This window comes from Mchenga conophoros, linkage group LG20 (assembly GCF_057382185.1).
Source record: "Mchenga conophoros isolate Kocher_MC1m ecotype Shallow Benthic linkage group LG20, M_conophoros_male_GT1.1, whole genome shotgun sequence".
In the NCBI taxonomy this organism is placed as follows: domain Eukaryota; kingdom Metazoa; phylum Chordata; class Actinopteri; order Cichliformes; family Cichlidae; genus Mchenga; species Mchenga conophoros.
This window is the reverse complement of record NC_140545.1, coordinates 35,166,786-35,309,677: the sequence shown is the minus strand read 5'-3', so window position 1 is coordinate 35,309,677 and position 142,892 is coordinate 35,166,786. Positions and strand designations below refer to the sequence as shown.

General features: G+C 43.5%; 6 protein-coding genes and 1 long non-coding RNA gene across 17 annotated transcripts in view; 5 read left to right on the top strand and 2 right to left on the bottom strand.

The window, feature by feature from the left end:
* LOC146551300 (C-type mannose receptor 2-like) overlaps positions 1-11,568 on the top strand; it is a 16,741-nt gene extending 5,173 nt beyond the window's left edge. For 4 of the 5 annotated variants that reach the window (XM_085259115.1, XM_085259112.1, XM_085259113.1 and 1 more), the window contains 5 exons: positions 3,710-3,900; positions 5,246-5,465; positions 5,595-5,930; positions 8,259-8,353; positions 10,649-11,568. In XM_085259115.1, the coding sequence (XP_085115241.1) occupies positions 3,832-3,900; positions 5,246-5,465; positions 5,595-5,930; positions 8,259-8,353; positions 10,649-10,783 (855 nt within the window). In that variant the 5' untranslated portion in view covers positions 3,710-3,831 and the 3' untranslated portion in view covers positions 10,784-11,568. Of the gene's footprint in view, positions 105-3,709; positions 3,901-5,245; positions 5,466-5,594; positions 5,931-8,258; positions 8,354-10,648 lie in introns of all 5 variants that reach the window. The other variant, XM_085259114.1, reaches the window with a different exon arrangement.
* Positions 11,569-16,745: 5,177 nt separating this feature from the next.
* On the top strand, positions 16,746-19,258 carry LOC146551299 (C-type Lectin CRL-like). Its single transcript, XM_085259117.1, has 3 exons — positions 16,746-17,117; positions 18,693-18,784; positions 18,951-19,258. The coding sequence occupies exons 1-3, from the start codon at positions 16,817-16,819 to the stop codon at positions 19,074-19,076; spliced, it is 519 nt and encodes a 172-aa protein (XP_085115243.1). The 5' UTR covers positions 16,746-16,816; the 3' UTR covers positions 19,077-19,258.
* A 2,076-nt stretch (positions 19,259-21,334) lies between these two features.
* LOC146551298 (uncharacterized) lies at positions 21,335-47,206 on the top strand. Its single transcript, XM_085260398.1, has 6 exons — positions 21,335-21,908; positions 37,077-37,309; positions 38,818-39,004; positions 39,242-39,337; positions 39,521-40,028; positions 41,220-47,206. Exons 1-6 carry the CDS (start codon positions 21,882-21,884, stop codon positions 42,155-42,157), a joined length of 1,989 nt encoding a protein of 662 aa, XP_085116524.1. The 5' UTR covers positions 21,335-21,881; the 3' UTR covers positions 42,158-47,206.
* Positions 47,207-53,804: 6,598 nt separating this feature from the next.
* On the bottom strand, positions 53,805-91,994 carry snx21 (sorting nexin family member 21). Of its 3 annotated transcripts, none has more exons than XM_085259170.1 (6): positions 91,808-91,994; positions 65,362-65,684; positions 64,317-64,522; positions 63,803-63,944; positions 63,529-63,694; positions 53,805-58,882 (listed from the first exon to the last, which is right to left on the bottom strand). In XM_085259170.1, the coding sequence occupies exons 2-6, from the start codon at positions 65,651-65,653 to the stop codon at positions 58,378-58,380; spliced, it is 1,311 nt and encodes a 436-aa protein (XP_085115296.1). In that variant the 5' UTR covers positions 65,654-65,684; positions 91,808-91,994; the 3' UTR covers positions 53,805-58,377. The 3 variants fall into 3 exon arrangements, with proteins under 3 accessions (XP_085115296.1, XP_085115295.1, XP_085115297.1); XM_085259169.1 differs by lacking the exon at positions 91,808-91,994 and adding an exon at positions 69,816-69,988; XM_085259171.1 differs by lacking the exon at positions 91,808-91,994 and adding an exon at positions 69,579-69,755.
* hm13 (histocompatibility (minor) 13) lies at positions 91,869-107,950 on the top strand. 4 transcript variants are annotated; one of them, XM_085259173.1, is made up of 12 exons: positions 92,058-92,292; positions 96,116-96,151; positions 100,565-100,663; positions 100,757-100,839; positions 100,935-101,023; positions 102,608-102,693; positions 103,386-103,511; positions 103,686-103,743; positions 103,859-103,979; positions 104,101-104,203; positions 105,272-105,357; positions 107,019-107,950. In XM_085259173.1, exons 1-12 carry the CDS (start codon positions 92,065-92,067, stop codon positions 107,080-107,082), a joined length of 1,179 nt encoding a protein of 392 aa, XP_085115299.1. In that variant the 5' UTR covers positions 92,058-92,064; the 3' UTR covers positions 107,083-107,950. The 4 variants fall into 4 exon arrangements, with proteins under 4 accessions (XP_085115300.1, XP_085115299.1, XP_085115301.1 ...); XM_085259175.1 differs by lacking the exon at positions 107,019-107,950 and adding an exon at positions 106,341-106,973; XM_085259174.1 differs by lacking the exon at positions 96,116-96,151 and having other exon boundaries at positions 91,869-92,292.
* A 2,859-nt stretch (positions 107,951-110,809) lies between these two features.
* mrgbp (MRG/MORF4L binding protein) lies at positions 110,810-116,205 on the top strand. Of its 2 annotated transcripts, XM_085260493.1 has the most exons (6): positions 110,810-111,029; positions 113,446-113,567; positions 113,657-113,738; positions 113,847-113,921; positions 114,773-115,058; positions 115,157-116,205. In XM_085260493.1, the coding sequence occupies exons 1-5, from the start codon at positions 110,888-110,890 to the stop codon at positions 115,012-115,014; spliced, it is 663 nt and encodes a 220-aa protein (XP_085116619.1). In that variant the 5' UTR covers positions 110,810-110,887; the 3' UTR covers positions 115,015-115,058; positions 115,157-116,205. The 2 variants fall into 2 exon arrangements, with proteins under 2 accessions (XP_085116619.1, XP_085116617.1); XM_085260491.1 differs by having other exon boundaries at positions 114,773-116,205.
* Positions 116,206-131,782: 15,577 nt separating this feature from the next.
* LOC146551294 (uncharacterized) lies at positions 131,783-135,088 on the bottom strand. Its single transcript, XR_014890210.1, has 3 exons — positions 134,627-135,088; positions 133,972-134,201; positions 131,783-131,942 (listed from the first exon to the last, which is right to left on the bottom strand). It is a non-coding gene; the product is annotated as an uncharacterized LOC146551294 (long non-coding RNA).
* Between the last annotated feature and the right edge of the window lie 7,804 nt (positions 135,089-142,892).

The following is a 142,892-nucleotide window of genomic DNA, read 5'->3' as shown; positions in this document are numbered from 1 at the left end:
GCTGATTAATACGTGGCCATTACACGTAATGCCACAAAAGTAACGCAGGCCAGTTATCACAATGGAAGCCGCCAGTAACACTGAATTGTTTTGCTGTGTTTCAGTGCAATAAATCTTCATGTGCACCTGAATGAACCCTGTCGTCCTTCAGTGTGTAACATTTGCTTAAAGAAAATTTTAACCTATTTAAACGATGCCTTCCCTGTGCGGTTAATGAACGGTGAAACAAAAATGTCACATCGTCTTTTACACGTCAGCAAGGGCAAAAAAATAACTTAAAGACCTCTGGAATTAAATAATGGTACAGAAATAAGGCCTCATCTGTATGAGAAAAATGACCAGTACCGGGACAGTACGAGGGAAATTTCTTTTGCAGTTCATCTGAAAAGCTGCAGCTGCACTTTGGCATATTTTAAACATCACCAGGTGCGCTGCTGCATGCTGTGTGTCCTGTCTGTGAGCGCAGAACAACAACTCACAAAGCAGCAGCTCGGGGATGACGTCACACTTAGTGCTGTCATTCACCCACTTTAAAAAAACCCAAACCTGATGCTTATTTGCTTCTTTGCTTTCCAGCCACAGACCCATCTCAAAATTGCCTTTTGTTGCCAAGATTTTAGAAAAGGTTGTGGCCAAGCAACTCACGGTTGTTCTAGATGGACATAACATTCTTGATAAATTTCAATCTGCCTTTCGTAAGGCCCCTTGCTTGGTAGCAGAAGTATGGCGGCCCACACGAAGCGTCCATCCTCTCCTCTGGTGTTGCCCACCTGTCCCTGGTCTGCCCCCTGCTGGTCCCCAGGTACAGTGTCGGGCGAGATGGGTCCCTTCAGCTCTTGCTTGGAGCATGCCGGGTGTGGGAATTAGCCCTTCCTGAGGTGCCATCTAGTAGAGTGGACCTCAAGGTTGATGCTATCACGCAACCTCAGTGCCCACTGTCTTAGGTGCCGCTGCTGCCTGGTTGCAGGCCGTGTGTGCCCTGCCTCTTGGCGTTTATGATCCCCTGCGCGCATTTGGATGCTGCCGTGCATGGCGGAAGTAGTTGCCTTTGGCCCCTCCCCCGTTGCCTCCCCCCGGTCCCTGGTTGCCCCTTTGGACCTTCCCTGGGCAGGGCGGCGTGCCCTACAGGGGTGTGAGGGTTACTTATGCTCTGCTGGTGGCCATTTTGTCGCTCCCGCTATAGGGCTGCAGGCGGGCTGGGCACAGGGCACAGGGGGTCTGCTCCAATCCTCACATAGCCTCAGGCTATGTGAGGATGGTGGCTGCAGCGTTCACTCCCATGGCCCCGCCTCTGTGAGGCCCGGGCTGGTGGGGGTTGATTATCGTGAGGTGGATGTTGAAGAAGCTTCCATCCTCTCTGGCTACCACTGGAGTGGGACCCGGACGAGTGAACCCATGTCTGGGTCGCCTGATTGCGGGCCCCTCCCACAGCGTTCCCTCCCGTGGGCTTGCCTTCTTGAGGCCTGGGTTGGTGGAGGTTTGATTGTCAGGAGGTTGATGCTTATGATGCTTGGCTCGGCTTGCGGTTGACAGTTCTCCGGCCTGCGGCGCTGGCTCACTGCCTGGCACGTTGTCTACATGCTGCGGGTCCCCGTGGCCGGAGGGGCCCGCCCAGTGAGCTGCTACTCCCGGCGTGTCACGTCCCTGGCTGCACTGCTGCTCCGGGCTGTCTCCCCCTGGCGTGTTGCCCGCATTCGCCTGCTTACGCGCCAGTTGGGCCTCGCTGCGGCGAGTGTGCGTTCTCCAGCCTTTTTTAGCTGGGTTCTCTCTGGCATATCAGCTGCTGCGGCTCCTGTCTGTGTTCCCTCAGACACAGCGAGCCGGGCCTCGCTGTCTCTGATACGCCAGCCGGCAAGTGAGTGTTCTCCAACCCGCAGCGTCAGGCTCCCTGCAGGCGGTTCGCCCGTTACATGTTAGCCGGGCCTCGCTGTGTCTGATACGTCAGCCAGCGAATGTGTGTTCTCCAGCCTCCTTGGCCAGTCTCTGTCTGGCATATAGGCTGCTGCAACTGCAGGCTGTGTTCTCCTGGCGTGTTGCCGCATTTGCCGGCTTGCCCGCCGGTCGGTCCTCGCTGTGTCTGATGCCTCAGCAAGTGAGTGAGTGTCCCCCAGCCTGCGATGCTGGCTCCCTGTTGGTGCTTGGCCTGTGTGTCATGGACTTAGACGGCCAGCACGGGGATGCCCAGTAGCTGGGACTATGTGTCTGACCTCGAGTGTCTCATTGCGAGTTCACTCTTGAGGCTCCTCTGTCTACAGACAAGCACGTGGTGACGGTGCTGGGGGTGGACCTTCGGGTCATCGCCTTGCTCAGCCCTCCACTTACGCAGGCTAGGCTGCCAGCCCCCCGTCTGTGAACAGTTCGGGGTGGCTCCGGCTTTGGGGATGGACCGGTCACATCCCAAGCTTCACCTGCAGTTGCTGGCTGTGTTCCCCTGGGAACACAGTTCTCCTAGGACAGTTGGTCACCCTAAGATAAATCACCAAAGCAGAGATAAAAACCAACCAATGGGAAAGTTTATGTATATACAGGAATGACCGTCATCAGTAGCATACAACGAACAGTGATGTACACAATTTTCACAGCCAATAATCTCATCTCAATTCAACAGGATAATCTGAAATTACAAAGTTACACACGATGGCAAAACTGAACACGAAGGCTCACAACACATGTGCATGCACACAGGGACACTGTGAAGATCAGCTGAAAATATATTAGCAGCAGTAGTGCCGCACCTTTTTTTATTTACATGTTAAAGCTTCTTCTAGATAAACGGGTCAGAAAAGAGGAACAGAAGAAAATATTTATAGATGCAGGAAAACCAGACATGCAAAGGGTTGATGTGACAGAAGAGGAGGTGGAGACAGGGTGGAGGCAAATCATCCACCATGACAACTTACCAGCTCTGGGAATAATAAACACTCTTATGTTACAGTAACCCCTAAAGGAACATCTCAAAGAAAAAGAAGAAATGTGCTACTTGCTGCCACACGTCAAACATATTTTTTACGTCTTACTTTACTTTTAAAATCTAAAAACCTTTTTTTTGTTCATCTGAAGCTAAAAGTAGAACATACTTATATTTGCTATAAAAGTTACATTTTGTTTTTATCAGATTGCTTCAGTTTGTTTTGAGGTGATTCACTGGAGTGTGTATCAGGTACACCTGTGACGTCATTGCACCTGTGAACAAGCAAGACTCACAAAAGCCTCACTCTTCACCAAACACGGGCTTTAGTAGAACCTCATTAACCAAAGATGCAGGCAGATGCAAAGATGCAAATATTTTCCCTATAATCACTTTGCATGAGACAAGCTGAAAGATCAGTTGCACGTTCAGTCGGGTAAGGAACACGAAGCAGACAAGTATGGAAAAGGTTTTTCTGTTTATCGTAGCTGCATCAGGCGAGTATTTTAATGTGTTTTTATCATTTCCACTTTTCTTTAATGCAACATCAGCACTGTGAAACCTTTAGGAACTATTATGTTAGCTGTACAATACTTTTCTCTTTCATTGCTGTGCTGAAAACAGAATCATAGTTTGCACCAAATTGTTAAATCATTATATACTCGAAACATTAAAATTCTAAGTTATTTTACTGCACATAAAAGTAGATATTATTACATTAAAATATAATGACAAAGTTAAGATGGATTTCTTTTGTTTTAAGCATAAATGTAAAATCAGTATTCACATCTATATCTGCAGGGCTGTGTTCAGGCTCCTCATATGTTAAGCGTCAGTACCATTTTGTTTATGACTGGAAGAACTGGACTGATGCTCTGAGTTACTGCAGGGAGAGATACACAGACCTGGCCACCTTAGAAAACATGGAGGATGTGAAGATCCTGCAGAGCATGGCAGACTCAAGTAAAATGAACTACGCACAATACAAAAATGTGAGTACACTTTTATCCTCTTTTTAAATTAAATTGATATATGTAAGCCACAGGTGGGAGTTAATGTGTTTGTATGTATCAGTGGCATGGTAGGCATGGATGTCGTCACTTTTCTGCACTATAGTTAAAAAGAATCTGCTATATTACAAAAAATATGTTTTCTATTGCCTGAAAACGACTTTTCAGATCATTCCTTTGGGTAAAAAAGCAATAAAACACCATGAAAACACCTCAGTGCACATAAAAATGTATTATTGAAAAATTGTCTCAAAAATAAAATTATTTTGCAGATAAATGTTCACCTATCGTTGGATTAAGTTTTCTGATTTGTGTTCGTGCTTTTACTTGAACGTCCCAGTAGTCCATTATGTTTTTGGTCAAGTCATCATCTCTGTGCAGTGTTGGGACAGTTACTTTTAAAATGTACTCCACTACAGATTACAGAATACTGAAGGCTACTCTCCACACCAACACCAACTAGATGTTTAATCTTAATATAAATGAGTAACAGTAGGTGGACATTAGGTAAGGCTGCACTTTTTGCAGCGATCTCGTATAGAAAACTATTCCTCGCGTATATAAAACAGGTCCGCGGCTCTGAACCGTAGCAAAGGGACCTCTGGCTGATACGTCGGGTTCGTGTCGGCGTTGAAAGGCTGCTCCAACGGAGCTTATTGTTTCAGAGGTCTCCAAGAAGGCTGGGTACTCTGATCCATCATTCGGTGCATAAGTGCAGACAACAGTTAGGAACCATTCGCTGACCTGAAGGCGCAGGGAAAGAACCCTCTTGTCCACTGGGAGAAACCCCTACATACATGCTGCAAGCTAGATACCCACCCCAGCTCGCCGCCTTTCACCAGGGGCAACTCCAGATTAAGTCCAGCACCTCTCCAGGAGACTGGTTCCAGAGCCCAAGACATGCGTTGAGGTGATCCCAACTATACTCAGCCGGTACCGTTCAACCTCATGCACTAACTCGGGCTCCTTCCCTTGTGTGTAATTTTGTGTTTAATCTGTACGTGGGTGTAAAACAAAACAGTTTTCAGTTTTTTGGACACAGGCCACTCCCCCCCAAAGCTCACCCTCAACACAGTCCACACACAGCCTAACTTTACCATTGCAGGGGGTCCATTGGGGATTGAGTCTGTCGACATAACATGCCACTGACCACGTAACTACAGGTGTGACTGGGTAATTACTGCACCAGGTGACCAGATCTCCTCTCGGTCCAGCTCAAACTGAATGATTCCAAAGAAAAATGAGAGCTCTCAGTTCAGGCTTCATTTCTAAGACAGGAATGTAGGTCATATCGTTTTAGTCAACACAATTTAATTATTGCTTGCAGCGAGCCTGGATTGGGATGTATGGTGACATTAACGGCTGGAGGTGGTCGATGTCAGACACAGATTTCTACAAAAATGATGAGGCTACGTTCAGAAACTGGGAGCCTGGACAACCGGACAACTGGTTAGGGAACGAACACTGTGCTAAGTTACATGAGACTGGATTATGGAATAATGACAGATGTGGCAGTAAATTTAACGCCATTTGTTCTGATGTCACAGGTGAGAGTTTTAATTAATAAAATGTTTTTTAAATGTAGAAGTCAGCAGCATTTTCATCTGCAACCGGAGCTGTTGTGTTTCGGGGATCTACATTGTTCTTCACAACACTTCACTTTGGTCTGTTTTCAGGACTGAACGTGACATTTGTCTTCATCAACAATTTCATGACATGGACGGAGGCTCAGAGCTACTGCAGAGCCCATCACACAGACCTGGCCAGTGTGAGAAACATGTCTGAGAACCAGAGAGTAACAGAAGTGCTACCTGCAGGGCAATCCGCCTGGATCGGCCTTTTCAGAGACTCCTGGAAGTGGACAGATGATAGTAACTCCATGTTTATATACTGGAACCCAGGTCAACCTGATTTAAGCACAGGGAGTAAGGTTTGTGCGGCAGGACTCTTTCCAGCTGGAGTATGGGAGGACTGGAACTGTGATCGAAAAACAGCATTTATCTGCTACAGTGGTAAGCTGCACTTTGTTACTTTCCACCAGTGAACAGCAAAATTTCCAGCTTACCTCATTTCTCTAATTTAGGCCAACACAAATAAACTGAGTTGCTCAGCTTTTTGAACGAAAACCACCGGTAACTGACTTAAGCTGATAAAACTGAGTTCAGTCTACTTACTATTTTTATTTAAGCACAATATTAGATTTAACATCGAGGTAGTCTTCAGTTTTGAATTTAATTACATGTTTGTGGCGGGGCGTGGCCTGCGGTGCAGTGCAGAGGAGGCGGACGCACCTGCACAAGCCCGGGTAAAGGAGCAGGGTTGGAATTGTGACATTAAAAAAAACAATAATTGCTAAAAGAAATTTAATTTGTAGTTCTAAATAAACTCTAAATGCATTTAGGACTTTTTTACTCACTTTATGTCTCTTGCACGATGTTATTTCTCTCTCCATCAACATAGGTTACCATTAGATTAGCATGACCAATTATGCAAATTGGGCGATGACGTCATTCAGCGACTTCTAGCGACTTTTAGGACAGCCAATAGCGATTTTCCTTACTGAGTTGGCAACACTGCGTGTACCTCAGAGCCTCACACGCTGCACTCCAGACCGACGTTAAACACCATCCATAAAGAAGCAAAAGTAATGATACAACAGATTTGCTGCACTGTGAGATCAGGCTGTGAAACTGAGGTTGCTTTATTTCTTACCCCACACTTCTTTACCCTGGGGGGGGGGGCTCCCACCAATCACAATCACAGTGTAGTGTCTGAGAATAATTTGGAATTAATTTAGATTTCTGTATAATATGCTGGTTTTATGCCTTAACCTTTAGTTACACTCAGTCCTTTTGACCAGAATTTTTCAAAGTAAGTTAAGTAACAATTTATAGTAACATGCACAATGTTTCAGTCCGTTAGGAAGATGCAGTAGAGGCAGTCCATCAAATCATCAAACTATTAAAACAGCAGTATTCAATACAGGCAGGGGAAAGTCACCCTGCCACTCCACACACCTGGTGAAAAAGCTGGGAAGAAGCTGCTTTGCATCTCCTGCTTTACAAGGTTTTGAATCCATGCAAATGCTCCCTTAATCACGTACTCTCAAACACCGTGTGATGTGTATGAAAGCTTCCATGTAAATTACTTTGTGAAACTTTAGCTGGGCATCCACTGTGTGGTTTTTGGTCCATTTTGAGCTTTTTGGGGATCGGCCCGAGTTTCGCCTTAATCGTGTGTCGTGCATCATGTTGTGTACGTGGGGTCACGATTAAGACCTCACGACCAGCTCCCGATCATCAGTCATTTAGTCATAGAAAATCAAACCTGTTTGATATCCTGTCGGCCGTTGTCTGCCAACATGACTGCAACAACCGTGAAAACAGCTGGATCATCATCATCATTGGCACTTGTGCTGTACAATACAAATACAAATATAGTAATAAAATAGCAAAAATCAGACATAGCAACAAAATCAATTTAAAAGTCACCCACAGAGTTAAAAGCCAGCGAATAAAAATAGTTTTTTAATCTGGACTTAAAACCTGGCACTGATGGAGCCTGTCTGATATGGAGAGGGAAGCTATTCCAAAGCATTGGAGCAGCAACAGAGAACGCTCGGCCTCCTCCAAGTTGTAGCCGTGACTTTGGGACCGAAAGCAGCAGTTGCTCAGCTGACCGAAGCGAGCGAATGGGGACATGAGGCCTCAACAAATCAGACAAGCAAACAGGTGCCAGACCGTTTAGAGATTTAAAAATCAATAAAAGGACTTTAAAACAGATCCTTAATTCAATTGGAAGCCAATGTAGAGAGGCCAAAACCGGAGCCATGTGGTCGAATTTCCTTCTGCCAGTTAAAAATCGTGCTGCGGCATTTTGCACTAGTTGCAAGCGTGACAAAGTGTCCTGCCCAACCCCCATTGAAAGAGAAATGCAATGATCCAAACGTGAAGTAATAAAGGCGTGAATAACACTTTCCAAGTCACGCTTGAAAATAAAGGGCTTAACCTTCGATAAGCGTCTGAGGTGCTGTTTCACCACCTCGTTTACGTGACCGTCAAAGTGCAGAATCAACTTTTACTCTGAGATTTGTGATCGAACTCTTTAAATGGGAAGTCAAAGCGGCAAGATCAACATCTGGAGCGTCAGAAAAACGATGAGCGATTTCTTTCTTTGTCACTGACAGAAAGGAGAGTTTATCTGAAAGGAGGCTGTATGTGGCCCGCCATGTGAAATGAGTTTGACACCCTGAACTAAACTCAGGGCAGCAGGAAAAGCAGGTGACGTAAGCTGTCCATCCTTTGTTTTCTAACCCTGAGTATCCCTCGTTCTTTAATCAGCACCTACCTACAAGCAAGTGGTGAGATTGAGGCTGGAGAAAAACAACAATCAGGATCTGAATGACCCTGCAGTGATGGAAGCCATGCTGGAACAGGTAATTATACAGCTCATGATTTCAGTGCAGGGGTAAAACTAGTTCTGGGGTAACGCATTACTGTAATCTGATTACTTTTTTCAATTAACAAGTAAAGTAAGGGATTACTAATGCAAAAACGGTAATTAGATTACCGTTACTTTCCTGTAGGAACGCTGCGTTACTGCGTTACTAAAACTGTGATTTTTTTTTGCGAGAATGTCTCATGACAGTGACGTAAGCGAGTGCGACGTTGGTGACAACAGCTGTGTGCTGATCAACAATGGATCATATATCGAGTGCAGAGAGAGTATGAGCGTGCGCGTTCAAAGCGTGGAAGTACTGACCTTACTTTGAGTTTGATTCCATAAAAAGTGACAAAAACATTAGTGTCCGCTGTGCGTGGGAAGAAAACTTCTTTTTACAGCGAAAAAAAACCCTAAACTTCCAACAAGCACCGAGTAGCTACGAGGTAATGGGAAACTCAGAGAAACTCGCGGATTCTTCCACACCTGCACCAGGGTAACCCTCCGCCTGCCCCACTCCTGCTTTACAGGTGAAAATAGAGCAACAGGACCGCTGAGTCTTTGACTTAATTTATTTTCTGCTGTGTTTTACTTGCATCTATTTGAAAGAGTGAGTGTAAACACAAAAAATATTTTATTTTATGAGCTGGAATGTGCAGAAAATAGGTTTAAATGTTAAACTAATTTCTTCCAGTCAGAGAATGTCGCATATAATTAAATTTTTGCTTGATGCATAAAGTTAAAAGATTAAAACTAATAAAACAAGTTTTAAAAAGAGACTTTTCCATTTGATTACATTTTGTATGATGGATTATGTAGAAAAAGTAGAATTGGGCTGAAAGATCTATCGCTTTATCACCTATACAGGTTGTAAATCGTGTTTTTAACAAGTAACTAAGTAATTAATTACTTTTGGAAATAAGTCATCAGTAAAGTAACGGGATTACTTTTTTGGGAAAGTTATCAGTAATTAGTTACTGATTACTTTTTTCAAGTAACTTGACCAACACTGTTCATAAGTAATTATTTTGAAGCTGCCTCATTTTTTGGCCCCACTCACCTCTTTACTGCTGTCTGCCCCTCAGTTTGATCTTCACCTGATACTGAGAGCTTTTTGGGGGAGGTGTGAATAAACACTGACCAGCAGTTGGTTGCTTATGTTCAATAAAGACAAATGTATTTGAGGAGAGTTTTGTGTTACGCCGCTGTGAGCCTTCACACATCAAACCGATTTGAGTTTGAACAGTGACACATGAAAGGCAATCCTCTCAATCCCAGCGGATGTTGCTGGGGATTTGTTTTTTTCACACCACACCAGAACGGATGTCTGCAAGTTTCGGTTGTGGTGCTTCTGGCTCGCCCTACAAAAGAGTGGCAAGAATAAAGGGAGCAAGTGTTGGGTAATTTGTTTCTATCAGCTCAGCAAACACACAACCTGTGAGTGTGCTGTTTGTCTCAGAGTGCGTTGCTAACTAAAGGTCCAGCTGCTGCATGTCACAGGGAGAGAAAAGAAGCAGCTAACTTCAGTCAGAGATGGAGAAAGATAAGAAAGACAGGAAGGGAGAGGAAACGAGCTTAACTTTAAAGGGAACGACTGCTCATTTAAAGCTTACATGTACGTTATTTAAAGGCTGCATGAAAATCCTCTGCAGGTTAGTGCAGACAAACAGGTTACTTTTCTGAACTGTGATGGACTTAAAATAAAGAACTGTGTGTGAGTGGTGCACAGTCTCGTATAAAGACAGCAAATACTGTCGGTGTCGAGGATGGAAATCAGCCAGGGCAACATAAAACATCTGCTGACATCTGGTTAAAATCAGGTGTTTAAATCTGCAAACAATATTATTACAGTAATGCACTAATAGAGCACAAGGTTCAGTCAGTTTGCACAAAAATAGCTTTTAGAAATGTTATTCAAAGAGTTACTTTTTACATTCATTACTTACCCAAAGTAATGAATGTAAAAAGTAACTCAAAGTAATGAATGATTACTTTGAGACTGTTTTATCGTTTTAATTTGTTATGGAATAATAAGGGAACAGACATCACCTGACTGAATAATTCATTACCTCTATTACCTCAAACTGTAGTCCTCTGAATACTGCCTGCCTTTATTTACCAATCAAGAAATGTATAAGCTGTCCACAAACACTGGAACAATGTACAGGGTTAAATCAGTTATAGATGTGTGATCCTGCATCCTTGCAAAGCAGAGCAGTAAGCATAACGAGCTTTTAGTGAAGAGTTTTGTCTAAATGATATTCAGAAAAGCACTTTTTGTGTGTTTCAGTTCAAACAGAAGCTGAAGAACAAGGGCGTAAAAGGAGACATCAGACTGAGCTGGAGGAAGCAGTCGGACGGGGAGGTCTTCCTCAGGGATGAAAAGCAAACCAAGAAGATCACGACCTGTAAAAATGAGTTTTAAATGTTGATCAGGGCTCATGTGTGGTTTGGTGTTGGGTTTTTTCATAGAGCACATTATAGTAATAAACGTGTTGGTGTTCTTGTTTTACTGTTATTCTGCATTTAGGAGTTTGATTTGTTTGTGTGTTTCTGGATTCATCTTTATTCTGGTAGATTGTAGTAGTAAAGTTTATTTATTAGGACCTCACTGAGACTTAAGTTTTGTTTTCATGTTATGGTTATTGATGCGTTTAAGTTCCTGTGTTCTGGTTTATGTCTGTAAGTAGGAGTTCAAGGTTTCTTTCATGTATCTGTGGCTGTGCCTCTCGTGTCTGTGTAAATATCTCAGCACTTCGTTGTTCTCTACTCAGGCATCTTATCGAGGCCACGTCCACACTAATACATTTTCGTTTAAAGGCGCATCTTTTTCTCTCCGTTTTGGCCTTCTGTCCACACTGAGACGGCGTTTTCAGTGTGGATGAACAACTGTTCAGAAACGATTGAAAACGATAGAGTGGACGCCGAGCGTTTTCAGACGCCCATTTTCAAATGTATCCAGATTAGTGTAGACGTAGCCTAAGTGTCAGTATTCAGTCTGTGTTACTTCTCTGGTTTATTTCCTGTTTAAAATTGAAAGTTGATTTTTCTTTTCACGTTTCATGTTAGTTTTACTTCCTGCTGTTTGGTTAGTCTGACTGTATTCAAAGTCAGCTTTACTGGTCAAAAAACATGTGAACTGCAAAGCTTCCACGGCCCTCCGTGTAAATTAAAACAATATTGAGATAAAAATAAAACAAAAGTCTGTCATCTTGTTGTAAAGCCCTTTTTGTTTTGGATTTACTTTATCAGTGGGATTAACACTTTCTTGAATTTTGTAAAAAAAATATTGAAAGTTGAAGAAAATACTTCTGAGTGATCTGTCCACATCTTTCAAATACATCAAAATATGTAATAATCAGGCCTGTTTGGAAAACCCCAAAGCCCAAATTAGGGCAGCAAGCAGTCTGGCCTAACTTTACTCCCACTAACTTTACTCCCACTAACTTTGCTACCCTTGAGCCAGATACCGACAGGTGGTCACGGTGTGGATATTTGTTGACATTTGTTGTGCCACTGCAGGGGTGAATGTTCCAAAGAGTGGGTGAATGGGGATCTCAGGAGGAAATGGTAAAAAAAAAGGGTAAATGGTCTGTATTTGTATAGCGCCTTACTTGGTCCTAAGGATCCCAAAGCGCTTTTACACTATACACAATCATCCATCCGTTCACACACACTGGTGATGGCAGCTACAGTGTAGCCACAGCCACCCTGGGGCGCACTGACAGAGGCGAGGCTGCCGGACACTGGCGCCACCGGGCCCTCTGACCACCACCAGTAGGCAACGGGTGAAGTGTCTCACCCAAGGACACAACGACCGAGACTGTTGGAGCCGGGGCTCGAGCCGGCAACCTTCTGATTACAAGACAAACTCCCAACTCTTGAGCCACGAAATAATACAGGGTGTTGGCCGCCCACTTGTTAGCTAAGCACTTCTCTACAGTGCTGTAGCGTGGCTCATCCGCTGATGTACTGGCTGATGTACAGTACTGGGGGGTCAGCACCACACACCCTAAGGCACCCTTTTTCACATGACAGTTGACCCAAAGCGTGAAGTTTTGTCCATTACGTGCTGAATTCCGTTTTTTTGGAGCTTGGCACTCCCAGTTTTATATTTGTAGGTCCAGAACCCCATGTGGCTTCCTGCCAAACAGGAAATTTAATAAACGCAGTGAAAAAAACAGGATCTATACATTGGTTCCAATCATGTTCATCATCATTAATCAGTGAAAGCCTTATTCAGATGCTCCACCAGACCATCAGTCTGTGGGTGATACACTTTAGCCCAAATAGACTTCATACCCAGTAATTCAAAACTGGCTGACATGAAGGATGTGCTCTGGTCCATCAGAATCTCTCTCAGGATTCTGATACAGGAATTATGTGTGCGGGCTGTTGTAGAAGCTCCTGTTGTCGTTTTTGAGTTTCACAAGTTTGCTGCTTTGTTTTCTGCTAAGCAGACCAGCATGTCTTTAAGTTTGAGCTGTTCCAGTGGCACCAAAAAAGGTGTTCAACACTTGGAATCATCCTAACATCATTTATCTGCAGAAATGCATATCCAAACTGAGAACGACTTTAAATATCAATCAACTGTCCGGTTACTTCTCAGTAATGGGAATACGACTAAAATGACTGTAGTTCCTAAACAGTTCGACACTTTTGTTAAACTCCTCGAATTAAAGCTGAGAGTCACTTCAATCACATCCTGATATTTTTATTTAAAATCCACTGCAGAGGACATTGTCCAAAGCTTGTGTAGAATGTGGCAGATCCACTCAGTTTAAACTGTGCGTGTGTGTTACAGATGGTGTGGGCAGACACACACAGAGTGGGCTGTGCCTTCCATCTCTGTGACACTATGGAGGGACTGGACTGGGACAGAGTCTCCTTCCTCGTCTGTAACTACTACCCAGCGTCAGTACCACGACTCCTTCCAGTGTTACTGCTGCACAATACTACAACAAGTGCTCCCTCTTGTGGACTGTAGTAATAATGACACTTTATGTTTGACTGAAGGCAGAGACGTCATTAAATGTGGCTTCTATTAAAAAAAATTATCTCACAATAATGTAGACAATACAGTATAATACACTTATACATCAATGGTGCTTCGTGTTAGTTCTGTTGGAAAATGACTCTAAGACTAAAACTAAACAGTTTATTCAATCATTCAGGAAATCCCCCAAAGTTGATTCTGTTCGTCTGATTTGGATTTGTGTGATATTTTGTGTACGTGTGTTCAGAGGGAACTATGAAGGAGTGCGGCCGTATGTTAAAGGCGATTTGTGCTCCAGATGCCCCGAAAACCTCCAGATGTGAAAACAATCTCTGTGGTAAGAGTACGACAGGCTGTCGTTACTCCTCCTGTTCTGTGTTCATCCACATCAGTACTTTAGTTTAGTTTAGTTTTGTTCAATGGCAAATGTAATTTAAGTTAACGCAGCATGAGGTTTCACAGGTGCTCGCTGACTTTTCACTACATTTATTGATAAAATGCAAAAGAAGAAAAACATTTATTTCTAGTCTTTTTCAACTGTGAAGGGTAAAAAGTGCAACATCGTTTTCAGCACAGCGAAAGGTGAACCACTGCGGTTAAAACATCCATAATAACTGTAAAAAATAAAGCTGGCTACTTTGCAGATTTCACCCATCGCAGGTTATTTTCAGAACGTAGCTCCCGTGATAAACGAGGGACCACCGTATGTAACAACCTTTACATACTGTTCAGTATATAAACGTTTATATGTAAGGGTAGTGACCAGTTTTGATGACAGCAACAATATTTTAAATGTAATTTTCAGTGACCCAAACAATACAAAAATGAAAGTTGATACTGTTGTACTTTTCTGACCTGCATCACTGAGGCTCAAATCAAGGAAAATGTGTTTTAGGGAGTCTTGAAACTTTCAACCTGTACGTGGCAGGCTGGTGTGTATTTTTAAGTGACAGTGGCCCCTGACGCTGGCATGAGAAATGTGTGTGTGTTTGATCCACGCCAGTCTTTCTATCTAACATTCTTGTTAGCATCGCCCTGGTTTCCTCAACACAAAGCCAATAAGATTTTTCCAGTTTATAAATCTCACATGCACGTGCAGTCAGAATAGGACTTTCAAGAAGCAATCACATCACCAGGTAAAGTTTTCTTTATGAATGCATGTGAATCCATCATATATTTGATTATTGCTCCCACATCTGCTGCATTGTGTTTCCAAAGAGAGGACCAGATGGAGAGCAGCAATGGACATGGGTTTGAGTGGGTGTGGTGGGCAGGCCTGTGGAGAAAGTAACAAAGATGTGAACTTAAAGATTGTGGATTAAAAGTTTAAAGAAGTGAAAGCAGGGACAGAAGGTGGAGTGGTGGTTATGAGAGACCAGACTTTCAAAGTGAGAGAGTGGTTGAAATATTCATCGCTAAATGCTCGTAGTGCTCTCAGCCTATTTCTGGTCCTGGTGCTCTGCAGAGCTGCACACAGACTCACCCTTCATGTGTGTGTGCTGCAGCATTTCTGTTCTTCTATTAAAATAAACTTGTCTGATTGTATTTCTGTTGTGTACGTCGCTCTTTTAACCCTCCCTCTATCAGACTCTTTCACTCTGTGCTGCTTTCTACTGTTTGCCTTTGTGTTTGGAAAAGAGAATATCTTTTTCACGGCTTTCTGATTCTGCCATAGGAGGAGATGTTACAGGCGCTCTAATGACTGCCTGTGTGAACTATTGAACAGGCCTGCAACCCACAGAGGGCTGTAGGGGATGTGACTGAAGTAAATCAAATGAAAAAGCTTCTCAAGAAAACTTCAGACACAAAACAACTGCAACAAGAAGGGAAAGAAAAACGGAATTGAATTGAAAGCCTTTCTAGTCAGTATACACAGTGTAACAAGATTAAAACCAGCTCTGTAAAAGTGCACAAATAATATAAATATGCAGTACAGGAGTGACACAGACTGACAGCCAGAGAATGATGGCACTACCACATATGTTACACTGGACTACAGTACTACAGCAAAATAAAACGAGGCTCATACTCATTTAGCTGCAAAGAAAATAACTGCATGTAGATGCAAAATGATTTTCAAAAGAACTCAAATATCAGCGCAAAAACCCTCTAAGTGGCTACAAAGAAACGTGACAGATGGAAAAGGTCTGGAGTGATTACACTATTACAACTATACAAACACAGGAGACTCGGAGTCACAATTATGAAAGAGTGCAAATATGTCTGAGACAGCAGACGCAAGCAGCAGAGGCAGAAGTCGGTCAGTGACGCACTAGAACAGCTGACTGTGAGTGCAGAACATCTGTAACACATTTATATTTATTTACAAATCTTTGAGGACATTTGTGTTTTGAAACTAGCTGCACAAGCCGACACATGCCTGTTCTTTAGTTTCAAAGCGACATCGGGTGCTAAAGTCTGACCTGCATCGACCATCAGCTGAGCGTCCTCCTCATCGCGCCACGATTGCTGCAGAAACAATAAACTACTGTGAGCTGAACTTGCAGTGCAATAAATATTAGCGTTTCTGTTTTTTGTACCATGCTGTTTGAATTAGTTTAACCTTATGTGTATTAGTAGGTTTCAGCTGAGGCGACGCTGTGACTTTTTTTGGGTGTCCATGGAGGCCTGTCCACAGCACTGGACACTGAAGAGGGAGACCGAAAAAAAATGACAGAGGAGACAAAAATGGCCGTCGCACCCATGAATGTTGAAGCTTTCCCTGTTCTCTGTTTGTACTTCTGTCTCCCACATTCAGCATCGTCACTGTGAAACACGGGAGCTTAATGGTGATGAGACTCAGTGTCAGCTGTGTCTGGCTGGAGGACGGGTGGGTAAGTTACCCAGCAGCAGGGGGCGGGGATACTGGTCCGTATATATTAGGGGACCAGAGGACACCCCAGCACTTTCCCCCTCTGCTGTTGCTCTGCCGTCTGTGCTTAAAGCTGTACACCCGGGGTTTTGCTTTGCTGGCTTTCTGCTTTGTAATTCTCTTGCTAAATGTCTGTATGTATTTTTCCTGCTGTTCATTTGATTCAGAGTATTAAACTCTGACCCAAGGATTCGACTCTTTTCCAGAGTCTTTTTGAGTGTCTTGATTTTAATCGGAGCTAAAAAAGTTGGGTCCCCACATCGTCAGCGGGAGAAGGTTATCATGATGGCTTCAAAATTTGCGACCGCAAGATCTTCCTTATTGAACTCACACATGAGCGTCATTATACTGATTTTGTAAATGAAGGTTAGTTATAAGGCTCAACAATGAACTGACTGCAGAGCGCCGTGCTCTGATTTTACACACTTGGAGAACCGTCCAGTTTTACATAAGCAGAATGCTAAATGTCAGCAGCATTTTCATCTGCAACCGGAGCTGTTGTGTTTCGGGGATCTACATTGTTCTTCAGAACACTTCACTTTGGTCTGTTTTCAGGACTGAACGTGACATTTGTCTTCATCAACAATTTCATGACATGGACGGAGGCTCAGAGCTACTGCAGAGCCCATCACACAGACCTGGCCAGTGTGAGAAACATGTCTGAGAACCAGAGAGTAACAGAAGTGCTACCTGCAGGGCAATCCGCCTGGATCGGCCTTTTCAGAGACTCCTGGAAGTGGACAGATGGTAGTAACTCCACGTTTAGAAACTGGAACCCAACTCAACCTGATTTAAGCACAGGGAGTAAGGTTTGTGCGGCAGGACTCTTTCCAGCTGGAGTATGGGAGGACTGGAACTGTGATCGAAAAACAGCATTTATCTGCTACAGTGGTAAGCTGCACTTTGTTACTTTCCACCAGTGAACAGCAAAATTTCCAGCTTACCTCATTTCTCTAATTTAGGCCAACACAAATAAACTGAGTTGCTCAGCTTTTTGAACGAAAACCACCGGTAACTGACTTAAGCTGATAAAACTGAGTTCAGTCTACTTACTATTTTTATTTAAGCACAATATTAGATTTAACATCGAGGTAGTCTTCAGTTTTGAATTTAATTACATGTTTGTGGCGGGGCGTGGCCTGCGGTGCAGTGCAGAGGAGGCGGACGCACCTGCACAAGCCCGGGTAAAGGAGCAGGGTTGGAATTGTGACATTAAAAAAAACAATAATTGCTAAAAGAAATTTAATTTGTAGTTCTAAATAAACTCTAAATGCATTTAGGACTTTTTTACTCACTTTATGTCTCTTGCACGATGTTATTTCTCTCTCCATCAACATAGGTTACCATTAGATTAGCATGACCAATTATGCAAATTGGGCGATGACGTCATTCAGCGACTTCTAGCGACTTTTAGGACAGCCAATAGCGATTTTCCTTACTGAGTTGGCAACACTGCGTGTACCTCAGAGCCTCACACGCTGCACTCCAGACCGACGTTAAACACCATCCATAAAGAAGCAAAAGTAATGATACAACAGATTTGCTGCACTGTGAGATCAGGCTGTGAAACTGAGGTTGCTTTATTTCTTACCCCACACTTTTCAATTTAAAAGTCACCCACAGAGTTAAAAGCCAGCGAATAAAAATAGTTTTTTAATCTGGACTTAAAACCTGGCACTGATGGAGCCTGTCTGATATGGAGAGGGAAGCTATTCCAAAGCATTGGAGCAGCAACAGAGAACGCTCGGCCTCCTCCAAGTTGTAGCCGTGACTTTGGGACCGAAAGCAGCAGTTGCTCAGCTGACCGAAGCGAGCGAATGGGGACATGAGGCCTCAACAAATCAGACAAGCAAACAGGTGCCAGACCATTTAGAGATTTAAAAATCAATAAAAGGACTTTAAAACAGATCCTTAATTCAATTGGAAGCCAATGTAGAGAGGCCAAAACCGGAGCCATGTGGTCGAATTTCCTTCTGCCAGTTAAAAATCGTGCTGCGGCATTTTGCACTAGTTGCAAGCGTGACAAAGTGTCCTGCCCAACCCCCATTGAAAGAGAAATGCAATGATCCAAACGTGAAGTAATAAAGGCGTGAATAACACTTTCCAAGTCACGCTTGAAAATAAAGGGCTTAACCTTCGATAAGCGTCTGAGGTGCTGTTTCACCACCTCGTTTACGTGACCGTCAAAGTGCAGAATCAACTTTTACTCTGAGATTTGTGATCGAACTCTTTAAATGGGAAGTCAAAGCAGCAAGATCAACATCTGGAGCGTCAGAAAAACGATGGCCGATTTCTTTCTTTGTCACTGACAGAAAGGAGAGTTTATCTTAAAGGAGGCTGTATGTGGCCCGCCATGTGAAATGAGTTTGACACCCTGAACTAAACTCAGGGCAGCAGGAAAAGCAGGTGACGTAAGCTGTCCATCCTTTGTTTTCTAACCCTGAGTATCCCTCGTTCTTTAATCAGCACCTACCTACAAGCAAGTGGTGAGATTGAGGCTGGAGAAAAACAGTCTGGATCTGAATGACGATGATGTGATGGAAGCCATGCTGAAACAGGTAACTGGTCACCTCCAGCGTTATTGTGAAACAAACCTTAAGCTGCTTTAACTTTCATATACCTAATAACAACAAACTTATGCAGCAGCAAAAAAGAGTGAATAGCAAATATTAGTGAATAATTTTGTCTATGTCATATTCTGCAAATCACATTTTTGTGTCCCAGCTCAAACAGACGCTGAAGGACCAGGGAGTCGCTGGAGATCTCGCACTGAGCTGGAGGAAGCAGCCAGAAGGAGAAGTCTTCCACAAGGATGAAGAAGGAAACAAGGAAACGAAACCATCTGTATAAGACAAGCTTTACCAATTTTGGTTATGAAACATTTCTTTCTGCTTTGTCCTTTTAAAAAAGATTATTCTTTAGTTCTCTAATTTGTGTAAACTCTACTTTCTTATTTAAAATGAAACGGTCACTGCTAAATAAAGAATAAGCAGGACTTTGAGCAACATGTTTTTGAGGTGTTGGTGAAAGAAGCCTGGACTGCTGTTTCTGTGAATATAAAAAAGAACATTAAGATTTTATATGAAATAATAATAATAATAAAACGAATACAGAACCTTGAACCTTGAACTCCCGTATATTTCTATAACGAACGCTGTAATGAGCTGATCTGATCGTAGTTGCTGATGCAGCTGTACTAGACCTCAGTTCTGCCTCTGACACAGTCACATCAGTCTGGGTGTGAGAGGAACGAACGACGACAGTCCACCGCCGGCCGGATTGCCAGGCACTCTTTCTCCACTGTGCTGTAGTTCCTCTCCTGCCCTGTCAGTTTCCAGCCGGTGTACAGGATCAGGTGGCGATCCCCCGTACCTGCTGGGACAAAACGGCACCCAGCCCTGTGTTTCAGTTAAGAAGCTTTGCAGCGTGGGCACAGAGCACATGGTCCATGAGGCGCTGGGAACAAGCCAAACGAAAGTTTGACAAACAGGTCCAAACCTCACGCTGTTTTTTCCTTGGAATTTGCAGACAAGGGAATCTAGCTTGCAGTAGTTGACACAGAAGCATATAGACCTACCTTTCTTCACTACAAGAACTATAAGAACTATTTTCAGCATTTCAGCCAGTTCTCTCTGGAAGATTTGGCTTTCATGCTCAGGTAACCTTGGCATCTGTGGCCCCAGCTCATCTCTCTCCTTCACCAGGACACTAGACCAGAGAAGTGGTTTTGGCCTCTCTACATGCTTTCAGGAGATGAAGGTGATATATCTGTGTGGCTCCACCCCTGTCTGTATGTTGCCCACTCACCATGTGACCACAAAGGGTCTTTGCCACTTGGTGACTAACTTTGAGCTTGAAGAAGGCAGTAATACAAGTAGTTTATCTCCTGGTGAAATTTGCCACTCTGTTGCAGAGGCCCTGCTGACATTTCTGGGCCTGGAGCACATTTTTCAGTGACAACCTTCCCAATTGTGTGCAGCTTTGTCTAAGGTCCAGGATGTACTGAATCTCATTTTTTACTGGCCCAGGATCTGCCATTTTTCTGGGACACCCTTCCACAAACAGTGTCTGGTCCTCTGCTGTCATCCAACAACCCCAGAACCGCCGGCAGCGGTTTTCCTGGGAAAGGCCCAAGCGATCCAAAATGTCCCATCAGATGTCTCCAAAGGTCCCCGGCAAGGCTGGCGTCAAGCCCATTCTGCCGTGGGACACTGCCACGCTCTGAAATGGCTTGGGTGGTCTCCAGGAATAACTGTGGGTTGTCGCCCTCCCCATCCGGTGCGTCGTCACTGCCAGCAGAGGAGACGAGAGGGTAACAAAGTAAAACAGGAAGTAACAGCAGGTCTAACAAAGAAATACAGACTTAAGAGACAAATAGAGGAAAGACAGGAGCGCAGGAAATCTGAAACTAGGTAATAATTATAATATAACTTACAAACAAAAAAATTAACTAAAATGTTGAACTTGGACTGAAAGCTTGATCATGACGCTAGAGAGAAATTCCATGTTTCTATCGCCAAATATAGCAGCATGGGATCAGAGTACCAGGATCTCCATTATGTTGGGTTATTTATAAATATATATGTATTTATATTATATTTTAGATTAAGGTGTAGTGTTCAAACGGGATTGGACTGTGTTCTCTGTCCAGCTTTTATTTTAACAGCAACTTTAACATTCGAAACGAAGCTGTGCAAAATGTACTTTCATGCTAAATAACGTCCATATTACAGGACATCAAAGTGCACTTTCATTTTTGAACATGTGCGTTATGAAGGCTAAAAAGGGTCTGGTGGAGTCACACACACACACACACACACACACACACACACACACACACACACACACACACACACACAGTCGATGCTGTGGGCTTTCTGAGACAGATGGGGATGAGAGAAAAAGCACCGTGTGAAGAAGAGGGAGTGAAACAAGGACAGACCAACAAAATACAGAGAACGAGAGAAAGAGCGAGGAGCAGAGGGGAGAGAAAAACGTTGAATGGATGCTTCAGCTGACGCTTCCTTCGACCAATCAGAGCAAATGTTTCCCTCCTCCTGCATCCAGCCACTGTGATTGGCCAGCAGGAGCCGAGCTGCAGAGAGAGAGAAGAACACAGAGAGAAAGGGAAGAAGCAGTCAGATGAAGACAGCTCTGTTCTTTACATGTACCGCTCTCTCTCTCTTTCATTCATTCTCCTCTGTCTCGCTCGTCCCGCTTTGTGCTGCTCCTGCTGCAGTTTGCTCGCCCATGATTATTTCTCATTCCTGAGGAGAGAGGGGTTTAATGCGATGGACCTGCTTCCCACCGACTGCTGCTGCTGCTGTTTACACCGCAGCATCATGGGAGCTGTAGTTTCCTCAGCAGCACAGGAGGACAGCTGATTAGCCAGGGATTGTGGGTTTTCAGAGTTTGGAGATGTGAGCTGGTGGGCGGACGAGGCTCAACAAACTCCCTCTCTCTCTCTCTTTCTTTCTATTCTCTCGCTGTCTTTCGTTCTCATGCTTTTGAACCCTCTTCTGCCCTTTTCCTTCCTCTCCTCTGCAGTTTCTTTCATTTGATCTCTGCATCTTATTCCTTTTCTTTTCCTGTCATACTCACCATTTTCTGCTCTCTGCTCCTCCTAACTCTGACCTGTCCGAGGGCAAAGGCAGAATGGGTTGCCGTCTCACTCGGACCAAGGTGAGTGAGCTTCTGCAGGTGTGTTTTGGGTCTGAGAGAGAGAGAGTGATAAACAAAGAGGGGGGTGAGAAAGAGAGGAGAACGAGGAGGAGGAGGAGGGTGGGTAAATGAGATGTGATGGCTGCTGGGATGACCTGCTCTCTGTTATATCACTGTGGAGATGTAGACACACACCTTTACTGTATGCACACACACACACTCCTGCTCACACGCACATGTACACAAATCCCTAACCCAGATATTACGAATGAACCCAGACAATAGCTGAGAGAGAAGCTCTGATGACTGAAGGCTAAAGGCTGTTATCTGACTGTGTGTGTGTGTGTGTGTGTGTGTGTGTGTGTGTGTGTGTGTGTGTGTGTGTGTGTGTGTGTGTGTGTGTGTGTGTGTGTGTTTCTGTAAAGGATGAGGAGGCAGAAAGAAAAGCAGTGAGTGAGCTGCACACACACGTCCAGGATTCATAAAGTATTCACATCCCTTCACTTTACACTCACATCTTTTTCAATGAGTCTCAGTCAGTGTTTCTTGCTTCTTGCAATTCTATTATTATTATTAATATTATGTAAAAATCAAACACTCCTGTTTGCCGTTTAAAAAGTATTCTAAAACTAATTTAGTCTTTTGTAGAAGCTTCTCTAGCAGCAGTGGTAGTTTCCAGTATTTTGGGTAAGAAGTGTATCTTATTCTCCTCGCAGAACCTCAGAACCTTAGTATGAAAGATGATTTCTGTGTCTAAAAACTGAGGCTACTGTAGATGTGCCTTGTAGTCTCTCTGATGGTCAGCAGGAGGTGAAGCCCGTGGCTGCAAAAACACTTCTCTGAAGATCTCCAAAAGTTGATTCTGTTCATTGGACGCAGAGTTTTGTGGGAGAAACGCTTCATCACTCACCCAGGTGACTTCTTCAGTCTCAGCTGTCTGCAGGTTTCCCCAGTCTTATAAACAGTACATTTGCATAATGACTGAAACAGCCCACTGAAGGACCAACGGGCTGGGAGGTTTGACCTCCCAGCCCGTTGGTCCTTCAGTTCCTTCAGAAACGTTTCTCCCACAAAACGCTACGTCCAATGAACAGAATCAACTTTTGGAGATTTGCTTTCCTGGATGGTTGAGATGCATCAAGACACTTCTCTGAAGACTTTATTCTTTAATCGCCAGGTTTAAGTCTTTGTAAATTCGGGACGACTGTGGAATCAAAAGTTTAATAAATCAGGGTAATGTCATTGGCCAAGCTTAACCTTTAACTTAACACTAAGTTTGACAGCAGGACTGTTAACTATGGCTACGTAAACCTTTAAAATGCTGCCTGTGCTGGGTGCACTGAGGCTCTGGGTGTAAAGTCTGGACTTTACCTGTGACGCTGCAGCTGAAGGCACTCCAGTGTTGTCTGGTTGGTTTACTCCAGGTCTCTGTGGTACTGAAAGGTGAACCCACTCAGGTCTCTGTGTTTGTGCTGCTGAGATGCACCCCTATAGCATGATGATGCCTCCACCGTGCTTAGCTGCACCAGTGGGTTCACTGAGTGATGATCAGTGCCTGGGAGTTTGTGTCTCATCAAATCAACAAATCTCTTTGCACTTTGTCCTTTAAATGCAGTTTGACAAACTCCAAGCAGGCTGTCACGAGTGTTTTACCCACAGTGGCTCCAGTCTCACTGCTGTGCTGAAGCAAAGGCCTGATTTGCAGAGATCAGCTGAGGTCACGTCCAGCAGGTTATCTCATCTCTGCAGAGAACGTCTCAGTGCTGTGTGTGTCCTGAAATGAAGCATGCTTTGTTCTTTTCATTCCTATAAATAAGTTATATTTACACATGCAATGCTATGAATGTGTGCTTCACTTAAAGCCATTATGGTGGTGTTTACATGAGAACTTGTTCATTATTAATTGGAGGTTTGTAAAACCAGGGAGAAACAAGTGTAACCTTTTCAGAGTTGTTAGTGCGCCTGTAGACTGTTTGGTGGTGTTTTCATTGTTGTTACTTAATAACTTGATTAACAAAATTAATTTGTGGTCTTGTATTTGTCAGCAGCGCGTTCAGGCAGAGAAGCTGTGGTTGGAAATGTGCTGGATTAACTTCAAACAGCCTCATCAGGCACTTCATGCATGGGTCAAATACAGCTTCAGAGAGCTGCTGGTCTGATGTCTGCTGAAGATGAAGACCTGACACTCCGAGGCTAATCTTTGATTTGATCTGCGAGCCCAGAAAAACGTTTGAGCTGGTTGCACTTCCAGAATCTAGACGTGAGCTGAAGTGCTGTGAATGTTTCACTAAGAGATCTTCTCTTAATCCTGACTATGTAAGAATGTGCACGAGACACCCAGACTACTCAGTTCAGACGGTTATTTTTCACAAGCCTGAGGGGCCATAAAGAGCAAGTAGTTAAAACCCAATCTCATTTGCATGAGATCAAATCTGAGCAAATGCTCCTGCGTAAAAGGAGCCATAAAGCCTACACAGGAGAAAGGGAACCGGGGGACTGTGGCTCAGGTCTCAAGCTTCGTTTTGCTTTGTTTTTTACTCGCTGTTTGATGAAGTTTAAGAAGACGTTCACGGTCTTTACCTGTAGAAAAACTATGTTATGCTGATGCTGACGGGTCTTGATCAACTGTCCATATGTGAGACATTGGGAGTGAGTACAGATGCATCCCCATTTTAGCAGCACGAAACTAGAAATGAAGATTAAGGAGGGTTAGAAAAGGAATCCAAGGAACAGCCCTGCACTAAATCACCCAATCATGATCGTGATTGCGGGCCATTATTTACAAGATAAAGATCATGTTGCATCAAATATGAAGTGAAAGTAGAAGTTTAGACCAAGCATTCATCATCTGTCGATCTACAAATACACCTGCGCACCTAAAGCATCTGTTTCATTATCACACAGCGTTTGGTTTTGAAATCTTTAGTATTTTTTGCTGGTTATTTCGAACAGTCTGTAACTGTAGATTTGGATTTTCGCTGTTTTCTTCCTCCCATCTGCGTAACTTTGTGCTGAACATTGGGGGGTTAAGATCTCTGTCTAAATAAATAAATAAATGTGGGTAAATTCCCAGATGATTAAACATGCAACTATTGTGCTGGTAATAACTGAAATGAGTAAAGAAAATCAACAGCCTATTTATGCAAGATAATACTGGTTGGATCTGATTATTGGGGGGTCATAACCCCCCTAACCCTCCTGGAAATAAGGCCCCTGTGACAAAAAAATCAAGTTTGTCATCTGACTTACTGAAGCAGTGAGGGATGAGTCATCCAGCGTTTCTGTTCCGGTCTCCATATTTCCATCAGAATTCTGCACAAAACCTTAAACCATCATTCCAGACAAATGGAGGATTTATTTTATTTCATTTTGCAGAAAGATAAATATTTAATCTTATGTTAATTAACCCCATAATTTCCCTAATTAGTTTTGAGCTCGTTGGCAGCGATCTGAATATAGGTCAGCATGTTTTTCCTTCTTTATGTGCCTCTAATAAACTGACTTCACAGATATGGAGCATCTTATCTGACTCTACAAAGATCTTTTTCTTTTCTTAAACCAAAACCTGCCAACCGCGACTTCCGTTGGTGACTACTGTATAAGAGGGGGAAAAGAAAATCACTCTCTTAAAAGCTTTTAACACTCTATTATCCACGTAAAGCCTGAATAGCACAAGGAAACATTAAGAAGAGCGCTCCAGCACTGGGAGTTTTTCTTGGAAAGTGTTCCCGTTTGTCTTGGTGACTGAGCGCTCCTCCTTCCTGCTCGCTGCCTGTTGTAGCAAGAAGCCACATCTCAGTAATTGTTGTCAGCGAGTTAGCCGTGTTTTCATTTAGCACCACATCTCCTGGCTGAACGCCTCAATGATCAAAAGGCTCGCCTTCATGCGGAGCTGAACAATCTGCAGCATGAATGTTTTCTGGCTCCTGTTCATCTCAGAACTCTGGAACATACGATTATCTGGGAACGCATGTCGGAGAGGGTTTTCTCCTCGATGCGCTGACGCTGTGGTGCATGTAAACAAACACCTTATCAGATGATGCGCAGCGCAGCGCAGCACACACACACACACACACACACACACACACACACACACACACACACACACACACAGGTAAAACAGGCAGAGACAAACAGAGGAGGGAGGTCATAACTCAAGCTGATGCCTGCTGAGGTGACCTGATCAGTGCACTTCATGAACACATGAGACATGAAATGCTGCGTGTTTACAGACAGTCACTACACATATCAGTCTACACGAGACTTTAAATAGAGACCAGAGAGGAAAACACGAGTTGTTGTAATAAGGAGACCGGTGCCCGCTTGGATTGTAAGAATCAAACCTCCAGTAAGGGGAATTAAAAGTAATCTGTTACATTACAGTTCAATTCAATTCATTTGTATTTATATGGCATCAAGTCACAACAATAGTCAGCTCAATGTGCTTCATACTGATCCTACAGAGACAGCAATCAGACGAGCCTGTGTGAGCAGGCATGTGGTGACAGTGGGAAGGAAAAACTCCCTTTTAACAGGAAGAAACCTCTGACAGAACCAGGCTCAGGGAGGGGCGGGGCCATCTGCTGCGACCGGTTGGGGTGAGAGGAAGTAGACAAGACAAAAGACACACTGTGGAAGAGAGACAGAGATTAATAGCAACCAATGATTGAATGCAGAGAGGTCTATAAACACATAGTGAGTGAAGGATGTAGTGACAGATATGTGAGTTTTTTAATACATTCTTTAAAGTTTTATTTTAACCAGACTCTAAACTTTGTTGAACACTCCAAAGAACAACTCTTTGAATGAACTTAAAATAATTGTGGGAAGGATTTCCACTTTAAGAAATAGCTTTCCAATAGTATTAAGTGCTTTTGTTGGACTAACGTGATTGCACGGTTTGCATCAACTCAATCAACTGCAGTGAATAAGCTCATCATTAATTAAGTTGGAATAACAGAATTAAATAATGCTAAATTAAACTATTTGATCACGTGAAAGTCCTTTCCATGACTTTAATATTATTAAGATAAGATGGGGCCTGATTATTTAAGACCTTGTATGTGAGGAGCAGGATTTTGAATTCAATTCTGGATTTAACAGGAAGCCAATGAAGGGAAGCCAGAACAGGAGAAATCTGCTCTCTCTTTCTAGTCCCTGTCAGGACTCTTGCTGCAGCATTTTGGATTAGCTGAAGGCTTTTCAGTGAGTTTTTTGGACATCCTGATAATAATGAATTACAGTCGTCCAGCCTGGAAGTAATAAATGCATGAACTAGTTTTTCAGCGTCACTCTGAGACAGGATATTTCTAATTTTAGAGATGTTGCACAAATGGAAGAAAGCAGTCTTACATATTTGTTTAATATGTGCGTTGAAGGACATGTCCTGGTCAAAAATGACTCCACGGTTCCTCACAGCGTTACTGGAGGCCAAGGTAATGCCATCCAGGGTAAGAATCTGGTTAGATACCATATTTCTAAGCTTTTCAGGGCCGAGTACAATAACCTCAGTTTGATCTGAACTAAGAAGCAGAAAGTTAGCGGCCATCCAGGTCTTTATGTCTTTAAGACATTCCTGCAGTTTAACTCATTGGTGTGTGTTATCTGGCTTCATGGACAGATAGAGCTGGGTGTCATCTGCATAGCAGTGTAAATGTATGCTATGTCTTCTAATGATGCTGCCTAAGGGAAGCATGTATAATGTAAACAGAATTGGTCCTAGCACTGAACCCTGTGGAACTCCATAATTAACCTCAGTGTGTGAAGAGGACTCTTTACCTTTAATAATAAAATATTGTGGTCGACAGTATCAAACACTGCACTAAGTTCTAGCAGGACAGGGCAAGCGTTAGTTACGCTGGTCCCTACTTAAAAAGGTGAAACTGTATGTTGGCTCAGAAACAGCTTTACATGAAATATTTCATATATATATATATATATATATATATATATATATATATATATATATATGAATTTATGTGCAAAATTACATCTGCTGATATTTCCCTACAAATGTATTCGTTCAACCACTTAAATTAACACTCTATGGCCTTGGTAACTCCTTGACATGTATTTGTCAAGAAATAAGGCATTAATTTCTTGTGGGCTGTAGTTTATTGCTAGTCTGATATCATGTTTTTATGTAATAGATCATTCTCAGGTCCGAGGGTTAACTCAACTTAATGACACATTAAGTTTTGTGCTATTTAGTTAAACATACACAATAAATTGTAGTTTTCAACAGATCAGTAAACAGCTTTGATATAGCACTATATTTGCTGGACAGTATATTTAATAATTATTAACTGTGCTCATTATTTGGTCAGTTTTTAGCCTCTTCTTCAAAGTTTACAGTTCCAGCCAACATGTTTCAAAAGGCACAGCATTTTCGTTGAATGTGAACTGATAACGTTTCTGGTTTTTCCTTCAACTTTGATTCTACGAGTTGTACCGACAGTTTTATCATCATCATCAACCTAAAGAATTATTATAATCCATGCACCAACCTACATTGTAGACTCCTCCACTGCAGCCTTGCACTACACTACAGTATTTGAGGAGTAGCTCCAGTACTGGAAGAAGAAGGGATTTCCTCTCTGTGTCTGATCAAACAGGCCCACATTTAGAGATTTTTGAACACCATGAAACTATCCCCCAATGACACCGGTAATGTCATGCCTTATTTATGATTGCTGCTTTGGTTGTGCTGCACGCCCAATGAGAGCCACATTTTTTGATGCTGTTTTAGTATCTCCCTCCATTTAGTCTGAGGATTTCTGAGTTTCTGAGCTGATCACCAAAATGACAATCCAGACCAACATGATTACACACTTTTGCAACTTTCATCAGTTGTCTATATCCTTTCATTAGTTACATCTTATACATATCACTAGGATAGTTTTACAACTGCCATGAAATTTACCTTCAGGGAATCAGCTAATGCCAGAATCTGTTCAGGCATGGGCCAAAACTCGTGGTCAGCAATTTCATTTTCTCTGAGTTTAGTTGGAGGAAATTAATTTTTGACCTTGCAAAGTCCTTAAGACATTGACATTGATATATCTGTAAGTAATTAACATAAGAAATACAACTTGAACCATGCATCTCACTTACATGCTCTATGAGGATGTGAGGATATATAAGGAGAACAAGACTGGGCCTGAAACTGACCCCTGTGGAACATCTGACAGGCTAATAAGATTTAAACGATGAGAAAACAGTACCAGATAATTCAAATCTAATGCTTCAGTCTGTCCATAAAAATCCGTATCAATCAGCAATCAGCAAAAATTCCAATCAAAAGAGCCAACAAGAGGTGATTACTGTCCTTAACTCGTGCAGTCTCACGACCCCTATAGATCCCTGTGTGGACCCATCCAAAAATCTTTTGTCTTGTGTGCACAGTAGGTATTTTTTCCTAAATAGATTTTCCATCAATAACTACACTACTCCAGGGAGATGAAGAGATTGACAAGACTACTTTGAGGCTAGGCATGCAGGAAAGGCTTAGTAGCTGTGTGTGAGACTGGGCATTAAGAAAGGAGAAAAAGACTGGGAAGGAAAATCAGGCTGGAAAGGATGTGCAGCAAGTTAGGGTGGTTAACCACAGACATGTGCAAATGAGTGAAGAGAGTGTGTCTAGAAGATGGGAGCTGATGAATGCAGAAAATTAGCGAGGTGAGGGGACAGATGGAGGACAATGAACTACACAGGATCAGTAAGGAGGAAGTGGAGATGTCTAAGAAAGAGGGCACTGGCAAGGACAAGTGCAGAGGAGGCATAGTGGATATATTAGACAAAGGATGCTGACTATGGAGATGTAAGAAGGAGGAAAAGACCCCAGAGAGGATTCGTGAATGCTGTGAAGGAGGACGTGCAGAGGTTTGGTGTGGCAGAGGAGGATGCTGGGGATAGGGTCAGATGGATGCTGTGGCGAGCCCTAAAGAGCGCAGCCAAAAGAAGAAGAACCAACACGATTGTGCCCAGGATGTCATTTCAACTTCATCCCACTGGTGCTGTGACTGAATCGGTCCATATTGACTCTCTGCTCACATGCCAGGTGAAAGCTCAAGGTTTTTCTTGGAGACGATCAGCAGGATCTTCTTTCATGGCCCCTAAAGCTGCATGTGAATGTTTGACCTGTCTGTGCTGACAGCGCTTTAACACGAAACAGAGCAGAAAGCCACGCTTTGTGCGTGATCGGAGGAATCTAAGGCTGCAAAGCAGGGCGTGGCATGTGACTGCACAGAGACTGACAGTTTGACATAAAAGAGTGGTGCTGCTGCTCTGTCCTCCCCGTGGCTGCACAGTACACTGTGTCAGCGGCATAATTCACAAATCACTGATCAAACATGGATTCTGATAATTATAACTGAGATAAATCACATGATAACAAATTTAGATGCTTTCAGATAAAGCCTCCATGTTCGTACCAGAACATTTCAGGGTTTTGTCCAATCATTTCATAAAAAACGACCTTCTTTGTGTGTACGACACAAAAGAAAATGTGACTCACTTCCACTTCACCCAAATCACAGAGCTCATGATCTATTTTGCTCCTGAGTATTTCTGCATCTGTCAGGCTGCATAGTCAGAGGACGAACACCACCTCAACTATAGATTTTCAGCTCATCAGCAGCATGTATATGTTACTGTGAAGCCTTACGTGTGCTTTATTTTGGGTTCAGCAAGATGTCGTTTAACCTTTTTTCTTTAAAAAAAGCACAAGTTTATTTTTAATGGTTTTAACACTACATTAAATGATGTACGTTGATATGCAGCACATTAGCCAATGACATCAGGCTCTTACAAATCTGAATAGAGTTCCAGTTTTGTGATGTCACAGAAGCTCAGACTGACGTTAGGTGTGAGCATCAGTGGTCTGATGGTTCGTTAACAACCTGAGAAATCAGTCTGCTGTCAGTCAGACGTTTGGTCCTATTTTTACTCACTAAGAAAGCCAGGCTACCACGATGAAACTTACCTGTTTATCCAAAACGTGAGCCAGTCCCACCGACTCCTCTGTTGAAATGCCCAAATTAACATGTTGGTCTCCTGCTACAAAACACAGTTTTGGTTCTGGGTATGTTGGAAGTTGTTTTTGTTGTTGACTCTTCCTGGACTTAGAAGGAAAATCGGCTCTAAGCTGTCTGACAGACCTCGGCTCAGCTGGAGTCTCTTTCCAGCTGTGTTTGTGTTGTTGGTGCCTTTTTGGAGCAGTTTAAAACTCTGATATTTAATCAGTGTGACTAAATAGCATCTGGCAGCAGCTTTGTATCGTTTACCTGAAATAGAAAACTGATGCTAAGTCTTTGCACTAAAGCTGTGGAAAGTGTTTTTCCCAGGCTAATTCTCATAGCGTGTCCTTAAGGCACTTGACATGTGACTTCATGTATAATAATACTTGTAAAATGAAAATGATATGGGACAGGATGATGTGTGAAATGATTTTCCTGCTGCCCAAATCGTTTGATTTTGCAGCATCTTTGTTTTTCATTATTGTATTTTGCACACCCGCCTTTTTCCAACCACAGACGAGTCACAGCCATTTTTAGCTGTCCAGCGTGGATATTTTCATGAATGTTTATAAAGTTATATTGTCTTTTTACCATATTTCAGTTACAAGTTTTTAATGCCAGAAGTTTGGCTTGATTAATATCTTTCCAACTATACCAAAGGCAAAAACACACGCTCAGTTCGCCTTTGTTTAAGTGAGCAAATAACAGTGGTGTTCCTGAGACCAGCAGCACAAATGAACCGGGTTGTGTGTTGCCAGGTTGCACTGACAGATGGGTATAAACTGTATTTAGTGTGTGGACCGTGTTTCTGGCAACACGACAAACACGTAAGACTTACTAATATGTGTTTACCAATTATTTTTTTTAAAAGTCAGAGATTCTGGGAGATTCCTGAGGAAACAGCTGGCATGCATGGTCTTAAAGAAACGGGAAAAATCGGGGGAAATGTGTGTGTTGCACTTTATGGTTTATGTGCCAATAAGCTGTTAATAATACTGTGAGCACAGTGCATGTTACCATGTAGACGAATGAATCGACTTGAAGAGCAGACTGAGTGACCTTTGACCTTTGATGCTTCATGTTCATTTGAGTATTTAAGCAAACAAAGAATAAACCTATCGGTGAACAGGCCGTGAAGTTACAGAACAGATTTGTAGCATCAATGGACGATTCAGCATCCCATCCTGAAGATTTGGATAATCGTTCATCAATGAATGGGGTGGAGCCTCAAACTGCACCATTAATGCAGACTTGGCATCCGATCCTGAAGATCTGCGTAATCTGGGCTTGAGCTTTGCACTAATCTGAAAGTTAAAGGCCCTCAGAGAAGAGTATTGGATCTTTACAGGTTTAAATGTATTTGACACTGTGGTCAGTGATGCAGCCTTTTCAGATCATTATTGTGTCGTGTTTAAAATCACTGGTAAAGATGAAGTTATCAACGTATCAGTGACAATACCTGTCCACAGTTTATTGAGGCTTATATACCTCCATCATCTTTGCTTTTGGATTCTGCTGATGATCTTGTAAATGGTTTTTACCTTAGTCTGCTCACTGTTATGGATACTGTTGCTCCAATTAAGACCAAAATTATCCGTGGAGGGAAAAGATCAATGATTTAATGGTTAGAACTCAGAACAGGAAGTGCAGACAGGCTGAATGTAGGTGGAGGAAAACTAAAGTGCAGGCTCATTACAATATTAATAAAGACATCTTCAGATTTATAATCAAAAGTAAAAAATGGGCATGACAGTCCTTTTTCTCAAAGATCATCAATAACAATGTCAATAACACTCGTGTTTTATTTAGTTTATTGATAGACTAACAAAAACTTTGCCACCACTTCCTTCTGAGTTATCGTCTAATAAACCATGTAATGATTTTGCAGCATTTTTTACTGAGAAAATACAAAAGACAAGTCAACCAGTTGGTGTTTCCATTTCAAGAGACATAGTAATAACATAATAACTTAATAATAAACCTTTAAACCTCATATCTTTGACAGAAATTGCTAAATAGATGAAATCTACAACTTTCTCCTTTGATATATTGCCCACTAATACTACAGATAGATAATACATCTCTGCAATCACAGCATTTTACTAAGACCCTGAAAAATGCAGTAATAAAACCTCTTTTAAAAAAGTCCAACTTGGATGTCTCAGTAATTAGTAATTACCAGCTGATATCTAAATTAACGTTTTTGGCAAAGGTTATTGAGACGGTTGTTTACCAGCAAATTCCCTCAGAACAATCTTCTCAGTGTCTGGATTCTGACCCCATCATAGCGCTGACACCACTCTTATCACAGTTTTATTCAGCGTAATAGTGATGCATCAAAAGTTACAGTCATAGCAGTGCTTCATCTCAGTGCTGCTTGATAGGCTGGAGAAACGGGTGGGACTCTCAGGAACTGCGCTTAATTGGTTTGACTTTTATTTGACAAATTCAGATTTTTTTTGTCATTTTACAACCATAATTCTGACCAAATAAAGGTCACGTGTGGGTTCCTCAGGGTTCTGTTGTTGGACTGCTTCCTTTTAATATTTATATGCTTTCTTTAGCTCAGATTATGGAGCTCAGTGTTGGGAAGGTTGCTTTTAAAATGTATTCCACTACAGATTACAGAATGAGAGTAACATACGTTTGTGGAATAAAACAAAGAGTGTATTATTTGAAATCAGGATTAAAACCTTTTTTTCTGTAGCTTTTACATAAAATATAAACTTTATTGCATTTATTGCATTTTTGTTTCGTCCTAATGCTTTTATCTTTTCGTCTCTGAACGTTGAGCAGCTTTTGTATGAAAGATGCTGTATAAATAAATTTGACTCTCTTGTATCATCTACTTTAAAAGACAGCAGGCTGAGTATCAGACTTGTTTTTATCTTTATAGCCTAGTTTGACATTTTGCATTGCAGTGACTCGCGCTCTGATGATCAAACTTTGGTGGACCCAGATTCACCAAGCCTTCCTCATGTGACACTTGTTTTCTCTTGTTGCATGCTAACTGTGATTTTGTGCTGAGAATGACGAATGTCTGCATTCTGCAGAGTTTTGCACTTTGAGACTGAAAACTGAGTCAAAGCATCACAAACAGCAGAGAGCGACGGATAGATGAAGGGAGGGGAGAGAGATCAGTCTGTGTTACTGTCAAAGTGCAGTGGAGCGCGACACACTTCTCCAGGGTACAGCACATCACTCTCTGACTGCTCTGTGAGCCTGTCTGTGTGTGTGTGTGTGTGTGTGTGTGTGTGTGTGTGTGTGTGTGTGTGTGTGTGTGTGTGAGAGAGAGAGACCTCATGCCTTGTACTGAGAGAGTAAAGACTCCAGTGCTGGTCCAGAGGTTACGGGGGGCTGAATCCTGACCTAGATGCCGCCTCTCTGTAACTTCGCTGCATCTTAACTTTCACATGTGACGTTCCAACACAAGGCTGCACCGTTACACGGGGGTTTTGTTATCACTTGGCTTTAGCCGACCTAATGACTGCCTGTCCTTCGGAGCGTGAGTGGTCCTTTTATGCTCTGACTGGACAGGACGATCCACTCTGGACAGAGTGAGCTTGCTTGATCTTATTTGTTGTATTTTAATAAATAAAATGGTATACAGCACTGAAAAAGCTAATTCTAAATTAAATAATTGGGAATTAATAAAGAAACTTCTCATATTTAAAATCTGTATGATCAGGTCTCATTTTATCCTAAGTTAAAGTTAAACCTTGATTTGACTGATAACATCGTTGCTGTTATTTTTCAAAATCATATCTTCATTAATTAATTTGTAAAAATGAGATATTGTGATCAGCCTGATCTCCAGACTTGTGTTATTTTCGAGGTCTAGCCAAACAAAATCTCAGCCAATGTTTCTCCTTCAGAAACGAGCAGCAGAGAATATTTACTGAGTCGAAGCTTTTTCATTATTATCTCAAATCTTCCCAGTCTGGCATCTCAGTGTTTATCGTGCGTCTCTGGTACAGCTGGCCTTATTTGTATGTGAGTCACTCAACTGAAATCTTTCTCGATTTTTCAGTGAACTCGTCTTTGTTCCATTTATAAACTCAGACCTCCGTTATGCTGGTTTCAGTTCTATTGAACTCTCCATCATTCAGCCTTTCACGTCTAACACTTCCTTAATTAGGGAAGCGTTCAATAGTTTGCAGCATTACTTGTTGATTTTCACAGTTTTTCTTAATAGCATAATTAAAACAACAAAGGCAAATCTTTTTGTCTTTTACTGTGTGAATTCATTTGCATCCATATAGAGAAAAGTCATCTGAAGGGGCTTTATAGACTGAGGTACCCGACACTGTTAGTGCAGGGCTCGCTGAGCAGAGGAGCCAAATGCAAGACCCCGGAGGCAAAGAGACTAAAATTCTTTGACCAGGCAGAGGTCGTGCACGGGTCAGCTAGCAGAGCAAACAATTCCAGCAAGGGGCAGGCAAAAGAGAGAATCCAAAAAGGCCGTGCACAAGATCATCAGGAACATGAGGAATGCTTAAAGCACTGGGAACTGCCGGAAAACCAAACCTTTAAAAAGATGAGGGGATCGGGCAAAGGAACAAAGAGAAGCAGGGGGAGACACAGCTGATTGGCTGACTGGGAACAGGTGTGGCTAATTAAACAGGTGATGGCAGGGCTGAAAAAAATAAGGGAAAACTGTCAAAGGAATACTACAAGAATACTCAGGAACCAAAGATTACAAAATAAAATAGGACTGATTTATAATGATTGGATCTCCTGTGAGCCAGCAGCTGGGGATGGTGGGGAGGAAGAACGTGCTTTTAACAGGAGATCTTTAGTAGAACCGGGGTCAGGGAGAGGCAGTTATCTGCTTTTAAACTTGAAGGGAAAGAAAAGAGAAAAGATGAGCGTGCAGTAGAGGGAGAGGCGTTTTTTCCTTCTCGACTTTCTGTGTTTGTAGTTTAGTTTCAGGGCATTTAAATTCAGCACAACTCTGTCACGCTCACCTATAGACCGCATGCATCCAAAGACATACACAGTCGTGTTAATGCAGCCTGCATTAACACTCTCTGTTTATAAGGTCTATGCTAACTGTTCTGAACATCGGTGCTGTCAGTGTATTCATAGTGAGTTTGCATGGTTGTTGGAGAAAATGTGATATCGTGACAGCTCTACAGAGGCAAGGTTAGCATAAAAATTTCTGTGTGACTGAGGATAGACTCAAACTCGCTGAAGGAAGTTTTGCTTCAGTTCACCCCTGACTACAACCTAAACATACCTAATGAAATAAAAGAGAAGAATAAACTCCTAACTCAGCAAAATAGAAGAAATAGAGGATTACACAGAGATGCCACCCACCTCTACCAAACCTGGACTGTTGCATTTTTGGGCAGATATCAGTTAACATCCTACACACAGGCTGAGTGACTAGTTTGCTTGCTGGCTGGAGGTGGAAAGAGGAGAGCCCACAGGAGCTGGAGGGAAGCCAGCGTTCAAGCGTCAGGCCTGCAGCAAGCTAAAACAGCAACCAATCAGCCGAGCTCACCTGCATCCCACAGATATGAAAGCAGGGTCATCCTGGAGGTAGAGCGAGATCAGCATGAACATGCACAGGAGCCTGGACAGCAGTACCAGTGTGTTTACACGATCTATTCATCACCCAGTGGTTTTATTTGTCTGGTGTAATAACTATTCCAGTTTACATGAATACTGCATGGAGCCTTCTGAGACACAGCTGATGGTGTCATAGAGGGTCATCGGTCAGAGGCTTTATATTCAATAAACATCTGTTTCCATTAAAAAACACACTCACAGTAAACACAGTAAACACAGTACTAAAGGAAAAACTTTGCTGCAGTTCCAAACTTTTCTCTTTTGTTATCCAACTTATGCAAAATGGCTCGTTTTTTTATATAAAGACAGTGTGAATCATTTGCCACTTTATGTAACGCAATTGTAGTCAGGCATGCCAAACAGTTGGATCAAAAGCACTGACTGACCTTGTATTGGAGGCCAAACTCCCACTTTGCCTCTGTGTCTTTATGCAGCCTATCTGCTTTATCACTACTCCACGAAATACTGCGATGTTTCACGGCAGAAACCTCGGGTGGCTGAAAATATAAATAATGGTTTATAGAAGGAACCAAATTACTGATGTTCATTTCCACTTTTTCTTAAGCTTGCAGTGCTTTCATGTTTTTTTGGTCTTTAGGCTAAAACTCGTGAACCTGCTCACCACCGACACCGAGAGGAGCTTCACTACGTGGACGAGTATGGCCAGCCGGTCGCTGTGCAGGTCGAAGCTAAAAGGGGGCATGGTCACAGGAGGCGAAGGTCCCATTGTGCAATTGAGTGCAGCGTCCCCACCGAGAGACACTGGGAGGCCCTGAGAGCCATGGGGCTGATGGAGGGAGAGGAAAGTCAGGGAGACGGCTACACTGCAGGGTACGTACTCCTGTCGTATTCTGACAGCATCATTTTTGTGATTTAAGTAAAAAACATTTCAGTTTTCTTTACTTTTAAGGAGCCAAGATCTGACTTGATAACCAAGTCAGCGCCCCAACCCCATACGTTCATGACAATAGAGAAATTTGTGTTTTTCACAGTATGAGAGACTTTTATAGAGAAGGAAAAGAATTAAATGGTGCAAAGTTTGGAACCTAGGTCCGATTTTGGGAATAAGGTGTTTGCAAACTGGATAAGATGTTGGCCGTAGGACTAAAAGATGGCAAGAGGATGAGTTGAAAGTTTGAAGCTAAACTAAGGAAAGTGGAAATGAACTTCTTTACGTTTCTTGAAGATGTTTTCACCTCTTATCCGAATCATTATCAGCAGAGGTTTCAGGTGAAACCATTGTGAGTCCCTGCGTCACGCTATCATGTAACTTATTGAGACCAACAGACACAAGATGTGAGTGGAAGTTAAGGCGCCTGGGAAGGGATCTCAAAACTGGATTATAGGTGGCAGACAGTTGGATATTTTGTATCACATTTTCACAAATAGATATCAAATTGAAAACAAATGGTTAGATATCTTTTTGTTATTCTCAAGGAAATAAAACTAATCTGGTTGTAGATATCTATCTGAACTCTAAGAATAAGTTTATACATGGTGTGGAAGGCCTTCCCAGCAGTGGACATGGATGGCTTAGTTGAAAGAAACCATCTGAACGACGGCCATCCTTGAACAGAAGGGCGTGGCTTACGACACCAACTGTCTGCCACCTATAATCCAATTTCGAGATCCCTTCCCAGGCGACTTAACACCCACTCACCCTGATAATGGTTTCACCCGGTCTCTGCTGATAATGAGCCACACCCTTTTTCACACCTCATGATCAGTTAATGGGTCAACGAGCCTCTCAAGGGAGATCTCCCACTAGGGCTTAAAATCTGGGACTCTCCACCATTTGGTCTTAGAACTGGTGAAGCTTTTCAGATGAGAGATGAAACATCCAGTTGCTTTTCATTCCAAGCTCCTTAGTTTACCATGACCTGGATGACTGAGAACCTACACGGACAACTAAAGTAAACTTTCACCACAAAGCAGATAATGTGGGTTCGGGATCAAGGATGAGAACACGTATCATAAAAACTTTTAGAAAAGTTTTGGGGATGAGCTGACGTGTAACGACTGCAACGAAAAACACCAAAATAAATCCTATGCCTCTGTTTGCATGATATGTCAGATTGAAGGACAATGTGTCTTTTTTACTTGAGGGTTTGGGGCAAATTGAGTTTGCAAGATCAGCACGATGCTCCATCGAGTGTCTCTCTCATGGCCATGGAAGGTTGTTCTCCTGAAGTACCTGTCTGCTTAGAACATGAAGACTATACATGTATTGTTTTTATTTAAGCAGGTATATATGACACTTTTACTGGAGCGTCCTACATTCTTATTGAATTCCTCTTCCTCATAAAATATAAAGTGACCTGATCTCTTTCACTACACAGGCCTTATTATGGTCACATGACTGTGTCACCTGACCTATACTCTCCCAATGGTCACATGATGATGCCACCTGATGCCTACCCACCCAATGGATACCTCCCCAGATCATCAAATGACCAGCACCCAGGCAACAACTACCTGCCCAGTGTGTCCTACAGCTTAGACCACCTGGACAGACTGGACTACCGGGTAACTTGTTTTTGTTTACAACACCATTTTATTCTGAAATATCACTTGAATGTGTTCGTCTAAAATATGACGCTAGCTGCGATCTTTCCAGATTGTTCCATAAATCGGCCCTTAAAAACATCTGACTGAACTCCTCTTCAAGGTCACGTCTGGGAGACTTTCAGCACTAAAGTTAACTCATGACCCTCTCCAATGAAGACACACTAGTTTCCTTTCTCACCTTTGTTTCTATTTCAGGGCCAAGAAATGTTGCACTACCAGCCTAACTCTGAGAGCTGTCTGATTGGCTGTTACGGTGCAGAAGAGGTGGACCCGACAATTTTTCCCAGACAGGTAACTGGTTTCAGTATCAAGGCTATGCCCTCTTCTCAGACCTATCCCTGTCTCTGTTATACTGTTTCTCTAACTATTCCATTTTTTATTAGTAAATGTTGCAGTTATGGAGCATTTGCAGCATATTTTGCAGTTTGATTTGGAAAAAAAACCTCAGTTTAAATTCTTTTATTTTCTCTTTAGTCGGACTATCGTCAGCCCTGGAGGTCTGAACGTCCTCTTGGCTACCTTCCCCTCAGTGAGCTTGACAGCGGGTTAGGCTGTGGCCCCGACAGCCCACACAACCGGATAGCGCTCTCCGAAGCTGAGACAGATGCCATGTCATCACTGCCTGGCCACACCCCTTCCTCTCAAGGATCCTCCTCTTCCTCAGAGTCCCTAATCTCCTCCGAACCCAGCGACTCAGGCTTCCACAGTGTCAGCACTGGGGAGCACAGACGGCTACACAAGATTCACGGAGGCCACACTCACCGGCAAGCTCACCATCTTCGTTCAGGCCACTCCCCTCGTGAGCAGAGAGGACGCTGGGATTTGGAGTCGATTCCTGAGACGACTCCGATGACCCAACCTGGAGTACCAAAAGCATCCCATTGCTCTGTGGGTAACAGCACGACCACAACAGTTCACTTCCACAGAGCTGAGAGGAGTCCCACTTTACCTCGTCACCGTTCACCACCCTCACCCTCTATCGGTTAGTAAAACACAGTAAAATAATTGTGAAAATCTCCACTTTTAGTCATTTTAATTTGTCTGTCCACACCTATGTCTGATCTGTCAAAGTTTTGAGCTATGGCTTCATCACAGTCCAACCAGAGGTCAAAGTGACTTTAGCGTCGGGTGTCTTTTCTTCTTATCCCTGTTTTCCTGAAAAACATAACTACATCAACACAGAATTATCAGGTTTACACCCTCCAATCAAATAGCTAAATTTGCGTCTGAAAATTAAGGCAGGGACAAAGCTTCAGTTCCTTGAACGATCACTTGAGGCGGCTCCAACAGCTCATGTTAAAATGCCCAACTCTACAGCATCACAAAGGTAGGTTAACAGCTGGGTAGAGTTTTGTCTATAGATGGATTTCTTCACGTAAGCTACACATCAGGTTTAAAATCCATCCATTTAGATACAGCAAAGGCTCAAAGTTAGGGGAGTGGCCACTTTGAAAGAGTGCTGACACAGGTAATAGTAGCTGTTAGCTATTCGCTGGACCTCACATTCTAGAATTAATGAGAACAGCCTCTCTGCTGTGTTTGTATCTCCTGCATCGATCGCTGCAGACCATCCAAGAAGTCTACTCTTCAGTGTTGCTGAAGTAAAGACTTTGGTGAAGCATAACTTACCACTGATAAGCACGTATGTTTGCTGGTGTGATGTACCCATAGTCTATGAATCAATCTTGCTCAGCAAGCTGATAATTTGGCCACGCTACCATCTCATTCAAACATAGTCACTTTTAGTAGATGGACAAAGTGCTAACAGAAACCAATCTGCAATGTCACGGTGGCTAAATCCCTCTTTTATTCATAAAGTCTCAGACTTTCTCATTGTGAGGGAGAGAAATGCTTAAATGTCTTGACTGAGAGCCAACATTTCAACGTGTAGTTTCCACATTTGCTTGTTTATATAACAAACCGTGCACTGCATCGTGGTATTGTTGTGCTGACTTTCTAGCAAAATAGCATTAAGTCACCAGCTCAGTGTCTCGGATCCTTAATGCACCACGACCTGACAAACTTGCGTCTCACCTCATATGTTTATAATCCAGGTTCAGGTGAGTGTTTCTGGGGTTGTAGGACAGAGATGCCCGTCAAGCATATTTCAGTATATCCAAAAACACTCTTGCAGACACATATCTAACGCCTAATCACAGCTTTCTTTGAACAGGTTGTCGTACAGAGCCTTGTCAGCGGAGGGCGCTATGGTTGGAGCAGCAGCAGCACAGAGGAGGCGGGACTGTAGAGGGTCCAGGTAGGAGTCGAACAATAACAGATTTGAGTGAAGGACAGCGACGGCGCAGGGCGAGCCATCCCAACATGACAGATCCAAACACAGCCCAGACAAACCAGCCAGACACAACCAGCAATGCACTGGGGCCCAGGAGCAGGGCCAGCTATCCCAACAACTGTCACCCTGCTAGTCATCTGAGCATAGACAAAACGAGTCTGACCAATCATCAGAACACAATGAGAAACAGCCCGGGCTCGAACCGCAGCAGGGAGGAGGACTCGCTCTCTAAGAGCCCTGGATCCGGCTCCAGTGGCATGTCAGACTGGCGTGGCATTCAGACCCTCGGGAACCGCCCTGGCAGGCCAAAGGGCACGTGCAGTCCTTTCTACAGCACTCTTGGAGCGCCGCAACGTAGTCCTCGCTCTCCACCCTCACCTCGCTCCAGACTGTCCAATCAGAGGTCAGTCAGGAATCAGCTGCTCAGGGCCCGAGCGTACCGTCTGGCCAGGGAACGCAGTGAGGTCACCACAGACGAGGAGGTGCGAGGAGAAGGAGGCAGACTAGGGGAGGAGGAAGGAGACGATGGACGGTTGGCGGGGCGATACTGGAGCCGGACGGAAAGAAGACGCCACCTGGCGCTGTCACGCCAACACCGAGAGAGGAGAGGAGGTGGGGAGGAGCAAACTGGGGGCATTCAGGGGTCACTGTCATCTCAGACGGTGCTGGAACTGAGCCACATGAAGCAGAACCGACTGAGGAACAGCAAGCTGCTCGATGATTGGACAACGGTGGAGGAGCTGTTGACTCACGGGACTCGAGTGGAGAGCGACAGCCAGCTTTGTCCCAGCCCACTGCTGTCGGTCACTACTGTCTGATGGGAACGCAATACGTCATCGTTTACTGATCACACTGAACAAAACCTCCAAGATCACTCAGACCCAGATTCATTAAATGTGTGTGTTGGAAACAGCAAACTTCATGGTCACTCACGCCTCAGTTACACATAGAAATCACATTTTAAATATATTTCAAAACAAAACTTTGTGTATTGGGACACAATTTGCAAGATTTGCCAACATAAATCTCACTGAATATCCTTTTAAGTCCTCATAAAGAGAAAAATTAAGACAAAAGTTTACACCTTTCAGTAATCAGTTCTCCAAGGTACACTGCCATTCAAAGAAATATATAACTCTGAACGTTAGATTACAAATCCATATATCTGGGATTAAAATACCAAGAATTATATACGTTTTTTCGGGAAGATTACCTTCCTCTCTTTGCTCCATTCATGTTTTTTAAAGGTTTAATGGCCACGATACACTGTCATAATATTTCATAAATTCTACTATAGCTACTCTATCTGAAAGAACCGTAGAAGATAAGCTGATGTTGACTTGCAGGGACTAAAGTTTGAACATTTCCGTCACACCGAGTAAAGACGTAAAGGAAAAAACTTCTGAGCTAAAATTCTACTCAGACATCCAAATGGTTTCTGGTGACCCACTAAGGATTAGAGCTTGGGTTTGGCGACGCTTCAGCTTGATGCTAAACAAGCACATTTCAGAAACTAGAAAAAGGCGAATACCCACCCAGAACCCTAAATGGGTCTCCAGTTTCCCGGCGGAAGTTAAGAGGTTACATTAGACTCACATCACACTCTCAGTGAATCTGGATCTCAGCTGTGTTATTTAATATCTGATAGGAAGTTCTGACTCATTTGATGATGCGTCAGAGCTCTTCAAATGCATCTGGGTTTATAAAAACAACCGAAGAGCAGAAAAAAAGCGTGGTCAGATCCAAAACGGGGGCTCAGAGGGAGAAAGCTCTCTGCAGAAAAGGCTAAATGAACACAAATGTTGATGATCATTCCAGTCCTGGAGACGGTCAGCCTTCCTGAGCTCAGTTTCAGCAACACAACCATCTGCAGAGAGCCTCTAATCAAGGGCCTGCTATAAAAATGACTCTCTGCTGTTTTGAACGAGTAAATAGACTCTAAAGAGCTGCATGAGCTTCAAACTCTTAACTCGCACGATGAACTGGTCAGATCCTTCACACACCAGACCGCCTGCGACCGGCATCAAATATCACACCACTGGATGTGTTGCCTTGTGGAAACGTGTCTCTGCTCCTTTTCTAGTTGACCGCCTTTGTTTCTGTGCCATAAAATGTCAAAGTCGACTGTGTGAAGCAACAAAACTGCTCGCTCTAAGCTTGTTAGAGGATTTCTGCACCTTTATGATCAAACAGCCTCTAAATCCTCTAAGATGCTGTTTCAACACACCGTCGTTTCACTGGCGTATCCTGGGTGGTTTACCGTTTTAATCTCCACGCACTCCCACAGACTCGGAGTGTAAATAAATGCGGCGCCATCGAGAGGCCTCGCAAGTCTCTGTGCAGCGCTGTGTTCAGCTGAATCTCCACTTCGCACACTTCTCACATTTGGTTCTCCAGTCCTGATGATTCATCTATAAATTGATGATGAATATTATGATTTTTGAAGCTGCAGTGCAGAACACATCCTGGTGTCAGAGTGTCGGATTTGTTGATTTTCTTTCTCTCGTATGACATTCTTGCAGAGTTAAGTCCAAAATCCTAATGTTCTGTGTTTCAAATACGTGGGTCAGACATGGAAATCAAACAGGACAGATGTATCATATCTACCGTAGCCCTGAGAGCGCTCCACTGATAACAAATCTGTCAGTGCGCAGTTACTTTGGTAAATATGGAGATCACGATTATTTAACACAATTACTGACTGACTTTGGACAACTTTATATTTAAGGACAAATACAAACAACAGCAGGCCGTCCACACCACGTATGAACTTCTCAAATCCAGGTTCGTTTTATTCCGTTAACAAAAAGATGTCTATGACATTATTTTCAATTTGATATTTTTTTGTGAAGACTTGATACAAAATATCCAATTTGGCTCTTTGTTCAACACTAAAGAATACAAATGAAAACCCCACATCCAATAACACCTTCATGCTCATCCATCTGTATGTTTTTCAGTAATCCTAACATTCAAACTGAACCAGTTATTTATTTATTGTTTGTAAAAGTCATTATTTGAAAACAACCTTTTGAATTTTTAAACATAACTCAAATTTAAATATAATGAAATAATGAAAGTAAAGTTTATTTTCCTGGTAAACGCCTGTCTGAGTACTGAGTTATATTTTTAACACACAAACAATTATTTTTTTTATGTAGCGTACCAAAAGCATAAAACATTTGTCCCTCAGAAATCCTGCGGCTTCATCGTCATCCATCAGTTTATCAAATAAATTCTTTCTGTGTAACATGGGACAAAGAAAAGTAACAAATCCACACAGAGGCCACATGCAGCACATGGTTGGGAATTTTGGGAATGTTGGGAGTTTTGCATAGAAATTATTACGATTGTACTTCAGTTTCAAATGTTATAAAGCAAAATCTCCAAATCTGCCAGCACACCTGAGATAACACCTTGTGACCTCACAGGTGTCCAGTTAACCAGGATACCCATTTTCCCTTGTTTCTCAGAGAGCGTAGGGGGCGCTCACGAGTTATTCCATAATCAGTGGAGCTCTATGTAGATGAAGAAAAAGACCAGTTCTACTGGAGAAAGCATTTTTCTTTGGCGAGTTTCCATGATGTTCTTAAAAGACGTCTTTGAGCCAACAGATTTACTTTTATTTATTTATTTTATTTTTTCAAGAGTTTTACAGTTTTGTGTTGCAGTAAATCTGAGAAAGCTTTACAGCTTTTGAAGTGGGACGCAACCAGTAGCTTCTTATATACAAATGGAAGTTTCCATTGTTGTTAAGCTACGCTTCCCACAACCATCGAGAAAGTACGCCCCGTCCTTAAACGACCGATGCATAATTTAGAAAAAATAAAAATCAAAGGAGAGATAAAAGAGTCGTTTCATATCAAATCTGGCATATTATCAGTGTTGTGTTAGAAATACTAAAATAAAAATAGCCTTTTTGTCTTTAAACGGGTGTAAATAAACGTGTTAGCTGTTGAGCTTCATTTACACATATTCAGGATTGGCTCACGATCGCCCCCTACTGCTCACCTGGCTGGATTCCTGGTGGAAATACCAGGAAGTAGACTCTTCTAGACTGGCTCTATTTCTAATCTTTTAGCCGGGCCTAGCTAAGCTAACTACATTCTGGCAATAATTTCATAACCATTAGAGACATGAGAGAACTATCAGTCTTATCACACAGGAGGCAAAAACACTATATTCTTGTGAGCTGTTGCATCTGAAATCTGTGAAAACACAACACTGATGATACTACACAAACACGGTACATGAATGAGTACAGGTACATATCACTACACGTCAGCTGTTAGCTGCAAATTCAGTCTAATTATTGTACTTTTAATTCTGTAAACGCGTAATTGAGACTTTGTTCCAGCCTGTCAGATTATCAGTGATGACGTTCAGGTAGATTTTCAGATCAGAGAGGATGATTAAATATCAAGATATCAAGGTTTCTGTTATCTTGTCACAAGGGCTGCTGTGAGCCAATGTGACTGCAGGCACCTTTGAAGGAAGCTGGTGGTTTCAACAATCTAAGAAATGTTTATCAGGGTTAAATGTTATGATTTAATAATGTGTCATAATCTAACTGTTCAATGCAATTTTGTTAAATATGAGAAAATGTCTGTTTATTTTCATATTTCATGGGAAGATTTGGAAGAAAGTGAGTTTCAAAGGTTGGTCCTGTCAAACGAATATATCTGAGAGTTTTTTCTAAGCAGTGTGTGTGTGTGTGTGTGTGTGTGTGTGTGTGTGTGTGTGTGTGTGTGTGTGTGAAGAAGAGTGAATTTGCTGGTTTGTTGGCAGTGATTATCCAAAGATAACAGGGTAACTTTGGTTTGTGGACAATCTAGAATATCTCTGTACCGTGTAAAAGTATATTTTATAATCATAGTAGTTTTCTATACTTTATCCTTTATTTTGCCTTGAATAGATTACTTCTGCTTTACACCAACATCCTGCTGTGCTAGTGTGTGTACATACATGTTAGCGTATTGAGTGTTGCATATACAAGCGCTAATATTACAGTCAAAGCCTAGCATGCTAACACCTGATTAGCACAGAACAAGTGTTTCATTGATTGCCTAAACTGCTGTTTGTGCTAAAACTGTCGTCCTGTGTTTGTTTTTCTTTTTTGTGTGTGTGGGGGGGTGGGGAGTTACAGCCTGGGCTTTTATTTGGATCGGACATCTGACAGGCAGCGCTAATAATTAAAATTGTTAAGCTAAAGCAGAGCCAAAAACTGGACATGCTTGGGATTGCTACAGGTACTTATCTTGTGAATTTTAATAACAATAAGAATTTAATTAAATATGTAAATAATTTGTTAATACTTAGCTAGTGTCAATGCCAGTTTGTCCAGAACCTCCGAGGCCGGACGAAAGTCTGTCTCCAAACTTCTTCCAGACCAAAGAGAATCCTAAAAAGGGAAGATAAGTTTGCTAACTGTGATTCCTTAAAGCTTCTTGAGATTTTGCCAACTCCAGTCAGCTGAGCTTTTGCTTTGAACATGAACAACTTTCAAGGAAATTTGCTCTTTCCTTTTTTTCTTGGGTTCAGATGATCATCAGTGTGGAAGCCTATCTTAGCACGGAAAAGTAAAGAGAAACCAAGTCTGGTGCTCCAGTGCCACTGGTATATTTACTTCTACCTTCATAGTGCTTATCATGGCTGTGTGCAATTCATGAAGATTTCATAGTTTTCAAAAGATGCTGCATCCTTGAAAAACTCTCGGGAGGTCAAAACAAGCTACTTTGCAAAGAGTGCCATTTATTTTTGCCACATTTGTTGGGCTGAAATACCAAACGGCTGTTCAGTCAGTAAAGTCATGAACACGTTTCTCTGAACCCTGCCAGGTCCTCCTGAAACTAGACTAAGTAAAGGACAAGTCTTCACTGTCAAAGGTAAGTACAAAAATCTTACACTGGTTATAGTTACATAATGTTGATCCGTGGTTTTAATTTCAGTCGTGAAATCTTCGTTACATACATATGTAACAAAGTGGCAAATAACAGAAATAAATATTCCTGCTTTGACTGTGAAATTAAAACCACAGGTTTAATTATGTAACTATAACCAGTGTAAGATTTTTGTACTTACCTTTGACAGTGAAGACTTGTCCTTTACTTAGTCTAGTTTTAGTCGACTAAACATTATTGGATCATCTTAGACTAAATCTGAAGTTGACTAAAATATAAAGTGTAAAAATGTAAAAGTTGCTGCACACAGTTTACGAAGCGTTAAATTTACTCTTCTCTTCCTCCCAAGCTTTGACATGTTGTCGGAGCATGTGAGCGTAATCCCGCCCCCCAGATCAAACTGTGCACGTCTAACTCCGCTGCACAACATGTAGTCACTATTCATCAACAAAAGTGTCAATAAATTTCAATCTAGTTTTTGTCAAAATTAACAAAATGAACACAGACGTTGAGCCATCTGTTTTCAGCATGGGATGATCGGACACGTTAAGCTTCTAGATTAGAAGTTAGGAGTTACTAGAAAACTCCAAACACAGACGAGCATGTAAATTAGAAATTTGTGGTTTTAATTCTTTTCTCTTCCGCGTAGTGTCAGCCATGTTTGTCACCGAGGACAGGTTTTAGATCAGACGCCATGGTGCCACAGGCAGCGCACAGTAACCGCTGAACAAAAAGCAGTTCCATCAAGAAACCATGAGCGTGGTAACTTCAGAGGTCGTTTCAGGGTTGTTAGCGATGTCCTGGTTCCAGTCTCAAAAGAAAAGAGAAATGAGCAAATTTCCACAAATGTTTGACCGTTTATTTAGTGGCTATTGGTGAATTCTTTTAAACACAAAGTATGCTTCAGCACATTTTGAGGATTGCGGTTAGAGAGTAAATGACCCTTCATGTTCTTCAGGTTGTGCGAATCTGTTCATGCATCTTCGCCGATTTTGTGTGCAATAATCTGAGGTCGTGTTGCCAAACTTCTCACTGCAGTCTGTGGCAGGTTGATTCTGAGGGACTGCATCCTTCTGCACAACTGCACTGTAACGCCTGGTGCTCAGGTCGTGTCTGCGTGACGTCAGGAAGCGAGTTTATGTGTGATGAACTACTGACGAGACGGTGTCGATTATTTTTTCAGATTGTGTTTTCATGAACCCTGTGACCTCACAAATGTGACAGAAAATCTGAATCATGATGTCTGTGAAACTGTTGCAGCTGTGAGAGATTTCTGCTGGTTTGATCAATCACCCAGAACTCCTGTAAAGAAATGTCAGTAAACTGTGAACATTTAAACATGCGTGTTGTGAGTTGTGTGTCTTTAAGTTTTAAGTGAATAGTGTGGACAAATGTTTTGGACGTGGCCTTTTCCTCTGGGGCGAACCAGGTTTAGATGATATGTTGATGAGCTGGACCCTGCTCTCTGCTGCCCATCTTTATGTTTGCAGTCAAATACAGAAACACAACTAATTTCTTATGATGAGTTGCAGGTGGGAGGAGTTACGAGTTTTCCAATTCTCCCTAAATGAGAACCTATCCGGTCTTTAAGTGATGACGTGATGAATCCTGCTTCCGGGCCCAAAGTAGTCTGCATTTAATAAGGCTGTTGTGTTTTTAACATGCTTTAATGTTTTGTATCTTGTTCTATTTAATCTCAAATAGCCCCTAAAAACAGTCAGTGATCACAGTCGGCCTCTCTAGGTTTTTATTACCGCTAATCATTTTAAAGCTTCGTTTTTAAAACCTTACAGCCCAGCCCATGCAGCAGTATATGAATGACTAACCTCGTATTGTGGATGGATTATCTCAGTTGTTCTCCCGACTGAAGTTTGGCCCGTTTACAGCTTCCTGCCATGCGATTGCATTTGTCCCTAACCATCGGGAACCCTCATGTTAACTTTTATCCAGTGGGAAAAAGTTAGTTTTCGTCCTCCAGCTTCACTGTTTATGCTAACGTAGCTGTGTCGCTAGCAATCACATAGCACGTCATTATATACCAGCTAGCCCAACTTCAGTAACACTACAAACGTCACTGCTGTTTACCTTCCTGTCTTCATTTATGTCAAAGTGATAGCAGAGCTGTACGTTTGAATTTGTTTCAGAAATCTCTCAGTCAGAACATGGTATGAAATGTTTAGGTGTAAACTAGCGAGCTAACTTCCTGCTAACTTCTAACTCCATTAAATTTCATAAATTCAGTTTTCATGGATGTTAAACTTAATTGTTACACCTGGTAAAGCAGCAACGCTGATCATTTTATTACAGATGAAACGATTTAGACAGTTTTTAACTCTGTGATGCCGCAGTGATCGTTAGACTTAGGGCCCTGCAGCAGAGTTTGGGCCCAGGCATGGCTAATGATGTCAGACTTGAAGACTGGATTCCATCCTGTTCCTCTTTTCCTTATTTTCTGACACAGATAGATAAGCCTGCTTTGTCTCATAGCAGAGTCTCAAGAGGATGGAGGAAACCATGGGGGGATGTACAGACCTCTACAGGATAGGCAACAGCACCCTGACTGAATCAGGGCTTGGACCCAGCGTCAGACCCTACGATGGCCCTCTTTTTCACTATGGGAATGACCTTAGCATAACCTACTACAGCAGCACCAAAGACCCGATGTCTGGGTATTTAACATGTGATTACCAAGCAGGGATCTGTAGTTTGTCAGATCTGTCTCACCTGTAACACCTGGTTTTAGTGACCAGTGTTGGTCAAGTTACTTGAAAAAGTAATCAGTAACTAATTACTGATTACTTCCCCCCAAAAGTAATCCTGTTACTTTACTGATTACTTATTTTTGAAAGCAATTAGTTACTTAGTTACTTTTTAACAACACGATTTACACCCTGAATAGGTAATGAAGCGACAGATCAATCCCAATTCTACTTTTTCTGCATAATCATCATATAAAATGTAATCAAATGGAAAAGTCTCTTTTTAAAACTTGTTTTATTAGTTTTAATCTTTTAACTTTATGCATCAAGCAAAAATTAAATTATATGCAACATTCTCTGACTGGAAGAAATTAATTTAACATTTAAACCTATTTTCTGCACATTCCAGCACATAAAATAAAAGTTTTTTGTGTTTACACTCACTCTTTCAAATAGATGCAAGTAAAACACAGCAGAAACTAAATAACATCAAAGACTCAGCGGTCCTGTTGCTCTATTTTCACCTGTAAAGCAGGAGTGAGGCAGGCGGAGGTTTGCCCTGGTGCAGGTGTGTCACAGCCGTCATGTCAGTGAAGTTTAGGGTTTTTTTCGCTGTAAAAAGACGTTTTCTTCGAACAGCGGACACTAATGTTTTTGTCACTTTTTACGGAATCAAACTCAAAGTAAGGTCAGTACTTCCACGCTTTCAACGCTGCACGCTCATACTCTCTCCCGCACTCGATATATGATCCATTGTTGATCTGCACACAGCTTTTGCCACAAATGTCGCACTCGCTTACGTCACTGTCATGAGACACTCTCGCAAAAAAAAAAATCACGGTTTTAGTAACGCAGTAACGCAGCGTGCTCACGGGAAAGTAACCGTAATCTAATTACCTTTTTGCATTAGTAATCCCTTACTTTAGTCATTACTTGAAAAAAGTAATCGGATTACTGCCCATCTCTGTTAGTAACAAAGGTGAAAACGCTCAGCTCAAGGCTTTACAAGCAAGCTTTGCTGAACACGATGAGCTCATTTCTTTGTGCTGTCTTCAAGCACAGCTCACAGGCACAGTAAGGATTTCTTCCAACGGTGAGTAATGCAAAGCCACACTGTGAATTTCTAGAATGAAAACATAAAGCTTTGAGCGAAGAAGCCCCACAGACCTGTTGTTCAAACCTTCCGTTTATGAAGGGCAACCAATCAGAAACAGAGTAGAACTACAGGAGCTGGAAGGGAGCTAAAATGATTTGTTTCCCACTGAGGATCAGCAGCTCTCGTCCCGGGACAAACATGAGGATTGGAAACTGACCACAAAGAGCCTCTTTAGTCTGAAGCAGACCAGTGAAACCCTTTCTGTACCAAATGAGTTATTTCCATGACAGCCAGCGCTCAGCTTCACACAGTCACAGGTGTCACTGATATTTCTTTCATTTTCCCCTCATTCGTTGCGAGGCGAGAAAAAAAACTAGCTGTGACCGCGCTCCGAGTTCGGACGTGACGCTTTCCATCGACGGCCATGTTGGCGCTTCTTTCCTGCTCTGACCGTTGCCATAGCAACTGGTGTTTCCACAGAAGCTGAGCTCTCAGCTCTTGGCCTTGTCACCATGGTAATGTTTCGCACAGGCCTGATTTACAGCTTACAGTCGTCAGCTGTGCAGAGAAAAGCAGCAGCGAGCCACCTGGGCTGAATCTGAGAGCGGGTCCGTTTCCTGCACGCTCTGCACCGTCCAACTGTTTCACCCCCGCACAGCTGCCACACACAACTGCCCGCGATGTACTTCACACTGAGCAAACTCCTCCATCAGAGGATCTGAGGAACCTCAAAGCCAACTGCGTCATCATGACTAAATGTGCTGAGAGAGGGCGACCTCTGCTGGTCATCAGGAGGCATCACTGCCGCCATCGTTAAAGGGGACCCGCTCTGTTCATGTGCAGCTCCACGTATTTACTCCTGGACTCTAACCAAGCAGCTTTGCATATCTTATATCGAGCTTTGGTGCATCCTTTCAGTTCATCTGCCTAAAACAGCTTTCTTCTGATTGGCTGCCCCTCACAGACACAAGGTTTAAAACATCAGGCGTGTAAGGTTTCTGTGGTCACGGCCATATTGTGTGTCTGATGACATCAAAGGTCCAACAGCAGAATAAACTTTTTGCACATATGGGTTACATACACTCTCCATACCGTTACGGGAAACTTTGGATATATTTGAGGAGATATGGGAGACAATAGGTTAAAGTAGAATAAAGACACAAACTCAAGGCCATAATATTTTTGACACATCTGAAATTTAAATGTTGTTTGTTTTGGAAAATTGTTTCACAATTTCAAGCCCTAACCTCATTTCACTTATTTTGTTTATGGCTAATAAAAAGTGAGTGTCTGAGTATGCAGACTGAGATAAAGCTAACACCGTGCTGTTAAAGTAACGTATGACTGAATCCTGCAATAAGTGCGTCAGAGGCAGAGATCTTTGTCACTGTGATTAAAGTGCTCTGCATCAGCTCCCAAAAGGAAACGCTGCGTGTCTTCGATGCCGTCCCGCCACCTCTGTGTCGGTGGACGGGTTTCCTGTTTGAGCGTCCTCTCAGAGGTGTGGCTGCTTACCAATTCCAGCTGCATCCTCAGCTGCGAGTGAGTGATTAGCTCTTCGTCGTCTAATCACTCACCTGGACTACATTAGGATGAGCTCAGCACACAGTCAGGCTCATATTGTGACCTGTGTGTTTGCCTTTGAATCTCATTTTGCCAAACACAAACGCACCCATCTCATGTTCTCAGAAACCCTCCCACCTGCTCGCATCCCGTCACACTGTAGAGTCACCGACGACGACAGCCACAGCAAAATGTTTTACTTTGTAATTTCAAAGATGTTAGTCTGCCGTGTCAGCGATCTGCATTCAACAGCTCTGGCTTAGATAACAAAGAAATCCTACAGCAGGATCCAAACGCCTGAGAACACCTAAATTAAACTCACCTGCATTCGGAGCGGCCACTGCAACAAATCTTCTGGAAGGAGCGGTGGTTTGGCCACGCCCCTATGAAACTAATGGATTTACCTGACTCATAGAAGCTCGATTGAACCTGCAGCCGTTGCTCACCTGTTATGAGGACAAACTGCTGACTGTGCAGACCTGAGTGCAGCGTCACAGAGGCTTCATCGATGTGGGATCGAGGCTCGACTGAAGGTTTCTACGGGTAAAGGACATCAACCACATCCTTCAGAGACTTGCTCCACCCTCTGCGCCACCTCCCTGCAGACCTACACTCGCTTGTTGTGCAGTGTTGCTCCTCAGGTAACAGCCTTCTTTCCAGGCTCTTGTTGCCCAGAGTGTCTTTGATTTGGCAGCAGTGTCGTTTTCCACACGAACGAATGTTTTTGATCCACTTGAACTCCTTTTATCAACAGTGGAAATTCTCGTCTAATTTTAACATTTAACAAATGAAATCTTGTCCTTTTAAGTTAAAATGTTGTTTTAAAAGTTTATTTGGCTCCAGATTTCACCTCCTGTCCATCACTCCTGGATACTTTCTCTCGCTGGTTTACATCTTTGTGGAGGATTCTTAACCCACCAGCATAAGGAGCCTAAAACACCTTATCTAGGAAAAGCTACTTGAACCCCAAAGAAGGAAAAGGAGTGCTGACTGTCAGACTTTGCTCCAGAGTCACCTGACCCCGCTGAAAATTTATGGGTGCCCGAGCAAACTGATGAAGCTAAACATGTGTTATATGACAACAAGCTCTTTGGAAACGCGTTACATTAGGTCACCTAAAGAAATGATTGATAGGAGACTCGGTCAGTAGGTAACATCATCAGTTTGCTTTCAGGGCATATAGATAAAAACAAGACATCATCTAGTAAAAGAAAAATATATATTTATTATAATTTTATACAACTGTCAAGATCTTCACATTTCTTACTATAATAAAGTAGAATAGAATCATCTCAGAGATGCACACATGAAGAAAAACAAAGGCATGATCTGCAGTTTGTAACAAACATATTCCAGAAAATAAACTTGAATAAAGCTCTACGATGAAGTGCTGCTGCAAAGGCCAAAAGATCCACGCTAAGCCTCCCCACGCACAGATTTCTTCCACGTGTTTCTGCGCTTGCATAAAGTGGGATACACACAGTCTGCACTGAAAACTGCACATCTGACACAACAAGTGCATTTTCAAACCATTAGAAACATCTGTGACGTGTCTGCGTCAGCTTTAGCCCAAATAACACCGTTAAAATAAAAATTCATCAAGCTGGCCGAGGAGCAGGAGACACATTTAGAGTAACTGCAGTTTTTCACATTTCATGCGATTAACAGCTCAAATGATTGTTTTCATTTTCACGTCAGTGTCACAAAACACAGAAACGCTCTCACTGCAAACTGCAGCTCAGGTTAAAAGACACAAAAACAAGAAAACAGAAATCAGGTGTGACCTTCCAGAAACTAGTACTCCGGGTGGAGGACTTTCATATTTTTTGCACAGACTGGCTTTGTAATGTAAAAATAATGATAATGTCATCTGTTATTAACAGACAGCTAGCAGCTATGGAGAGCTGCAGAGGCTGAGAGGGGAAACCACGTTCCACATTTTTGGTCTAAACCAATCAGCTGTGAGATCAGCAGAGAGAAAGGTGCTTTGTGTAATGCCCTGAAGCTGTCAGATCCTGCAGAACCTGCAGCTGCACAGTGTTCATCTAAAGCACTGTGCAGCCTCAATGCAGCAAAGAAGCATATTTGAACCCAAACCACAATCTCAGCTGAACCTCTCAGAAAGTCCTTTTTGCTTAAACTGAAAGTAAGAAGTGGGTTAAAATCACTTACTCCTCTGCCGTCCCTGAACAGCTCTTCAAAATAAGGACGTCCGGCACTAGAGTTATTAGTTGGTTCAACCCACTCTTCTCCTTCTGTGCTGGGAAACTGCACACATGTGAGGTGGAAAGTAAGGCAGACAACAGCCCCACGAAGCATCCTGCAGGACTTTATTCTGACACACTGCCGCTCATTTCCTCAAACTGAAATATCAGAGAGCGATGCACTAAAACACTCGGCTCAGCTGTGTGGACATCAAACCAGATTTAACTGTTCCAAGTGTTTTCTTGCTTTTTGATGAGTCACTTAGGTTCAGGTTTACTCAGATCATCATTAGTTGCAGGAGCGGCCCTACGTTCAAAGACGCGCTGAGACCGAAGGACGCCCTGCACATGCTTCTGTAGCACTAGCATCGTCTGACAGTATTTCACAGTCGGGGTGTGAATGCACTGACCCCCCTCGATGCCCTGTGGTTACTGTGGTGTGTATGAAACCAGAGCAGGCTGACAGTTACTGTGTAACGGTCACAGCTAACACAACTGAAGTGAGAAACTGCCTAACTGTGCATAGTCTCCAGTATACACGCTTCCTCTGCAGTGGCCTCTCTGACTCTACCTTCAGTATAGAGGGAGCTCAGGAGCCAGAGCTGCTCCTGCACTCATCACAGGGTTGATGGTCCTGAGTGCATAAAGAGAAGCATAAAGTGCTGCACACAGACAGACATTTACCAGATTAGATGAGAAAGTGAAGCTGAGAGCGTTGCAGGGTTTCTGTAGTGCGGCAGAACAGCTGGATATAACAGAACTCTGCATAATACTGAACATGTACTGTGATCCTGCAGCACTCACATCTGACAAATCAGCAGCTTTTCTACATGACAGGTGACACAGTAAGTGCATAAATCTCTACGTGTGCAGTGTCCAACCTTCAGCCCCAAAATCACAGCGCTGGCAACTTTGCTTAGTCCCTCATTATTAATCACCTGTTTTCCTCTCCATCCATCAGTCCTGTCTGACATTTCTCCTGCTGATGTAAATCCAGCTCCTCGCGTCTATTTTTGTCTCGTGTGGCCGTCCACTCGGGCCGGTCTCCACAGTAACCGCATCCACGTAAAAAAAGCACGCAGATTTTACTTTGAATGACTGCGAAGCTGTGAGAGCTGTGTGGGGGGAGGAGAGGCGCTAAGTGTTCCTCCAGATAAACAGCGTTTCTCATTTAACGCCTCTTTAACCGCTGAATATGTGACGCACCGGCAGCAGGCAAAGCTTTCCGCTGAAATTTTCCACTGCAGGTGGAAACGGTGCAGGTGGAGGAAAACACGTGCAAGTAAGTCGCTTTACTCCTCAGCTGTGAAATGAAAGCTCTCTCACAAAGAGTAAATAACGCAGACACACACAGAGCAGGCTCAGTGTGAGCGCGACTGTGTCACAGCTCAGGTCTTTACAGGTGCGCTGTGGAGTTTCTGCAGCTCCTGTTTGACCTGCACTCACAATTCCCTTTATTCCTGGTGCACAGGTGGATCACAACCTCGTTAAAATCTAGAAAGGCACTGAATACTTTCACTCTTTCTAAAAAAATAAATAAATAAGGCCTTACATGTTATCATATTCATTCAATCAACCTTTTAAAGCACTAAATGAGTTAGCAGGATGCTCACCTGCAGCACTGTCTGAATAATGTACACTTAGTGTGCCACAGATCTTGTTTTGAACATGCATATATTTTTTAATTGACTTGAGACACTGATCATGGATCCAGCTCAACTGTCAAGTTCAGCCATCAATTAACAGAACCTTCAGATAACGTGGTGCCTATATTTTTTAACCCTGCAACCAAAAAAGGGTTTTTCTAAAGTATATTTTTGGTGATTTTAGTTTTTATTGTGTTGCAACAACAGAGAAAGGACGGGGGGAACCGTGAAAGGCCTCTGGATGGATTAAAGCCCGGGCCTCTGCAACAGCCTTAAGCCATATGATCCACCTGCTCAGCCCTGTGAGCTTTACCCACACCGGACACAGTTTGATAATATGGTGAACGTGACTGATTTATATGCAGGAATAAGAGAAACAGGCGTATATATTAGCAGGGATGTGTGACAGCGTCTGACGCTGAATTCCTCAGTGCGAGGAACGCGAAAGGCTCCATTTGAAATAAAACATGACGAACAAAACATTTAAGAATATAAATATATTTAAAATGACCTAAAGACCTATTCTAGTCATTTACTGTAGTAACATAAATTCAGCTCAGTGCGCCACAGTACTGTTATTTACAGGCACAGTCGGATCGACGCCACAGCAGCCGAACACGAGAGCGAGTGGATAAGCAGAGTAATATGGGATGGCTGAGTGTTGAATAAAAGCACTGCATGAATGTGTGCGTGACTGGGTGAATGAGGCCTGGAGCCTCTGAGTGCTCAACATGAGTAGAAAGCCCCGCCTCACTTACCGATATCGATTTATAGATGGATACTAAAGTTTGACTGTCATTTGTTTTTGCAGGACGCGCTCTGCACGTGTCGCTCGTCTTGTGGTTTTCATCAGAGCTCAAATACAATCAAAGTTTTCTGCTGTGAAACATTTAAAGGCGCCTTGAACCCGTCGTGCATCGTCCACAAGATTCACGGAGTCTCTACATTCGGCACCGTTTGCTCCCTTTTAAATGCTGCAATATGTAACACTGTTAATCATCAGTAAACCTTTTAGTAGGAAGTCAGAGGACTTTTAAAACTGTAAGTGTTTTCCCTCCTCAGAGTCACAGAGTGAAACGTGATTGTTGAGGCAGCCTTTTCTCCTTCCTCTGCTTCCTTCTTGGAGCTTTGTTCTTAATCTGTGCTCCTCACGTTTCTACGAAACATTTCTGCAGTTTCATTGATTGTAACTCTGAAAATGTGATGTGGACACTTTTTTTCTTCGACTGGATCAAATTTTCAAAATAAATTTATTTGAAAAAGAAAAGTCTTAAATATTGTAGAAGTTCCTCTTGAAGTAGAATAACAGGCTGTTGTTTTAGAAATCCTGTGAGGAGTCACGGTTAAGAACAAAACTCATGTGAAGCATCGGACCTACAAAGACCACTGAACTAGTTTAAGGCTTTGAAATTACGACTGAACCCTTGACTGATCCATTAGTACTCAGAGTATTACAGCCGCTGTCAGGGGGAATAAAAACTGAGATTTTGAACTGGCCGAGTTTCAGGTGAACTGTCCTTCAGTCTCATCAGCTCCGTCATTTTGTAATCAAGCTTCTGTGATTTGCTTCTTTCCACCAGATATTTACTGAGGCCTACTCTTTCATTACATTAACATCACTCTTTTTCAGAACAATGTTTTTGGTTTTATTACTGAAACCAAACTCGTCTGAACAGCTGCAGTTCCTCTAACGGCCACTTGAGGCTGCCTCCAATCCCACATTAAAATGCCCAACGTCACAACATTAAAAAGCAGATTTTATGGGTGAAACTTTTTTCCCTTTAATAACTTTTTTTTTTTATTAGAAATAAAACTAAAATTACTCAAAACATTCAGATTTTATTTTGAAAATCTCGGCTTTGTTTCCCCTGCAGTGGCTCTAACACTCGACCCGTACCGTACTGATTGCCCTCTGCAGCGTGCGCGCTCTTTAGCCCTCACCCTCGCCATCCTGCAGGTTGTGTTTAACCAGAAATTCTTTGATGGTTGGATGATTGTCTAGCCCCACCCACCGCTCCTCCAGATGCTGCAGAAGCTCCTCCCACTGTCGCTTGTCTTTTCCCGTCTGCCACGACAGACGAACCATCACTCGTAACAGCGGCAACAGCAAGGGGTGTGGCCTGTCGTCGTCCAGACGCAATGTCTCCGACGGTTGGAAGGGCTTATTGTCAGGTGGGAGGGGCTTATCCTCTGTGTTAGTCTGAGTTTCTGTGGGGGTGAGAACACGCAGGGCGTGGTCACAGTGATCTCGAGCCTCCTCCAGCTGGTCCACCTGCTGGAAACAGCTCGACAGTCCCACCAGGGTGAAGAACCAATGGGAGGAGGTTGGAGGAGAGGCCTGAGTCTGGTTGTCATAGAAACTTGCCCATCCCAGTTTCTGCTGCAGTCTCTTGGCATTGAGCAGAGGACCCAAGGCATCCTGGTAACGTCCCGCCCTCAACGAAACAAGACAAACTGAACAGTGAAACACTCAGTGGCAAACCGCTCAATAAATAATGAAACTCAAGAAATGCACAAGAAAATCTAATATTATCCTTACAGTACATTTAGAAATAAGCATCAAGCTAAGGAGATGTTGAGGTGCGCTGTTCTGTCCTGGACTAACAGAGTTCTGCTTAAAGCAGGATGGGCTACCTACGGCCTGCGGGCCACATCCTGGTCTTTTTAATCTGGCCTGCCGAAGATTAGCACAGAATTGCCCAAATCAGATGATAATTATGACTGCATTCATTTGACCTTGTCCTGTAATGCCTGGCGTTCCACCAGATGGCGCATTAGGCGCAGTGATTTGTGGTTTCATGCTCAGAAAAGAAAAGAAACATCGAGTTTGAGTGTTTATACTTTTTCACCCCAGTCAAAGGATGCATGTCTAGATGTGAATACAACATCAGCTGTCACATTTCCACCAAGCATGCTAATAATGCTAACAACCGGTCAATGCAAGAACGGGGTCGGCAGCTAGTTTGCAGAATCAGCAAAACATTTTTAGCCGACAAAGTGCCATCCAAGAATCAAGCACAAAGTTGTTTGCTGGCATTCAAATTAGCAAATACCAGCAAGGGCAGTTTCTCAAAGAGTGCGTCCAGGGATGTTGAACAAATTAGAAAAAAAATTAGCTTATCACGCAGGACAGTGACTCACTGTGTTGAGCCAGCTGATGAAGACTTAGCTAGTGAGCTAAACCAAAAAGCAGAGTTGTATTCTTTGGCACTGGACGAAAGTAGAGACACCGCTCAGCTTTGAATTTTAAACAATGGGAATAATGACTAGAAATGAGAATTTCTAGGAGTAGCCAAGTTGGCGGAAGGCTTTCACTTCGTTGGTCTCAGGATCTCATCTCTGCTTTTTGCAGATGATGTGGTCCTGTTGGCTTCATCAGGTGAGGGCCTCCAGCTTGCCTTGGAAAGGTTCACAGCCAAGTGTGAAGCAGTGGGAATGAGAATCAGCACCTCCAAATCTGAGGCCATGGTCCTCAGCCAGAGAAAAGGGTGGAGTGCCCACTCCGGGTCTGGGACGTGACCCTGCCCCAAGTGGAGGAATTTAAGTATCTCGGGTCTTGTTCACGAGTGATGGGAGAAGGGAGCGGGAGATCGACAGACGGATTGGTGCTGCAGCTGGAGTGATGCGGACGCTGCACCGGTCCGTCGTAGTGAAGAGGGAGCTGAGTGTAAAAGCGAAGCTCTCAATTTACCGGTTGATCTACGTCCCTACCCTCACCTATCGTCACGAGCTGTGGGTAGTGACCGAAAGAATGAGGTCGCGGATACAAGCGGTGGAAATGGGTTTCCTCCGAAGGGTGGCTGGCCTCTCCCTTAGAGATAGGGTGAGAAGTTCAGCCATCCAGGACGGGCTCAGAGTAGAGCCGCTGCTGCTCCAAGTCGAAAGGAGCCAGCTCAGGTGGTTCGGGCATCTGACAAGGATGGGCACCTCCTGGGCACCTCCTGAGCGAGGTGTTCCGGGCATGTCCCACCGGGAGGAGGCCCCGGGGCAGACCCAGGACACGCTGGAAAGATTATATCTCTCGGCTGGCCTGGGAACGCCTTGGTGTTCCCCCGGATAAGCTGGAGGAGGTGGCTGAGGAGAGGGAGGTCTGGGCTTCTCTGCTGCCCCCGCGACCCGGGCCCGGATAAGCGCAAGAAATTGGATGTATAGAATGGATGAGAATAATGACAATTTTGGGATAACGGAGGAGTTTTTGGCCTTCCTAAAGGGGAAAATGGGTGGAGAGGACCTGTACGACAGCGTGTTGGGGTCATCGAGAGGCACAAGCTACGTGGGAGTCTGACTTGTCACTGTAAGGCCTTTTTAGGCTTCTGTTTGATATGTACAGTATGCATCTGGTGCTGGCCTGTCAAATTTTCAAACGTAATGTGACCTCTTACCTGAAACGTTTGCCCACCCCTGCCTTAAGGCATACGCTAAATTTGTTCTGTATATCATTTATAGTTGTTTCTTTATGGTTACAGAGTTGAAAAAAAGCCAAACCTATAAACAAAAACTGAAACTCCCTGAGGAAACACTCGTCACCAAAGCATTATGCATGTACTGTATATAAAAGATGGACAGTCTGGCTCTCTTCCACAGTTACTCTATTGTCTTGTGTCTTTCCCCTCATTCCCAACCAGTCACAGCAGACGGCTGCCCCTTCTGGTTCTTCCTCTTTAAAGGGAGTTTTTCCTTCCCACTGTCACCAAGTCCTTGCTTATAGTGAGTCATCTGAATGCTGGGGTTTTCTCACTATATTTCTTTGTTGATGTGAGTGTTGTTATGATTTGGCGCTATATAAATACAATTAAATAAACCTGAATAAAACTGGATCCACATTGTTTTTAAATGGCCAGCAGGGACTGAGTCTTTTAGTTGCAAAATCTTGATATTTTCACTTGATAGTTGACGTCAGTAAACACTTTCCTGATGAATTTGTGGACTCAATTGGTTGTTTGAAGTCTAATTAAAGGAAACGGTGCTTATTTTGTAAACCACAGTCAACCATTAGAATCAAAAAGGATATTGAAGCAATGTTTGTTTCAGTGCAGCAAAGTAGTTATTGTATGAGTGTGTACTCAGTAGGGATGGCAATCGAGAACCTTTCCTAGTTGGAATTATTAGTCTACTTGCCTATCGATCCTGCTTATTGGTTCTTACATTTGCTCTGCAATCAGCTGATTTCAGTTGCTGGAGAAGGAAAATAGAAGTTTACAGCGTTGAGATGGACACAACTTTTATTTCTATTGCACAAAAGGGCAAGAGCGTAATGGTCAACTGTATCCAGGACAGAAACAACTGTATTATGCTGTTAACACAACTTCGACTCTTTGCAAGCACCTGCACAGACAGCATGCTAATGCTAAGCTAGTCAAAAACCCAGAGTGATGCAAGGCACCACGGTGAAGCGAGCCGCCGCTGAACTTCATCGTATAACAAACGGATGAGCCGTCAGGCTGCAGCCTTCGTTTCTACCTGAATCACCGTGACGATGGCTTTAAAGTCTCTTCGTGTTGGTTTTCATCTTCGTTTTGTGTTGTCGGCTTTTTGTTCATAACTAAATACATTAGGAGTTTGTGTTGGTGCGGGGGGCTGTAGCCTCAGGTTTATACTGTTAAATAGTAATTATGACACAATGTGTTTCAGGCTGTTTTACAGAGTAAACTGAAAGTAATGTTATAAATGTGATGAATTATCATCTCCCTTTAGTAACCAAGTAACGTACTGCATTACTTTAAATTAAAGTGTTATTTGTAGGGATGGGTACCGGTATCCGGTGCCATGATGGCACCTGTTCTGACATAAACAGTAGTAACCATCCAATATCCGGATGTCACACACTTTGGATTCCAGCCAATCATTTTACCTTTGCGAGCGTAGTAGGCAGGTCCAGGTACGTACGTCCTTTTAGAGCAGAGCTACAGATTAAAAATGACCAAGGCGAAGTGGTCAAAGTCTGGCTGTACTTCACAGCAAAAGATGCAAACTCAGCAGCAACAAGTGCTTTAAGCTGATACTGTGATACTGTCAAAGGAGGTAACACCTCAAATCCGATGAAACACCTGGCGACGCATAGCGTTTTGTTAAAAGCCGAGAAATGCGCCGTATTTAATAGCTTGCTGCCAGACCTCACACCGAGCACATCTACTGCGGGTGTGGTGCCTGTTATCGGACCCGGAGTTAGCAACATCCCCCAAAAACACGAAGAGGAGAGTCCTGGCCCCTAGCCCTGCCAGTGTAGCAGAAATGATGAGGATGATGATGCAGCAGCAGCCGTTCTTCTCTGCGTCAGGAGCTTAATGTTGTTTGTGTGTAATTTACGTTGAGTAGGCTAACCACGTTATTACATTAATGCATGTAAGGTGAACTAGCAAACATCATCATAGCTACATGCAGCTGTCTTCTTGTTTGATGGCAGATACTCCCTTCACCCTGGCTAAAAAGGCTAAAATGACCAAAGAAAAAGTGGGAAACAGCTGAACATGAGAAGTTTTTGGACAAAGTTTGTGTTTTTTCCATTGTTTAAGCACTGCTTCCAGCCAAGAGTGATGCCATATATGCCCCATAGCTGCAGAAAAGGCTAACATTGTTATATTTTTACAAAACAACAGCTGAACATGAGAGGTTTTTGGACCAATTTTGTGTTCTCCATTCTTTAAGCACCGTTTGAGCACCGGCACCGTTTCAAAAGTACCGGTTTGGTACTGGTATCGGATAAAACCTAACCGATACCCATCCCTAGTTATTTGTAATATATTACTTTTTTGACTAGTGACCCAACACTGATCAACAAAGAGTGCATGTTGAACACATTTCCTCTAATATTTGACCACACAGCGTAATTAATTTGCGCAAACACTGTAGCTAGCTTCAGAGCACAAATTGGCGATGACTCAATTGTTTAACTCAAAGTTTTATTAATCTATTAAATACCTTCTTTGTTTTTTAGCCTGTTTCACTATCTGCGTAATAGAAACAGTATAACATTTCAGCACTGAGAGCATTTTGATCATTTCACTTTGTTCCTGTCAAGTTTTCTTACACAACACTGACATTGACGGATAAAGGTGAGGAGACAGAGGTTTATGAGAGTTACCTGATGAGCAGCTGTCCAGTCTCCAAGTCGGTTAAGTAGAAGAACTGACGGACACACAGCGCCCCCCGCAGGGCATGCAGGGAACACAGGTGAGACAGGTACTGTTCAAACGCCCGGCTCCGCTTAGCGATCGTCTCTGCTGTGAAGTTCCTCCTGAGTTTTCTTCCTGCGGAGGTTCAAACCAAACATTCATGTTTTATGAAGTTCTTACTTCCCTGTACCACTGTAACAACCACAGCATCAAGGTAAGACAGCATACATGAGGTTTACTCACGTGGGAAACAGAAACGCTCCATGTGCTCGCCGTGTTTACGGCGAAGAGTGGCATGGAGGCGCCGAAAGTCAGAGTACCGACGCGTGATGATGGCAGGAATCTTATCGCTCGCGCCAGACTGGATCACATGGATCGTGTACAGCTGGAGAGAAACGGAGAGCAGAGAGTTTGAGTCCCACGGCACATTTAAAACATCACCTGTGGATCAGAGACTATTACGTATACGTGACTCTGATCAGAGCATCCAAATCCAATCTATGGATGTGCACCAGCACTTTACACAGAGAAGATACAAGGGTCAGGGGCTCTCTGTGGCCCTGAAGCTCAAATTGCTCTGTAGGCATCTTCGTATTTCAGCAGCCTGAAGAAGGGACAAGCTGATACCTGTCGGTGTATTTGTTTGTCCTAAGACCAATAAATTAAAGGCCTTTGTCAAATCTAGAGTGCCTGGATTTGAAGCTTTTATGTCTGTTTTGGTTATTGTGTTACAGTTTTTTTCTCTTTGCCAACTCACCACATATTTTGAGGAGCCGTCCTGCACCACGCTGGCGTCGGTCACCTCGAACAACACGCTGTCCGTCTGCCATCTCACAGAGGACACAGAGCTTCCTCCACTGAGTCCGCGCAAACTCCTCCAGCTCTCCTGAAGCTGCCGAGTCAGCAGGGAGGAGGAGGAAGAGGAGGAGTGGCCCACTGGGGAAATACCCACAGGACTGGTGTCTACAAAAGACAGGTGAAAGCCAGGTCAGGTGACCAGGGAGTACAACATGTCCTGGTTTCCTCGAGTGTAGTTCAGCTCCAGTGGACTGAAGCTAAACTGCTCCCCTGCTGGAGATCAACGCTGCTGAGCTGTAACCATGGAGCTGGCTAACATATTACATTAGATTATAGTTTCTGTTAATTGGTTTCAGCTATAAAAACATCTCTAAAGCATAAGTACAACTATGAACAACATCCCCGTATGTATTAACTGCAGGCTGCTAGGTTGTGAGTTGTTGTGTGCTCCATCGCTGGGTAAACTTTTGTTACTTTCTATCGATAGCTGATAAATAAACTCTGTCACAGCCGCCCAGTCTGACTTTGCTGCTGATCATTAATCAATGTCTGCTAAGTCTTTGAACCAAACAACAGTATTGGTAAATGGCCTATATTTGTATAGCGCTTTACATATCCAGTCATCCACCCATTCACACACTCATCCACACACTGGTGACGGCAGCTACATTGTAGCCACAGCTGCCCTGGGGCGCACTGACAGAGGCGAGGCTGCCGGACACTGGCGCCACCGGGCCCTCTGACCACCATCAGTAGGCAACGGGTGAAGTGTCTTGCCCAAGGACACAACGACCGAGAGGGGCTCGAACTGGCAACCTTCCGATTACAAGACGAACTCCCAACGATCGCCCCGTATTGAAGAATACTCATTCGGGTCATTCTTGTATGTAGGAATTTCAACAGATGTTGAATCAGTGCTGATCTGCACTGATTTCAATCAGATTCAGACATTAAAATGTTTTTGCTCGAGGTCCATCGAGTGAAAAGAGAGAACAGCACTTCACCCATGCTGCTGGGACCATCCTCCATCGACTCTCCCAGGAAGTCAGAGTCGCTGTCCTGTCCTGACCCTTCACCCTCGGCTCCGTCCTCCAGACCGCCGTCTGTGCCGTCGAAGCACAGCATCCCTCCGAGCCGATCGGTTACACACTCCTCATCCTCCGCCAGCTCGTCCTCCCAGCGATCCTGCTTGAACGCCTCCTCTTCCGGCCCGCCACCTTCTTCCTGCTCAGGTTCCAGCCCCTGACCATCTTTAAACAGCGAGCGCTTCAGGCGGTCCAACAGCCGAGACGCCATGATGTTGCCAGGCCACCACAGGGGGAGGAGCCTAAAGAAATAGAAGATTACAAGGTCATTTTATCTATTACTTATTAAAGCATCTTCTGATAATATTATTTTAAAGCTTCATTTGTTTTTTCATTCTAGTTTTGCACAGGTTTTCATTGCATGTAATTTGTATACATTTGCATGAACTATCTACATGCATGTAGATGTATATGTAGCATTGATAACGAAGCTGTACTTAGAAACACACTCACCTGCCACGTCATTAGGTAGGCCTGTTCAAATCACATGCCAACAAACCGATTTCAGTAAGCAGTAGAGATGGCACGATACCACTTTTTTATGTCCGATACCAATATCATAAATTTGGATATCTGCCGATACCGATATGAATCTGATAGTGTTTTTTAATCAATAAAACTGTTTTTTAATATCTTGCTGCATTTTGTATGAGTTCATACTCAAGTTTAAATAAACAACAACACTAAAGCTTTCTGTTAAACCTGTATGTAAAAAAATACACTGCACCCAATATATTTCATAATTCAGCAATACTGATCAATCTAATAAACTTAAACCTACACCATCCTCCCTATTCTGGTATTTTAAAGAGTACTTAGCAGAAATATTAAGCAACCTAACTAGTAGGGTTCCAACTCCCAGCAAAAAAAAAAAAAAAAAAAAAAAAAAATAGGGAACCACCCACCCTCCACCTCGTGATGCTTAATCGACGTAAACAACTTTAATTTGATGCAGTGTGAAAAAAAAATGAAGAAATAAATTCTTTTTCAAGAATAATTAAATAGATTCAACAAATTTCTTCAACAAAATTGCAGACTGCACAGATGGTTCCCAAAGGAAAAAGTACTATAGCTTACTAGGGTATATTAGACTTAACAGTTACTATATACAGTAATGGACTTCTATATATTTTACATAAGATTAAAACTTTGGGTGTAAGATTCAGATAATTATTTATTAAAAGCTCGACATTTTAAATGAGAATAAGAAAGAAAAGTATGTCTTTGTGCCCCCTTTTCCCTGTTCATGCCCTATCGGCCCCCCTGGCTAAACTTTGCTAGATCCGCCCCTGCACAGTTACCAGCGTCAGCTACGTAGAAAAAGATCCTCGAGTAGAAAGTAATAATAAATAAATTCTAACAACAGCTGATCAAGCTTAAACGTGCTGCTGTTGTTCAGCCGCTGGTTTCCTCTTTCTGGTGCAAAGTGGGCCAAAAACAAAGAAGAGAGACGGACTCGCGACAGAAAAGCCGATCAGCTGATCATTGATCAGTTTCATGATTGAAGTAGCAGCCGGAGAGGGAGAGAGGCAGTTACGGTTATGCTACGGTTATGAGCCGAGTTACACCGTGTCACAAGTTTTGTGAGGTGCTTTTTTGATATTTAATGGATCGGATTACATTTTTTATTTCTCTCCGATATCCGATCCAGTAATTTACGTCAGTATCGGACTGATACCGATACGTAATATCGGCTCGGTCCATCTCTAGTAAGCAGTGATAAACTTCAAACCAAGCACGCACAAACATCTCCAAGGTTTACAATGAAACATCCAGTGAGCAGCCGCTCTGTGGAAGAATAAGCCTTGATGATGGCATCAGAGAAGGAGCACGCTGCTTTGAGCTGACAGGAAGGCAACATTAACTCAAACAACTTGTTACGAGCAGGGTCCTAGAAGAACATCTTTAAATGCACAACAGCAGCAGTGCACAAAGCGCAGATCATCTCACACCGGTTTCTTGAACATGACACTGAGTTCGCTGGACTCAAACAGCCTCCGGTCACCAGATCTCAGTCAAGTAGAACCCATTTGCTGTCATGTAATAAAGACCAAAATCTCTGAGGAATGTTTTGGTATCCCAAGTAGATTCTGTTCATCTGGACGTAGCGTTTTCAGTGGGAGTGACTTCTTCAGTCTCAACTTTTTGGGATGTCCTTGCCTGGATGAAGGTGCATCAAGACATTTGGTTATGGTATATTCTTGTCTTCTTTCTCCTTTTTTAGACTTGTAGTTTTAAGAGTCCACATCTGTGACCCACTCATAAGAACTGCAAAACAACAACACACAAAAACAAATACAGCAAAGGAGGCCCAGAACAGCTGAGCAGCTGAAACCCTGAAGCACGAATGGAAAAACATTTGAGTCCATCAGTTGGGCTCCTCGGGTCCCAAACTCTTACAGAGTGCTGTTAAAAGAAGACGAAACATGTTCTTGCTGCAATTTCATTTGACACATTGTGGCAACAAATTCCAAAAGTGCATTTATTTGACAAAAACAGCACTATTTTCTGTGTTATTTTTCTATAACACAGACTTGAATTGCTTTGCAAATCACTCTATTCTGTGTCTGGGACTGTGAATCAGCACCACAGGGAAAAATAAAATTCACTCACTTTTAGAATCCAGGTCAGGAAGAGACTGCAGACACACTGATCCACATGTGAAACAAACCCGCTGAGCTGGCTCCAGTTACAGAGCTGGCAGCTCCTCTCAATGGAAACCATGTCACACATTAATAATGCACCGATTTGCTAAGTCAGCCTGCAGCCAGGCTTTGGCCTGCTGAACTTCCTCAGGATGTCTCGCTCACCAATTCTGCATTTTCAACACATCTGATGACTCACTGCACTCTGACTGAGAACCATGGCCTTAGACTCTGAAGTACTAATTCTAATGCTACTTTCAGTAGAAGCTGGAAGTCGCTGTCTGATGAAGTCAAAAGAGCCACATCACCTACAAAACAACCAGCAGATGGACTCTGCTCATAAACAATTTGACCTCTAGTGATGAAACATTAGTGATCATAGTGGATCCATAAAGCCACAAACCCTTCCCTGTTCCAGCTGAACAGTATGATTCAAATAGTTTATCTAATCTAAAAATACTTTTTCATTTGCATTCTCCTGTGCTTGCATTACATCAACTGTAATGCATTTTATCTAAGCCATCCAGCAGGCTGCATCAGAGCGTATGGAAAATTAGACTGGTTTGTTACTTTGGTGTGTTTATCTTCATACAGAGAGAATAAAAAGTTTAGACAAGAATTGTAAAAGAAAAGTGCTAAACACAAAGTTACAGCTGAATAAAGGTCGATGGATTATAAAATGTCACATAAAAAGGATAGGCTGTGTAAACTGAGTCACATGCACTGCTAAAGACTGCATTCTGTAACATGTATATCTGGGCTGTTTGTGAAAGGAGTTTAACAAGATTTTAGGATTTATCCGTTTTGGTGTTCTTCTAAAATTATTCCAAAACCACCAAAACAAGAACAAACACCTTTAACCTGTAGAGCTGGGAGTCAGCAACTCAGCTGACAGCTGGTTGAGTGACAGCAACAGTGAATCCTGATTAACATCTGTTCGTCTGCTGCTCACTTTTCATTTTAATTGTATTTAAATTGGACTTTTATTTATTTGTTTATTTATTTATTGGGTGGGGGGGGCACCATCAGTTTTATTTTTAATTAATTTTTGTTTGATCAAATCTTTTTTCTACTTCTTTCATTCTTTTTGTTTGTTTTACTTTTACTATTCTTTTAGGCTGCATCTTTACGCAAAAAAAAAAAAAAAAAAAAGCTAAACAAACAATTATAACAATTACTATTAACAATATAAACAAGTTTGAATACGCTTTACAACTATTAAGCACGAGGAAAGAGAATTTACGTGACGTCCGTGAAAGCCTCAGATAATTATTATGTAGTCAACACCAGAAACAACGTTAAATACACAAGTATGTATCAGCTGTGGACACCAGTAATAAAATGTGTATTTTGTAGAGGTGGAGGCTAACACGCACAGCAGTGTGACGTTAGCAAACCAGCTAACAGCTTTGCTTGTCGGGGGGTTCAAAGTTACTGAGCATCACACGATAAACGCGTTTAGTTAGCTCTCCGGAGGTTGGACGAACTCACCCCGCAGCTCAAGCGGAAAACTCCCACAGCTCCTGTTAATCTATCCGAGCACCGTGGATTAGACGTTTAAGTCTCCGCCCTCTAATTTGAAGCTGACATTCCTGTTTATGACTGCATCAACTGGGCTGTGGCGCTAACGGCTAACTAGCTAACAAGCTACCCCAGAAAACTTTGTTTACACTCCACGAGCTGCTCCTCCACCTCCGATTCATGAACTCCGAGCTCCGCGGGACTCACCCGCACTCCCTCCGCTCCTTTTACTCCATACCAGCTCCTCCAGAGTAAAGTTTGAAGCCCAGCGGGTCGGGATCTGGGAGTCGCACGATCCTGTCGGGGTTTGTGGGCTACGCACACAGCTGACTAGCTGTATCCTTATTCCTGGGGCTGTCCACCCGCCGCAGCCTACAGGAGGAGGCGGCCCGGGGTTGGATATCGGGCAGCTGCCATATAAGGACATGCACTCTTCGGGTCCGACCAGCAGAGGGGGCTACATGCTCACTGAGTCGTCGCAATTAGTGAGATCAAAGCGATGGACTACCAAAAACAGATTTCTGTGTGCTTTTATGTCTAATATACTTAAAGTCGTATCATTTATGAGAGATATGTTTGCGATGTGTCTGGCAGGTTCTATATTAATTACCACCAACCTTTAATCACTTTTTGGCACAACACTGGAAGCGTTCTGTTCACAGGGGTCACAGTGCATCTATCCAGGGCTGCAGCAGCTATTTGAGCTGATAATTTAAGCTGCAAGTCCACAAGAGAGCTGAAACAGAGAGTGTGGGCAGGCAGGGTGGAGTGAGTGTCAAGGCAAGAGCAAGAGTGAAAGGGAAGTTTTAAAAGACAGTAGTGAGGCCTGTTGTGATGTGTGGTTTAGAGATGGTGGCACTGATCAAAAAACAGGAGGCTGAGGTGGAGATGTTCAGGCATTCAATGGACAAGGTTAGAATATTAGTATGTCAGAGGGACAAAGTTGGTTTGGACATGCACAGAGAGCGATAGTGGATATACTGGACAAAGGATGTTGAAGAGGAGCTGCCCGGCAGGAGGAAAAGGGGAAACCTCAGAGGGGGTTCATGGATGAGTTGATCTGCTGTAGGGAGACCTAAAAGGACCAACCAAAAGAAGAAGAACAGTACACAACAATCTGTAGAGATGAGTCTGTGGTCATATAACCGAATGAACTTCAAGCAATTATTTTCTTAATTTTTCATTCTCCTAGAATGAAGTATGAATGAAGTATACAGGACTGATAGTGACCTCCTAACCTGCTCACTAATACTGTTTTCATTCTTCCTGATGCTAAGACACACCAGAGACCAGAATAACTGTAAATGATCTCGCTATCTTGATAATTATGAAAGTTGAATGACTTGTTTCAACTTTGTGTTTATGAAACTGAATTCAAAAGTCCTACAGCAGTTTGATGGAAATAAAACAGGCAGTTTAGTAAGTCTCTAAAAGTTGGGATTCTTTGTGAAATTCTGATGTTTGATGATGACCGATGGATGAGAGACAGTGGAAGTGGCTAAAATAAGCCGGCCTGAAGGACATCGCAGAGGCTCTGACCATGGCCCCTATGCACCAGATAAACTGAGACAGGAGTCTACCACAGCACAAGCTACCACAGGATGCAAGCTGCATGCTGTGCAACAGTGACCCAGAGAGAGTCCAGCTCACAGTAGCAGGCTGTAGGATACGAGCTGAAACAGCAGACGCCGAGAGGCACAACCAAGTGGCTGGGATAGTGTGCACGAGCATCAGGGCTGCAGAAGGCCTGATAGGAGACACATCAGAAGGCAGCTGAGAAAGAATAGCAGGCTGAGGTCCTGTTGGGCAGAGAGGCGGCTGCTGGCCAACCACCACACAGTGGTGACTGACAGGGAACGGAAAGCCACAGCTGTGATAGATGTGGCAATCCCAGCAGACAGTAACATCAGAAATAAGGAGGATGGGGTAAAGGACAGGGCACTGAAGGAAGAAGTGGAGCAAACGTGTAGGAATAAAGCACAAAATGTCTCAGTGGTAATAGGAGCATTAGGAACTGTGAACCCTCAAACTGGAAGAGTGCAATAGGAACAGGATACCCACACACACCACCTCTGAGCTGAACAGCTCAGCTCACAAGTCTTTTTTCAGCGTCCTTCTTCCTGCCAGGAGTATAGGCCTGTGGCTGAGCAGCCTGATTGGAGGGCAGCAGTAGAGTTTCTGCAGCCCTCTCCGGACTCACAGCTCTGCTCCCACAGATCTTCTGCCTCTACCCAGAATTCAGCCTGAAGCCACGAGCTCCCAGCCAGCTGAGCTCATGCTAGCTGCCATCAGGTGAGTGTGGCTCTGGTGGAGTAACAGGAAATAATTGTGTTGCTCAACATTTTCTCACAGCTATTATACTCCAGTGTGAACACAACCGAGAAGCCATGGGATTTCATCATCACACATGATCAGTCACACCTTTTAAACTACTGTGGAGCATGTGATGAGGAAATACTCAAAGGTGGTTTTGATTTTACTGTAAAAACACACTTAAATATCCAGAGATGACATTTCTAACTAATCTTAGATTCTCACTGACTCCAGTCCAACATGCTTTCACTGCCTAACCAATTTTTTGGACAGTTCAAGTCACTTTATGTGTTAAATATGAAATAATTCTTATGACGATGATACTTTTTTGCACTGCGCTGTGGGAGCGTTATGTGGCTGCAGTAAGGAAATCAGATTTCACCAGACTACGTCATGCTCATCTGTGGCTCACACCTGCTCTGGGGCTGCAGCTGATAGGTAAGTTGGTTGATCATGTGACATAAAATGGGTGTCACAGATGTCATGATGTAAAAAACGTCCCGTCTTTACCACAGACCCTGAATGCTGCATTTGTAGACGTGAACAACCTGAAACAACCTGGACGGCGATACCTGCGCCAGGCTGAGACAGCGTCCACACCCAGCAGACTTAGCAGCAGACGGTCGTAATTTGACTCACCTGAACAGGTACGAAAAACAACAACTGATCCAGCAGCCGTTACTGGGACGAGACCAGTACCGGTTACTGGGTCTGCTCAGTGTGTGAGTGCTTAAAACTGAAGTGGCCGTGGGTGTGTAGGCTGTGTGAACGGACTCTGTCAATGTTTAAGTGTTTTCGTGCCTTTGTGAGGATGGTAGTAGTTTTTAACATCTTTTAAATTTCCCAACTTAAATTCGGATGTTTTCAGAGTCACGTCAAAGGAATCTGTGTTGGTATTTCAGTGCGTGGCCGTGACAAAAGGTGGAGAGAAAATAAGAAAGAAAAACCACATAAAGCAGGTGAAGCAGCAGGAATGTAAAACAGAGCCAGTCACAGTAGGATGTAGAAAGACGCTGTGCAGTTCCTCAGGAGGTATCCAAATTATGCAGCAACACTTTAAACAGAATCTTTACTCCAGATTAAATATTTAAAACTGAGATATTTTCACGCACGCTGTGTAAACAGGAGCATAAATACCAGCTCCTGTTCACCGAGTCTCTGTTTGGCCAGAATTCTGCCTCTTTGGTGTTCTAACAGGAAAATTAAGGGAGTGTCTCTGAGGAAATCTGTCTGTCTGACTCTTCACCAGTTGGTCTTAGAACTGAAGAAGCTTCTTAAAGGAAACTTAAAGAAGTCCAGACACTTTTCTTTCCAAGATCCTTGGATTATTTCCATGAAAATATTCCAAATTCAAGGGTGCTGAGTTGGAAACGTGATTGGACTCACACTTATTAATGGTCCAGCTGAGCTGAAAGACTTTATTCAGGATACATATGTGGTGTTTATTTAAAACATGCTGAAAGTGAAAGTTTTGCAGATGAGCTTCAGCACTGGTTCGTATCCATGGACGTTTGAGAAAACCAGGTGTGTAAAATGCAAAATGATTTCTGCATTTTTCTGCCTGCCTCCTCATTTTGAAGTCGGCCGTGTCTTTGTTCCCTTCTTGATTCATATTTTCAACCATTTTTATTCTTTTGTCCGCCTTTGAGGTCAGTTTGTGCCAAACTGGCATTCAGTCTATTTATCATTAACAGACCTGTTTGAGAACTTATTTTGGTTTCATTGTGTCTCTTTCTGGATGAAAGAAGCTTTAAAGTCATGCGATTTGTGCTTTTCGACCAGTGTTAAGCATTAACTTGTTAATAATTGGTGAATTTGACCTCACCAGCTGAAACATTCAGAGCCGAGTCACCGGCTAACCTGGAAACTGCTGCTGAGTTCACATGTATGCTGCTTCACGCCTGAACAAAGTGAGAAACCAGCAATGGTACAGTGAGGTTGGTGTGTCTTGAACTCTCTAACTGGGACTGTTAACGGAGCCTTAAAAACAGGAACGATTTATGAATTTCCATTTTAGAGTCATGATGAATCTGGATGTGTATAAATATGTGGAACAAACTATGAAGACAAGGAATCTTATGTGTTTCTCTCTGATGCCAGTGAATGGTAATGAGTAGAGTTCATGTTCTGGTGACAGGACTCTCTGTGGCGGCAGTGATGATGGCAGGAGGAAGTCGAATTGCACAACTATCTGTCGAGGTGGAGAGGAGGTCGGGGTGGATAAATGGGCTGACTAGAAATTGAACGTTAACGGTGGCATCTGTTGGTTTTCTATTGCTGCTTGTAATCTTTTATAACCTTAACTGAACATTTCATAGTGTTTAATCCAACTCACGAGTATTTTTATGCTTAAATCTAACAAGTGAGTAAAAAATTAAACCCATTGGAGTTGAAATGTTAGCCAGCACCTCCTGCACGCCTTGACCTTCCTAACACAGACATTGAAAGTCTCTGAAATGCACCGTTATTTACTGGCAACCCATAAAACTCCAGTGGTGCATATCGGGGAGGGGCAGGTAGCTGCCATTGAAGCTAACTCTTAGCATTGATCTTCTAAGATTAGATGCTTCAAACACATCAGATGTCGGACCTTGTGTCCTTGAATTCAAAACCCCCTTAAATGCAGGTGTGTCCTACCAGAGCGCAGCACTCACACAGATCCTTTCTTAAAACTCATAAACAGAAAGAACAATAAAGCAGGCCACACAACACATGAACTATGCTGCCGTTTACCCAACGGTTTATTCCAAGGAGTTTGGAGCCGTTCACAGAATTTAAAGTCAGTTCTGGATATTTTACAGATTTTTTGTCAGAGCAGAGAGAGACGTGGCGCTCAGAGTCCTGACATCAAAGCTGTGGGACAGAAAGACGACAACCGTAAATAACAAAGATGGCCACGTGAGACTTTTTCCTGGTAACCACACAAGTTAAATTAAATGTAGGCGATACTTTAAAATAACAACTGAAATAAGGCTTTTCAAAACACCTGCTGAGCAGCGACACTTGTTTCTAGAACTTTTGTGGCAGTGACTACAAAGTAAGCCCCTCCTCCTTTCCCTGCAAAGTGCTGTTAACCCTGCAGGACTTCCTGGTTAAATAACATCAAAATCAACTTTGTGCTGTCACTCATTGTGAGGCTCTTCTGCATTTCAAATGGCACACCTTGCTCCAGGGCTCCTCGTCTAACACTTTCTCAGGCCGAATGAGTCTTTCAACCAAGTGTCAGAAACGGTGAAGCGAGTGTTTTAATTCTATGTTCAGTCTGAAAGCTAAGGCTGATTAGTTTACGCAGTTTTAAATCAAACTGTGTTTGTACTCGAAAGCAGCTCGATGACTGTGTAGCCAGAAGCTTAATTCCACAAAGTTCCCCTGGTTGTGAAAGGTGGTTGGGGTGGTGGCTGCAATATGATACTGTTTGTTTTGCCAACACAGGATTTTAAGGCCTTATGTCCTCTGATACAAAAACATCCTCGTCCACAGCCTGAAAAATAACCCAAGTCTGAATTGAACCTTCAAAGTGCTCAACTTGGCAAAGCAACTTGTAAACTGTTGCTCGCCTTGTGCTGTAATCTCGTATCGTGCAGGTTACAGTGAGGGTTGGTAGGTCGGTGTGTAGAAATCTGGTGTACTGAGGGAGTCACTCGACCGGTCGCACCGCATTTACGCCTGGGAGGGGCGGAGTGAAGACATCTGAAGAGTCACAGCTGGGCTGACTGACTGTTAACTAACCCGACCACAGCGAGTAACCACTTCACTTTAATTCCTGCAGGTTCCTCATTTTATTATTAGCAGCAGGCAGCCACTCGGCATATACATCTCTACTCATTCGCTCTGTTTGTGCCTCATATAAGGTCATGTTATAGTGAGAAGTCATGGACAGAGTGTGTTTGTGTATTTAATATTGATATGGGTTCAACTTTAAAAAGGCTGCATTAAAAAGTTTAATCAAATGTTTCAGGTCCAGGAAAATGAAAGTACGACCTACGACTCAGGCTCTCGCGTCACTGTGAAGGAATTTTGACCTGCTCGTCTTTACAGCCTTGCTCCAGTTCACTGACGTTTCTGAGCAGTGATTTATGCACAGCTGTATTGCACAGCTTGGCTTGGTTTTTCCATGATGACCGAACTCCTGCGCTTTGGTCTTGTCTGTTCCAAAGGTCTTGTTGTTTGTTCAGATTTGCATTTGCTTTGCAGACCTTTGAACGTTTAACATGTTAAACGTCTGACCTTGGACTGAATCCTGGAAGACTGTGACACTGTTAACATACAGCTGACACTCAAACTGCCAGACCTTCTGTTTGTATGGAGACGCTCACATTTACACCTACGGCTGATTTAGAGTAATCTTGTGACTGTAAATGTTAACTGATGACCTGGATAGTTCTGCTGTCAGCGTATGAAAAAGTAGCATCAGAGGGCGATGAAAATCGTATTGCACAAGGATGCGCTGTATCACAAAGAGCTGCAGTAGCTCGGCACACTCTCGAGGAACAGCAGTATTAAACACGGCAGCAGTTTTTTTTCTTTATGGCTCAAACAAAAAACAGAATTTTCATGATCAAAACTATTGAAATGGAGTGAAAATGTGCAACAATAAAATAATTTAAAGTGTGTCAGCAAACAAACAGCTTTTCTGCACACAGGCCTGAGCATGCTGTCACTCGTCCATCAGACCAGTCAGACCAGTCAGCTCTGCTGGCAGACGACTCCTCCACACTCACACTGTCTCATGTTTCTCCGTCACACTCATGAGTTATGAAAGGATGTTTACAGGCCAAGATTAAGCTGGTGTTTAAAATCAAGCGGCACACTTCCTGCTCTCATTCTCAGCTGTACAAACTTGCTTTTGTGTCTCCTCCCCTGAAGACTGTTGAACATTTCCCCTTTTCCTCTGCAGTCATGAGGCTGATGTGGAGTTTCTCTCTGTCCCAGCAGCCTCACTCTCTCGTCCTCTTTCTCCATGTAGTTGCTCCTGTGAGCTGACGCTGGTGTGTCAGTTAAGCATCACTGACTCACCTTGCTGTTTCACCTGTGTAGTCATTAAATCTGGGAACACGTTTGCTTTGCAGCAGGGCCTCGCTCGTCGCCATTAGGACGATGCAGATGAGGATCAGACTAAATAACAGAAGCACCTGTCTGTGTGATGTATGGTTATAATGAAGATGCCTTCACAGCTTGGCTCACTGCCCTTGAGTGCCCCGGAACAGTCACATGTCATAAACAAGTTTTACTACCAAAAAGATTCTCAAACATTTAAAAAAGACAATATTTACTCCACCAGCTACTTCTGCTGCATTTTTTTTACGTCAGAATTTTTGAAATATTAAAAATGAGGAAAAAACTAAAGGTTTAAAAAAGTGTACAAAGAGTAGTATTTTCATCCAAGATGTAGTGAGGTAGAAGTAATAGTATATGAATGTTTAAAGTAAAACTGCATTAGTTGTTCAGGAGTGTACACTCCCAACAATCTGGGAGCAACCTCTTGATGAGACAGTGAAGGCTGCCCTCAGGACCTCCTCCCACATCTGGATCAGGGCAGTGACCTCAGTGACCTCGTGGACTGTTTGTGGCACCCAGAGGTTCTTGGTTGGTTTCAGATCTGGGGAATATGAGGCAGTGGAGGAACCCAGAGTGCACTGCATTAGCAGAAGGGTAATGATGTCATTCCCGCATCTAAAAGCAGTCGGGATCTGTCTGCTCTTCCAAGAATATGCAGGATAAGGACGTGCCTCCTCAGGCCTCCACTGACGCTGGATGATGCATAAAACTTTCCTCAACGCCTCCAGACTCTCATGTCTTCCACATGTGTCAGACCTGCCAGTCCTGTTGATGTGTGGTGAATGCCATTAAAGCTGGGCTATAAGCCACTTTGTAGTGAAAAAATTGGGCCGCGAGGTGAAAAAGGTTAAGAACCCCTGATATAGACGATTTGAAAGTGCACAAAAAATGCAGCGCCAAAAAGTTGGTTCTGTTCATCTGGACGTAGCGCTTTCATTGGGAGAAACGTTTCGTCACTCATCCAGTGACTTCTTCAGTCTCAGATGACTGCAGGCTTCCAACCTTAGAAACAGTACATTTGAACAATGACTGAAATCAGCCCACTGAAGGAACAATGGGCTGTGAGGTCAGTTCCTTGATCATTAATATGCAAATAACCATGACCGTTGATCAACAACCACTGATCAATGGCCATGAGTACCATTCACAGAGAGTCGGGGAATGGCTGCAGACACAGCACTGTAAGGTGAAAGATGTACCCTTAGGCCCGCTCCTCGACTCAGAAATGCAGTCAGCTGAGACTGAAGAAGTCACTTGGATGAGTAACAAAACATTTCTCCCAGTGAAAACGTTACATCGAGTTAACCAGAATCAACCTTTGGGACCTCTTCAATTCAGTTTCTGACAGGTTGAAGTGATTTTCCTGGCCATGCTTTTTTTCCCTCCTCTCACATAGGAGCAGATATTGGTCCTGCTGCTGACCTTTTGTGTGTCTGTCTTCTCTAACGGTCATGTCATGGACTGTGCTGGGAGGCGCACGGGCCTTCTTGCGATGCAATGAATGGACATGCCATCCTTGAGACGCTGGTGCAGGTAACATCTGACGGTCACTAACAAAACACAAAACTAGAGAGGAAGGAAGAGGAGAGTCATCTGTGAACGCCGCCTGCTAACACATTCGCTTTTGGGACGTTCTCTTGTTGTTGCCTCTCCAGTGCACCTCATGCGTCCAGACTGGACAGACTGATATTCCTCAAGTTTACCTGACTGTGTCGTACTGTGATGGTCAGCTGCTCCCTGAAGTTTTCTGAGCAGTTTTTGTTTCCATTATGAGCTGATATCTGTAACAATGTGACAGAAATTTGGCTCAGTGTAGAAAGTAACTGTAGAACAAGGATCAGCCTGCTGTGTGTCCTGTAATCTCTGTGTTGACTGAATCTGTATTTATCACTGGTCCCTGTTTCATTTAGGATTGTGCTTTCTCATATTTGCAATCAGGTTAAAAATGTAGTCATTTCATATATAGGTTATCAATTTGTGTAACATTTACACTAATAATGTGAGCCAGAGGCTGCGAACAGGAAACGATGATGCGTCGAGTTTGACAGAACTTGTGTAAGAATATCGATAGAAATGGAGACTGTGGGCAGTGTGGTTGTGCCGTGAGTGGCGTTGCTGCTGCACCGTCTTTCTGTGATGGTTGTAAATTGCTTCTGTGTTTCTGCATGTGCAGACAGGAAGTGTGGTTATTAATCTGTAGTGACACCACAGTTACTGTCAGGCCTTGCTCTGTCGTCTTGGCTTTTTGGGGTGATTCATGGCTGCACGCAGGTCGGACCTGCAGGATGGTTGATTGTCATTGGAATCTTTTATTCTCACTATTATATCAAATTTCCAAACTCAAGGCATTGTGAAGACATTCCACAAGTTGGTTTCTTTAGCTTATTCCACGTCAGTGAGAGCTGTGCGTTTTGGACACTGTGCTTTGCATCAGTGACATCGTGCGTCTTTTATTCCTTCACAGATCCAACCATGAGGTGGCGCTCTTCTGGTCTTTCCCTCTTCCTTTTGCTCTCCATTTTTGTCTTGAAGTCAGCAACTGAACTCAGGATCTGTGCCTACAACGTGCAGAAATTCGACTCTGCGAAAGCATCAGACGAGAGACTGATGCACTATCTCAAACTGGTAACACACACTTTATTATGCATTTTATATTATATTTTCTTCCTGCTGCCGTTATGAATGAATTATTGGCAGAATTGGATCTGTTGCTGTATTTATGACTCGACCTATGACCTTTTTTCTGTGTGCCCATGTGTCTGTCCAGGTCCTGACTCGTTGTGATATCAGCCTCCTACAGCACGTGGTGGATCCAGACGGTCGAGCCATTGAAACGTTGCTGTCTGTGCTCAACAGGTAAACATTCGCTGGAAACTCTGGCTACAGTTTAAACTATCAGCATGAAAATCTTGTCAGCTGAGTTTCAGCCCTTAAAGAGGACTTATTCTACTCATTGCTCATTGGATGCTAATCATAAAGAGAAAGTTTGACCATTAGGTAGGTGGGACTTCTGTGGTCTCGGACAGAGACAGTGTGTGCTTGAAATAATCATATGATGATGTCATTATTCACTATTATTGATTATTTGTAGTTCTCCTGGATGTCCCATTCTGCGCTCACTCACCTGACCTGGCAACTTTGTTCTCTCTTCTCAAATAAAACCAGCCATATAATAGTGCAGGGCTCCATAAGATTACCTTGCCTCACATCACTTACATAATTTAGGGTATTTGATTTTTGTAGACCCACTCCCAGAACATTTTGATTACACTTCATATATTTGACAGGAAAAAGTATAAGCAGGAAAAGCATTTTCCAAAATCTTCAGCATGAAGCGAGACTGTGTGAGAGCAAAAGGGAAGTCTGACCCTTTCTAATACAGCAGCTGTGAGCTCTATGAAAACACAGCACGATGGCACTAACAGGTGTCAGCATGATTCAGTTGGCTGTGGCTTACTCCTGTTTTATGTTTGTACTCTGTGTGTACTGACAAAGCTACAGTTCACTACCAGTCAGTGTTTTATGATAACGATGCAAAGAGATTGCTGTATTGCTAAAGAGTACGTGGGCATGTTGCTGACATACAAGACCGTAAACTGCTCGATCTTTTAATATACTCAGCTAGTATTCTAACACTGCTTAACCACAATATGTGCATAATGATGGTCATTATGTGTCTGCTGTCTGCCTTCAACAGGGGATCTGACAGGTACACTGGATTTAATGAGCATGTGAAGTATCATCTAATCATATTCATTAATCCTAATAATCGAAATTTACACCCTTTACTAACCAAAATGCCTGAAATGGCAACACTTTACTTTGGAAAGTCACTATTAGAGAAAATCGGGATGGAAATGTGTCATACAGGTTTATCAGTCCAGTATTTGTTAAAGGGAAAAGCATGAACTGAATGATTCTGATTTAACTCTGAACAACTTGAAAGCCTCCTAGTCAGTAGCAGGGCCTTAAAAAGAGGTTCAAGGGCCACTAGTGACCCTTGAACCTCTTCATGAGCTGAGCTGTTTCTGTCATTTTCATGTCTGCTTATAGAGCGACACGTTAGAAGTTAGTGAGGGCGGTCTCTGCTCATGCACTTACCGTGGGAAAAACCTGGAAACTATTCTAAAGGTCATCAAACCTCATCTTTATTGACACGCATGGAGATGTCAAAACTTGTTGTTATGGTTACGGGGAGGTGGTAAAATGCAGTCTTTATGGGGAAAAGAATAGAAACTAGAATAGAAACACAGAAACTAATATCAATCTAAATGCCAACTCAAGTAACGTTCACTACAACCCTGATTATTATTATTATTATTATTATTATTATTATTTATTATTGTTAAATTTGGTAAAAATGTAGCTCCTTTTTAGTCTGAGTGAGGACTCAAAACGCTTGCCTCATTCACACACATTCACACAAGCACTTTCTTCTATGCTTTTCCCATGTAAGTGCTTTCTATCTAACATGAACACATTTCTACTCACAATGGTGAAGTAGCATGGAGACCTGAGCAGCCAAGGATCAAAGCTGTAGTAAATGCAGATGAGCACACATGTGAAAGCACATAACGAAATGTAAATATGTGATGTGTTTATGGACTGCTGACTGTTTAAATTGCAAAAATATTTATCAACTAAGTGGTTACTGTGAAAGGTACTTTTGACTTAACAAAATAAAGTGTTACCCATCAGTGCAGTGTGTCCAAGCTTTGGGTGGGCGCTGTACAAAAAAAACATGCTGTGGGTTCAAGTTGAAGAATAAACATTTTCATGTTTGTTTGTTTTGTAAATTGTACTTTTATTTAGCTAGATGTAAATATCCCAAACTACAAATTTCACGTGCTGAAATATGTCTCATATTTCTGACGGCGTGACTGAAATACTTTCTGTACATGTATAAAGCTTAGTAGGCCGGGTGCTAAGCCCTGGGGAGCTCCACTTCTGGGACTATCACGCTGGACTGTTTTCATGTGCTTTTCTAGTATTAAGACTTCATCTCAAGAAATCTTACTGTCATATTTAACCAAAGTCCCATAATAAAAGTCCATGCAACATTTTCATAAGACTACAGTAGATTAAAGTGCCAAGTTTCAGTATTAATTTTAGTAGCATTACAACAGAAATAGTTTGACAAGCTTCTAATGTAAGTGGACATGAAATAGTTGCTAAGCGACATTAGGAGTCACAATGTAACGAGAAAAATGGCTACATGAGTTAAAAAAAAAACAAAAAAAAAACACAGAATGAAACTACAGCGGTCTCATAAAACAGAAACATTCGATTAAAATGATGGAAAGAGAAGGCGAGGGGAAATGCTCAAAAGCAGCTAAACAGAGCTAAAATAAAATAAAAAATACTCCAAATAGAAGTACCTGTATACTATGTTTAGGTGTAGTAAAAATCATGGGACTGGGCTACATTAGCTTTAGTCATGTTAGCATATTATTTAGCATTTCAGGCACAAAAAGCATTAATGTGTTTCTAAAACATGATAATGAGGTTACATGCAGATTTACATACATGCATGTATGACTTCCCACCACAAACACACATGCACAATCTTGGGTTGTGTGTGTGTGTGTGTGTGTGTGTTGGGGGGGTTTTGGGTTGGGTTTTTTTTGTTTTTTTTTTTTTTTTGTTTTTTTGAAAGTGTAAATAAAAAGACCATTAAAAAAGGGACATTTCAGTGACTAGGGCACTGGTTACCTAAAAAATGCAATTTGTTTAAATTGTAGGAATGTTGGTATAAATTTGCTTGAACAATGTGAAGAGAGGTGCACGAGGGAGCGTTCATCGAGGCGTGAACTCCAGCAGAGCAGATCACTGGGATAAATCTGACTTTAGCTTCCTTGTTTCTCTGAAAGAACAATGAGGACTGCTCTGTAATGCTCACCTGATGGCTTCATAAGCCCCAGCGGTCCTTGTGCTCCTCTGTTCACATTGATGTTTTGGCGGGCTCGTGTATTGCGTACTGTGTGACGTGCAGCTCCTTTCTCTGCTGCGTTTTTCCACATTCTTGTCTCCTTCTCTGCGTTGAGGTATGAAGAGTACGACTACGAGGCAGTGGCCAGTGAGAGTTTGGGAAACTCTCCTGACGACAAGCAGAAGTATGTTTTCATCTACAGGTAAGACATGGCTGTGGTCAGTGGCGGTCCTAGCCTGTTTGGCGCCCCGGGCGAACACTCCCTCTGGCCTGTATTGCCTGCATCTTTTGCTCGTTTCTCTTCACTTCTTTTCTATTATTTCTAAACTGAGCACCTGATGGCTTTCAACTTTTCTTGTCCATCTTCCATTGGTTTTAATTTTGCCCTCCAGTATGAACACAAATCCACCAACTCGAGGATCACCACAACATGATCTAACACACCTACACCTTAGTTCACAGATTCACTTTGTCTAAGGTTTATTTCTGGGATTTCACACAACCCAGGATTCAGATCATGAATACATAATGGGCTTGGATTCACATCATTATGAATGAAATGTGCTCTATTTGGAAGCAGCCCCTCCCCTTTCGACGGGTTGTGTGTGAGACTTTAAATCATCAAACTATAAAATATAAATTTTAAATTGTTATTGACCCTTTACCCCTGGTCCTAAAGTGTAGATTTATTTTCTTACTCTTCTTATATTTATTGTTTGTTTACTTGCACTGCTGTAACTGGAGCCTCGTCGTCTCGTCTCTCTATATACTGGACTGTATGGTAAATGGCCTGTATTTGTATAGCGCTTTACACATCCAGTCATTCACCCATTCACACTGGTGATGGCAGTTACATTGTAGCCACAGCCACCCTGGGGCGCACTGACAGAGGCGAGGCTGCCGGACACTGGCGCCACCAGTAGGCAATGGGTGAAGTGTCTTGCCCAATGAGTACAAGCAATTTTTCTTTTTTGTTTTTCCTTTCCGAACTCCCTGTTCGAACATAAGAGTGTCCATAAGTTCACGTGGCACCAGGACGCTCTAGGCCGTAGGTCGATGATCGATTTTGTAATCGTATCAGCAGACCTGCAACCATATGTTCTGGACACTCGGGTAAAGAGAGGGGCTGAGCTGTCAACTGATCACCACCTGGTGGTGAGTTGGATCAGGTGGCGGGGGAGGACGCTGGACAGACCTGGTGCACCTAAACGCGTAGTGAGGGTGTGCTGGGAACGTCTAGCAGAGGCCCCAGTCCGCGAGATCTTCAACGCACACCTCCGGCAGAGCTTCAACAGCATTCCGAGGGAGACTGGGGACATTGAGTCCGAATGGACCATGTTCAGCGTCTCCACTGCCGAAGCTGCTGCATTGAGCTGCGGCCACAAGGTGGTTGGTGCCTGCCGTGGTGGTAATCCCCGAACCAAATGGTGGACACCAGAGGTGAAGGGAGCCACCAGGCTGAAGAAGGAGTCCTATCGGGCTTGGTTAGCCTGTGGGACTCCGGAGGCAGCCGACAGGTATCGACAGGCCAAGCGGAATGCGGCTTGGGCAGTGGCTGAAGCAAAAACTCGGGTGTGGGAGGAGTTCGGAGAGGCCATGGAAAAAGACTTTCGGACTGCCTCGAAGAGATTCTGGCAAACCGTCAGACGTCTCAGGAGGGGAAAGCGGTGCTCTACCTGCACTGTGTATAGTGCTGGCGGAGCGCTGCTGACGTCGACTGAGAAAATTGTCAGGCGGTGGAAGGAATACTTCGAGGACCTCCTTAATCCCACTGACACGTCTTCCGAGGAGGAAGCAGAGTCTGGGGATGAGGGGAATGACCCGCCAATTTCTGGGGGCGAGGTCACTGAGGCAGTTAAACAACTCCTTGGTGGCAGAGCCCCTGGTGGACGTTGTAGGGCTGTCCTGGTTGACACGCCTCTGCAATGTTGCGTGGAGATCAGGGGCAGTACCTGTGGACTGGCAGACCGGGGTGGTGGTCCCCATCTTTAAGAAAGGGGACCGGAGGGTGTGTTCCAACTACAGGGGGATCACACTCCTCAGCCTCCCTGGGAAAGTCTATGCCAGGGTGCTGGAAAGGAGAGTTCGTCCGTTAGTCGAACCTCGGATACAGGAGGAACAATGCGGTTTTCGTCCTGGTCGCGGAACACTGGACCAGCTCTTTATCCTCTCCAGGATACTTGAGGGTGCATGGGAGTTTGCCCAACCAGTCTACATGTGTTTTGTGGACTTGGAGAAGGCATTCGACCGTGTCCCTCGGGGTGTCCTGTGGGAGGTGTTGCGGGAATATGGGGTGTCTGGCCCATTGCTACGGGCCATTCGATCCCTATACAACCGTTGCAAGAGCTTGGTTTGCATTGCCGGCAATAAGTCGGACTCGTTCCCGGTGGGTGATGGGCTCCGCCAGGGCTGCCCTTTGTCTCCGGTTCTGTTCATAATTTTTATGGACAGGATTTCTAGGCGCAGCCAGGTGGCGGAGGGCTTTCGCTTTGGTGGCCTCAGAATCTCATCTCTGATTTTTGCAGATGATGTGGTTCTGTTGGCTTCATCGGGTGAGGGCCTCCAGCTCGCACTGGAACTGTTCGCAGCCGAGTGTGAAGCAGCGGGAATGAGGATCAGCACCTCCAAATCTGAGGCCATGGTTCTCAGCCGGAAAAGGGTGGAGTGCCCACTCCGGGTCGGGGATGAGTTCCTGCCCCAAGTGGAGGAGTTCAAGTATCTCGGGGTCTTGTTCGCGAGTGATGGGAGAAGGGAGCCGGAGATCGACAGACGGATTGGGGCTGCAGCTGCAGTAATGCGGACGCTGCACCGGTCCGTCGTGGTGAAGAGGGAGCTGAGTGTAAAAGCGAAGCTCTCAATTTACCGGTCGATCTACGTCCCTACCCTCACCTATGGCCACGAGCTGTGGGTAGTGACCGAAAGAACGAGATCGCGGATACAAGCGGCAGAAATGAGCTTCCTCCGAAGGGTGGCTGGCCTCTCCCTTAGAGATAGGGTGAGAAGTTCGGCCATCCGGGAGGGGCTCAGAGTAGAGCAGCTGCTGCTCCACATCGAAAGGAGCCAGCTGAGGTGGTTCGGGCATCTGACAAGGATGCCCCCTGGGCGCCTCCTGGGTGAGGTGTTCCAGGCATGTCCCACCGGGAGGAGGCCCCGGGGCAGACCCAGGACACGCTGGGGAGATTATATCTCTCGGCTGGCCTGGGAACGCCTTGGTGTTCCCCCGGATAAGCTGGAGGAGGTGGCTGGGGAGAGGGAGGTCTGGGCCTCTTTGCTTAGGCTGCTGCCCCCGCGACCCGGCCCCGGACAAAGCGGATGAAGATGGATGGATGGTTTTTCCTTTTTTTTTTCTTTTTTTTTTTTTGCCGATGCCCGTGATGCCGCCCCCACCACGATCCCGCCCCGGGCAACCACCCGTGTCGCCCGTATCAAAAACCGCTACCGGCTGTGGTCCAGGACTGGAAAAAGATCTCTCTGTGTTGGCTTCATCCTGCTGCTCTGGTGTTTGTTGCTTGTAGGCTACAAGATTGTTTGCAGTACGTGAACACCAACTGTGATTCGGCGATCTCTTGCTGATTTGAACTGTAAAGTGTAGACGAGCGTCTGTGCTTCACAGCTACTGTTAAAGTACATTAATCAAATGCAACATTTAAAATTGTCCAGCTTTGGATAAAGCGTGACCTCGCCGTCACTTTCACCCTGCCACTTAATCGTCATGAAGGAGGGGCTGAACAAAAATTAGATTAACCAGGGGTCACATGCTGCTCGTACCAATGATTAAACAGCATTTAATCTTTTCTTCTCCAAACAGGATGCAGACGGTGAACGTGACGGGTCAATACCAGTACAGGAGCCAGCAGTCGTTTGTCAGAGAGCCTTTTGTGGTTCGCTTCCAAAGCAAGAATGCATGTTAGTGCATAAGAAAACATTTTGAATGCTTTTCTTCTTAGTTTCAGATTTAAACTAAAATGGTGCCCTTCATTCTTCTTTTTTCTTTCTCTTCTTGTTTTTCCTTTTCTCTTTCCACCCGGCAGCGATCGGGGAGTTTATCTTGGTCCCTCTCCACAGTGAGCCCAGCAAGGCCGTCCAGGAGATCAACAAGCTTTACGACGTCTTTGTGGAAGTCAGCAAGAAATGGAACAACACGGTGCGAAAACTCATCTAATAACAGGCTTATCAGAACAGATGTGACAGAGAACTTTGTTCTGATTTTCACATAATCAGTGTTTGTAAAGGTCTGCTTTAAAATGGAAAATGACTTTATTCACATAGAGCCTTTCAAGGAATCCAAGGTCACTTTATACACAAAAGTCAAAAACCACTGACTTTGAAACCATAGCCTGACTCTGCACTCAGGATTTTGAAGCCTCGGTATCAGCACTTTACCATCTGCAGTGTTGTTGGATAATTTATTTGCAGGCAAAAGTGTCCGTATTTAGACAGAAGATGTCAGGTTTATCAGCAAGCTTTAACTTGGAAATATAAAAATAAATAGAAGCACTGACTTCATCAAGATGCAGATATTTATAGAGACTAAAAGCATTTATGCATGTCTTTTAAATGTAAACATTTTTACCCCTGGGCTGTAAATGGTGTATTGTCATCACCCCACCGGGCAGGACGAACACGCGAGTTTGTGAATGTGATAACTTGAGAACAAGGCGATGTAGGAGTTTCAGATTGAAACCACAGGTGCATCTGCTTGGAGGCTGAGGGGCAGCACTGGCCTTCACAGCAGGATTTAAAAAACTGGTGAAGTTTTACTGTGGGATTCTTTGGAGGCTGACTCACTCGCTTTGTTGTGTGTGTAGAATGTGATGTTCCTGGGAGATTTCCATGCCAGCTGTGCGTATGTGAAACGAAGTGACAGGAAAAACATACGGCTGTTCATGAAGTCGGAGTTCTCCTGGCTGATCAGAAACCGAGAGGACACCACTGTCACCGACGCGACCAGCTGTGCATACGACAGGTGTGTGCTGACAAAACTGTGGATTAACATATAACAGCTGGTGAATGTAGAGAGTTACCTGCTGGATGTCAGCTACAGTTAATCTTATTGTTATTAATCTAACTTTAAAGGTTCATGTGTGGATGAGTTTTATGTTCTTGCATTTAATTTTAATGGTTTAGTTTGTGTGTGTTTGAACAGAAAATAATGTGTGTGTGTGTGTGTGCGCGTGTGCGCAGGATTGTTGTGCATGGAGAACCCTTCCTGAGGGCAATCAAGCCATTCTCTGCAAAAGTCTTTGATCTCGGAGCGGAGTTCAAAATGTCCAGGAGCGAGGTAACTGATCACATGACACCACATATATACTGGTCACATTTAATAGGTCTAATAAAACACAATCACAGCCTTCCTGAAGCATTTGGAAGCGTCAGAGTTTGTTACAGTCTTTATAGTTATAGTTCCTGCCCAGCAGGACAAACGCTGCTGTCTGTCTTCAGTGTGGGTTATGATCATCTGCTGATTATGCTGACATTTGGCTGCTTGTAGTCTTCTTGACATATTTTCTTTTTTTTTTTTTTTTTGACACGGCATTATGTCTGAAAGCATGAAATTGATATTTAAGAATCCTCTGCAGCGCCCTCTAGTGTGCAGACATAGACAGTTTGTTTACTCATTAACGGTCTGTAAAAGTCTTATCATATCAAACATATAAAATTTAACTCTGAATCATTTGGATTTGCAATAATTTGGTACACGTCTGAAAAGGAAGTTTGATAAATTAGAACATCTTAGTGGGTTCAATTTATCTACATGTTTATTTTAAAGTTATGAGTAATTTGTATTTTAGGATGATGGCACATCAGTAGTTTCTTGAGCTGTAATGAGAGTACGTGCGAAGCCTGAGCCCTCAAACAGATACACTGCATGATAAAGGAATCTGATGTTTTTCCTGTTTTTAGCTGACAAGAGTGTGCTGTAACACATCTGCTTCAAGGTTTCATGTCTTGTGCATTCAGATCATTCTCTGTAAACAGATGTTTGTGTGGGAAAATTCCACTACGTCAGCTTTGAGTACTCGGAGCAGAAAAGCCTATTTAAGAACCGGTCTATTTACCATTCTGAAATATTCAGACCAGTCCGTCTGGCACCAACAACCACAGCAGGTTTCAACGTCACTTAAAGCCCCTTCCTTGCTCATCCTGATGCTCTGTTTGAGCTGCTGCCGTGTGACTGATCACATCTGTGTTAACGAGCAGCTCAACACTTTGCTAGGTATACCTAATAAAGTGGCCACTCATTATGTAGAAATTATATTATTTGATCCGTAAGATTAATTGATACATGTGGAATAATGAATGTGTATACTACTTTAATATTGTAAGCACTGATCTGTTGCTGGGTAGCTTTATCTATAATAATACAGCATCTGAAAAAACGGTATTTAAATCCAAAATATAGAAAGCTGCACAACATAGTTTTGGATTTCTTCCTCCTTTTTTAAAAAATAAATGTCATTTTTAAGTGATCGGCTTTTATCCTCATTCTCAGGCCGGGTTCGCCAGGACACCTTAAATATCTGTCACCTTTTCCTGTGTGTCCTGTTAAAACAGCCGATGTAAATACTGTTTGATGATGTCTGACTCTGACTTCCATTGCTTCTGTCTGCCAGGTGGTGCAGCTGAGCGACCATTACCCAGTGGAAGTGGTATTAAAGAGCTCCGCCCTCTTCCTTCAGGCCACGCCCCTCCTGAGCCTAATAAGTGCCTCTGTGATCCTCTGGTCCTTCCTCTCTGCCCTGTGATCATCCCGGGCTCTGAATGCTTTATATACTCGTTTGTCTTTTTTTATTCCAAAACCAGTTCACCTTCTAGCTGTGCCAGGATCACTCGGCGCTGTCCGTTCTTTTAACACGGGTTTATTTTATAGTCCCAGCTCTACTGCTCTTAGACCAAAGTGAAGTGACTGAGCAGCGAGGCAGCTCCAGGAACAGAATGTGTAAAATTTTAAAACAAAAATTCAAATATGAGACTTTCAGGGTTTTTGGTGCTGATTTTAAAATATTTTAAATTAAGGTTTTTGCATGAAGACAAAAGTGCATCCAACAGTCTTGTTTGTTATGAGGTGAAAATGTAATCTGATTTTATTTTTTAGGAGTTCTTTGTTTTCTTCTTCCTTCCATCTTTTTCTTGATGTGTCCCCCTCGGGTCTGTACAGAAACTGATGTAAATATTTAGAATTCCTCTGAAAATGTTAAGATTTTCATTGCTTGAGTTTTATAAAATTCAGTAAAGTTTTTTTTAATAGTAAAATAAAATTTAAAAAACATTCTTAAGATGTTGTTATTTTGGGACGAGCTGCCTGCATTGATACAGGTTCACCTGAAAACACCACAGGGATGGATCGATTACTAAATGAGTTAAAGGGTTTCAAAAAAATCATCGGTCTGTCATTTTTCCTCAGCAGACAGGTGTTGAACGTTCTCTCCTGTTTTTACCTTGAAGCGACTGTTGTTGTGAATTGGAATTAAAACTGAGCAGAACGCGTCTTATCCTGCATTTCTTCTTACTGCAGTAAGAAAACACTTCATCCACCACAAAGTTTTTAAGGATGTATTTCAAATTGATTTGCTGATCCTATCACCTTTGATTATTTGTATATCAGTGAAAGAACATTAGTATGTCAGTCTGAAATTCACTTAATCACAAAACTAATCTGTTGATTGGGATTATGGAGACATTTTATTTTTATAACACTCCTTAATCTCATGAGCATCAATGAGATTAGTGAGTGTCGTGGCATAATACCTTTCCAGCACACTTCACTTCTTCCTGACTGCAGCCTGCATAGATCAGTGCTTTGGGCTCGGGGGATCGATCCAAACACTGATAGTATCAATATCAGTGTTGATATCAGCATTGGATCAATGATAGTGTTAAAATCAAATCACTTTTGTCACATCACCTGTGCAGGTACACTGGTACAGTACATGTGAGTGAAATTGTTGTGTGCGAGCTTCACAAGCAACAGGTGTGCAAAATACAATAACATAAGAACAAGCAAAATATAGGAATGGCTAAATCTGAGAATTATATGAATAAATATATGTACGATATAAGAGTGTATGCACATTACTGAATGTGTATACTAAATATGTATATCTACGTGTGTGTGTATACATATTTTACAAATTAGAGTTTAAAATAAAATATATAAAATATACAGAGGCTGGTAGTTGGATATTGATATTATTACAGGATCAATGCTGGACTTTGCTTCTCTGCTGTAAGTTCAATACTTTGCTCTCGGTCATCAGAAAGGAAGCATGTAAACACCTCTCATGCTGTCACACTTTGCTCCGCCCCTTCTCAACCACTGAGCCAGCCCTGCTTGATGTTGGCCCACTGAGTCACGTGACTGTGGAACTACTGAACAGCACAGGAGGAAAGAGGTGGCGGAGCAAAGTGTTCCTGCAGCAGAGGAGCGGTGTTTGCACAGACCTGTCTCCTCTCTGATACGGGAGCGACTTAGTGGACTTAGGTGATCGATCCCAGCGTTGTTAAGGTTACCGCTGATATTTGAATCGATCCACCCACTGATCATTTCCTTGCGACGACTCTTTGTGAATGAGGGAACAGTAAAAATAAGCATCTGGTGCTTGTGCGTGTCGTCATTCTGCAAGCACAACACACTTCATGCATCACAAACTTTCATTATTACTGTAAAAAAAATCCCATTGCTCGCGCTTTTTGAAAACTTTTTTGGGGGGTTGTTGTCGTTGTTTTACAATTCAGTTGCATTAATATAGATAGCCTGCTATTTGTGTGCAATGTATTCATTTATGTTTTCTTGCTGTTTGTATCTAGTGGCTTCTCAGAATATGCATATATTATCTATGTATACATAGATAATATGAGTCTGATAGCTTTGAAAGCAGAACAAAGAGATGGTGACTACCTGCTTTTTTACTCCCGTGGTACCTCCTCTTTTGCCGTGCACGCCTTGTCAGTGTCCCCGGAAACAGCAGCGGGTTGAGCCCTCCTCTTCCTGCCTGCTCTCCGCTCACTGCTTTAGGAAACGTGGCCTTATCAGGACTCCAGCAGCACAGCGGTAGATGAATGACAGACTCCCCGCTTCAGCTTCCACTTCTATCCGCCTGTCAGTTAACGCCACAGCCTCAACAGACCCCGAAGCCTCTCTGTGTGTGAAGAACAATGTCTGAGGCTGAGCAAATCCCGGCCTCTGCTTCGGAGGCCGCCGCATCGGCCGTCCTGGACGCCCTGAACGCCACGGACTCCAACGGGACCGAGGCGCTCAACGCCACGGCCAAATTCGTGGCCACCCCGGAGGGCACGGCTCTGGCGTACGGCAGCCTGGTCTTCATGGCGCTCCTGCCCATCTTCTTCGGAGCCCTGCGGTCCGTCACCTGCTCAAAATCCAAGGTAACTGTTAGTGGACCCCGGCGTTTGGGTTTGACTTCAGCCCGCTTCTCGTTAGCCTTCAGCGGCTAGCTGCTACAGCTAACGGCTGGCTAACTAGCGGCTCACCAGGACGCTAAAAATAATATTTTTCCAAAACAAATACAGAAGTGGGAGTCGCGATAGAGTTAATTGAAGAATGATGTGCTGAAATTATCGATAAAGTTGGGAAATACGCGTCCAGACTCCGAGTGAAGGTTTAAAGATCCAGCTGTTTGATTTTACCGGTTATTTCCAGATGCTAATTAGGCTTTTAAAGTCGTTATCTGCACTTGTTGCACTCATAACGCTGCGTAGTGGGTGTCGGGTCCTCTGGTGTGTGTCTGTTTAAACTGTTTTTTTTTTTCTCAACTTGTGCTTGTTTGGCGTGTGATGAAAGGATGTGTGCACAGATGTTTATTTACATTTTTCCTAACGGACTTTTACCTGGCTGAGTAACAGGGACCGCTGCCATCCGGGTGGGGAGTAGTAACTTAAAGTTGTAGTAACAGTTGTACAGTGAGCCGAAAACAGACTGTGCTGAACGGAGTCGTGACATGAATACGAGGTTAAACCGACTGTCAGAAAACGCCAAGCTAGCCTCGTGGTCGTGAACGCATCACCAGGTGATGGAGAGAGACGTGTACTGTTTCTGTTTGTTCTCGTTTTGGGGTTTTTGCAGACATGCGCAGTTAGCTTAAAGTAGAAAAAACCTCCCACATCCTTTGAACGGCCGGGTGGAGGTGATGGAGGTTTTTATTAGTGACTGAGGACGCAACACAGCTGGCAGAAAATCACGTTAATCTGCATAACGGAAGCTGCTAATAACAGCTGTGAAATGAAACCGGCTGCTGTTTCAGGTATCACCAGCAGAGACACACCCTGCTCTAACGGTGCTCTGCCTTTATGGGCGCACTGTCTGGGGATGCATGTTAAAACTACCTGTCCTGCAGCAAGTGTAGGATCTGGTGAAACGGGGAAAATTCCCCATGCTCTGATGCACAAAGTTCGGATTTAAGAGGGAAAAGTCGGGTCATGAAACAGAGTAATGTCTAGACTGAATTCTCAGAGTGGGTGATATCTGTGTGACGGTCCAAGTGAAGGAGCAATATCAGTTTGACCCAGAACCTGATCTGCAACCGTGAGAAGCGTCGAGAGATCAGACACATTCAGAAACTTTAAGACTAGATTAAACTTTGACAGCATGTAGGCCGGAGCTGTCAGGTGTTTTCCGTGTGCTCTGGGACACACCTGTTTCTGATTTTTCCAGAAAAAAGTTTTGATGACGCTCTTGTGGGGATTCTTTAAAAGAGTACTTAGATGCTGAACAACAGTAAGCAGAGTGCATCAGTGCTCTGCAGTGGCACACCCGCCCAATGTTTTTGGCACTATAGGTATTTAAATTTTCAGATTTACACATGACAATGAGACAGAAGAGAATGACTTTAGATGTTGTTTTCTTCTGTTTGTATACAGAAGGCATAAAAATGGGTTTCCGAGCAGAGAGAAATATTCAGTTCCCCTCAAGATGTTTTAATTGGCTAAAGACAAAACAGAAACTAGATGGATTCTTGTCACATTAGGGACAAATGTACCTTTCCCCTGGTTACAGCACAAGACTAAAACCACTTTTGATGAATTTCAGTTTGACATGAGCTGCTCAGTTATTGTAATGCCAGAAAGCTTCACCTGTCTCTCAGAAATGACTTCAGACTGAACGCTTCACGCTGCTGTCTGTCATGTTTCTCATTTTCTGTCGCTCGTTTCTTTGGTTTTTGACGTTTGCCTTCACTGATGGTTGTAGTTAACGTAGACTCTGTTTTATCTCACTGAGTCACAGCGGATCCTGTCACTCGCATGTAACGCATCCACAAACCGAGGCGGACGTGTCACGCAGGGGGAATTGCGACATTAATTGAAATGAGACGTAAACAGCAGTAACTAGACTGAAATCATAACCACGGGTGTTCCTTTGGTCTCTTTAATATCAGCGGCTGCTTAACACATTTGCAAAAACAGGAAGCGAATGAAATCTCGCGAGGAAGGAGAGAATGGGCTCGGTGGCCTGAGGCAGGTGTTTCACAAAACAGGATCGTACTCGGTGGGAATGAGATGGATTGAGACCACAATGTTCACAGAATGGAAATAATTTTTCGAAAGGACGCAGTTTCTGTCTTTTCTTACATGAAACTATTACACAGCAAGTATGAGAGTGTCAAGTTTTATTGTCATGTGCAGATAAACCGTGTAGCCACGTTTACCCATAATGACATTCTTTGGCTCCTCAGCTTTACATGAGCAAATAGAAAGTGTGCAGTTATATTAAGAAAATAGCAGGAGTGATAATAATGATAAAGAGAGAAAAGTATTAAATGTTTAGAGATAAAATATATGTTTAAGTTAGTAAAATACATTTATCATTACAAAGTTGAAATGATAATTTGACATGAAATTTCAAAACTAAATATTTAATTTTATGTTCAGTTTGGAAATTTAAAGAACAAAGTAACCATTAAAACGTCAGCTGGTTAGATGTTGAAAACAGCAGGCAGTCTTCTTTCGGGGGACTATTTTTAGTTGTGGATTAATTTTCCAGTGGGTCATTTTGACCCCAACCCTACATTTATACATACTACTGTGAAATTGTCAGTTTGCTAATTCTCCATATGCTCAGTTTCTTCCCACCGTTGTGAGGAAGATGGAAAATAGTTTGAAATATGTGGGTTTTTAACATTATAGGCTTTGTTTTGATTGTAATTTGTAATTACTGCGTAAATAAAGCACCTCATTGGGAGAATTTTCAGTAATGCTGAGAATTTAAATATTTTATAGTTCTTCACAAAATAATTTAAATCTACAAACTGGGTCTTTGTTCACATTTAGTTGGAAACGGAAAAAACAAGGTATGAAAATCAGCCTGACTGTGTTGACTTCATTCAAATGTGTTGTTTATTAAAGCATTACAGAGATACAATGCTATCTGTATATGGCATTAAATGATCCTAGAAAATTGAAATACAGTATTGAATAATTAATTCAAATATTTCACCATGTTATGGGATGGAGCCTTTAACAGTTATTGCAAAACACATGACAGGGATTTGTGATGTTGCAGAGCTCTGTGTGTGCGCACTTACCAATGGAGGTTTTCTTGATGATGTGTGAACTCTGCAGAAGTTTGACTATAACCCTCCACACAGCGCTCTGCTCACTGTACGGGGATACTTGTCTCATTTTAATACATCTGTGACTTGTATGGCTCTTTCTGTGGCTCCTCAGTGTTTCCTTCTCCTCAGCATTACACGCTCTGCCCTGTGACATTGGGATAGCAACACTGGAGATGAGAAATACCTGGATCTGGGCTGTAAACCCTCTGGGTGACGACTCGGGTCGTACCTCTGTAGCAAAGATGTGTGGGGGGGTTTAAACGCGGTTTTGTGCTGGCGTTGGTAAATCTGACAGAAAGTCTCTGCCTGAGCCTCGGGTGATGTTCAGTTTAAAATCGGCGTCCATGGCATCCTTCCTCTCTTCCTCCGTTCTTCCTCTTTCTCGCTGTTTCTCCTCTGTCAGCCATCCTATAATATGAATATGAGTTCAGATACATCAAAGCTTTTATTCACTGAAGCTGTTGCCCTGTGTAATTCCAGCAATGATGATCTGTTTCCTGCATTGGACACCTGTTTGCTTGCTTTAATTTTGGGCCCTGCTTCCAGCCCTGCTCCTGATTGCCGATCTGATCCTCTCTCTCCCTGTCTGTCTGTGTGCACATCTGTCTGTCCACCCATTCTGTTTGTCTGTCTATCTGTAGGAGCTCGGAGAAAATGATTACGATTCTGGGTTCAGAGTGAGTATGAGAGCCGCTGTGTGCACCAATACACCCAGACACTGTTGGTTTCCAGCACTGACACAGCAGGGATTGCATGAACGCAGAGGTGTTGGGTGGAGCCGGAACAACAAACTGCTCATCAGCTCACGCTTGTTTCAGTGTGTGTGCTGTCCAAAAGCAAACAGACATGTGAAATAAAAGGAACGCCTGCAATGGAGAAGAGGAGGGTCAAGAACCAATCAGATTTAGATTTCTGTTTTTCTGCACTGATAAGTTAAAAAAAGATCATCTGCTGTGGCTGATAATCCCAGCTTATTCCTGCCTGATATATTCAACTTTATTGTGTCTTAGTGGGTACAGCTAGCTGCTCACACGCTCTGTAGGCGTTAGAGAAAATGAAACGCGGTGCCAAAAGTATAAACACGTTTTTGAAACAGGTTCAAGATTCTGCTGCAGGATTTCCCAGGAAATTGTCTAAAACTACTTCAGGAAAATTTGTGCAGAAAGGAATTTATCAGAATGGGGGAAATGACGTGTCTAAATATGAAGGTTGAGTGAAAGAAAATACGAAATTTAACAGAGTAATGTGCATTTTGATGGCCGCATTAAACTGTCCTCAAACCATCAGCACGGCATTTCATGGGTGACGTAAGGAATTGATAACGCTACGTGAACTTGATTACTTTAAACGGCCTCTTTGGTTCGGCAGTCGCACACAGACCGCGGCGTCTGGATTACATGCAAAGTTCCACTGAAGCTTCACCTGTGTCCCGACTGCACTGATCACTTAGTCTGGTTCAGGTTCATGCAAATTGTAAGCCAGACTTTAACAAAAACAAATTCAAAGCAGCACATAACACAGACTGGGGGGGATGTTGGCAGGAAGTCCTACAGCAATGCCAGGAACCAGTTTCATGCACAGAGGACTCGTTAAAGAAGCCAAAACCACAAACACAGCCTGCAAATAGAATAACGGCTTAAAGTAGAAAATACTTCTGAAAGGGAGTAAAAATGACTGGACTCAGTGGAGCCCAAACACTGGTACATAAAACGTACAACCTCACAGTACTGAGGTTTATTTTTAGAATATATTAACTGTGCAGGAAGGTTCCTGCGACTAACCTCGTCCTCATGTAGATCTTAGCAGCGTCTAACTCGCACTAACACGGTGTTACTTCAGCCTGTTTGCTAACAGCTGTGTGTTTGTGGTACATGTAACTCATAGGGGTGCAACGATATTCGTATCGATATTGAACCGTTCGATACAGTGCTTTCGGTTCGGTACGCATATGTATCGAACAATACAAAATTTGTAATTTATTTTATCAACTTTCCTTCTGACGATGCTGTCTGTGTTGAGCGCTCAGTGAATCTGCGTTCGACTACTCCGCCTAGGGTCGACAGTGCAGCCTAGGCGGAGTAGTCGAACGCAGATTCACTGAGCGCTCAACACAGACAGCATCGTCAGAAGGAAGAGCGCAGGGCAAGCTAGCGAGACAGAAGTTAAGCTCTCCTTACAACATGGACCTCCCCCACTCTCATTCAGATCTGGCGTTTGGAATTATTTTGGTTTTCATGTGACGTATGACCCTGAAGGTAAGCGAGTCATGGACTAAAGTAAAACAGTATGTTGGATGTGCCACGCAATGCTCAATTACATTGGTGTGAACTAGTGTGTTAGCGCAGTTAGCTCGTTAACGTGTTGGCTGTCTAGCCCCATGCACGGGGCGATCGGCGGTAGCTTGTTAACGGAGATTTGCCGTCTTGTGGCGTTAAGGTCATTTCAACGAGATTAACCTGAAAGCACTAGTGGGAACACAACGAATATGACTGCACATTTACGCCGACATCATCCTAGTGCAAAGACAAGTGGAAGCAGACCAAAAAAAAAGCAAGCATGCTACTAACTTTAGCCGAGTCATTTAGACAGCTGTTTAATATGCTGCTGAGAATATAGCCCAGAAGAAGCGGATAGTATAGCTTTTATTTTGGAAAGAGACATTTCTCTGTAATAAACTCTCTTTTCCAAAGATGAGTGATTCCTCAATCAGATACAGGGCTCGCAATATCGCTAGCCCGACGTCCTGGAGCTAGCGATTTTTTTCAGTCGGGCTACCAAAATCTATCTCTTCCCTGCCCGTCGGGCTATTGTAGGAAGGAAAAATATATGTCAATGCTTTTGCATTCTTCCGGAAATGTAGCTGGGTAATTATGTCATTGGCATCGGTGAGCCACTGTCAATATGTGACATATTGAAGTCGCATTTGAATTGGCTTGTTTTTTTGCTTCCACTTTGCAATGACAGCACTGATCTGTGAGTGATGATAATTTGTGCACCAATTCCTCTGACATCGTCTTATTAATCGTTAGCTTACTATGCAAACATGACAAGTGAAATCTCCCGCAGCTTAAACATGTGAGAGGTTGATCGCGCAGAGAATCGCTGAGCTTATGTGAGTGCGTGTGTAAAAGCAGCAGGATTTATATTTGACTACGATGACCTGGATGACTGAGAACCTTCACAGACAGATATATATTTTAGTTCTGCTGAGCCAAATAAGACAGGTCAGGGTGAAGAAGTGACAGCCAAAGAAAAGCTTACCACAAAACGGAGAAGTTATGACAAATCAGACTATAAGGCAAAAAGAAAGTGCAGCTTTATGGTTTCATGGACAAAAGAATTTCTGTGGCTGCAATATGATGAGCTAAATAACCAGGGCTGCACATAAGTGGTCCGCAGGTGCGCATTCGCTGTCAAAATAAAAAACACGCACAAGGGTTAGGGTTAAATTTAAAAACTGTACTTTTGAGTTAAAATATATATTTATAATTTTAATAAATGACAAATTAAAAAGGCATGAACATTTTTTTGTATCGAAAAAATATCGAACCGTGACACCAAAGTATCGAACCGAACCGAACCGTGAATTTTGTGTATCGTTGCACCCCTAGTAACTCAGTCACCTGCAGATTTACTGGTTTCTATAGAAGCTCATGTTGCTTTAAAAACATCTTTAGTTTCAGGAAAGACAGGATGTTACCATTTAGAAAATGTTTGTAATATTAATCCTGCATTTACTGTAAACTTGAGCTTTGGATTATAAAGCATTGGTTTGTGTAGGATTCCTCTCCTTATCCCTCTACATCCTCCTCTGTCCCAGTTTCTGTCTCGGGTGAGTAGATGGAGGAGAATATAGATGGAGGTGACTCTCAGGCTTCTCTCTCAGGGCTTCTGTCAGTCTACAGTAGCTCTTCTTTTCTGTGATCCGACCCGAGTGTGGAAGGACGGCCTGATCGGGAGGAGGACAGGCCTCGGTAGAGACAGGGAGGTGCCCTCTGGCATGTCTGTGGAAACGCACATTTCTGCCATTGTGTAATTATTGCAGCGCTCAAACCCACGCTGGTGTGATGGCTGTATCCTCCAAAGCCTTTTATACCACCAGGAAGTCCCAGCTTTCAGAAGCTTTGTTGCTAAATGATGAATATCCACACGAGCGACGCCTCGATAAGAATCAGATTTTATCACAGAGGCATAGTGTTCAGTGTTCGTCTGTGGGTCTAACTCAGGCTGTCACTGAAGGTTAAACTCGTATCAGTTTGTAGCATGACGTGAAAAACACACTAATATTTAATATTTACCTGATTTGTGCCCGTGTGCCTGCCATCAGTCCCGGTGAGCACTTGTTGGACAGTTTCTCCTTTCTTTCTTCAGCGATGCTCCACTGTCACCTCCACAGAGGAGGACGCACCGCAGCACGTTATTCTAGTATTTAGAGATTGGCTCAGCTCTGATTACAGCTGCAGTTACTTCAGGCTTTCTAAGCAAAACTGAGTATTTGACCCCCAGCATGACAGCTGTGCAGGCAGGTTTGTGGTGCCTGTGTTGCCTCATTTCACGAGCAGCAGGCGGCGCCTCAGATTAGTTTGTGGTTGCAGAGTGAAGCAACTGCTTATTGCAGTGTTGGCACAGAGCCTCACAGGGCCTCACAGAGCCTCACAGGGCCTCACAGAGCCTCACAGGGCCTCACAGGGCCTCACAGAGCCTCACAGGGCCTCACAGAGCCTCACAGGGCCTCACAGAGCCTCACAGGGCCTCACAGGGCCTCACAGGGCCTCACAGGGCCTCACACGGCCTCAGGGTTAATCCCGGTATTTGGGTTAGTTTAGGCGTTAAACGTTGACAGTAACAGTTACATTACAACACATAAACTGTGGTCCATATAACCCTAATTTAAAATTGATGATCTTCATTTAAAACTTCACTGGTTTCTGTCTGGAGACTAGTTCATCTTCTTTCAGGTTAAATTTGTGATGGGAAGCTTTAGCTTGGTGTGGTCTCACCTGGTGTTTGGATTGGTGTGCACATCCCTGTCTTCTGGTGAACCTTCACCTTACCTGCTCATATTTCTGTCTCCGCTCCGTTTCTCCCAGAATGCAGCCGACATGCCCGAGACCATCACCAGTCGGGACGCAGCGAGGTTCCCCATCATCGCCAGCTGCACTCTATTTGGGCTCTACCTCTTCTTCAAGGTAAGTCGGCGTCTCTTACCTCGGGGAGAGCTGCGACGGTGCATTTCGTCAGATGAGGCTTGTTTCTGATGCTGGACGTGTGCTGTGACGCAGGTATTCTCTCAAGAGTACATCAACCTGCTGCTGTCGGTCTACTTCTTCGTCCTGGGCGTCCTGGCTCTGTCTCACACTATGAGGTACGTCAGAGAACGTGAATGTGTGTGCGAGTGAATCGCTTTGGTTTAACTGATGTTGGAGGTGACTCGACTCTGTTCTTGGTTCTGTCTCTCAGTCCTCTGATGTCCAGAGTCTTCCCAGCATCTTTCCCAAACAAACAGTACCAGCTGCTCTTCACTCAGGGCTCCGGAGAGTCCAAAGAAGGTGAGACCTGCTGCCCGTTCCACCAACGACGGGAACAAACACCGTTTAAAAATACAGTTTAAAAGACCCAGATTCCTAAAAAGAGCAGGCAAATGTTTTTGTTTCACACAAAAAACCCAAAACGTGTTCAAACTGTTTATTGCTCCGATTTAATTCTTAAAGTATTGCACGGCAAAGATGCCAGAGGAAGTGAATTGTTTTGCATATCGCTTTGAAGGAATTTTAGTCCAGTCTTTGGTTTGTGGGGTTTCGTGAATGCGTGGCTCTCTGAAGTCCTGCTGCAGAGTTTCATTCAGACTCGGGTCTGGACTTTGACTGGGTCGCTGCTGCACGGTGATTCTTTTCTTATTCTGTTGGAGATTTGCTGCTGTGCTTGGATCCTCCTCTGGACCAAATGTTAGCTCAAGCATTAGCTATGAGACAGACGACCTCACGCTTGACCCCAGAATACTTTGGTATAGAGAGGACCTCACGCTCGGCTCGATGATTAAATCGCTGCTGTGCTGCCGGTTGGTGTGAGATGTGTGTGCTGCTGTGGATTATGTCATCGTTCCTTCAGATGAAGCTTCCCTAACCTAAGCTGTGCTTTCTTTTTCTAACTGTGCTGTCATGAACTTTAACCTTTAACATGCTAACTGGGGCCTGTAGAGTCTGACATGGAAAGTTTTCAGATGAATAATTGTTGCCCTCCTCGCCTGTAAAAGGGTATTTTTACGGGTGGATGGGCCGAGGTGACGACCCGAGTTTGAATGCGATAACTCAGGAACGAGGCAACGCAGTATTTTCAAATTCATACCAAAGGTGCAGCTACTAATCTCGAATGAGTTAGAATCTCAGTGACCTCAGAGGTCTGAAAATCTCTGTACGTAGGTTTCAAAATGATACCAAAGGTGAATTTAGGACGGGCTGTCGAACTGCAGGCCTCGAGGGCCGGTGTCCTGCAGGTTTTAGAGATCACCCCAGGTCAGCACACCTGAATCAAATGACCAGTTCATTACCAGGCCTCTGGTGAACTTCAGGACATGTTGAGGAGGTCATTTAGCCATTTACATCAGCTGACACGTCTAAAACCTGCAGGACGCCGGCCCTCGAGGCCTGCAGTTCCCCATCCCTGAGTTAGGAGGAGGCTGACAGATGGCACTAGCAGCCGTCAGTATTTTTTAATTTTAGAATGATGGACTTTGTTGCTGATGATCACTTAATGAAGTGCATTTAACTATCAGCGCCTGGCTGCCACTTACCCTCTGAGGTCCCTTTGAAGCAGTAAAGAAACACATGATCTGTTTATTATGTCTTGATGTATAAAACCTTAGAACAGTGAATGTTGTTTCTCTTTGTCAGGACGATAATGTTGCTGTACAGGTTCATCTGCACGAGTAAAGTTTTAGAGTAAATCTTCTCGTTGAATCGTGTTTACTGAGGAAGCGACAAACAGCCTCAGTTAAAGTTTATTAGGTTGAATCTGTCAGAGCTGTAAGCATCTCTGTATAAATGTGGTTTATTGAACGGCCTTTTGAACCCGATTTAGGTCTCCTGACGTCTTTCACATTCATGTCTGACCTGCGTCTCTCCATGTCTCTACAGAAATAGTCAATTATGAGTTTGACACCAAGAACCTGGTGTGTCTGCTCATCAGCAGCGTGGTGGGAGTCTGGTACCTGCTCAAAAAGGTAAAAGTGACACGTGCAGCACACAGAGCTGAGCATAGCTGTGAGCTCCGACATGGCTGAGCTTAGATCTGTGGGGTAATGAATTATTTATGAAGCCCTAAATGACAGTAATGGTTAATCCACAAACATGTGCAAGTTTATAATCAAAGTGATATTTAATGTTCATGGTGTTAAAATCTTGTTTTTGTTGTTCTTGAATTTTTCAGTTTACTCTTTTACATAAAAGCAGTAAAAACAGTGAAGCACGTTATTATTGTTTTTTCATCAAGATGCCAAATTAGTTATTTACTGAGTAAATAGCTTTTAGTGCTTATGTTTGATTCCTTCTGGTGTGAAACAAAGAAAATCGACAGATTTTAAAATGTTTCCTGTTTTTCCGACAGATGGTATAAAATGTAAGCTCTAATTATTTCCATCAGAAATGATGTTCCACGCTGTGACATAGAGCTGAAATCTGTAATGCAATCGAAGCCTGCTGTCAGCTTCACTTTTGGCTTCTAATTATTATTTAAAGAATAATGAGGATAAAACCTCTGAATCCAAACTCGTTTATTTAGCTGAGACTAAAGAACATCTGGTCAACATCTGTATAAAGGATTCAAAAACAAAAGGATTTGTGTAAATGTGTTCGTCTCAGCCGCTCAGATGCGTCATTTTGTGCTCACGTGTGCGTGTGTATTGTGACATCACAGCACTGGATAGCCAATAACCTGTTCGGGCTGGCGTTTGCCCTGAACGGAGTGGAGCTGCTCCACCTGAACAACGTCAGCACCGGCTGTATCCTGCTGGGGGGGCTGTTCATCTACGACGTCTTCTGGGTGAGTAGATCACGTGTCCAGCTCAGGTAGTCGTACGGAAACGTTCCAGAAGATTCGAGCTCAGCTCTGTCATGTCCAGATGTTCAGTTTCAGCACTTTGACACAATCCAGATGTTCCAACAATGACCCAGCATGAACACAGCTGTACATCATCCTTATTCTGTGTGTCTCCAGGTGTTTGGGACCAACGTCATGGTGACTGTTGCCAAGTCATTTGAAGCACCAATCAAATGTAAGTGCTGTGTATGACCGTGTCAGTCAGTTTTAGCTCCTGCTCTTCATAGACTTCACCCAGCTGACCTCCTGTCCTGCTGTGATCTCCCCCACCCGTCTTTGCTCCACTGCAGTGGTGTTTCCACAGGACTTGTTGGAGAAAGGTCTGGAGGCCAGTAACTTTGCCATGCTGGGACTGGGAGACATTGTCATCCCGGGTATCTTCATCGCTCTGCTGCTGCGCTTCGATGTCAGGTAACACTCGGTCCTCTTTCCTCTCAGCTGCCTCGTTTCCTTTGTTTTCTCTCATTTGTGGGATTTAAACAAGATGAATGTTCTTTATTCCCTTTCATGTGAAACCGTCTTCTACCTGCAGCTTGAATAAAAACAGCAGGACGTATTTCTACTCCAGCTTCCTGGCCTACATCTTTGGACTGGGCCTCACCATCTTTGTCATGCACACCTTCAAACATGCACAGGTACGAGGCTTAAAGCGCAATCACTCTTCTCAACTTTGTTTTGTTCAGTCTCTTCTCAAAACAGCCTCTTTGCAGCCAGTTGCATCAGCTCATTTTGAGGACTCGCAGTTACGGGCATTTGAGTTCATGTTGGACGATTCACGTTAGCAAACGCCGCATCGTTTGATAATTTAGTCTAAATCGTGATCGAGATTAAAATTCGATTTGTTGTGTATCCCAGAGTTCTTCCTGCGTTCTGTTTGCTGTTGTTCCTTTCAGTCTAATTTATTCAAGCAGAATACAGACTTTAGTCTACTCAATGTCCAGAACTGCTCTTGAGCCAGGCTGAATGTTGTCGGGGAGATTTCCAGAGAGCTTTGAATAGGAGAGAGGCTCCGATTTAAGGGTTGGGACCTTTGTGTTCCTGCGTTATTCCTTTTATCATCAGTGCAGTAAAGCTTCGAATTTCCAGTTTAAACCACCTCTGGGACCCTGAAGCTCCCCATGTGAAGCCGATGAAAACCACATCCTGTCATACCGACCAGAGTTACAGTCAGCTAATCTGCTCTCTTTTTTTCCTCTTATTTAAACAACTGATAATTGGTTGCCAAGAACATGAGGTTGATGAAATGGCTGCAGTGACTCTGTGTTCTCACTGGTCGGGACCTTTAACTTCAGCGTCCGTCCTTTGTCTAACGTGGAGTCTGTTTCCTGGAAGCGGACTAAACGTTGGCTTTATTAAAACTGGGACAAACATGAAGTCTGATTTTGTGAGCAGCTTATTAAGTGAAAAGTCTGAAGTTTTAATTTTCTGGAAAATCTGCTGTAGGTATTAAATTTGCACACGGTGTGTTTAAGAAGCCGCAGCCAATAAAGCTTTAAGGATTTACTCGTCGCTCACGGCTGTTTGTTGTTGTGCAGTTTATTTATTTACAGACCAACATCCAAACAAGGGAAAGACACCATTAAATGCTGTGCTGCTGTATTTAGGATTTACAGTTATCATTTACTTAAAAAAGACCCGATGATGTTGCCCGTCTCAGTTTTAATGATTGAGGACGTTAAAAGCTGTTAAATCTGTGTGTCCAGCCCGCCCTGCTGTACCTGGTGCCCGCCTGCGTCGGCTTCCCCGTCATCATAGCGCTGTTCAAAGGAGAGCTCACAGAGATGTTCAGGTGAGTAACCACGGTGACCAACCACGGTGAGGCAGCAGGGCCGAGCTTGTTTTAGCAGGAAAACATGTTTCTGAAGTCTGAACATACGTTTGCACTAAAATTAACGAGCTGAAAGATTTATTTGTAATTACTGAAATTAGACTCATGAGGATTCTTTGTTTAGTGGATTAAAGGTTCAGAATCTCATGCCTGGCGGGCTGAAACCCTATTGGCTGTTTATTCCAGAATGAAGCTCTGTGATTGGACAGATTTCTTTCTTTTCTTTTTTTCTTCGGGTATAATGTAAAATTTAAAAGTGTGATCTATCAACCAATGACACTGAAGCATTTCTGTTATTAAATGCACCAAAGTGCACGTCTGCTAAACCACATTTCTTTGTTTCATTTAAGAATAAATAAGATTTGGACCTTGACTTCAGCACAGACACTCCAGTACAGGAGGAGAGACTGAAACCTCGGGGCCTGATTTAATGATAGAGTTTTAAAAACAGGAGCACCTCCTCAGTTTTTAAAGGATCTCTCAGTCTGGAGTTTAGTCTGCGCTGCAGGAACCGCCGAGGTTCTCCGAGCAGCAGTTTCCATGTTAAATGCAGAGTCTATGACGGCTCCTTTGTATGTTCAGGTGCTTCTGTCAGCAGACTGAGGGTCTCCTGCTCATCGACCTCATCATTTCACTCCCTGCTCCCATGTCTGTTTTGTACTTTCTCTTACATTTTTTCCCACCTCTCTTCTTCCACCTTTCCGGTCGGTCTTTATCCTCCGTCCTCCTCGTTTGTCACGGCAGTAGAGCTCTATAGTAACTTAGACCTTTAGAGTTTAAGATGATTTACCACACTCTGTCGTTGCCTCCTTTCTTTCTCACTACTTTTATCATCTCCTTTTTCTTTCTCTGTATTTTTCTTTTATCTCCTCTGTGTCTCCATTTCCTTCCTCTGCTCCCCGTGTCTCCCCCCCCCCCCCCCCCCCCCCCCCCCCCGTGGTTAGCTATGAGTCTTCAGAGGAAGTTCTTCCCACCTCTCCCAGACTTACTTCCTTTCCAACCGTCAGCGGCTCTCCCGCAAGCCTGGCTAGCTCCATGGATGCAGTCTCTGTGGCGACAGGCTCCTCCCCGCGCCACCGCAGATTACAACCCACCTCGATGTAGAAGCCCCGCCCCTCTATCTTTACTGTCCCCTTCTTTGTCTCACCTGGGCAGGTAAAAAGCCCATTAATGAGCCCATTAACCTGCTTACATGAAACCATCGCTCCATCAGATTCACCTTTTATAGCATTAATAAAATCATGAAGGAGGAAAAATTCAGCTGATCCAAAGGTGGGGTGTTGTTAGCTTGATTAGCACTGGTAAAGCAGACAGGTGCAGTGCACAGACACAGGTCGCTGCTAATTAACCGAGAAATGAAACACGATGATACTGTTTGTTCCACCGATCTTTACAAACGCTGCAAAGCAGCTGCACCCGTAACTTTAGGCCTCGAGAAAATCCAAATGGGTGAGTTATTAGAAAAGCGATCGCTCACCTTTCAGTTGTTTTAAGGTGGAGATTGGCGAGAATCCAAACTGTTTGAATCGGGGTGTTTGAGCCTCCAGAGGCCATTAGAGGAACTGCAGCATTGGATTCATATTCGTGAAACACACTAACATCGTCCTTCTTCTCTTCTTCAGGTATGAGGAGTCATCTGAGGAGACTAAAGAGGAAGCGACAGAATCAGAGAAGAAGGACCAATAATATCCATGTCGCCCCCACCCCCTGCCCTCCCTCCTCCTTCAAACACTTTTCATCATCAGCCTGCTGCCACCACATTTCACTGAAGCCCCGCCCCCTCCAGTCTCTCCAGCTTGTCAGCCAGGGGAAACGGGGCTCATGTTGCCAACGCGTTTGTCTCTGATAACCACGGGAGCGGCCGCCGACTGTTGCCCGTGGTTACGACTGCCGTCGCGCTGCCAACGATGATGTTTGTAATTATTAAAAGTCGTTTTGGGACCCGGTGCCTACCACGAATCCTCTCACACAGGACCACGAAGTGGCGTGTCAGGGAACACCTGTCCAATCGGATCTCATCATGTGTTTGCAGCTCGCCGCTCAGATAGGCAGAGAAACGAGAAGGAGCGCTTGTTTTAGCCTTTACACGGCCCCGAGCGTGGACGAGTCGGACGGAAAAACGAGCGCTGCTGCCATTTTCTTTCTTGTTTGTTACTTTTTTTTTTTTCTGAAACCCTCAAACAAAGAACCGCTGACGATTGTGATGATCCCCAGAATCTGATCCTGTAAAAAAGTCTGGAGGCGTGGGAACTCTCCAGATGTGGTTCTTTGTTTCCGGGTGTCTCCGCTCACCAGGCGCTGCTCACACTGCCGTCTGCTCCGTCAGCATCAGCTTCTTCTACTGGTTTTATCTGTATTTGTTTCTTATAATAGGCCAGAATTTTAAGAGGGGAAACCCCGGCTAACAGGTTCAGTTTTTTAGGTATACAGTTATGTTGTCATTTGTTAAAGCTGTATTGTGTTTACATCCACTTGTCTCCATGCTGACTGTACATGTGAGTTCTCCCTGTCTGTCCAGCTGTTTGCCAGAGAATAAATCTGCTTTCCAATCAGACCTGTGGTGCTAACGTGGCTTCAAGTTAAACCCTGCAGCTGTAGGTCGTAGGGCCGTACAGCTGAGGCTGAGAAAGGAAGTAGAAACAGTCCGAGTATTATAGGTTTTTAACCTAAAATATGGTTCCTGTTCCTGATGAGGATCAAGTAGTTGGTTTGTTTTGGAATTAGGAAATTGGAGGTGAATTGGTGCACAGATGAGAGCTAATATCGTAGACACGTCTATAAAAGATGAAAGAGTTCCAGTTGTATAATGTGTTGGATTAGTTAGATGAATAGTTTATGGCTCTTCCCCAAAGTCAAGAGAGCTGCAACAAAGTCCCACGAGGCTCATCCAGTCTTAAAAGCTTCCCTCTGAAATTCAAGAGAAAGTATTAATTTAGTTTTTGTTTTGTTTTTTCTTCAAAAAACACAACGCAGGTTGTTTGCTATAAAGCGTTGAGGCCAATGTGTGACCAGCTGCCACTGGGACACAACTGAATACAAGAGCAGCAAATTTAGCTCAGTAATAACAATCCAACCACCACCTCTCGCCCAATGGTAGCTGGGATAGACTCCAACCTGCCTGTGAACCTGACAATAAGCAGAAGAGGATGAATGGATATAAATTTATATAAATATTTAACTTACATACTTGAGTAAAACTGAGTTGCTGTTATCGCTGCAGCCCACACGTTAGCAATCATTGGTCTACGGCGTCGGTCACTAGCTTAGTTTAAATGTGAAACAGCAGGTTTGACCCGTCTGTGGCCAGTGAGCACGTCAGACCTGCCCTCACTGATGCCACAGTGGCTGTCCATCTTTTATTTACAGTCTCTTATGAAGGTTCTGGAGCTTTATTGCTCAGACGTGTAACAGATACACTTTTTGTGGTGACAGAAAAATGCCAGTGTGGTTTTGTGGAAAATGTTTAGAAACCAAAAGCACAGTTTGGATTTCTTTGTTGAAAACGAGGGGGCGACTTGAACTCCAACTGTGGTTCTTTAGTGAGAATAATTAGTTATAGCTCCAGGTGTGAATACTGCAGTGCAGCCACTCGTAATAAATAAATAATGATGACAAAAAGTAGTTAGAAACTAAAGGTACAAAATATTTTCCCTCAATTTCGCTCCTTGCTGTCCCTTTCAGTTGGAGTGTGTCTGGAATTTAATCAGCTGCACAGGTGAACTTTTTCCTGTGTGGATAAATAAAAACTGGATTCTTGGTTTTCAGTCTTAAAGTTCTGGCCTGTGAGAGAAGAAGAGCAAAAGGAGGAGGCGGCAGACTGAACTGCCTTCACTGCCCAGCAAGAGGCATCATTCTCACACCTTATTGGTGAAAAGGTGCAATGGGAGGAGCTCCGTGGCTTCTTCGTTTGATAAGCAGTGAGAATGAGCCCAGGAGGCAAAGTGTCACAGGGTGTTTTACAAAAGCATCCTCAAACTAGGATCAAACTCAGAAAAATAGCCAAAAAGAATTCAGCAGAATCGGAGACATGGTGACTGTTGGCCTGTGTTACAGGTTCATTTCCAAAATCTGCTGCTTGAAACTGCATTTCCCATAATGTCAACATATCCTACAACTGTTTCCACGGGATAAGCCAGTGAGCTTAACCTAATGCAAGTACAACTGCAATTTAATGTAATTCAGAGTTTCAAAGTAAAGGTTTAAACGGAAAACGGTCCTAACTTGTTTTTAAATAAAATCATATGCAGTTGCAGATAATTACAAAGTTTTCGGATGCTTGGAAAAACCCTGCCTAACTGGACATAATCAGCCTCACGTTAATACTCTCAATGTTATTGATTGTTATGGATGCTTTATTAAGAGATGCACAGTTTTGTATCAATGTAAAAACAAAATGCTCTTATTCAGCTCAGTGAAGTTCAGTAGCCACTTAATTTTAAATATAATGTACCTGAAATTGTTTTTTTTCTTCCTCTCTGGTTGTATTTGTGGTGGCGGCCGTTTTACGGCGCCAACTGTATCCGTTTTATTTGCAATAAAACTTTTGGTGTTTTGATCACCGCATAGAGAAGCATAACCTTTGAGTCTGGCTGCTTCTATGACTCCTCATCCACTGCTTGTATGTTCACCTTTAGAGATTTGGTGCTTAACAATTTAATTACTTGGCAAAATAGCACCTGAAAAAGTGCATTTTTTTTATTATCACGACAAAGTTCATTTGTTTGGGCATTTATACATATACTAAACTACATTGTCTTGTTTTGAGAACCACGGAGTAGCTACAATAGATCTCTGAGGAACTCCTAATTTGGGGAGATAATATATTTGAGGCTTGTAATTTGATTTAAATCTGATGTCTGACAATGGTAAACTCACTGATAAATTGGTTTTAAATTTGTCTTTTGAGGCTTTAAAAATATGGAAATATCATGGAAAATAAAATTGTTTAACATAAATTTGAATGTTGATGCCAAAAAATACAAATAATCCTATCTCTGATGCTCTAGTAAAATTAAAACAGTAAAGTGTCTGGCTTGGAAAGAAACTTAAGTCCAGTCGCTTTCTTTGCGACTTCCTCAAACGAAAGCAGTTTTAATGTCTTTTAGGTCCCTAGACACTTTTACTTAGTTTTATTGAATTATTTACTAGATTTGGGGAACAAACTTCACTTTTCTGAGGTGTCTCTGTGCCAAACACATGCCACTTGTAAGAGAAAATTCTAGAGCCATCTTTATGTGGCGTTTTAACGGACCGTTTATCATTTAACTTTGACGGTCACTGAAACTGTAAGTGTAGGATTAATATTGGAATTTGTTAAAAACAAATAAATGAATTTACCTCAAAATTCGGTTTTAATTTTTTTTTCACTCTGGCTATTTTTTGTCGTTTTATCTTGAAATCCGATACCCGGAAGTCTTACTACGTTTCCGGTTGCCGATGCTAACGGTGCACGGTCGTTTGCTTCTGGCCAGTTTTAGGTTTTGCCTTAATAATGGGAGAAGCTGATGTGACGCTGAACCAGACCGACGAGAAGCCGCCGGATTCGGCGTTGGCTCCCGGAGAGGACTCGGTGGTGTGGAGCCACGAGGTGGAGGTGTGCCTGTTCCACGCGATGATCGGACATAAACCAGTCGGTAAGACCAGAGCTAACGTTAGCATGCGGCTAGCTGGAGCATCTCCTCTAGTTAAACCAGTTTAACTTGGACTGCTTTCAGGAGCCTCTGAATCAATATGTAAACACTAGGAAACCGTTAATTTCAGTTTATTGCAATAACAGGTGTTTAATGGAGGATGCTTATTTAAAAAGTTAAAAACCAGAGATTTCGCCTTGCAGGTGAGACACTTAGGTTAGCAGGTCAAGAGTGAAACTGATTCTAAGGAGGAAAACGATTGTTAATTGTGTTTGGCAGGACAGAGAACCCAAAGAGGGAATTACACGCTGACTTCGAGATAAGTTGAATAAAAATCGTGAGATCAGCTGAGCTGTGCGGACTCTGAGGTTTACTGCTCTTTGTTTGTTTACTTCACTGCATCCAACCCATGGCCAGTATTAAGGAAGCCTAACCTAACTCATATTACACCGATACCTTTGACCAAACCTAACAGTGCTCATCAACACCACAATCAGATTTAACCAACTGCTGCCTTTGTTTCCTTTAATGACGTCGTGTGTTAGTGTTGATCTCATCAGTATTTGAGTTCCTCTTTGTTGGAACAGGTCTTGATCCTTATGTTACTTTGGAGTCTTACTGCTGTTACAGTCCAACTCAATTTACTTGACTTCTTTTAAGGGCCCACCACTGTTGCTTTTAACTTTTCTAATATTGTTTTTGCATTTATGCATTTTGAATTTATTTATTTATGCATAAAATACCTTCATACCGTGTACATTGTAACCCATTTTTGTAATAGAGCTATAATATTGCCTTCTGGATTAGGGCTGCCACAAACGATTATTTTGATAGTCGACTAGTCACCGATTATTTTTGCGATTAGTCGACTAATCAGATCATCATCCATTGGATGTAAAACGTGCAGCTTATTGCACCAGCAGCATCTGCTCTTATATAACTATCATTAGCTTACAGCTTGAAGTGTTTAAGGTCTGTGCTAACTAAAAATAAAGACAAGATGATAGTTTATTAAATTTTAATGAAATTTGCAGATTGTTTCGGTGAAGTTTAATAAACTCCTTGCTATCTAAAATATAACAGGACACCGGAGTATATTCTGGAGCATCTCACACTTCTGATAATCAGCTGTCTGCTTGACGTTTATTCAGCTGTGTAAAAACTATAACTATAACAGATTTACTCAGGAACAAATAAAATACTAAAAAAGCCAAACAATAACATTTGTAAGTTATCTAAGTGACTTATGTATGTTTAACCTGAGTAGGAAAGATTGCGGTGGGTTTGAAAACGATGTGCTGGGAGTCCGGTGTTCTCACGGCTCTAGTGAGCCTAGCCCCCGGCTAGCTATCGAGCTAGTGGGTAACAGACGTCTCCGAAAATATATGTTGTCTTGATAAACTGAGCAGATATTTGAGGTTTACACAGCTACATTCTCGCCTGAAAATATGTTAAACGTTTATTTTGTGACCCAGAAAGAATAATAAGTAATATTCAAACTAACTAGCTGCCGCCATTGTTGGAAACTGAGCTGGGCTGCGCTATGAATTCTGGGACACAGCTTCTTCTTCTTCGGGGTTTAACGGCAGCTGGCATCCTTGTACATGCAGTGCTGCCATCTTCTGTTTCAGTCCGTTATTACACTCTTAAATTCTGCTACTTATTCCTGCGTCTCTCAGGATCTTACAAAGCTTCAAACGACGCGTCGACTATTAAATCAGTCGTCGACGATTTTGATAGTCGACGTAATCGTGGCAGCCTTATTCTGGATGGATGCAAACTGCATTTAGTTGCCTTGTACTTGTGACATGTGCAATGACAATAAAGTTGAATTCTATTCTATTTCCGGGTAAAATAAAGTCCAGGTGTTTGGTAAACTACACCACTTTTCTTGTACGTCCAGCCTGGTTCCTCGCTGTGTGAATGGTTGAATGCAGTGTGCAGTTGAACATGCTTTGAGTGCTCAGTAAATGTGGAAAAGAGCTGTTTAAATTCCAGTACAGTTACAGTTTCACTTCATATTTTTCCAATTTTTTTTATTTTTATTTTTGCTCCTGCAGTTTTGTAAGAGTAAAAAAGTTCAAAGAAGTCATTTAAAAATCCAATTTTGGATTTATGTGTAAACAGAGTGACTCAGTATTTTCAAGAAAGAAAACTCTACAAAAAAGAAGAAAGGTGTATAAAGTAGAGAAGCTAAGTCCCTCTAACTGAGGGAGGAGGATTATAAAGGATTTGGGTTCCTCTATAAAATACAGCTAATATGAAAAGTTATGGTCCAATAAATGTACTGATCTGGCTTAGCTGGCCTGTAGGTGGCTCCGTCAGACTGCAGGAAGGCAAAAGAGCTGATGCGTTAATGTGTTTCCTGGGAAAAAACAGTGACCATGATGCAGTGCATGCTGTGTGTCTCTGTCTGCAGGCGTGAACCGTCACTTCCACATGATCTGCATCAGAGACAAGTTCAGTCAGAACATTGGACGGCAGGTCTCCTCCTCCGTCATCTGGGACCACCTGGGAACGATGTACGACATGCAGGCGCTGGTGAGGACGCACACACATGCTGAGTGTTTGTTACATGCCGCGCTGAACGCGGTCATCACCACTGAGACTGTCATTTCTCTGTGACGCAGCACGAGTCGGAGATCCTGCCGTTCCCAAACAACGAGAAGAGCTTCTCCCTGCCCGATGACATCATCCAGGAGGTGAAGGAAGGTGAGGGAACTGCCGTCAGAAATGCAGCTTTTTTAAATTGTTTACACCAGTACAAAAAAGTTAACATCGTTTCTTTGTCTAAACGGACGCTAATTTGTGCGTTTGTAGGGAAGCTGGGCTCAGAGGAGGAGTCCAAAGAGGAGTTCAGGATGGAGAGAGAACCTCCAGCTACACATGAAGAAGGTACCAGACTGTGTCTCGCATTTAAGGTGCAGTCAGCTGGGGCGTCCTGGCGCCTCAGCGGTTCTTTTACACTTAAATTCAGAGTTAGCTGCTCGCTTTCAGACACATGTGCATGTGATCCACTGGGTTTAAACAAATAATGCACAGCTTGATATAATCAAACATATATTTCTGACCTCTCCTCACGGAGAGCATTTTGATACATTTTGATAGCATGTGAAGTCTGAAAAGGTTAAACTGACTCAGAGCGTCAACCATGTGTAAGGCTTGGAGGTTTCATTGGGAGCTGCTAGAGTTGGTCGATCCGCTCTGTAGTCCAGTCGTTCCATCACACCTTACACCCTCCAGCTGCTTCTGCTCGCTGAGCAGATGATAGTGACACTTATTATTATTAACCTTTATTTAACCAGGAAAAACACTTGCAGAAGTTTGTAAAGTCAGACTTTGGTCAGAGCACAGCGCCCACTAGAGGACGTCTGGCCGTCGGGCGACCCTCGTGATGTCTGTTTCTGATTGTTTGGTCAGAGACATCAGAGACATTCTCACCAGTGTCCTGCTGGAGGTCATGTCGTAGCTCTGGCTGCACTCATCCTTTTCCTCCTTGGATAAAGGAGCAGATACGGGCCTGGAGGATCCACAGCAAACGTTCTGCTCCAGGTGTCGCCTCGTGCTACCAGTAGTGACACCGACACCAGCCAAGTGTAAATCTAATAAAATCAGTCAGAAAAGATGAGGAGAGATTAAAGTCCCAGCAGTCTTAGAAGAATATAAGCGACGAGGTGAAGTTTGTGCAGTCTGGAGAGTTTAGACCACACCAGGTTTTAATATGATCCTCCGTCTCTCTGCTTCAGGGAGTAACTCCTCTGTGAAGATGTCGGAGCGAACAAGCAGCATTCGGGATAAGGAGAGAGAGCGAGACAAGGAGAAGGGAGGAAGTGACGGAGGATTGTCGTCAGCGGCGACGGGAGGAGGCGGCGGAAGCGGTAGTGGAGGGAAGGAGGCAGAGAAGAGGAAGAGGAGTCGAGCGGCCGAGAAGCTCCTGTCGTCTTCCAACCCGGCGAGTCCGGGAGGAGCCAAGAGGAGGCGCACCTGAGCGGGGGACGGACAGAGACGGAGGAGCGCGGTGGAGAGAAGGAGGTGAATGTTGCTGCTGCCGTCGCAGAAGCCGAGCTTGCGAGCTTTGTGTCGTGTAATCCTGGAGTGAGGTCGTCTAAGTGCTCTCTGTCCTCTTACAGTCGCCCCCTCTGTGGCTGCTCTCTGATTGGCTGCTTGTCACCCGGCACCTGTGCTTTCATCTCATCGTGTGATTACAGTGGGAGGAAGCGACACGTCTGGAAGCGCCTCTGGAGTGTTTTTAGCGTGCAGACAGCTGACCCGACCGCAGCGTGAGCGGCGTGTGTTGTCTTATTGTTTTTAATGCCAAGGTTGGAGTTTGCCCCGAGTCTTGCCTGTCAGGCTACAAAGAAGCCATCCAGGAGTATTGAGCACATCGTCGTAAACTCTGCTACAGTTATGTCCTGTTGTTGTTTCCTGCCTTTTCTTTTACCTTTTTAAAGCCGTTTCACCTTGTAGTGAAGCAGGAAGTGGAAGAACGTTCCAGTTTTCCTCCATTTTCATTTAAACTTTCTCGGTTGTACAGAGGAGTGAAGGAGCCCGGGTGAGACGGGTTTCCAACCTTTACGCTCTTTTCGCTTCAGTAGAAACGAGAGTAGAAGTGAATATTCCAGCGTGCACCTGCGATCAGAGTGCACGCCATGTTCTCACAGCGTGTGAAATACAAATAATTGAGTCTGTTTTATGTTCTGATGATCATCTGCTTAGAGCAGTGGTTTAATGTGACAGGAGGTCAGCATGTTGGCTGTCTGAGCTGCGTGTTTGTTGCTGCAGTGACTGTTTTTAGTTTCTGATCATCTGAAACTGCAATAATTGTGTTTCTCTCTGAACTGGACGTGGCAGCATGTTGTACTTTTGTTTCTGTGTGAGGACACGAGCAGCTCCGAGTGATTCCAGTTATGTTTTTTAATCTTTGTTTCATTTGTGTCATTTGAAAATGCGTCTTCTGTGTATTTAGTTTAGTGTCGGCTTGTTTTGAGGCCACGAGAATCAAATGTTCCCTTTAAGTATTTTTGGGGTGTTAATTTATGGCTGCTGATGAGCTGATGTGTGAAACAGCTGTTTGTGTCATTAAAGCTGAAGCCGAGTCTCCCGTCATTCATCGTTTTCCTGCAAAAATGTTTGTAAAGAGCTGAATGTTTAAACATTAAAACTTCTGCCCCTCTTTTAACTCCAAGTTTGTTTTGTTTTCAACAAAGCGGTCGACCTTTAATGTGAAGTTTCCAGACTGTTCGCCTTCACATTAAAGCTCCACAAAGTCTGATATGTCTGTGAAGGTTCTCAGTCATCCAGGTCATCGTAGTCTAAGGAGCTTGCAAAGAAAAGCGTCTGGACTTCTTTAAGTTGCTTGAAGACGTTTCACCTCTCATCTGAGAAGCTTCTTCAGTTCTAAGGTCAAATGGTGGAGAGTCCCAGATATAAACCTAGTGGGAGTATCCCCCCACAGGGGACAAAAGGACCCCCTGATGATCCTCTAATCGCCTGAGCCAAGGTGGGAAACTGGGCGTGGGTCACAATCAGCCAGAGTTTCGGGTGAGCTCATTGTGAAACCTGGCCCCACCTTATCATGCGATTTCCTGAGGTCAGATGGCCCAGGATGTGAGTGGGCGTTAAGGCGTCTGGGGAGGATCTCAAAACTGGATTATAGATGGCAGAGAGTTGGTGTCGTAAACCCCGCCTCTGTTCAAAGATGGTCGCTCACAGTGGACATAGATGCTTCTTTCACTCCTCTTTCAAACCATCTGTCTTCTCTGTCCAAAATGTGAACATTGGCATCCTCGAAAGAGTGACCTTTGACCTTTAGATGCAGATGGATCTGGGACTCTCCACCATTTGACCTTAGAACTGAAGAAGCTTCTCAGATGAGAGGTGAAACGTCTTCAAGCAACTTAAAGAAGTCCAGACACTTTTCTATACAAAAGTCTGTAATTAATACAAATCTTCTAAATCGTGTCATTTTTGCGCCTCAGCCGTAAAAAGCTCACGGGGCATGTCATCGCCTCGCTGGGTGGCGTGGACGGCGAGTTTGTGAATGTGATAACTGGAGAACGAAACGACGTAGGATTTTCAAATTAATAGCATAACTGCAGCTGCCAGGAGGCTGAGGGCTAACACTGTTCTTAATAGTGCACCTAAAAATGAGACATCTATGTTAATCATAAGTAAATAATTTAAGCCTCTTTACTGCTCATGAGAAGCAGAGCTCCAGTAACTCAGTGTTAGAATATTTCATTTTCACTTGAGAGGTCAGAGGACGGACGGTTGCTCAAAGGTCCGAAGTCCTCTTCTCAGGTGAAAGTAAACTTTTTCTTGTTTGTGAAAATCTGATGATTTGTGGTGTCGTCTGCTCGTGTGGTTGGTCCGCTGTGCTTCATCACATCCAAAGCCACCGTTTCGTTCTCCAGGGCCTGCTGCTAAAACTTGCACCAAATGTTTGGAAGAGCACAGTTTGAACCCCACAGAGTCTCGGCAGTGTTGTTCAGAATGAGGTGTGAAAGATGTGATCCAAAAACACAGACCAGCTGAAGGTCGCTGTCTAAACATCCTGGGCTTCAGAGACGCCGCAGCAGCCGCGAGCTCGACGCCTGATGCTCGGCAGCAGTTTAAGGCAAAGGAGCTTCAACCTACCAAAGTAAAATGATAAAGCACTTAAAGTCTATTTTAAATGTGCACCACTGATTCGTGTCATTAAAAGACCTCTGCATCTTCTTTCTGCTGCAGCAGCGAAAGTCTTACTGAGACTATTAATGACAAACAGCCTCTGTGTGAGACGCTGTGACATCATCAACACTGGACATAAACCTGTTTCTGTTCTGTCCTGTACTGTCGTCAATAGAAAGTTAGGAAAGTACGACATTTGAAGATAATTGCAGAAACAACAAACACGTCAGCATTACTGCTGCTGTTAGAGCCTCGGCTGTTTAAGCTGCAGTGTGCTCATGCAGACACAGGGGGGCGACCTCCCCCTGCAGATGTCAGCAGCTGTGCTGCTCAGTAAAACATGTTCAGGTACAAAATCAGTGCCAGTTCAATGTTTGTCTGCCATCCTGATATCAGTGGAGCAAACTCAGGCCTGTGGCTCTTACTGCGACTGTTGTGTTTGTGTTGTGGGCACCTGCACATGGAAATGATCGTGTAAGTGAAGCTGGTACGATGGGCTCGCTGCTCCGGGCCACTGAAGACGCAGCTCATGAAGTAAAGTGAGTTTGATGCCTCTGCTCTAAATAAGTCTGAGCGAGTTATGAGATGACGGGAAAATTCAAAACAAACTTCTGGACTTATTTTTAGATTTTTATGAGACGTTTGCTGTTTAATATTAGAATATTTGATCAAAGATATTGTATGATTTGATGCTCGTGTGCAGGCCTGTGCCTCTGCATGAAATGGCCTGTATTTATATAGCGCTTTACTAGTCCCTAAGGACCCCAAAGCACTTTTACACATCCAGTCATCCACACATTCACACACACATTCACACACACATTCACACACTGGTGATGAAGCTACATTGTAGCCACAGCCACCCTGGGGCGCACTGACAGAGGTGAGGCTGCCGGACACTGGCGCCACCGGGCCCTCTGACCACCACCAGTAGGCAACGGGTGAAGTGTCTCGCCCAAGGACACAACGACCGAAACTGTCCAAGCAGGGGCTCGAACCGGCAACCTTCAAAAGGTAGAAAAGTCTTCTCCAGAGGGAAACGCGTCCTTTACTTCAGACAGTAACAGTGCAAAAGTCTTGGTATTAAAATCTGCATGCTGTGGTCCACTAGGTCATGTTTAATTCATTAATGTGTAAATCACTTTAATGTTGCAGCTGCGGATGATGACACATATGCATCATATACAAAACATAAAACATTTAATGTATCCAAAATATCCAAATGAAAAATACTTCAATAAAGAACAAGTGCAGTACTTGAGTAAATGCACTGAGCCGCCGTCCGTCTGTGGTCCTGCTCATGTTCTCGTCACCGGGCAGTGTAACAGTTACTGCAGGACCGGTGAGGACCAGAGGGGGCAGCACCTCCCCAGCTTCCCTCTGCATCCTCATGCAAGCTGCTCGTGGAAAACTCTGGAGAGGAACTTTCTGCACCTGCTGCTTCTTGTTCTGCTTCATTTCTTGGTGCAAATGTTTTTATTTATGGAAAGAAAAACTCAAAGCCAACTCGTGACTCTCGTGTGTGACAAAAGCTGCTTTTGCTTCTTGTGTTTGGGAGCATGATGTGCATGATGCTGCTAACAGCAGGCATAAGTGTAGATGTTTAAATGGTCCACAGCTGGATTTTTTGACCTCTGAGACGTGGCTCCAGCCGGACTCATGACCTGCATGCTGGACAGAGATTTGAACACAGTGTGTAATTTTTCGCTCTTTTCTCGTAGATTTGTTCTGTTTTCTTAGCGGGGAGGACATGTCATTGTGAAGAAATAATGAAGTCTTGAGATGTGCTCGTCAGTGCATTTTGTAAAACGACATTTTCTGCAGAATTCCAGCTTTTTAGGAGTTTTTTGTGTCTTCGTACTTTGCTGATACACGGGCCACTTTGGTCATTTCTCCTCCACTAAATCGGACCTGACACATTCTGAATGCTGAAATGTACTTTGACCTTTTAAAGTTTGTGTTAAAGGTTTTGGCCCGACTCTGTGGGGCCCGCAAATGATCGAGCTAAATAATGTAAAAGTAAACAAGACGGTGGATTTGAAACGATCTGTGTGTCCATCGGAGAGGGAAAGGTCACAGAAAGGTCTCCGCCTGTAAACAAACACACTAAAGGTCTGAGCACCGCACGACTTCACCTTTCATCGACTCTCTGTGACTTTCCTTCTTTCTGCTCAGAAAAGCTGCTTTTGTCTGCTTTTAGTTTTTATTTAGTCTCAGTTTTTATGCAGCAACTCCTCGACTGTGAGACACGTCTCCAGGTGCTGCAGACCAAATAAAACCAACATGTGTGTGAAACACGGAGCTTAGTACATCAGGATGATAGCCTCCCGAGACACGCTGCTCCAAGAAAGCCTCAGGCAGCTGAAGACAGACGTGATGAGGAACAGGAAGAGGAACAAGCGTGGACCATCAAGTCGCTGCATGACAGGCTGAGGAAGAGGCAGACATGAAGAAACCAAGCGTCTACCAAGCGCTAGGAAAGACCAGCTTTAAGATACTTTGATCATGGCAGCACAAAACAAGCCCTAAACTTCCACCACAGCTGCAGCAGTAACATAACAGCAACTGTGCAAACACAATGGAAGATGCGAGCTAGGACAGCAAACACCTGGAAGTTTCCACTAAAGGCGGTTTCTGTGTCTAATATCTAAGAGAAAGTTTGATGTTTGCATGATGTGAAAACACTGATTGCTGGAATATTTCATCACCTGTGGAAATATTGTTAAGATTGAGATCTCTGAGGTCTAAGTCACCATCAGTGACGAGCCCGCCCCTGACAGCCAATAAGAATATGTCATTTCTCTGATTGCCAAGACTTCTCCCACTTCTCTTGGCAATCACAGAACAAAGGAATTAATTATTCCAGCTGACACAAATCAACAGCTATTCACATTTTCTTCCCAAAAGTCAGGTTTGTGTTTCTCTGAAATGTAGTTAGAGAAGGGTCAGACGTTCCTTCAACGATGACTTAAACCAGTTATTGTTTCCAGATCTGTGAGCTTCATGCCAAGCACTGAGGTACGAAGAGTCTGAACTCAGTGTTGTTTAACTAGCCTATCGTGAAACATATTTAAATAGTAATCTGTCATTCTAAAGTTTGCAAAGCTTTTTATTTTTTCACGAGACTTTTCATTTTCCTTGTCTCTCATGCATCTCCTGTTTCTGTAGCTGTTCATATTAAAGACTTAAAATAATCAGACTGTTCCAAACACTCAGTTTCAGACAGTTTTTTTTACCCTACTCTTCTGTATGATGTCATCATGAGCAGTTATCCTTATATGGTCATGATGACCGCCATCCTCAGGTAGAAGAAAGCTGGCTTAAATCTTGATCTTCTCAAATTCTTGATATTTAGAATTGGTGCTATTTCTTAAATTTGTCAGTTCTGTAACATTTTGTATTTTTAGTTCAGTCTGTTATTGTTACTGTCTTGGAGCAACTGCAACACACATACTTTCCTCAGGGATTAATAAAGTATCTGATTCTGATTAAATGGGAGGAGCTTGTTTCAGACAGAATGAGATAAGTTAGGATTATTCTGACCTTTGAATCATGCAAAGCTGCTCTAGCAGAGTCCAAGCACTAAAACACGGAGCTGGAAATGAGCCGAATGGATCAATTTAAATATTGTTCTCACCTTTCACCTTAAAGTACACGTGTTACAATAGAAATGCATTATATTCATAAAAACCATCACGTCTTTATCTCACAGCAGTCGGATCCTGTGTCGTAGCTGTCAGTCGCCTCATCAGTTACACCCGGCCACCAGATCATTAGCGACTAAAGGCCATTTCCGATCCGGCTGCTAACTCACCTGCTCCGTAACACGCCGAACTCTGTGGAGTCAAACTTCAAAAATACAGCAGGAAGCTCCGGGACTCCCTCGGCTTTCTCCAACACAAACAGTCTGCAGCATTTTAACCTGCTGTCAGATTTCTGTATTAAGATCAAGTCCACTGACTGGAAAACCAAATTGTAACAGCATGTCTGACCTGCTTCCATGTGTTTGTGATCTTTTCTTCTTTCTTGTTTGTTCATATTGGTAATAATATTGTTTTTAAAAGCATAACGCCTTCAAAATAAAGTCACACTCATGAAACATTGACTTTCCTCCATCTTGGACCCACAGACCGCTGTTAATACTCCTGACTCTGAGCTGGAGGCCTTTATAACTCACCTCCACTTAAAACGAATTAATCTGGAACAGCAGAGCCTCCACGCGATGAAGCTGGACTGGAGCTGGGCCCTAATGTTCAAGAAGATATGATGAAGCATCATAACGAAACCTCTAAACTGTTACAAAATATCCAGATTTTAGTCGTAAAGCTTCTAAGACTGCAGGACCAAAGTGAACAGCTTAAAACATAAAACACTGAATATTCACTACGTCTGATGAACAAAAACAACAAAGCCACTGTGGAAATGTTTTAGTTGGTGCATTAAAACCTGAGGAGCAAGGAAAGGAGACGAGGAAGGAGGAGAGAGAGGTCAAAGAGTGGATGACCTCATTGAGAGGCGACCAAAGAAGACATGAAAAGGAAGAAAAGATGGAGAGGAAAGTGTGGCAAGTGAGGAAGTGATGGCTGCCCGGTGTGTGTGTGTGTGTGTGTGTGTGTGTGTGTGTGTGTGTGTGAGAGAGGGGGTGGGTGGGTGGGTAAAGGTAGAGGAACAGAGGAGAGTGAAGAAAGAAGTGAAGGAGGAGAGAGGAGAGGCTTAGTGGGACGAGTGTCAATCCAGCCTGAGAGAGCCGTCAGTCTGAGAGGAAAACAGAACGAATGAGTGTGAGAACGAACGACAGAACCGCCGCCTGAATATTCATGAAGCACTGAGATTTCCCAGCAGTGTGTGTGTGTGCTCACACTGCTGCCTCGTACATGTTTATTCATAAATCATCTCATGTTTATTCATATTGGATTATGTAAACAAGTAAGTAGGCGTATTCAGACACACACAGGTCCTACTGGTCAACCTTTAAACACACACACACACACACGTCGGGTATTCATATCTTGTAGGGACATCAAATAGACATAATGCTTTCCCTAGCCCCTCCCCCTAACCCTGACCCTAAACCTAACCATAACCTAACTGTAACCCTGACACTAAAACCACATTTTGACTCTCAAAAATGCCTTCAAACTTGTGAGGACCTGGATTTTGGTCCCCATAAAGATATGAATACACACACACACACACACACACTGCACCTGATTCTTTGGAGATAAGGTCGAGAGCAGGGTCAGAGGAGAATCGGGACTGTGACAAACTCAGTGTTGGTCACTGAAATCATCAGAAAGACCTTAAACAGCTTCTTATGTAACAAAGAGGCTTAAAGAGCCTGAAACCTGAATATTAGAGCTCTCATGTTGATGTCTGAATTGTTTTTGTGCTGAAACATGATCTGTCCAACAGAGCTGCTCGGAAATGATCTGATGAAATTCACCCTCCTCATGTAACACAGGTGTAACACACAATCTTTGTGTGCCTGAAAACTGTCAGAAGTGTTTGTTTCAAGTTTCTTTATATAAAAGATTTTATTGGTAAGTAATGAATCGATCGTTTAAACGATCAGACAGGAAGTGTCAACAGTCAGACCCGGGGACAGCAGGAAGAAAGAAAAGAGGAGCACAGAGGCCAAAACAAACCGCAGAGACGCAAGTTAATGACATACAAGCACATGGTGTCCACAAAGCCAAGCGTGGACTTTTATCATGGAAGCACAAATAAGCCAGAGAGAAGTGCTTTACTGGAGTCGTGTGATAGATGAGGATTCTGCATCATTTCTCTGTTCTCAGCTCTCACTTTGAAGCCTAAACGGCTCCCTGAGTGCAAACTTAGAGAGTTAGAGAACTCGTCCTTGTTGATTTCTCTCAACTCGTGTGAATGAGTGCGTGTGATGTCGCCCCGGAGCTCCATCAACGTTCAGCCTTTCTGCAGCAGGCACGAGTTTTTGCACACACTGCAGCTCGACTGAGACGTGTTGAGTCTCATCTGAAGCACCAGCACCGCACCTCCACCTTCCCATCCTCCCTTCTCCCCTCTCAACATCTATTTCCGTCTCCTCCATCCAACCCTGTCCACTCGTCCTCCTCTCCTGCAGAATAGCAATGTCTTTGTAGTCTTTGAAGTGGACGTGCATCTTTCCCAACCAATCAGAGACAAGAGAGTGAGACCGTGACTGGGAGCCGAACAGAAACTGGAGGAGAAAGTGATGTGAGATGAAAAGGGAAGGAGTCCTCGTCCTCTGAAAAGCCAGAGACAGAACCCGAGTGCGAAATAACGTATAAAGTCATAAATTATTCCGTGTGTTGGTTCCCTCAGGGACATTAACGCTCTTACTTAGGACTTCATATTCCAGTCAGGCCATCGTGGAGCGTTACCAGCTCCCCTCGGCTCCACGAACCCTCTGCCCTCACCTCCTGCTTACGGCGATGTGGAGGAAGATGAAAGACAGCGTGGCAAATGACCTCCAGCTCCTGTCAGCTCCAGTAAGAAGATGAATATCTCAGATTTTCTTTGATTTGCACATATATTAAACTAAATAAAATCCAGATAATGGAAATAAACAGGCGGGACTGAAGAAAACAAGATGCCAGGGCTACTCTGTCTCCGTTCTCTCTTCACTGCAGAAAACTTTGTATTAAAAAGAAAGAAATAGATTTGAAGTGGATGTTTTTTCTCCCCGGGGCAGAGATTGAAAACCGACACAGCGGACGAGTAGCAAATTAATCCTTTTCCTCTCGGACTGAATCCATCTCCTGTGCCGATCTCTGTATTGTGAGAGTATCCTCTGTTCCATCTTCGTATCATCTCTGAGAACCGACACACGACGTTTGGCCTTGCAAACAGAAATAGTTCAGGATGGCTCTGCCGGTGATATCCCTGCTTATCTTCAGTGTCCATTCACTCCAGCAGAAAGGCAACACACAGATAACACCAGTGGCACGAACGATCGCTCATCGGTTTGTGAAGTCACATTTAGTCAGGATTTCTACAAGCTTAAAACACCTCAATGCAGCCTGGACTTAAATTACATAGCAGCACTTATGTTAGCACACAGACTGTATTTAAAAGATGGACACACCCACAGTGAGCATGTTTTTCAGAGCCAGACCATATTTGGATTACTGCTGAGCAGCAGACTATTATAAAACTAGAATTGACCTTTGATGGACCAACAACAGCACCAGCAGCTCAGACGTGGTGGAGGAACTGGACATTTTAACATGGGAGGGTTGACTGCTTCCGGTGGTCATTAGAGGAACTGCAGCTTCTGGATCTATGGTGTGATTCAGCGTTGCTTCATTTTTACATCAAACCGACGTTAAACAGCTTAAAGTGAGAGCGCTGACCTGACCTTTAGTCTGAGGATGTGTTGATTTCCTTTGTGCTCAAACTAAAGCTTCAGTGAGGGTGAAAGAAAAGCTTCTTGTTAAATATGAAGTCTTGCTGGTGATGAGTTCAGTGACCCTCACGCTGATCGCACTGGGAGCGCAGTCAGCCTGGCACTCAGCACATGGCTGCACACTTACAGTAAGACTCTGTGGCAAAGAGCCTCTGCTAAATGCCTCCACTGTAAACATTATGTAACGCCGGCCTTTAGAGAGTCTAACCGCACACTGACCGTCTGAACCAAGCTGCAAATGAACTTAGCCGAGCAGAGAGGCGAATGAAACAAATTCTGTTTACTTTACATTTTTATTTGTTGAAACTTGTCGTGTTGAACGCAGCTGAGCTCCACTGCCTTCATGTAGGGATTCAGTGAAATTAGCTAAATGCAAGCTCAGAGAAATGAAAAACATTATTTAATTAACAAACATGAAGCCAACATGATGAAGCGGTGTGAGGAAAAACTAAGTACTAACTATGTCATGATTCAGCAGTTTGCAGAGCCAGCATCAGCAGCAATAACTTGAAGTAATCAGCCTCCACATGGTCGTAGATGCTCTGCAGCGCCGTTTCACGCGGCTCTGTGTGGTTATGGACTTTGATTCTTTTTCAGCCATCCTGTTGGAGATTGGCTGCTGCTTGGAGTCGCTGTCCTGTTGTATGATCCAACTTCAGCTACGTTGTGGCCTCACGTTTGAGGAGTTCACGGTTGATTTCATGTCTGCAAGGTACAAATCATCGCCACCTCCCTGCTGATGCTTAGTAGACGTGTGTTCTGAGTGATTGGCTATATTTGTGCACATTGTTCCAGAGGTGGTTTGTTCAGATGCAGCTATGCAGAGCTACACCATGCTGAGATGTTCTTAGAGAGAGCAGCTGTAGCTCAGGAGAGAAGGTCGTCTGTTGGTGGTTTGATCCTTGGCTGCTCCAGTCTCTGTGCCAGTTTACCATTTAGGGCAAGATACCAAGCCCCAGTTGCTCTGCGGTGCGTTCACTGCAGTATGAACATGTGCGAATGAGGCCTGCTGTATGAAGCGCTTTGAGTGCTCAAGTAGAATTTACAAAGCGCTCTATAAAAGCCAGTTTATCAAGCTCTCTGCATCCCTGCCAAACAAGCCAATGGTAAATGGCCTGTATTTATATAGCGCTTTACTAGTCCCTAAGGACCCCAAAGCGCTTTACATATCCAGTCATCCACCCACACACACTGGTGATGGCAGCTACATTGTAGCCACAGCCACCCTGGGGCGCACTGACAGAGGCGAGGCTGCCGGACACTGGCGCCACCAGGCCCTCTGACCACCACCAGTAGGCAACGGGTGAAGTGTCTTGCCCAAAGACACAACGACCAAGACTGTCCAAGCCGGGGCTCGAACCGACAACCTTCCGATTACAAGGCGAACTCCCAACTCTTGAGCCACGATCGCCCCACAATACTCTGTTTCTAACTGTGCTGCCATGAACTCGAACATTTAACATGCTGAGTGAGGCCGGTAGAGTCTGAGATGGAGCTCTGGGGCAGTTTCCTAGTTTCTGTGAGCATTGGGGGGAATTTGCCGGGACGTCCACTTCCAGGAAGACAGTTGGATGTTTTTCAGTTGTGAATAATTGAATATTTTAGAATGATGGACTTCAGATGGGGGCGGCACGGTGGTTAGCACTGTTGCCGCACAGCAAGAAGGTCCTGAGTTCAATTCCACCATCAGGCCGGGGTCTTTCTGTGTGGAGTTTGCATGTTCTCCCCGTGTTTGCGTGGGTTCCCTCCGGGTACTCCGGCTTCCTCCCACCATCCAAAGACATGCAGCTTGTGGGGATAGGTTAATTGATTAATCCAAATTGCCACTAGGTGTGAATGTGAGTGTGAATGGTTGTCTGTCTCTGTGTGTTGGCCCTGCGACAGACTGGCGACCTGTCCAGGGTGTACCCCGCCCCTTGCCCCATGACAGCTGGGATAGGCTCCAGCACCCCCCACGACCCTGAAAATGAGAAGTGGAAGCGAATGGATGGACTTCAGATTGTTTTTAATGACTTTATAACTTTTCGTTAAGCATGGAGGTGCTCCAACTGCTGCTGATCATTTAATGAGTGCATTTGATTAGCAGTGCCTGGCTGCTAATTACCCTGAACTCCTGTGGAAGCACAGGACCTGATATGTAAAACCTGGGAGCTGAAAGAGTCTGTTTCTTTGTGCTGCACCAGTCTTTTGATTGTAATGTTGCAGGTTGCACACCTGAGTGGAACCAGTCAGAAATCCCAGCCCGAGAGAATCCGGAGCGGAAACAGGAAGCTCGTTTTCTCCGCCTCACAGATTACTGGGATTGCTCTCTCATGCACTTTTTATTTGTTATCACATTCATAGAAGGTTTTAATAATGATGATGTGTGAATGAGTGTGTGTTCAGGCAAAATGTGTGAAGAAAGGAAGCAGAGAAACTCCCACGCCACAGAGCTGTGGAAAATTTACATTTTCTCTCGCCCCTCTCTCTCTTCTCTCGCTTTTATCTTTTTCTCTTTCTGGTTTTGCATCATTCTTCTTTCACTGGGTTGATTTTCATTTTCTCTGCGTGTCTGAAGCTTTTATTTTGTGCAAACTGTTGCCTGTCAAACTATCATAGTAATCATTGTAAATGTTAACATCGAAGCGTTTTGTTAGGTCGGGCTGCGGAGCCGAGGATTAGGACACGGCGCCTTCATGTCACAGCGACCACAGAGGAAGCAGCAGGTGTTACTGATAGTTATTAACATTGATCGGTTTCTGCTGCGACGGTCAGAATAGATGTCAGGAAGATGAAAGCAGCGATCGCTGGTGCAGACGACATTTCCTGGACACACTTTGGGTCTCTTAGAACCAACTGAGCAGCATTTAGACACCACGGCCGACCTGAGTGTTGCTGCTGACCATGTACATCAGCGTCTGATGGCTGCTTTCAAGAGGATAACACACCACGTCATAAAGATCATCACAGGCTGGTGTCTTAAACACGACAGTGAAATCTCTGAGGAATGTTTCTTCATCTATTACATGAAGTCAGCTGAAAGGCCGAGTAACGGTTAAAAGCAGAGCTGTGAGCGACTCGATGAGCAACTCAGAAACCGAATCCAAGTAGCTGAAGGCTCTTCGGACTCACTGACGAGTTTGGACCTGAGACCAGTGCGGCCTTTCAGCTCGCACTGTGACATCACAGTTGGCCACTGCGTGTAAGCTGACATGAGAAGTGATGTCATGAATGCTTCCTGTCGCTGACATGATGGGATTTCTTCCTCAAGTGTTAGAGTTAGTGTTCGAAGCCTGAGAGCTGAGACCGATTTAGATGTTCCTCTGTCAGTTTGTTTAAAGCACACAACACACACACACACACACACACACACACAACGTGCTCATTAGCCATGTATGGTGTATGTGTGCCAGAAGTCATTTGTTTGTCTTTAAGCAGCTAAACTCTCTTTTATCCAGCTGATAATACAACGATTAGCATCTCAAAACCACAAAAGAGCTTTTTAATCAAACCTCAGGCTCTCACACACACACACACACACACACACACTCTCACAAACACACACCCCGAGTATGTGCGTGTGATGATTACAAAGACGATATGTGTGTGTGTGTGTGTGTGTGTGTGTGCACTGACTGGTAGTTTACACAGAAATGTGCCAAGCAGCTCATTTGCTGGTTTTATATATAAACGTATATACGTGTGTGCAGATGGTAAAGGACTCTGTCTGCTCCAGTTTGACTCTGAACCTCTGATGAAATCATTTCTACATTTCGACCTTAAGATGCTCGTCACTCAGCATCTCTCAGCTCAGATGTTTCATATTCTAGCAGTGTGCCTAATATTTTGCATGCACTATAGCATCATATTATCCCACTTTGCAGCTTATTTGTGGTTCCTTGAGTGTGAAGAATGGGAGTCCCATGATGCACCGAGCACTTATTCTCCACTCACTGTGGTCCCCGTGCATTATATGCTACTGCTTGACTCTTTATGCTCTCATTTTTTCTTTTCTATTTTCCCTCAACCTCCAACCGGTGGCTGCCTCTTGCTTGATACTGTGGGAGTTCTTCCTGTTAAAACGAGAGGTAACCTCGTGCTTGTTCCTCAGATATTTTATGGTCTTTACCTTGCAAAGTGTCATGAGGTGGCTGCGAAAGAGCACCAGATAAATAAAACGTAATTGATGTGAACTACTTCTGAAAAGGGCATGGCTGTGCATCCTGCAGCATCCCCCCCCCTCCAGATATATTTTATGAATTAAGACATCCTTTAATGTGACACTGAAATTGATCTCTGAGTCACAGTCGGGATGACAGAGGGTACAAACTTTCCAAAACCCAAATGAAACGGTAAACTAATGTAGTTTATGCAGTGAGACAAACTGATCGAATGTGTGGCACAAACAGAGCCTCTAAAATAAAATTATAATATTTGTACTTTGGCAAAACATTTGCTTGATGCTGCATCATAAAAACACATAAGACAGGATTGATGCCACTGACAACCAGGAATGGAGGAGGAGCTTATTGACGTGATTTCAGAGTGCGACAGCTGATCAACAACATTTCAGTTCAATTTGTTTTCCATACCAGCAAATCACAAGAACAGTCACCTCGAGGCGCTTTATCTGCTAAGGACCTTAAAATAATACAGAGAAAACCCAACAATCACATGACCCCCAGCGAGCGAGCACTTTGGCGACAGTGGGAAGGAAAAACTCTCTTTTAACAGGAAGAAACCTCCGACAGTTTAATAAACGTAAAGCAGCCAAAGAGGAAACAAACATGAACAGGAATATGTGGAAAAGCTTAATCACACATTGGTCATGAGAAAGTGACTGTGGGCGTGGTCTGCGGTGCCGCTGCAGGAGAGGGGGACGCACCTGCAATCACGCGTCGTCAGCTCAAAGTGTGGACTCACTCCTATTATTGTTGTTGGTGATGTGTTCGGCTGACGGCTGAAAAGCTGCAGCCGTGTGTGCTGATAAAAGAACAGCATGGAAATGTCGCCGTGTCATTGTTACAGTGACCGGCGCTCTGCTGCAGACTGATTGTAATATTTTCTCTTTTCTTTCTTGTCAGACCCTCCAGCAGGACCCTTACTGCTAAATTAGTGTTTTTCAGTGCTGATTGCAAACAGTGGGGCTCGAAGCTCTGCACAAATTTCCTTTTCTTCTCTCATTTACTTTTTCTCAATGAAAACTTGCAAGAAAATGGAGCAAATCAACATTTATTCATTTGGATCTCCGTCAGCCGCTAGTTATTCTGGACTAATTGTAGTTTTTCCAAGAACTAATTTGACACACTTAACTACCGCTATTAATCAACCGAAACAAGCAACAAAGCTTCTGTGTTTATGAGATTTTGATGAATTCAACATGGAACACGACTTGGCCTGACGGGAAGAGGTACAGAGCTTTCAAAGACTCCCTCTCATGAGAATGACTGTGCTTCTGCTTGGTTCTGCGGTGGTTCTGCTTGGTTCTGATGTGGTTCTGCTTGGTTCTGTGGTGGTTCTGCAGTGGTTCTGCTTGGTTCTGCGGTGGTTCTGCTTAGTTCTGATGTGGTTCTGCTTGGTTCTGCTGTGCTTCTGCTTGGTTCTGCGGTGGTTCTGCTTGGTTCTGATGTGGTTCTGCTTGGTTCTGCAGTGGTTCTGCTGTGGTTCTGCTGTGGTTCTGCTTGGTTCTGATGTGCTTCTGCTTGGTTCTGCAGTGGTTCTGATGTGGTTCTGCTTGGTTCTGATGTGGTTCTGCTTGGTTCTGCTTGGTTCTGATGTGCTTCTGCTTGGTTCTGATGTGGTTCTGCTTGGTTCTGCTTGGTTCTGATGTGCTTCTGCTTGGTTCTGATGTGGTTCTGCTTGGTTCTGCAGTGGTTCTGATGTGGTTCTGCTTGGTTCTGATGTGGTTCTGCTTGGTTCTGCTTGGTTCTGATGTGCTTCTGCTTGGTTCTGATGTGGTTCTGCTTGGTTCTGCTTGGTTCTGATGTGCTTCTGCTTGGTTCTGATGTGGTTCTGCTTGGTTCTGCAGTGGTTCTGATGTGGTTCTGCTTGGTTCTGATGTGCTTCTGCTTGGTTCTGATGTGGTTCTGCTTGGTTCTGCTTGGGGACTTTTTTTTTTGTCATCGCTAAAATAAGTCCCATCATCATCATCGTCCGTGCATACAGCTGCAGAATCTCGTTTCTTTAGGATTTGGTTTCTTTTGCAAATATCTTCGCTCTGTTTGCAAATGGGACAATGTACGTCTTCATAATCCAAGTCTTCCACTTCATCCCGAAGTTTTTAAGGTGTTCTCAAACCTGAGGACATATGCAATATGCAGTATCTAAGGGCATGCACCGGAGATGTGTACCTCCATATCCTATCGTGAAAAAAAAGACCAGAGTGGATAAATTCAGGGACAGTCTCATAATAAATCCAAGAGTATACCATCTGTTTAATCAATCACAGATCAGAGAAGAAGGTGTAAAAGTTTTAACATGACCTTAGAACATGAAACTGTCACGAAGTTAGAAAGCATCTACCTTTGAATAAAAAGCTGTCAACAAGGAGCTTCATATCTCATCATCAACACACCACTTCAACAGTTTCTCTCCTGCTGAGCCTTTTTAAAAACATTTATGACAGGTACAGAAATCACAGAATGAAGTTTCTCAGAAAAGAGAGAAGCTATTCTGTGATCGTCCATCATAACCTCACCTCCTGTTTGAGGAGCAGCTGCTCTACTCCGAGTTCCCTCTCGATGCCTGAGTGTGTCACCCTTAACTCGTTTACAGTCCCGCCTTTGTGCTTTCTGAGAGTCATCCTGCATGTAGACAGGTCTGAGAGCTGAACGTTGACTGGCTGAATGTGGAGTCATTTTTTTCTGGGAAGAAAACAATGTCAGGCAGAATATTTAGACTGTGTCTGTGAATTGTCGGTGAATTTCTGGCAGTTATTGCTCCCAAAGCCATTTGGCAGAACTGCACCAGTGTTTCTTTCTTTGGAAATATCTGGAGGGGTCACATGTTCTCGACACCACACAATGGTATAAATCAGGTACCTGTCAAAAACATTATGCCTAAATACCCTGTGGAGGAAACTGAAGTTCTGAATTTCAGGTTTGAAAGTACATCAAGTGGTAAATCTGGGTCTTTTTCCGCACTTGGTTCCCTCTTCAATACAACATCGTTGTCAGGTCAGTCCACCCGTACCTTCATTTTTACATTTAATATTGAAACCAACTTGGAGATCAGTCAAACAAATGGCCTGGATGGAACAATCTACAACTTCCCAGCAGAGAACCAGAGATCTCAGCAGCTCCACACCCAATCCTGCCTCGCTCCTGCTCCTCAAGGTTGTTCATCAGCATCACGTGTTGCTAAGGGATGTTTACACCAGAAGCTACTAAAACATGTGTCAACCAGAAAAATTGCAGAATAGCTGCTGGTGATGCAAAGTGGTTGATCCCGAGTTAGACTTTTCTCAAGTCTGAGGCCAGCGAGTGCATCAATTACCCGTGAATTGATTCACATGTGGACGGGACTTTAGAGATCGCTTCTTGCCCGTCCCGTGGCAAGACCTGAAATCATCAGGAAAAAGAAATCTGAATATTTAATTAATCCTAGAGCAGGGATTAGTCAAAATAAATTAAACAAAGATAAAATCGGTCAGGTGTCACAGGAGGAGTGAGTCTTTCACTGAACATGCTCGTGTGACTGGAGAAGGTCTGAAGGATTAATGCTCTCTGTAACTCATCAGAGTCAAGCTTCTCACCCTCAGTGTTGCTGGATGTATGGATCTGTTTGTTCAGTCTGTTGTTATCTGCTACCTTCAGTCTGCTAGCGCAGCACAGCACAGCGCTGGCCACTGCAGACTCATAAAGCATCCTGAAGCACCGTCTGGCAGATGTTATAGAACTGTTTCATAAAATAGAGACCGCACTGGCTTTGGCGCTTCATTTAGAGGGCGTCTGTGTAGTCCACTTTGTTTATTTGAGTTTTTATTTTATTAATATTAACACAATTAAATGAATGCAAATGAAGCTCAAGCTAAATACATACAGCGGGTCATTTAATGGAAGTGTTAGCAGGATTGGCAGCTAGTGGCAGCTTTGAGCTTTGCAGGGGTTCGTCACCCTCAGGCCTCAGAAGCTTACCACTGTGGAAGAATCATGATGATTTAAATGAGCTCTGCTTCTTTTCAAAACCTTTTTCCTATTCAGCTTTAAAGGGGGAAACATACTTACCTAGGCCCGCATTCTTTTTAATGATCAGCAGGGGGCGACTCGTGTAGTTTTAAAGTCTGCCCACTGTGACATAAACATGATCCTAATTCCTCTAGGCTCAAATGCTACAACATGGTCTTCATTTATGAATTAGTTTCCAGATTAGTGTCCAGATGGACGATGAAGCTGCTCTGCAAAGACACCAGTCACTAACATATGCACTGAAAACGGAGCGCCTTCAAAGATGGGAGTTTCCATGTATCACTCTGCATATGCTGAGTCGTGCTAAATGTATAAAAAAACCGAAGCTCGGACGTTTCTGCAATTTGCACTGAAATCCTTCTTTGTTTAAACTGTGAAGTGATGTGAAACCAAGAGTAGCCAATTATCTCTGACAGCGAGGAAACAGTGCGAGGGGAAGAAGAAACCTAAACGAGGACGGTGCTTCCTTTTATTTTTTACATTTTTTGTTTAGTTTTGATTTTCATTAAGAAGAAAATAATTTACTTAAAAATGAGAGGAAACAATTTCACAGGATTTCGAGTTAATGCGAGGACAGGTGACAGAGATTTCATGCTTGGAAATGTGTGTGTGTGTGTGTGTGTGTGGACTCCAGTGGTCCAGACCTCTTTTAGACAGCAAACAAGTCATTCATTATTCAAAACGAGCTCCCTCTCTCTTCGCTCACCGTCCTTCCTCTCCGCCTCATCAGTTGTTTGTCAGCTGTGTAGTTGTCAAAACTTCTCCAGATAAACAGATAAATCCGGCGCCTTCGAATCTTATTGATCATCGGAGAAGGTCACGCGGGACGCTCGATGCGTGTTCACGAAACACTTCCTGCCAGTGAGTGGTGTCTTTGTTCTCTCCGGCTCTCCTCTGAAGTGTTTCCTCCTCTGGCTCTGCCTCACGCCGCTGCTTCTGTTCAGCACAGACACTGAGTCACTTCACAGTAAATTGGATTTCCTGAACTCTGATTAGTTTGTGTTGTAATTGAGTTTGTGGATGAGACGTCTTTCTCTCATCCAACCTTATTTCAGACCAGTGCTGTGCCCGTGTGGCCCATTAGGTTTGGGTTTGTTTAAGCTGTGTGTTAAAGACAAATATCAGAAACCAGACGATGTTACATTTAAAGCAAGACTCATGAATTCTGGAACAGCAGCTGCTGCCATGACAGTAGACGAGAACTCTATGAAAACAAAGCACAGCCAATGATCTGGTGGAAGTCAACAGGCTGAAGCCACGCCCCTTTAAGCCAAGTTACTTCTGATTGGTTCCCCTTGTAAACAGACTATATCACTACATGCACACACATTTATACATGCAGCAGCTTTAACACCTGTTACCTGTGACTACCTGACTCATGAATACCGAGTCCTCCTTTCACTACTATGCTGATGATACTGAAACATTTCATCCTCTTCAGTCCCAACAAGTCCAGGCTGGATGGCATCATCACAGAGCATTAAGAGCTGGAAAGCACACAACGTCCTTCAGCTGAATGAGGATGAAACTGAAATTGTTCTCTTCAGTGGATGAAAGCAGCTTTTTCTGTGCCCCGTATCCAAAATTAAGCCTTTTCTTTCTTTGAGAGAACACGAAATTATCAATCATGCCCTCATTTCCTCCCACTTGGACTACTGCAGCTCATTCCACACTGGCCTCAGACCAGTCCTCGCTATTAAAATGTTGCTGTTAGGCTCCTCGCAGGCACCTGCTTTGGCTTCTCTCCACTAACTGCCAGGACTGATTTCGAGATCCTCCTGTTTGTCCACTAAACCCTTCACAGCTCTCCTGTCAAACTCCTGCTCAGCCTCCAGACCCTCAGGTCAGCTGATTGGATCCTTCTGACTCCGCCCCCTCTGCGGAAACAGCTTTACGGACACATCTTTGTATTTTAAAACTGTTACATTTTTTTTATCCATCGTTATTTACGTCTGTCTGATTTGCTTATTGTGTCCTTTTCAGCCGCTGCTGTGCATGTTTAGCACCTACTAACTTGTATTTTATTTATTTCATTTCTATCCTCCTATATATTTTATCCATTCTGTTTTTTGTGCAGCACTTTGGTCAAAGGGAGTTCTTTTTAAATGTGAATAAATTTGAGTTGAGTCATTACTATTTTTACAGCACGTGTGGCTCGGGTCGCTCGTGTCGTCGGGCACTTGTCATTTTGTTAAGCTTTGTGACTGCAGCAAAATCTGTTCACAAATAAGCAGAAGGATGACTTCTGTGATTTTAAGTCCAAGTTATTATCCTGATTAGTCAGCTCGGTGTGTCTGAACACAGCGGACCCTTCACACGTAGAAAGAAGAAGTTTGAAACCAGCTCGAACAATAAAGTTTGACCTGAGATTAAATCATGGAAGGCAAACAGAAAACAGCTGATGTGAACAGAGATTAATGAAGCACAAAGTCAGGGGCAGGTTTGAAGGGCTTGCTGTTGTCTAAAACAATAATCTATAGCATCCATAGCATGAATATTTGCAGCAGATCATCAGGCTGCTTGGATTTGTCAGGTTTTGTGGATATTTTGATTTGAGCAGAAATCTTCAACCCTCTGCAGGAATCATTGGCCAGCTTCAGTATTTCTCAGTGTGGTGTTACGCCACAGGGGAGCCTCAATAAGGCTTCATTAATTCAACTTTCACTTTAGAGGAAGCTATTAAGTAATCAAGGGTTACGCTTGTTCCTAACAAGAGCTAATCAGGAGGAAATTATTGTTTCTCCATCTATGTGCTGTCGGTCTAATGTGCGTGCTGCTCATTTTTATGACTCCTGCAGAGTTCTTTTTCACAGCAAGCACAAACAGAGTCAGGAGCCGTATTTACCCAGTGCATGAAGTGGATTAATTAGATCATTTTCTTTTTTCTATTCTGATGAAGAATGTGTGCAGTACGCGAGCAGAACTGAACCTTATTCCCAGTTTCTTTGTGCTGCATGTGGGGGGAAAATTAGTTCTCTGAGGCTCATTGTCTGTGACAGATCGGCGACCTGTCGAGGGTGAATCCCGCCTCTCAGCAGCTGGGATAGGCTCCACCCCCCGCGACCCTGAATTAGATAAGTGGAAGAGAATAGATGGAAGCGTTTTCTTCTGCTTATCTGAAGGTTCAGGTTGCGTTAGCACCAGACTAAACAGCTGAGATATACAATCTCCAAAGCTGGCTCCGGGTCTAATGTGGGCGGGAGCTCCTCGGGAGCTTTTTAAGCAGTGGCCAATAAAAATATTGGGGTGGGGCACCAAAAACAAAGTTTCCAGTTTTATTATGCTGTTGTCAGATATATGTTACTTAAAAATATGGAAAAAATGAGAAAAAGGCCGGCTGGCAAATGTGCCCCACCCGAGGTGCCCCTAGTGGCGCCCCTGACTGTGGGGTCTCCACCTGTGCTGGGGAGGCTTCTGGAAGTGTGCGAGCTCCTTACATTTATGAGCTCTGCTGGACTACAGAAGAAGATCCTCATTCTTGCATCAGAGCTCATGATCAGAGATGAGGACCGGATCGTGGCCTGACTGATAATCACAGCCTTTGTCAGTCCAGTACAACGAACGAGTTCTGCAGATAAAACATAAACCCAGCATCACTGTGACGCTCCACCGTCACTGCACTCGTGCAGAAACTCCCTCGCTTGGGCTACCAAGTCTGATCCTGTCCAGAGGCAGCGATACTTTTCCTTCATAGCACAGATCGCAGCACAGCCGAGGAGGAACTCCTTCCTGCTACCACACGTAATGTTGGGAGGTGAGGCTCTACATCCACGTAAAGCTGGATTCCTTAATGAGAGGCAGCGTTCACCATGTTTTGGTAAATTATTATTTTTAATAAATGTAAACAAACTTTCTAAGCGCAGCCTCTAAGAGCTATTTATTTTCCTTCAACTGTTATTATCCATGAAAGACATTTGCCTCCATCTTTACCTCCTCCTCCTCCCATTTCATTCTGTTTTCACCAAAATAAAAATCTGATGTTCTTTCAGTTTGATTTTCCTTGAATCAAACCCAGACACCTATTATTGATGACACCATGGAAGTACGTTTCCCCTTCCCCTCTCTGTCAGCCGTCTCTTCTTCTTCTCTGTCTGTAAACCTTTCTGTCCACTCAGTCACATCAGCAGCTGTTAACAGGAGCTCATAATCCCCCCCGAGCTAAACTCCGACACATAAAGGCGGCGAGGGGCTCCATAGCAGCCGGCAGGAGAGCAAACCTCGCTCCGTCTCGGTCTCCATTGAGTCATCAGCGGGTCTTTGTGTTGTCATGGTGACCCCCACCAATCGCAGCATTGTTTCCCACCGTGGTGATTGACAGGATGGCATGGTAACTCGTGGCAACAGGTTGTCACAGTGGGGGATGATGCAGTTTTGGGAGAGGGGGAGGTGTGCTCGCGGTATTGTTTTATTGTTTTGTTCCATCCTTTCGACTTGTGACCGGGACAAGAAAGGGTTAATGTGATTTCTGAGGCCACGTCACACTCGTCCCGCAGGTTCTCATGGCCATTAAATCCAGTTTTGCTCTAAAGTGAAAAACGAATTCTCCAATTTCACGCCTTTTTAATGACATAATTATTGGAGATGGTTGAACTTTGGTGGCTCGGTGTGACAAAGCAAAGCAACAGCGGTTTCATCAAAGGTTACAGACTTTGATTCAAACAGTCTAATCTCTGTGGCTTTGTGAGGATTTAAAGGTTCCAACAGAAGATGACAGAATACAAATGAATGCTTTTTTATAGTAAAACATTCAAATCATTCAGTTTAAGCCTTAGTGCTGATTTAAAGTGGGTCAGAGTGAATGAATTATACACAGTAATGTGTACAACAAAGAGCAGTCACCTCAGTTTGAAATGATTTATTACAGGAGAAGATTGTTTACCATCCTCACAAACATGATGCAGATAGAAACTGTGAGTGATGAGTAAACATGCCTGAGCCTCCACATGTATTCAGAGCAGCGTGCACGGACCTGCAGAGGCAGAGCAGGAAATCGAAGCTTAAACGGACGACTAAAATAGGAAGGCGTGTTTGGTATACGAGATGAGATCAAAAAGTTCTGTAAGCAGGTCCAAAAGCTGGACCTGATTTAAAATTTCACAACCAAGATCATCTTCTTAGTTTTATTTCTAGAGGACGTACAAACAGTTCTTTCTGGACTCTGTATCTCCCTGCTAGAAAGAAAAGATAAAGACCATCCATCACTCTGGCTCAGGTGCTCGAGATCCCAACCTGCTCTCAGCCCTGGATGCTTCATCAAAGCTGCCGGCGTGGTGTCGTATGAGGCGTCCTCGTGGCTAAACCTGATCACTGAAGAGCAGGTGACAAAGAGGGATGCACACCTGGATCTGTGGGCTGGTAAACCTGGAAGAGTGTGCCACCACCTCCCCTCCAACTTCCCCTTTGTGAACATCTGTTAACATCTGTTAATGTGGCTCAGGAGGCATCTCACATGTTGGAGATCCACAGTATGTTACAGACCTATTGCCTCTGAGGTCCACTATTATTTTTATTTTTATTATTTATTGCGTGTGTTTTCATGTTTAGTCTTTATATTTTGGTGTCTTGGGAGCGAGATAACTTTTTATACATTTTCTTTCTGTCAGCTTCTTTTAAAAACATTTTAATGCACTTTGTGTTTAAAAATGATCTGATTGTTTTACTGAACAACGCGTGATCTGCGAGGGACCACAGGCAGCCCTGCGCCCATGGCGAGCACCAACAAAAGGCCTGTTTTTAATAGATTGGTTCCTCTCAGCCTGTTGTGTTATCCACATTGATTTTGTCCATCTGCAGTGTCAACAGTGCGATGTGTTCGGGGTCGGGCTTTACAGCCTCGGATGTTCACCGGCACGAAACACAACAGAGGGATTTGTAGATTTATTGATTTTCTCCTGAGAGCTTCTCGTGCGTAAAAAACCCTCCTGTCCCCTGTTCAATACAGCCTGATCGGAGTGTGTGTGTGTGTGTGTGTGTGTGTGTGTGTGTGTCCTTGCAATAGATTAAGCTGACACCTGTTGATCGTTCCTGTGCATTAATCTCATGTTTATGGGTTAAGTGGTCCACGCAGGCGCTTCCAGCCACAGGGGAGATGTCACACACGCAGATAAAGAAATGTGCAATGAAACAATCGTCATTATTTCCTTATTTTTTGAATTTGAGACGAGGACAGAGGAGACGAGCATGAAAGAAATCGACTCGAGTGAGGTAACAAACTTTATTTCTGCCTCATTAACGCTGTTTACTATGAAGGATGCAAGCAGAGGATTACTGATGACGGCAAAATCTGAGTCATGCACGTGGACACGTCACGGGTGAAATCCTGCTTTTGCCTTTCAGGACTGAGGCGAGTTTTTTTTATAGGACCAGAAAACTAAAGAAGCTGACCTGAAGTCAGTTGGCAGTAAGATGTGTTGTGTTCAAACCAAACTGTGCAAAAATAATCCAAGTAAGTAAAAACTGAGGCGAGTAAATAAATAGTGTGAGCTGATGGAAGCACGTTACTTTGTTGAGATTAGGAAGCGAGCAGATGAAACACTTCTAGAACTTTAAACGTGATGTTCGTCTCGTATTCGTGATCAAACAAAACAAAGGGAACTCTTTATATTAAATACATACAGTAATTCCCACAATGATCCATAAAGGCTTCAGTCTTAGTTTTAACTGAGTTCGTGTTTCGTGTTATAAAGTCATTCTCCATCTCTTTCATACGAACCAGGCTGCGATCAGTGGAGTCTGCTCACAAAGCTCTTTTTAAATAGGATTAACATTTCAGAGGGATGTGAGGTGGGATATGTGGCTCCTGGTGATTTATCTTCTTGTTTTGGGATTTAGGATGAACGCTGTTTTAGATGTACAGGCCTGGTTGATGAAAACGCTGAAAAATAATAGAAAAAAAGCTTCGTTTCCGAGTTCTTTTCATCTTAAATTCAATTTAAACAGAAAAACCAAGCAGAAGTAGTGATTTTAAAAAGAAAATACCTTAATTAACATAGTTAATATGTTGAAAATGATCTTCTCCCTGACTCGAGCTTTGGGCTTTTCCTTTTCCTGCTGCTTTGTTGGATTATTATTCGTGGTGAACCTGTAGTGAACTTTGCATCTCTGATGGGAGTGGACTCTTGATGAGGGCTCACTCTCAGGTTTGATGAAGACAAATCACAACCTTCCCGACTGCCTGTGGCAGATTTTAGGTCACAATGTTGGTACGTTCCACCATCACCAACAAAACATGAAATTATGTTTTGTTGGTTAGGAACTGACCTCCCAGCCCGTTGTTCCTCAGTGGGCTGGTTTCAGTCATTATGCAAATGTACTGTTTATAAGATTGGAGAGTCCTGCAGTCAGCTGAGACTGAAGACGTCACCTGGGTGATGACGAAACGTTTCTCCCACAAAACGCTACGTCCAGATGAACAGAATCAACTTTTGGAGGTTCATTTATTATAGATGCTTAACTTGAGATCGAGGAGACAACTCTGATATTCTATTTTTACAGTTTCATATTTCCCTCCCACATCTACTCTCCAGAAAAGGAAACACAGGATGTCTCTGCACATCAGTGAGCAGCTTATGGCCACAAGCTGTAATAAAGACGCGGCATTAATAACATTTATGGGTGCACAGGTACCTGCTGATTAGTGATAATTAACACACTAATAAAATATTTGGGTTTAACTCACCAGTTCTAGGACAGTCTGCAGCACATGGAAATGAACATTATTTGTCAGGTAAATTAATTAAAGTGCTCCAAAAGGCTCCGGCAGTACAGTCACAGTTGCAGAGGTCCGGTTCACTGACTTGCATTAGGCCAAGCAAGCACCAATCAGCACTGGCTGCCAAGGGAAACCTTTAAAATATTTTTCTACCGCCCTGTAAACATGTTTATTTCTGCACGAACTGGCACTTGGACACGGGATCCTTCGGGGACCGTCTCGCTCTTGGAGCAGGTTTCAAGTAGCCGTTCGAGGACCTGGAGGTGCATGTGTCGTTTACCAATCTCATGTTTCCACGAGACAAACTGTCACACTCGAGAACGGAGGAGGGAGAGATGTCGTTTTCTTTTTTTAAATGCAAGAACGTGTCTCTGTGTGCGGGTTAAATTAAAGGACAAGCAGCGAGTTTGCTGAAAAACGAGAGGTAATTTTAGTCGTAGTTATTACTTGGGGAGGAGGTGAAAGATTACCAACCAAAGCAGGTAATATTAAAAAGCCTGCTGCACCTCTGGAGACCTATATTTCATCTGAATGAGACCTAAGCTGAACTGGTTTCGTGAAAATAGTTTTACAGCTTCTCGTACATGTAACGTCACAAACAGGAGGCCTGTGAGTCCTGATGATGGACAGACTGATGCTTTCTGAAGCTTTGGTGTTTCAGACTGCCGTCTTTCATCCTCTCTCATCTTACCATCTTATCTAAATGCATATTTAAATGCTCTTTTCTGGGACCCACGGGTACGAAACAAGTTGTTCTTTGCTCTGCGAGAAGCTGGGAGAGTTTCGAGTGCAGTCACCGCAGTCCTTCCTGTCCACATTATAAACCTGGAACAGCTGCTCCCTGCTTTTGATCAGACAACCTGAATCTGATAACGCCCACAGAGCCGCTCGCTTTCTGCAGATTCGCCGCTGCCAGGACTGAGAGAGGCAAAAATTTAAGGCTCGTTAACATTCATGAAAACGCTGTCCCACGGCTCCCACGCGCACACTCTGACATCAAACTTCCCTCCAACTGCAGCCTCCCAGAGAAGCTGCGGCTTTGGAGGGAAGGCGCTGTCCTCGGGGTGGTAATTACCCACAGCCGTTTACTTCATTTCATGTGACGGTGAGTCATGTTAATTTATTTCTCATCACATGTTGTTTCTTGTGCAGCAGCCCCGCAGCCTTTGATATCCACACGGGTAAAATGCATTAATTGGTCTGCTTACACTTCCATAATTTCCCACCTGCCTGCGGCTCTTGTTTGGCTCTGATTTGTGTCTGTAAGCTCTAAACCTGAACTTTGACACAGAGGTGAGCGCTGATGCCTGCATATAACCGAATGCATTCAGGAAACTTCTTTTCCAACTATTTATTTGCTCTCTCTGTGCTGACAAAACCTCTTCCTGTGGATGCTGGGTATAAAAACGAGCAGCACTGAAGCCATTTAAGTAATGAGCACGTTTTTCCTGTCTGGGTTTAAATTAAACCAGAGGAAGAGAGTGCATTCTTAACTGGTGGCTTTTCAGACACATGTGAAACTTGGATTTGTTATTTTTCATCCAGAGTGTTTGAGGAAGGACGGAAACGAGATTATAATCACCTGCGTTGGTCCTTACTGGCGAATAAGAGCGCAGCCATCGGGTTTTTGAGACCGAGCTGTTGTAATTTAAAGCTTAATGACATTTTCCTCATATTCAGGTTGACTCAGTACGTCACATTTTTCAGCCCATCTGTATCCTGTGATGACTCATCTATAAGGAACATCTTTATAGATAAAGATGATATATAGATCTGATATTGCTGTATTGGTGTTGCTCAGGTGGAGAAGTGGTATCATTTGATGTGGTGTGGCTGCCTGGTCATAAACTCTCTTTATCTTGTCGTTCTGTTGACGTGTAGGTGAACATATTTCTGATAAGGTTTTGTTTCACTTT

Coding starts and splice junctions, on each gene's coding strand:
- LOC146551299 (XM_085259117.1), top strand. CDS start 16,817: ATGACATGGACGGAGGCTCAGAGCTACTGCAGAGCCCATCACACAGAC. Junction 17,118..18,692: donor AGCATTTATCTGCTACAGTG/GTAAGCTGCACT, acceptor TTCTTTAATCAG/CACCTACCTACAAGCAAGTG. Junction 18,785..18,950: donor TGGAAGCCATGCTGAAACAG/GTAACTGGTCAC, acceptor TTTGTGTCCCAG/CTCAAACAGACGCTGAAGGA.
- snx21 (XM_085259170.1), bottom strand. CDS start 65,653: ATGGCGTCTCGGCTGTTGGACCGCCTGAAGCGCTCGCTGTTTAAAGAT. Junction 63,945..64,316: donor ACGGCTCCTCAAAATATGTG/GTGAGTTGGCAA, acceptor GTTTCTCTCCAG/CTGTACACGATCCATGTGAT. Junction 58,883..63,528: donor ACTGGACAGCTGCTCATCAG/GTAACTCTCATA, acceptor TGTTTCGTTGAG/GGCGGGACGTTACCAGGATG.
- hm13 (XM_085259175.1), top strand. CDS start 92,065: ATGTCTGAGGCTGAGCAAATCCCGGCCTCTGCTTCGGAGGCCGCCGCA. Junction 100,840..100,934: donor GCTCTGTCTCACACTATGAG/GTACGTCAGAGA, acceptor TCTGTCTCTCAG/TCCTCTGATGTCCAGAGTCT. Junction 103,744..103,858: donor ATTTGAAGCACCAATCAAAT/GTAAGTGCTGTG, acceptor GCTCCACTGCAG/TGGTGTTTCCACAGGACTTG.
- LOC146551298 (XM_085260398.1), top strand. CDS start 21,882: ATGGGTTGCCGTCTCACTCGGACCAAG. Junction 39,005..39,241: donor TGGACAGACTGGACTACCGG/GTAACTTGTTTT, acceptor TTTCTATTTCAG/GGCCAAGAAATGTTGCACTA. Junction 39,338..39,520: donor CGACAATTTTTCCCAGACAG/GTAACTGGTTTC, acceptor TTTTCTCTTTAG/TCGGACTATCGTCAGCCCTG.
- mrgbp (XM_085260493.1), top strand. CDS start 110,888: ATGGGAGAAGCTGATGTGACGCTGAACCAGACCGACGAGAAGCCGCCG. Junction 113,739..113,846: donor CATCCAGGAGGTGAAGGAAG/GTGAGGGAACTG, acceptor GTGCGTTTGTAG/GGAAGCTGGGCTCAGAGGAG. Junction 113,922..114,772: donor TCCAGCTACACATGAAGAAG/GTACCAGACTGT, acceptor TCTCTGCTTCAG/GGAGTAACTCCTCTGTGAAG.